The sequence below is a fragment of the Magallana gigas genome, chromosome 9 (assembly GCF_963853765.1).
Source record: "Magallana gigas chromosome 9, xbMagGiga1.1, whole genome shotgun sequence".
Classification (NCBI taxonomy): Eukaryota; Metazoa; Mollusca; class Bivalvia; order Ostreida; family Ostreidae; genus Magallana; species Magallana gigas.
The window spans coordinates 34,667,922-34,796,367 of NC_088861.1; the positions used below are offsets into that span (position 1 = coordinate 34,667,922).

The window sequence follows — 128,446 nt, forward strand, 5'->3', positions numbered from 1 at the left end:
AGTTGATCCCAAGGTAGAAATATGACCTCTGATCCATATCTCAATAGATCATTTGTCAATTATGCAAGGTGTAATGTATTTTTTTTTAAGACTAACATTTTTTGCCAGTTTATAAAAGTTATTAGACACCCAAATTATATTTTGATTTTAATAGATCATTCGACAATTAAGGGGGGGGGGGGGTTAGAACAGTTTATATTTGAGTTTGTTTGGGGGTGGGGGTTCCAAGTCATATATTTGACAATTGTTTAATGTAATTTAAAATAAGACTTAGCCATATACTACAGTCATGAACATGAATATATAGTATAGAACAAAACACAAACTTATAATACATGTATATATACATAGGTAGTATTACAAAACATAGATGATTGATCTATATCTGGGTTCATAAATTGAATCATATATCATGTACATATTATATTATTGTTTCTTTATTCAGGGCATTTCCGATGGTACATGTATGTAGGTCAAGATCCCAAGTGCTCTTCCTGAAATTATCAAATATCATAAAAACCAATGAGATCCCCACCTTAATCCAAAGATATTATTCCTCCTTAGGTCATGGCGCATCAGATCATTATGGCATATAAGTCATGACCCTAAGGTATGTCAAAAGGGTGTGGGGTCTAACATTGAACCTTGTAGGAAGAATCGTAGACTCTATTTTAAATGGTAACTTGAAAACGTACAAAGATAATAATATAGGGTTTTCATAATCATATATTGACTGTTACTGGCAATATATACGGTTTATTAGATTTTATCCCTTGGGTCATCCCCACCCCCCAGGAATTTGAAATTACCATATATCTCAGAAACTGTTATAATCATGACCCCTAAATCATATGTATTCATGTTTTTGATGTCAAGGGGCATCAAATGTTATGGAGGTCATGGGCCCTGTGGATGGTCCTGACCCCCTCAAACAGCAAGTCCCTTAATATCTTCAAAACAGTTGAGATCCCCACCCTTAAACCATATACCGGTATATTCTTGTTCCTTGTGTCAAGGGGCATCAAACGGTATGTAGGTCATGAGCCCCGGGGGTGGTCATGACCCACCTCGAACAGGAAGTACACGAATATCTCGAAAACGGTTGAGATCCCCACCCCTTAACCATATATATTCTTGATTCTTAAAGGGCATCAAAAGATATGTAGGTAATGGGCCTCAGGGTTAAATTTAATTTTTCAAAACCGTAATGCACATCTATGGAACAGTTCCTATCATATCCCAAGATATGATGTGTCTATCCATTAAATCATAAAAGGAGTTCTGGATCTCTGTTTTTTGAAGTGATAAACGTCAATTTTCTGCTACTTTTGGACTCCCTGGATGAAATTTAAATTTTTAAAATCTTACTGCACATCTATAGAACAGTCCCTATCATATCCCAAGATATGATGTGTCTATCCATTAAATCATAAGAGGAGCTCTTGGCCTTGGATCTATGTTTTTTTTGTGATAAACGTCAATTTTCTGCTACTATTTGACTCCCTGGATGAAATTTAAATTTTTAAAACCTTACTGCACATCTATAGGACAGCCCCAATTATATCCCAAGAGATGACATAACTACTCCAAAGTTGTTAGAGGAGTTCTGGGAACCATACTTCTTTTGCAAAAAACGTCATTTTTTTGTTGCCCACTGATCCCCTTAATAAAAAAAAATTCTGGAACCTGAACACACCTCAATATGACACCCCCAATCATATTCTAGAAGATCATTTGGCTACTGCCCAAAAAAATGACGTTTTTGAACCACCAGTTTTTTTGTAAAAGAAACATCATTTTTCAGCCGTTAAATGACCCCCAGGACAAAATTGAAAATTCCGAAACCTTATTACGCATCTATAGGATATCCTAATACATATTCCAAAAGATGATTTGTCTACTATTGAAAATGTAGGAGGAGTTCGAGGAAGAAGGGTTTTTGTGAAAAAAAAAAACCATCATTTTTTACCAATTTTTTTACCCCCAGGACTAACAGAATTTTTGAAACCTTTTTACAAAACAACATGATACCCCAAATCAAACTCCAAGAGTTCAGTTTGCTGGTTTATAAGATGTAAGAGCAGTTTGAGACAGTAAAACGTGACAGACGGACGGACGGAACAGGGTAACAACAATATAGAAAGTGCGGGTATAAATATATTCACGTTCTGATTTTCATTATTGATTTCAAATTTGTATCAATTTACATTGTATGATCTATGTGTTTAGTGAGTACTGCGGATAACGTCAAAACGTAAAAAAATGACATCATAATAATAACGTCACTACATCACACAGCGCCACTCCTTGTCTGCGTTTTACCTTGGCTGGCGTATGGTTTTTGTGAATAGATCCCTAGCCTGGTTCCCGAGGCCTTCCGAAGTGCAAGCACGAAGGTCGAATGGATTCTTCCAGTAGACAAAATCCAACATGGCAGACTCTATGGTAAGTAACGGGAATGTACGTAAATGAGCTTGTCATGTTTTATTTAGGTGTGTCACTTTTGATTTTCTTACATTATTTGACAGACATAGACCTAAAGAAATGTATGGTGCTTGGTTTTTCAAGTGACACGCTTGCTTAGTACCTTTATTTGGGGGCATGTTAGCAGTTCGTCAGCTCGATTATTTTCCACCAATGTTACATGAATTCTAACCGTGTCACTTCACTTTTTATAACAATAATGGATTGTATTGGGTTGGTGAAGAAGATTTATGCTAAGTTTTACAGATGACACGCACCGGTTTTTTCTATTCTGAACACACAATATTTCAGTTCGAATTTCCTCAAATAGGTTTATGACTCTCTTGTAAAGAGTTATATTTATGATCATTCCACCCATGTAAATAGTTGATATTTAACAAACCAGATTAAAAAGCTAGATTTATAAACATTGCTCAGTACTTATCAGATTTCCTCTGTGCGACTAACTATAGTCTGTCCCAAGTTATTGCTTCCATCGCTTTTTGGTGGTTTTTAATTAAATTACACATACTTGTGAAAGAAATACAGTTGAAATCGTTAAAAGGGAATATATCCAAGATATCTTCATTGAACAATTATTCCTTTCCACTCAGAAAAATTCACAGGAACGAAAACAGATTCCTTACGAAGATTTATAATTGGGAATGTTTACGTCTTCTCTCCATTCGGAATACACTCGGAATACATTTTTTAACGTTATCATCCTGGCTTATTAATGGCTGTTGCAATGCAAAATCTCCGTAGACTTTCAATTTCGGGATGTGTATTGAAACCTGAGGCGGTAGAGGGGGCGTTTCAAAACAGATAATCTGGACATTTTTTATATTAGTGGATGAACGTAGTTTGGGCACAAAGGTATTTACTATTATTGAAATATCAAGCAAAAAGTGGTAAAAGCAAAAACTCGGGACAGAGTATAGGAATATTATACTACAGCTAGCATGCATGTACATCCGACACACTATATAACTAGTATCTACCATACATTATATACTATTTAGACTACCCGTTCCTTGCATATGCCAACATGGTGTATTGGTGCACACTGTCGTATCTGTACGATAGAGGAACAGGTTCGATCCCTGTTGTTGGCTGTCATTTGAAGAAACGGATAGTAGACTAGTCTTTCAGTGTGCACAAACATTTCAATATAAATATAGTCATACATATTGAATAAATCATTTCAATTCAACGTATCATTTCATGTCAACCAAATCAAAATTGCTATAGTATATTCATCAAAATCGAGTGTGTTGTCATTCTATTCTTTATAACAATATTCTGAACTAATAATACATGTGTTGGAATATAGTGAATATTCTTCTAATTTACCTGAAAAATCTTCTTTCTTACCAAAATATCCTTACAAGAAAGGTATTTTCATTATATCTTAATGGTATGATTTTATGTATTAAAATGAAATATATACATTAGGTTGGCAGATTTATGTTGTTTATTTATTTCCAGGTTGATGAATCTCTCATGAAAAGTCAATTCTCAACACATGTAATAACTCTTTCAACTGCAATATTGAATGCCTTAAATCAAAACAGAAGGAAGCAATTAAACTCCTGGTTCAAGATCAGAGGGATGTTGTTTGTATGCTGCCAACTGGCTATGGAAAAAGTTTAATATATGAACTTTGCCAATAGCATACAGAAACCAAACTAAGCTTGATGCCTTTGTTTTAGTTATTGAGCCACTCAATATCATAATTGATCAGCAACTAACCAAACTAGGTAAAAACACCAGCATTTGTTTGAAAAACAAGATGAATGACAGTGATATTGACAAAATTGCATCAGGGAGTTTCTCGTACATAATCTCACACCCTGAAAAATATCATAGGCAACAAAGCTGTGTATCAAGATTCCTCCTTTAGCCGGGATAATTACGTTTGGAGATGTTCAAACAAGAAATGTCATAAAAAAGTTTCCGTTCGAAAAGGATCGTGGTTCGAGAATCACAATTTGACATTAGAACAAATTCTTCACATAACCTATTTTTGGGTTTATCGATGTAACCAGGAGTTTGTGTGCCATGAACTGGGAGTTTGTGAAAGGACTATATAGTGGACGGGTATAACTACGCCCGGAAAAATAGCTATATAGCAGTTCTTACCCCCGGAAAAATGGCTATATAGCAGTTTTTCTCCCACGGAAAGCTGACTATATAGTGGGCTTTCCCCCTTTTTATAGCCAGATTACCCCTACGGAAAACCTACTATATAGTGGATTTTCCCCCATTTTTACTTTCCAGCCATGTTTATCGCGGACCTTTCGTGACAATAATTTACAATAACTGATATGATATTAATTTCTCACAAAAAAAGGATAACCTTGGCATTTATTTTTTTCAACTCCAAATATGAACTAAGGGATGCGCCTTCATAACATGCATGTGTCATCATCGTTTATTTCACCTGTTCTCACCCCTTTTTGGAACAACTTTTACACGGATTTCGGAATACCTCGAATCTTTTTCATCTAATCGATGCTTATCTACAGTTTTGACTTCGACGTTATGAACACGTAAGAACACATTTGAGTGAACATACGCCGGTTTGGAAATTTGATTTTCCAATGTATTACCATCAATGTACAAGCTTCTCCCAGGGAACTAACTGACCAATCTTGACTTAATTTTGTAGAGGAAGGGAATAAAAAGTGGAAATGTATTACTCCCTTCGTCCAAAAGGCTATCAAATTTAAATTAATACCGTTAGAATTGACGATCTTAAAAACAATTATATATTTCTTCTTCTAAATATCAAACGGGAGACAGGGTGCAATGATATAATGAGAAACTGAAATGTTTTAGTTTTACTTTGATTGATGGGGTTCTAAATCATGGGTAAGGGGTATTTTAATTATGTATTAAAAGCATGTGTAAAGTTAGTGTTTACCATTTCGTTTTAAAGTTACGCATGTTAATATTTTTAAGCACATTTCTACGAAACGCGAGATATTACGATGTAAACATTTTATGAGTGATTGTGTATTTTTAAATGATGTTTTTACTTTTAAATGACCGTAAAAATATGTGCATGTGGTTATATAGAGTTTTTGAGATATGTGGCCCTAAAAAATACATATTCTTTATAACTGGATTTCAAACATCGGGCTCGAAAACAACAAAGGCTCCTACCCTGCATGGGGGCTCAAATTTTTGGTGTCATCTACTAGTGGTATACCACTACCACTGTGAAAATATGGTCAATTGATCATCTCTAGAAATTGAGATTCGGGTCCCCACTTATAGAACACTATTCAATCATAATAATGGGGTTTTAAACATAGGGCCCTGAAACATCAAGGGCCCCTACCCTGAGGGCTGAAATTTTCAGAGTCATCTTCAAGTGGTAAACCACTGCCACTATAAAAATATGGTGATATGGTCATCACTAGTTTATGAGACATTGGACCTTAAAGAATATGCACTATAATTATTATAATAGGATTTTAAAAATCGGGCTCTGAAACATCGGAAACAAAATTTCTCTAAAACATAGGTTTAGCCTGGATGAATTCTCACAAACAGACAAACAGTCTGATAGATTTATCAAGAAATTCTTAAAACATTCCCGTTTAATACAATTTCAGAACACAGAATTATGTATATAAGTCTATAACTTGTAAAACTTTTTTTCAATAAATTACCTAAATTAAGTTCTATGTGTAATTCCATTCAAACATGTTCAACTTTCAGCATTGTCTATAAAAATAATAAATCGGCAAAACGAAACTTAACCTGTACAGATGAATGCAGATATGTACATGTCTGCAACCTGGGAGTGTAGAAACATTGATTTTAATCCTTACTTGATTTCCATAAATATTTTTTATAAAATCTGAACCAAAAACGTGAGGGAGAAACCCTACTATGGGGGAAAGGTACTATATCGTAGCTTTTCCCCCCGGGGGGAAAGGCTATAATATAGTCGGTTTTCCGGGGGGGAAAGCTACTATGGGGGGAAAACTGCTATACAACACCGTTCGGTTCCGCTTTCCGTTCCGCGTTTTAGCCACACCATTTTTATAGAGCTTTGAATTAACTAGAAGTTCCCGTAAGAACTAGAGGGAATCAAACTCGGTAGATGTAAATATAAATCTTTATCATGTCGTGTTACTTCCAATAAGATATGTTCAAGTATATAATAAGGTAACTGCGAAGTTTAAAGTCAGTACAAAGTTATATTTTGAAAGAAATGGAGTGGGTAAAGGTTTTACCTTTTCTGTGTTCTATCCATAGAATTACTAGCAAAGAAAAAATATCATTTTCATAAAAACTAGTGATCAGTTTTCCGATACAACGTCTCTTCGAGTTTCTAGTGTTCTGAGGGACGTTCTAAATAAAGAGTGTCTTGTACGGCTCCCAATGGTCCAAAAATTCAAAATTTGGCAATGGACTCTATAGATCACAAAAGTAAGGTGGAATCGTTGATGAACGGTGTCAAAGGTTTGACATCGGATATGAAAAGTTTAAAGACGAAAATCGAAAAGCAGGAGGTAAGAATCGCTGCACTAGAAGATCGAAATGTGAAACTAAATGAACATGTTCATCAACTCTTGCAACATCAGGACGGGGAACGAAATAGAAGTTTTTTTTATTAAAACACGCTGCCATTGAAATGTTCATGGAGAATGAGGAATTTCAAGCATTATGGAACAATATTAACAAAACATCGACACGGATGAAAAAAGTGGAAGATAGTGTGCATAATGTATCGAATGCTTTCAGAAAACAGGTAAGTCTGTTATAGTACATCGATCAATGTCTTATAAACCCCCTTCAATATGTTGATGTAGTGTTAAAAAAGAAATCGATTTCGATGAAGATCTTTTTAACGGTAGTTTAATTATTTTTCTTTTGTTACTTTTCAATTGAATTTACAATTAGATTGTATTTTTGATATCTAAATAATTATTTTATATGATAGTTATCATTTCAAGATGTTTGTTTGTATACAAAAGTTTGCATTTAAAAAAGAATATTTAACTGTAGATAAAATATATCACACAAGTATAATTTTGAAATCAATTTCAATTTGCATAGATACACACACACACACACACAAACACACACACACACACACACACACACACACACACACACACACACACACACACACACACACACACACACACACACACATACATATATATATATATATATATATATATATATATATATATATATATATATATATATATATATATATATATATATATATATATATATAAACGAGTTATTTTATGCATATTTCTTGATTTAGTGATGCTCTGTTTGTGACTGTAGCATTCTCTGGCCCTGTGGCCATAAAAGTTAGACGTGCTTTTTTAAATACAAGTCTCACTTTTACAAAAGGAATATGTAGTGTACATACGTGAGACTGAGATCAAAGCGAGCTCGTCTTACTTTACCAGGCGTGGTTCAAAATAGATATTTACCAATTTTGAATAAATAAACGAGTACTCTACTTACTCGACTAAAGATTGTTCGGGTTTTTGTTTTTTTGGGGGAAGGGATTGTTGTTGGCTCTTGATAGGGGTCTTCTCAAACATCAGTTAGTTTAATTGACTAATTAAAAATGATTTATTTTGTATGTCAATCCTAATAACGTTGTACATGTACATTCCTGAAGAAAACTCCGTTTCATTATAAATCCACAATGGCAACGCGCACCTAGCTTCCGAACATGGGGAAAATCTTTTTTTTTTTAAATAGATTTTCTTTAAAAATTTGAATCTCAATATTTTATATAGCGTTTGTTCAAGCCTTGAATTCGCTAAGTGGGGAATTAGCGATTGATGTGCAAGGGACAGGATGTCTTTGTGCACTGAATAATAGAAGAACGCAAGTCGGAATTAGAGTTGTCGATACATATATTTAGGAAACCCGCAATAGAATGAAAGATGCGCGGTCCCAGGCGCTAATTCTAATTCCGACTGCTTGATTAAACGACCAATCAAATTCAGGGATTGTTAACATGTGACCTTATCTTAATTCGATGTCTTTGTCCGAAAGAGTAAGTAAAATTACATAATCAGGGGTCTCGAAAAGGAATACTAAATGGCTTTCGGCTAAAACGTCTAACAAGCTATCGCCTTGATAATCCCACAAATAAACAAATACAAGGCAAAATTTGGAGATCAAAGGTTATGAAATGGACATGTGGGATTACTCAATTAGTGTCATCTTTTGTAAGCGGGGGAAGTGAGAAACTCTATTACGATAAAAATAAAAAAACTAAATTTACACAGTATCGAAAAAGGGGACATGCCAAACAAGGTGTTTTTCTATTAGATTTACCTAGTTAATTTAACCACATTCATTATGCAAGAAATATCTTGCATGTAGGAATGTACTAAAGAAAAATAAACATCATTTTATAGCGAGCTCAAATTCTATAAAATATAAGGTATACTACTTGCTAAAAATGATTATGATATTGATATATAATACTTATACTAATAAAATGTTAAAAATACACGACTTAATATAAAAATGAACAGTGAAAATTGTATCCAAGTAGGTTTAAAAGTTTTGAATTTACTGGGTGGGTGTAAATACAAAATTTACAACATGACAAAAGGTATGAAGATATATTTTTTACTTAAAACGGTGTAAATATACGGCATTTTACAAAAGTGTGCAAAAACATGCGCAATTGAAACTAAGGTTTAGCTATCGGAGCTAGATTGAAATCCCAGATTTAAATTTAATTCTTTTAGAATCCATACTTGTCTACAAATATTAAGATGCTTTGCTTTTTATTATTTTCAGTCAGTAAGGGAGTAGTTCATTTTACTGCGAGAACTGTTGAAGTCATAAGCAAATCCCTTTCTAACGTTGGCGGAGGCTACAACGCTTCCAACGGAGTATTTACAGCGCCACACAGCAGCGTGTATGTTTTCACGTTCTTTTTAGCATCAACACATTAAAGTGAAATTATAGGAAACCTGGTTGTCAATGGATCTCCTAAAGTTGGAGCCCATTTAAGGCCAGGTGGTTCTAGCCAAGCTTCTGTGTGTAACTCGGCTGTTTTCCCGTTAGTTCAAGGTGACACAGTCTGGGTGGAGTATAAGTCCGGAACAATGCTTTCGACGCAGCCTAATGCTCCAATTTCTGCATTTTCCGGATTTTCTTTGCAATAAAACTGTTTACGCAAGTTGGACCATCGATCACCAACCGTAATGTTGCAAAAACAAAAGTGATTAATGTGCAGAAGATGCTAAATATCATTTTATAAGATTGATTCTGATTTATGCGATTTCAATTTTTCGTCGACTGATTTATTTAAGTTATAATGAAGCTTTGATTATTTTTTTCATAAGACTACTGTATATAAAACATGCATATAACGTATGATACTATTACAATGATAGTTCTATCATTTACTGTTTTATTTTACAGATAAATACATTTTATTCCAGCTTTACGCATTGCCTGACATTGGCTCAATTTCATTGCATTGACTTTTTCTCCTTTTTTTAATTTTAAATAGAAAAAGTTAGATCTAATTTGATAAAAATATTACTAAAGTATCAAATTTCTTCTCATTTTCTCATTACTCATATATTCACAAATTTGGTTGATTGCTTGTTAAATGTTTTTTGTCCTGTCCAGAACTCTTCATTCTGCTCACAAGAGGTTTCGAATTTTAGCATAACAAGCATAAGTTTCATATTAGCCAATAAATACATTTCTTATGTACATAGGTCTCAGTGAAAAAAGGTAATTAGGTCGACTGTGAAAAGCAAGATCATCGAAAAATATTAATTAGAAATGACACTGCAACATTTGACAAGTAACACTTGATGATACCTTGACACACGGCCCTCGGATGATGCACAGAACAGCAATGTACAATACATAGCGTCACATGATATCATGATTTGACATTGGCTTTAATAGGGTCAGGGTCTGACTTTGCATTCAAGTGGTATAGGACACCTCCATATTGGGACGTAATTCCTATCCAAATTAACAATGAAGTCAAGTATATTTTTTAATTTGGTTTTTTTTTTTTGACCCAAACTTGTTACCAAACAGCGTAGTGCAATGGGTTAGAACGTATATTACGAATCTGTATAATAAAGTCCTGCTGGAGATTTTATAGTTTTGACCATTCCAAAAATTTCTAAACATATTTTTTAGAAATATGTCATTAAAAACGACCTACAAATGTGACGATCGTATATATTAAAACGTGCATACAACTTTTGCCAATATACTATCATTATAACTCCTGTGACCCTTGTGTTACGACACATATGTCCATTTAGAATCACCGCGTGTCTATCACGTGGCATCGATATTTATAAAAAAAAAATTACTAAGTCATACATACATGTATTTTTCAATAGCGCAAGGGCATAACCCCTTTGCTCATCATTGATTTTACACGTTTAATTCAAATGTGATCTCCTCCACCCAAAAATCACTCCTGTTTTATTCGAATCGAATTAATTACAGCACAAAATCTAAAAATACATCTGATAATCCATCGTTTGCTGGGGTATCACGTCAATTTTCATCAATGAATAAAGTAAGTCCAGAGAAAAAACAAAGCAGCAGCATTTTTCAGTTACCTTGCAGGTTGCATTACAGTATTAAATTTTACTATATATTCTATACAGATTAAAAATTCAAAACGAACTTTTGGAAAAAATTTTAAACAACGCTTCATTTACAATTTTCTAGCAAAAGACACACGTGCATCCAGCAAGGCGTGAGACTTTGTTTACCTCGAAGTTACACATGTGCTTGAAAATCAAGCCCGGGCCTTTTCACCCCCCTCCGGAAACAACACGCATCAAAAATTCAAATGACCTCGCCTTATTACAAAACTGGGATAGTCAGCTCTCTTATACATTGTTTTTCATCTCATAAAAAAAAATCAGCTCCTGTCTCGAGCGGAAACGCCCCAAATTCAAAGGAAAATTCGGGAATTATTTTGCCTCAGCCATGTTTTGACGTGAACCTTCAGTGAAATACTGTAGTGACACCTGCAATAAAATTCATTTTTTGTTACAGTGTATCGCAAAATCAACATGAATAAATTGATTAATACTCATTGTGTTGTGTGACTAAAAAAATAATGAAAATATCTACTATTTTCAGAAAGTTATGGGCGATTTTTAACACCACGGTGTACACAGTGCATGGCCACCGATTTATGAAAATATGATCAAAGTTTTACTGTATGCATTAACACGGTGTTTTGATATTCAGTGATTTTTTTGGTTTTAAATTGACAAGTGATGTATGAAATTGTATAAAATGACGCAAATTAATTAATATCATGTGGACCCCAGAAATTATGTCAGCAAAAAATTCGATGACCCTGCCTCTGGGGTGGGGTAGAGAAAACGTCATGATTTTTTCATACAATTTATGAAACTAGTGAGAACTTTTGTCCAAAATAGCATGGTCTGCTTTAAATCTAACTAACATGAGTGATACACCTCAGCTGTTTTCCGCTTTCGTATCAATATTTCTCAATTTTGGACATAAATTGAGCATTTCTTACTGTAACACAAGGGCTTAAACAACCGATTTTATTTGAAATTCACACCCCGTAGAAGATTTTGTTGTTTACGACGATAAATGCTACATCGTATTTGGTCTGCTGAAAATTTTCTGGACAGTTTAGACGGTCCGATCTATTATAATTGGATCATTGTTTTTAGGCAGTAGAACATTTCAGAGGATATTTGGGCTAATTTTGTATGCATGATTAAAAACAAAATAAGCGTGCTGCTGGCTACAAGACCCCATTGTTTGTCATTTTTCGTCTAAACACACTGATTGAACACCTAAAACACAGGTAAAACAATTTTAACACAGCAAACCCGTTTTCCTGAAGGTTGCACTAAAGTATTAAATTTTACTATAATAAACAATGTAAATTTCTAAATTTTAAATGTTGATCACACAAACAAATATAGGTTTTCAATATTTATTATTTATTTTTCAGGGGAAATATTGAAGGATAACTCATAGCTGAAAAACTGAAATTAACAAATAAATCCTGGTTAAAATCAATAATATCTGCATATTTGAATTAATTGTGATTGTTTAAATTTTAAATATCATTGATAATAATTTAAAAAAAAGCAAGAATTGCAATAAAAATCTTAAGCTATGATTCAATGTAAAAATATTAGGATAAGCTTAAGGTTTGTACATTTATAATAAATACATATTTATAAATATGTTTATTTTTCTGTTTTGATGTTATAAATGCACATCATTGCTTTTCTCGTACATATACAAAATCATGCCGATGATCTCCACTTAGGAAAAGCTTGGTAACAGGCAGACGAGAGATAGAGGGAGGTTAAACAAGCTAATTCACTGATGCAGATGGTTCACTCATACATGTAAGCTAACAAAGCTTAACATAACTTCAAGCACACACATTATACATTTTAGCACTTGTCACATCTTTAATAACTGATCGACAGCCTAACAGACTCCATACTGATAAACTATTACTTGTGTTGCTGCATGACACTTGAGTTCAAGTTAAAATATCTACATTTGCAAATATGTATCCTGAATAGCGATAACCTTAAATTCTGTATGAACGTTTTCATGACGTCACAATGATCGTAGCACGCGCTTGTTGATTGGATTACTGTGAACATAAAATCCCGGTAATTTGAACAATTTGCCTTTTTCATATTTAAATATAAGTAACAAACCTCACAGCTATCACTCTCTTCTGTGGACTATGTATTCCAATTTAAACAAATAAAGTCAAATGTTACAGTGCACTAAATAGAAGCTTTGAATCGGTATAGCCACGTTAACTCCAGATATGTTTCAACGAAATGTTTTGTCTGAACATCGTCTTTGATAGCAAGGTGTACTGCGAGTTGAATAAGGGTGATGGCAATCTAGTTGTCACTAGTGCTATTAACTGTGTGATGCAACCTAACATGGATATTTGTATCATCAATATATTATTACCGGTATAAATAAAAGTATGGATCTAGAATAAAAAAGATGATGCAATATATATATATACGTATAGGTTGCTGTGAGAATTAAAATTTTCAATGTTGTAATGTTTCGCTGACCTGTGTTAACATGTTCATTTTTTTCAACATGTTTAAGAGTAAAAATCAACAAGCATTAAGCATTCCATGGAAAGTGGAAAAATTATTTTTTGAAAAGCTGCTAGCATATTATTGATTTTAATCTACTTCACACAAAATCCCTGATAAACAATGATTTTTGTCATACTAAGGGACTGGTATCCAAGGAAATTTATTTCCTTAGTTACGGGTGCACAAATCTTTGAAAATAAAACAATGATTTTAGCTAAACATCTACGTAAATTATTCCTTTACGTGATATTATATAGTATTTTGCTTTTTGTATTTATTATAAGATTGAGTTTTCCCACTTTTAGGAAAAAATAAAATTTTAAAATATTTCATTGTAATTGTTGCCATGACAACAGGAAGAGAACATGCATTTAGACGCTTATCAATTTTCAAAAATTGCACATCTTTATCGCTTTATATGCAAAATCTACAACCACTGCTGGAAAAATGAATTATGTATTTCTGTTAGTGATCATCTGTACTATATATATGCAAAATAAAATCCATAGGCAACTCTGAGGGGGAAAAGTTGTACAAGGTTTAAAAGTATATCAAATTTGCATTTTAAGCTTTTACAAAGGGGTAAAGGTAACATAAAAACCAAGTATTATTAAATTGAATAGATCATATTGTACCTTATTTTTAAAATATTCCCTGGTTAAAGATGTACAATAAGTCAAATTTTCTATTTTATAAAGTTTTTTTTTTAATGACATTTTAAAGATCAATCATTTTCATCTAAAATTAGAAAACATGGACACACGGACGTAAGGGCAAATATAAGGTAAAATACTTATTTCATTTATAAATGAGGTATTTTACTCCTCAATGTGATTGAATCAAAAATTTAGTGAAAATCTGCACACAAAACAATCATTTAAAATATTGTGTACCAAGAAAAACAAGGGAAAGAGGTCAGGTTTTAGCCTCTGAGTTCATTTGATTTGACCTTTTTGTACTTAAAGTGCTTTCTGAGTGTTTAGATTTCTTATGATTTCAATGCAGTTTTCTGGATATTTTTTTTTTCCAATTCATAAGTAAGATATCATATATCAATGTTTAGAAAGAGGGTTTTAAATGTAAAATTGTTACAAAAATGGCTTAAGGTAGTCCTATACTCGGCACTAAATGGGCTCAATCATTAAAAGCTTAGCTTTAAATGATAAGTTTACATTCTAGCAATACATATACAAAAGAAAATATGCATGTTTACATGCTTGTTTGTTTGTTATCACCTCTCAGACGGGTGTACCCCCTTGCGAAAATTATTGACAATTATGAAATTTGCCAGACGTCCGTTTTTCCTAAAAATAATTACCAATTTTGGGAAAATTAGAACTGAACATACAAAATAGAGTATAAATATTTATTTAAGCCATATCTCATCAATAATATTTTGCGCAAATTTTTGTAAGTAAGTACGCTTTATGGACCTGATGTATCAAAATAGAATACAAAAAATGCGTTTGGTAATTTTTTTACTATTTTATGGACTGAAACTTCGTGGTGTTAATTCTATAGATTGACATCTTAGAAAAAAGATTTGGTAAAATAAATTATATGTTGAAGGATTACTTTTCACGCTATAAGCTCTAAACCAAGTAGACCCTGACGAAAAAATCCGTAAAATAACATTTTGCTACAGCTACAGTTTTCTGCCGAGATCTGTCAACAATGTCAGATATCATTTAAACATTAATTAAACATTGATTAAATTCGAAATAGCTTCTGTCTCTAAATTCAAACCGGTTTTAGTAAAAGAAAAAGAAAATTTCGGGGGGGGGGGGGGGGGAAGGCATCAAAACAAAGAAGATATAAGCATACCTGAGATCCTGGTTAATCAGAAACTTCGTTGTTCATTTTACTTCAACAGTATCGAGTTTCTCAACATTAATCATTTCTATCTCTCATAAAATACATATATTACCGTTCTAATTGCTTATCATTGCCATTGTTTACAACAGCAATGTAGAGCAAAATCAATACCGGGTATCTAAAACGCTTTGTAAAAGTCGAACCAATATAGTAAAATCCGTATTATGACGTAGTGCGATACTCGGACTACTTTAAAATATTCCAGGTTTTTTCTTTGTATTTGAAGTAGTTTACACTAAAAGTCTATCACCTATAAAGCTCTCTGAAGGGCGCGTAATTTTTTAAAATGACCTCAGTTTAGAAGAAAGATATGCTCTTCATCTCTGTATGTAATGGCCTATTATAAATACATGACCGTCGTGCACATAACTAAGCAAAGTCTATTTACACGACCGTCGTGCAAATAGCTATAACTGAATACTGTGATATGCACACGACCGTCGTGTGAATAGTTTATCTATGTAGCCAAGCTATATACAGGATAATTTTTTTTTTAGTGTAGGACGATATTATAAAAGTCAAAGTTAATTATGAAATGGAATTTATGTGATCCTGAACCCGATCAATTTCTAATATCCTCGCAACATTTTTACGATTTTACATGTGTATAAACTGATAAAACTGGTAAGTTGATGTATCCACACATAAGAAATATATCACCTCCATATATCACCACGTATTATAAATTAATTTATTTATTATAATAAGATGATAATATAATAATATGATGAAGAAGGATATTTTCTGTTGTAGACTATAGTTGGAGCTGTATTCAAAAGATCGGGAATAACTGTTATTGTGTATAAAGGAATTACAGTCAACTCGTAATCAAACTAACACGTACCCAAACAGACTTGTAATCAAATTGTCAAGTGAAAAATGACTTCAATTATAATACTTTGCCTTCCTTCAAAGAGTGATAATAATTTATAAATTTGTTAAGCTAATTAATCAGTTTTTTTTAAAGAAAAGAATGTTTGTAAACAGAAATTTTCTATTAAATGTTAATATAGGGACATCTTTGGCAAACTTATATGAGATGACAATATATTATCAAGAATTCTACATTCTTTTATCTCATAGTTTCTTAATTATTGTAATTATATCAAAACCTATAACCTTAACAGATTATCTTTTACATTTACAATCCAAATATCATTGTCTACCACTGGACCAATGGATTATTAGTCTGTTTGGGTACGACTTCACTTGACTCTGTATAAAGAAAAGACTTCCTGGCAACACACAATTTAAAAAAGCACAGCCATATGTGCACGCCATTTTATAAAAGTTATGAACTGAACTATAAGAACTGTGTTTCGATCAATGGTTTACCCCTTATTTTGGCCGATGTGTGTTGAAAAGGTCATCTTGTCAAATACAAATATTTGTGGTGGTTTTTTCATTTAGTCTAGATCTTTTATCGATCATATTTTACAGAATGATTCAGTCATTACGACAACTGTAATAATTCAATGAATAGGGTTGATAAAATACCGCACATAATGTTTAACGGTATAATATATTGAGCGTAGAAGAAAGAACGGACATGACAACCTCATAATTTATGTCAGGAACTGATTAAGAAATTGAGAGAGATGAAATGAACATCAAAGACGTAGATATCTCTAATGATCATTAATCAGTTCGCTTTATCTTCGACTGTGTGTCATTTTTATGATAAAATGCATTGTGGTAGGTGTTGGGAGCAATTACAAACATTTTGACGGATCATGAAAAAGTATCAGTAGAGTATAGTACTGATTTTCATTTTTATTCTTCCAATATGTCGTATTGTTTTATCTTTAAAAAATCTTTTAAACACGTCTTTGGAAACTATGACTTAAAGACACATATAAATTATTAGATTGTATGGTACATGTAGTGTTGGCTAATGCTGTGTTGGCTATGATGACTGATAACATATAAAATTTCCCTTTAATCTTAAACAAAAGTGCATTAGCCAAAAATTTTATAGTTGAACACAGTCACCAATAGTTTCCTTCTTTCAGTGATATCAGCCCGAATCGTATTTGGATGTAACTATAACAAATAAATGACAATAATTATTTCAGTTAAATTGGTCATATCCGCCCCTAGCAACAGGACTGTAGCTCCCGGGCTGAAAAAATTCGGATGGACGACCTGGGAGCTACAGTGCCTCCCATAGTAAAAAACTGCAATTTACTGCGCACAAAAAAATGCGCTAGTTTTGGACCGATAAATCTCATTTACGATCATATTCTGTACAAATATTTGATCCCCAACAATTCCACGGACATTTTACTACAGATATCTGATATTTTCTTAAACACCATCAGCAGCCCTGTAAATTAAAGTGGTGCAAGTTTGTTTACATTTAAAAATGGTGACTCGAGATCTCGACGTAAATTAACATACTTCATTTTCTGAGGTCGGTTATCATTTTTAAGAGAAAGTCTGAGGCAAGAAAAGTGACGATATCAGTAGTAAATTGGCTGAAGAAATTAATGGTACTAATTATTTTTACAGAATTTGTGTGAAAATAAGGTTAATAAGTAAAAAACTAGCGCAATTTTTTGTGCCCCGTAAATTGCAGATTTTTTCTATGGTAGGCAGTGTAGCTCCCAGGTCGTCCATCCGAATTTTTTCTCACCGGGAGCTACAGTCCTGCAGCTAACCCGCCCCCTCCGAGCACCCATGCATGCAGGAATTTCACATAAGAAAAATTGTCTCAACAGAAAAATTCAATCAACAATATATGTATATGCTTACTTTGAGAATTGATCTATCTCCCTACTCGATCAGCAATTAAACTTTTTGTCATAAAGATGGGGAAATATTTTTTCTTCAAAATCTAATAATCAATTATTTTACATAAAATTGAATTGGTCAGCAAAAAATTTAAATGATTTAATTTGTAATTAAAATCAAAGTAATTCAGAGAAATATTTTGACAGTCAGCTGATATAGATAGTACAGTAGCCTTAATATCAATATGTGAATTGTTGGTTTATATTCATATGCATGAATTTATTTCCTATTTAGTCTTGGTTTTGTCAATGTGATCAGGGCAGTTCAAATAGCTTGAAATAAACCTGTATTACTGCTTTTACTGCAGAACTTGCTGAATGCTCTATCTAACATGGATTATATTCTTTATTTAACAATGTAAAATAAACACAAATAAAAAAATCTTATGAATATCAGCTTCAATTTTTACCATAATTAATTTTCTTGTACATGCATGTATTCAAGATGTAATAATTTTCACTTAAAATAATTCAACAACTCAAATGATCAAGTGGTAATAAATCATTATGCATCAGCATTGACATATGAACACATCTTATTTTCAAAAGTAGACAGAGTATAAGTCAGGCGCACATTTGCTTTGAAATAGTTCAGAAAATACTTGTTTGTACCATTGTATTTAACCCAAATATCCCTATAAGATTTTCAGTTTTAATTGAAAGCCAGCTCTTCTTTTCTGTGGAAAAAAGTGGCTAACATAGCTGTTTATCTTCAAGGATGAAAGAAATTCTGCTGAAGAAAATCATCCCTTGTCAACTTTAGTAGTAATTTGTTGCATTTGTTCGTCTGTTTTTTTCGCAATTGCACTTTCACCCTCTTCTTTTGCAAAATTTAAATATTTCAAGCATTGTCTCTTATCTGTCTGGTGTGAATATTTTAATTTTTGTGTAGACATGGTAGATTTTAGTGTCCATCCTCATTGGAGTTGATTCATTTGGCTTGCATGTGACACATTTTCAGTTTACAACCCACTAAGTTATCTGTAATAAAACAAAGAACCTGTTACAACTAATACACCTTTCCATCCCCTATTTAATTAAACTGTCTTGCAAACTCATACAGTAAAGTATTTTACTGTTATAATTCATTAAATATAGGTGAAAAAAGTTGACTTTTTCAAGCAATATGGTACAAATAGTTGATTTTATGTGAATACAACATTAATTATCAATATATAGAATAATAAGGAAGACTGATCAATTATTCACACAAGATACATTAAAACATGTACTTGTATACTACATGTACCAAAATACATGTAGCTACCATAGTCTATACATGTAACTATGTTAATACATTTTTCATTAAAAGTTTGTTATTGTCCTTGATGCACAAACACTATTTACACTAAGCAATCACGTATAAATTTTCTTTGTCATGTTTAAACTATTATTTAAAATGTTGTGTGCATTGACATGTTAATCCGAATTTTCACGAAGATCTACAGCATCCGCTATTTTTCCCGTTAAAGAAATGTTGCTAGTAGAAAATAAGAAACCAGTAAAAGTTGTCATTTACCATGATAATGAACTAAATTAACACTTCTATAATCGAGAAACTAAAATCCATAGTCGTCTCACCTCAGCTCCGTAGAAATATTGGATGTAAACAATGTAAACAAAATACCGTTTTTACCTCATTTCGTAAGAGAGTCATATCAAAGGGAGGTAATTAGAGTAAAACTTGCACGTTTCCAGGTGTATAAAATCGGTATTTATTTATAAACGGGTGACTTGCCTAAAGTTTTTTTAATTGATTCTTCTAGAACAAATGTCATTATATAAATATGTGGTGTTAGTTAACCTTGACATGGTTGTAGAATTTTATAAAAGTGCACTGAATTGACTGGTGTTTGCATGCAAAATTAACAAGATAAAACAGGTGTAAATATCAAAGGATGAAGTAAATGTAAATTCTAAATGATGTTTAAATTACAGCAAAGTGTTTTGTAGTATAAAAAAATATTGATAGAGTTTTAAGATGATTTAACATAATATTGTATTTGTATATACAAAAATTTTCATGTTAAAATGAAGTAAAAATCAGTCAGTCTAAAAGCACGTGGTTTCCATAGTAACAGCACAAATAAAAAAAATTACCCAAATATTTTTAATACAATCTTTATTCTGATTATCTTTATATGTGTTTTTATCATTATTGTTTTTATGTCACTTTCCATATTTTTCACAAAATGCTCGATGCTTGCTGATTTTGACTCTTAATCAAAACAATTTTGAAATGATTTTTTTTGTCAGGCACGTTGTCCTTGTAGATACATGTAATTAAAACATTATTTAATATGTCTTATTTTTCTCTCTTCTTTTAATCTCACACACATTCGTGTCTCGTTCCAGTTGTGCTCTTTGACGCATTGCGGCTTCTCTTTCATGTAGACGTTTTTCGGCATCTATGTACATCTCACTGTTGTAACATTCACCATTGTTATATTCTACATTGTTAATAATCATTGACAACAATTCTTTTACTTGTTCATCTCCCTTTTCGCCCTTTAGTTTATTATTGATTGCAATGACTCTTCCATCACATTTACCAATATCAGCTTGAAGATTCAAGGGAAGGCTTTTGATATGATCTTCTAAGCTCATTTCCTTGGAATCAAAATAATCTTCTCTTGTAAAAAGGATAATTAAAAACTTGTAGATATCATCTCCAAACAATTTTTCGAAATACGGAATGAAACTGGGCTCGTCGTCAGTGTAGTTTGTATTACTCAAGACCAAAACAATAGCATGGGGACCAGGCGACGTGATGCATATAGATTTTAGAATTTCTTTTTGAATCTTCGCATTAGTGTATGGTGTGTCAGATTTACATACACCAGGGGTGTCAACAATAAAAAAATTTTGGTCGAAACGGGCGGCACGTTTTTGCACACATTCACTTGTGACAAACCATCTCCTCGAGTGATTTTGTCCTCTTCCAATAATTGTATTTACAGTGGCACTTTTCCCGGATCTACTTTTACCAATTAGCACCATTCTAATTTCTTTGCCTTTCCAACGATGTATACCTAATTTTAAGAAAAAGTAGTAATAAGTAAATTTTTAAGCGTGATGATTTGGGTTAACACATTTAAAATACAACTATCAATGATTGGGCTGCTCAAAGTATTCTTTATTTTGTTCCTTAATAATATTTAAATGAATAGCAAATTATGCCTATGAATGCTCTAAATGTTTAGGGACGAATTACAACTTAATTCCAAATCTTAGTATAGTGACAAAGAATTTATCGAAAAAATTTATTTTGTTATGTATGTAGGTTTACATGTAAAAGCATATTTGGCACGCGCAAGTGTTCTTTTTTTATTCATATCATAGATATACATGTACATGCAAAAAAATAATAGTATTGTTTGTTCTTTATTTAGTATATAGTTTCTTTAACTGAGAATAGGGAAAGTCGACGGTGGAATTGAAATTGTATTAGTCTTTATTGCATTTTTGTGACGTTTAGATACAAATTGCAAACTTACCATGATATATAGCTATTATATATAAAATTGTGTGCGGTTTTTCTGTTTTACAATTATCTTAAAAGGAGTACAAAAAAAGACGATATTAAAATTAACATCAATTAAAATTAGTGCTCCACAAAGACTTTAAATCATTAGTTACCAACCGACATCACATTTAAGCAATAAATACTGTTGCTGAATTAAGATTGAATAGGTGGTTTTATTTTTACCGACGTATACATAAACATGTACATGTATGTATACTTTAGGGTGTTCCAAACTGTATTTTACCATTTGAAATTTGTGTTAATCAAATATTATTTTGCCAACACTTGTTAATTGTGACTAACAAGGAAAAATCGTTCAATGTTTTGAAAAAAAGTATAAAATTTCCGGAAAGAGTTGCGCGATCCCGAATAACAATTTTTAAAATAATTTTTAAATGAATCTGTCTTCTCAATTTGTAAAAATTCACCACATGAATACTGCACAATGTAACATAAATATTTTAAAGAAGAACACAATTAAAACCAGAAATCCTGTTAATGGTTAATCACACGTAATGCAAATGCACCGATCATTATATACTTTGAAATTAAAACGTTGTAAATGTTTGAATATGTTCGATCATATGCAACACCCACAGGATAAAGCTGTGCATTCTAGTCACTTGTGTGTTAACTAAGAGGGTTGGTATCACTAAATTACTTTTCCCTAGCACCTGATAATATACAGTGCTGCTATCGTGAAAGTTGACAAAACTATCCTATCCTATATCCTGTATCTTGCATCCTATCCTGCAAATAAGCTCTATCCTATCCTATCCTATCCTATCCTATCATATCCCATACCTTCAAAATATATGAATGCAAGTTAAATGAAACGAAATTTAAGAATTAAATGATTTTATCAATTAATGTAGTACTTAAAAAAATTAATAAAATCTTAAAACCGAATATTCTTCGAGCGGGATAACTTACTTACCTGTGCTACGGTAAAATTAAATCGTACGCGGGATGGACACAATAACGTATACAAACAGGTAAGCGATTCGATTTTTGATTTTATTTTATTTATTCATAAAAAAACCCAGATAAATAACTTCGATGCACTTATTGAGGAACTGTTTAGTCACATATTTTTATCAAGGTGTTTTCTTATCACATATAACTGAGCGTAATTATCATTCACTCAAACTCAATAAATGAGTGCAAATACAAGTGGGTATTGGAGGAAAAATGAAACAGTGTCCTCATTGGTGAAATATTGTTTTTTCAAAAGATTAATATATAACATTTATTTTTCTCAATTTTTTTTAACATCAGAGAAAGCATATTTTTGTGAGCTCAGTTCAAAGATTGACCATTTTTCTGTGACTAAAGTGCCAGGAAATATCCGTTACTAGTCCACTCGTGGCTTGTAGATTCTTCAAAGAAACATAAAAAGGAAAGGATCCTAATAAATTTTATTTTTAATATAAAGTACATAAAATAGCTGAAAACCAATATTAGGCTTTTACTGATAATTCCGATTAATTTCCATCTACTGTCAGCTAAAAGAAACGACCCGAATATGTTTTTTTACAAAATCAAATGGCATGTCATATAATCTTATCATACAAACTATTTCATATTTGATAGACAGAGACTAAAACTACAGGTTTGCTAAAATTATATTCATTTAACTAACACTAAAACATCTAACAGTTTAAGCAAAATAAAAAGCATTGATAAATTTTTCAAACAGAGATTAAAAAATAGTACCTCTATTGTAACGAACATTACAGAATTAAACAATTGTTATTTCAAAATTATAAACATATTTAAAATGTCATCTTGCATAGTATTTATGTTCATCCTAGAAATACAGTGACTGATACTAATCCTATTTTTAATTAATATTGATACTAATATTGATACTGGTGGATATATATCGATTTTATGTTCATTTGTGTATGAAGTATTGCACAGAAATAAGTTACGGTTCATAAATTTTAAAATAAGTTTAATTTCTCAAAGCACGTGTTTTGTTTTTGGAAAATATAGTACACTTTCGATTAATTCATTACAAAGATATCTATTAGAAAAACCCAAAATTGTTTGTTATATAACAGAGACCAGTGTTGTAATTTTCGTTACAATTAGCAAAATGTATCAATTTAATTAAATTCTTCATGAAACTTTTTGTTTCTTGTAAATGATGAAACATTTAAAATAGAAGTAGCAACTTAAACATCAACAAAACCATATTAGCTTAGATTAACAAATTTAAACTGTTTTTGAATCAACTTTAGGAAATGTCCGTTACCTAAAGATTATCGAGTTTTTTTCCCAAAGTTCGTTATCGATTAGAAATAATCTTTCAGACTTTCCCAAGGGTTTTGAATCTTGATTTGGCCATATTTTCTGTTAACAAATTAAAAATTTTCGCCGTTAATCATTTCCTTTAGTGTGAAAATGTCAATAAAATGTTCAATACTTTCGTATGAAATGTACGTTACTCTAGTTTACAAGGATATAATTTGAAGATACTGCAGTATGCTCACGTATTTCCTATTGATAAGCATAACATATAATTTCAAAAATATATAAATATGTGTTTATACAGGTTTTTTTACAGCCTTTATTTATACGTTTGGTATTTTGTGTTTTAAACGGTGAATTATATTTGTAATTATATATGTGCATTTCCTACGTTGATCTACGATGCTATTTATGAGATAAATCCCACTTAAGTAGCACGAAATTAATCAAATATGATACTAAAATAAGAATGTGTGTATGATTTCAATTTAAAGCTATTTATAATTTCAATATTTGTTAAAAATTACAATGCTTGTCTATTGAAATGTTCGTTACAATAGGTAACGGACATTTCATTCTTTTTTGAGATATACTACAACGATATCAATAAACATAAGGATTGTTTAAAATATTAGAACTGATCAACATGACTTTTATTTTATGTACCCATTTAAAATTGTTCGATACACATAATATAAACTAATAAATCCTTATCAAAGTGTATGCAACTCACGAGTATGACGTATAGATGGTTTTAGCCGGAATCATGCTGTCTAACTGCCATTGGCACTAATAGTGGATGTTGATGAACCAACAATTTGTCATGTGTTATATTAGCATCAAACAATTTGAGCTAAGATTGAAATTACAAAGGGAATCTTGAAATACCGTAACGAACATTTCGGTAACGAACATTTAGTAACCAACATTTACCTGCATAGGCGGCTTCAAATTAAAATTGTAGTGTTAATCAAAGACAGTTTTTTGATGGCAACAAATACTATCGTATGTTCAATATTCACTTTGAACAGTTGTTGCATTTACTTCCTCAGTTTCGGCAGTAACGAACATTACAGTCTTAAATCTACGCTCAGACTTTTTTTGTTTTTCGTACTGACATGATTAGACAAAAGGAATTACAATAAATGTTTTAACATTTATGTGGACAAAAAGACCTCGCAATGTTCTTAATACGATTTTTGTATTTTTTAATAGAATTTGCAACTCTTGCGATGGTTATATATCTAAAGTAACGGAGATTACACCGAAACTGGAGACAATGTTCAAATTAAAATAAGTAATTCTTGGACTAGTGAAATTAACTTATTGTCTTTTAAATTATTAAATTTTCTTACTGAAAAATAATATGCAGGAACTTATTCCGCACATTGTCCAGATAATATGGCAAAACAGTCTCTTCAAAATGAAATTCCAAAATGGCGACAGTAACGAACATGTCAGTTTGAGCACTTTATATAGATTTCTCGCTGGAAATAAACACATTCCACTGATCTTTTTATGTGTTTTGGAAACACTTATGGACTAACTTTGTATTACAAAATCAATTACAATTCTGCTGATTTTGATTTTTTTGTAATCTCATGGCGACATTAATTGCACCCATTTATTGAGTTTGAGTGATTATTCGAGCGATTCGTTCGGCGATAAATGTAAACACAATCTAGAAATAAATAATTCCTTTAGGAATTTTATATCGTTTATAGTTAAACCACTCAGAGTTATTTTTAAAGTATAAATTCTTAAGCATATATAGCTTGCTAACATCTATTAATTCGATATGTTCAAGTTAATATCGGAGAGAAAACCACACGCCTGCCGTTTACCTGATGGATTATTTTAATATTTTCTTTGATATTTTATTTAACTTAACTAAATTAAGTATCATAATAACAAAAAGTTGACTTTATCTTGATTATTTAGCACAAAATTAGCAAAAATGTTTAATGTTGTTAAAGATAGATAACTCTTACGTAGAATTCATACGCCTGCCGAGGAAATCTAGACGCCTGCCGTTTATTTGATGGATTATTTTACTTTTTTCTTTGATATTTTATTTCTTTTTACTAAATAGATGATAATAGATATCAAAAGTTGATTTTATATTAATTAATTAACACAAAATAAGTAAAAAAAAGGGGTAAGCTGGTAGCTCTTACGAAGAAATCATACGCCTGCTTAGAAAATGTATACGCCTGCCGTTTGTGTGATGGATTATTTTAATTATTTCTTTGATATTTTAGTTTACTTAGCTTAATAAACGATAATAGAAATAAAAACTTGACTTTAAATTCATCAATTAACACAAAATTAGTGAAAATCGGGAAAGTAGATAACTCTTACGCAGAATGCATACGCCCGCCGAGAAGAGAACACGCCTGCCGCTTACCCGGTGGATGATTTTAATTTTTTTATTTATATTTTATGTTTTCTAACTTGATAAATGATCAGATTAGTTAAAAATTTACCACATTTTTTAATTAAAACAACATGAGAAAAAACCATGGGTAAATATAGGCGGAATCCATACGCCTACCGTTTACCTGAAGATGATTTGATATTTTTCTTACGTTAGTATTTTATTTTACTGTACTAAATAGCAAGCATATATAAAAAGGAAAAAAAAAGTGCAAATGGCTTAAAAATAAAGGGAGAACTCTTATGTAGAAATCTTACGACTGTCGATTTAATATGCACGCTTGTCATTTTATTTATGTCATTTTTATTTGTATAAAATAATTTATGAATATAATTATATAGACTTAACATTTTGCCTTATAATTATGTTCATAACTTTACTTATTGCTGCTATTGATTCATCATATTATATGAAGTCGGGTGATACGAGTATGATATAATATGTATGTCATCCCTTTTAACTTTGACAAAGTTTTGTTTTCTATCAGAATTTAATATTTTGATTATTACGCCTGTCACTGAAGCGTTTTATGATAGAAATACAGGGTAAGATTTATCAACACGTCTATAGATACGAAACGCCCAAGGAATATACATGTGTACGCTTTTACGCTTGTCGAATACCTATATTATTGCCTGATATGATTTTTTCATTATTTTTTCTCTTCAGTCAACTGTGTACATGATCATAGAATAAGAATTAAATAAAACTGTCTGTGTTGTAAAGAGGGATACTATTAATCAATATCACAACTTTTCGCCTAACGCAAAAATTGATAATCTGGTATTTTCAAACAATATTTCATATTTCATTTAACTTTACCAAGTAAACGAATAAAGACACAACAATTAGATATCAATGATATTAAAACGTAACACGAAACGTGTGCATCAAGTATATTTTTTTCAGGGGGGGGGGTTAGTATTTAGGTTTGTCCCGAGGGGGGGGGGGGGTTGTCGAGGCAAATTTTTGGTGATTTTACTAGTATGTAAAAAAAAAATTATTTCCCAAGGGAGGTGGGGACTCCATCACCCCCACTTCCGTAGGAAATTTGAGTTTTACCGAGGGGGGGGGGGGGGTAACTCTACCCACCTCCCCCCGAGTAGATCAACTCATGAAAAGAATGAGTGAAAATCATTTACAAGGCCAAAGAAAAATTCTTAGATATTTTTCGTATGAAACGAAGTAAAACTTTTCTATTATAATTACTTCAGTTAATAAACTAAAAAATACATTTGAATGCAGCTTTTAAAAGTAAAACGAATGCATGTACTCGTACTTTAACGTCGTTTTACTTGATGGCTTGTCAGTTCAAAACTGTATGAACTATGATCGATTTTTTTTTTAAAGAAATAGAGCAGAAAATACATTGTAGATGTTATTTTAATCTGTGTTTTTAGCGATACTGCTTACGTTTATGTAATTTTTTTTTATTTTCCACATGTTTACTTATGGAAGTGAACACTGGATGATGAAGGGGAGTACTTTTTGTCGATAAAAAAAATCATTAGGGTTTTTTTTTCATATAAGAAATACATGTAAATTACAGTATGTTGTAAGACATTCTTTAAAGAAGCAATTTTAAAAGCATTTCTTTGAGATAATTACAGTAATTATATTATAGATGGGAAAAATTGCCTTTAAATAGGAATTACAAGTTTTAAAAAAAAAACATATGTCCAAGAGAAGGGGGAGGGGGGTTCGGACCCCCCCCCCCCCTGGATCCGCCAATGAGTTATACTAACATTGTTAGCAAGAACATTGATATTGAAATATCCCAATCTACAACAGCTAACTGATCACAAGGGTCGATCTATAATAGTGTTCCACGATCTTATGGTCTATAGACCAATCCTGTTTTAAAGTTTTTCTAAATACTGGATAAAAAATCATGTTATAAAATTGTAAACCAACAGAAATGGTGATACCAGTGGTTACATGGGCGTCGGAACCAGGGGGGGGGGGATGAGGCCCCCCCCCCCACTTTTTTTGCTAAGTTACCGTAGACCTAACCAATGGGCACATAGCCTCATAGAGGGTTCAGCCCCCCCCCCCCCCCCCACTTTTTCTCGCAAGAAAGATAATTTTTGCGAAATTTACAATGAAAAGATGGAAACTTTGAAATATTGAGATGTTGGAGTCACAGGTATAATAGCCCCCTCCCCCCCCCCCCCCCCCCCAGATTAGGAATTTCAAGATTTGTGGGGGGGGATTTTGGTAGGTAAGAATATTTTTTGTTTAACTATAGTCCCCCCCCCCCCCCCCTATGGATTAGGATTTTCATGATTCAGGGAATTGGGGATTAGGTTTTTGGGTTTTTTTCCTTGTCAAGATTTCAGAGGATTAGTTTAGCCCCCCCCCCCCCCCCCCCCCACTTTCAATTTGCTTCCGACGCCACTGCTATATACGGAAACCTTTATGAGAAAAGAGAGTGCTTTAGAAACGTGGCGTGTTCATACGTGTATATATAGTTGTTTGCGTGTTAAAGCAAGAAATTAAGCTGTTTTCTTGCATCTCTATCACTCTCCCTCTATCTTTATCTCCTCTTCTTCTTTCACTTCCTCTCTCTCTCCTCTCTCCGTCTTTTCCATCCACTGCCCTCTTTCTTTCTCTCTTCATAAACGGAAACAATTCAAATATCAAAGAGAAAAAATACTAATAAATGTAGTTGCACCTGCGTTCAACTGTTCTAGTACATGTATTTTTCAATAAAAAAAAAATTCAATGAAATATGGAGAAAACTGCAGCGAGTCGGTAAGCGTAAGACATTCACATTCCAAATGTTCGACATCTGAACGTGGTGGTTTTTTCGGTTTTAATTTATTTCATGAGTAAAAATTTCTGAGTCAAAAATGAACGCAATATTCTATGCAGATCGGTTGTCTTTGAACTTAATGAACGTAAACTATCTTCCCGACAATTTTTATATTAATCAACCATACTGACTATAATTAATCGTAGGTCGTGGAGGTTTTGATAAAAAAAAAAGAATAATGCATGCATTCGTTATTATTGATTCTTCAATGAATATAAACATACGATACGGCTTACAATATCATTCACTTCACTATCCCTCAAACAGTTTCACTCACAGTTTTGTTAATAAAAAACGGGACCACAATCTGAACATGCACATACAGATTAATGTATTTTTATCTCATTTTATTACAAATCATGTACTAATAACAAAATAATTTACTCATTATGTTCTTTGCTATAATATTTTGGGCGAATCGGGGTTGGGGCTACATGTCCAAAGATAACTAGTGATCGTTGCTCTACTGATACACGTGTATACATACACGTGTTAGTTTCTTGTGTATTCTGTGTGAATTGAACGGTTTTTTGTCTCTTAAGAAACAATAGACCTTACCTACCTGTATATTGGAAGACGACCGTGAAGCACACACCTTGTACACAAGCCACCCTTCTCTCTCTCTCTCTCTCTCTCTCTCTCTCTCTCTCTCTCTCTCTCTCTCTCTCTCGTGTGTTTTAGGTGACTGAGAAAAATAGTTATGAACGAGTCGATCTACCTAAGTATGTCTTAAGATACTATGTATAGCCTTTGAACTTGCACCTAGTTATCAACCCAAAAGTATTATTAAAACCTTGCAGTCCACTTTAATTATTCCAACTGATAGAGCAAGGTTGCCATGTCATGGTTTCTGACTCTTATATTTGTATTTTTTATGTATCTATATGAAATTGAAGAATACTACCATTTTATCCTTATATATGTATATATCATGTACAAGCACTTAATAAAAAAAACCTATTTCTGATTAATAAGCCATCAGTTTTTAATTGGTCAGACTTACGTCTCTTCATAAAACGTGTGTAGTCCATTCATAACCGTAAACATTGAAACATTTGTGTTACTATATATCTTCGAGAAGCTTATAAAATATTCAGAAAAACAAGACTTATTTTGTAGGGGAAAATATCATTCATTATTATTATTTACGAGACAGTCCAGGCTTATGACCAAGAATATTGACATAATTTGAATCACTTTACAACGTTAATCATTAAACCAGGGTTCTTTTTTTTTCTCCATTGAAAACTGAGACCATAAATCGTAAAGTTTTAACCCGGTCACATTTTCATCAGCTTGGAAAAATTAAACGAACTTAATATTGAATGATAACCTCAAAATAAAGCATATACTGAACATGTAGCTGTAATAATTATACCGGTATATTGATTGTGTTGAATATTGAATCAACCTAAAGAGTTCTACTTTGATTTGGTAATTGCATGCTCTATAAGTCTGCTTTTTTTCTTCTACGAACAGAATAAGTCATCACTGGAAGGTTAAGCGTGTATTGGGTTTCAAAAGTCTATAGTGGGGTATGATTGAGTCTATGTTAAATTTTCTTGATAGAAAAAGCCAGTTTTTTTTTAAATATTCAAACTGATACCCCCCTATCCCTTGAATGGAATAATTATCCGCTACACTGATATCATGCAAAGTAAAATGTTGCTACAGGCTTATGAATGTCCTGTGTAATACTTGATTCAGAATCTAGAGATTTAGATATAGTTTGGTGAACTAGGCAGTGAAAGTCTTGAGATGAAAAAGTTTTTCAAGATGTAAACAGTTACGAACATTGTACAGAACTAATTGTGTACGAAAATGTAAATGCACATTGCTTAAAAAGTCTAACATTTCCCCGTATACATTTACTAGAATTAATAATTTAGGAGCATAAATAATTATAAAATCTGGAAAGCTTACACAATTTAAGTACGCTAGCCTGTTTGTTTAAGAAATACATTATATAGCCTTCATACACGGATAAAGGTTATGCTAGTCCACTTCTCTAAAGAAATGAAATTGTCGAATTGCATCTTTTGAATTGATTGAGTTGGTGTAAATATTAATTTCCATTACATGTCTTGAATTTTGTATTTACATGTTCACCCAACACAGTATTTACAGTTTGACTCCATACGTATTTCTGAACTTAGTATAACAGTGCATTAATTATATATATTCACATCAGTATACTTTCCTTCTTATTTCAGACACCACTTTTAGATCGTATGGATATATAACATAAGATATTTTGATTATACGTAAAATACATGCATATTTTAAAGGTTCTTCGAAAAACTAGAGACCATGTTTTATCTTAAAATTCGAGCAGAGACATACAAAAGTCATGTACATATAACAGTACATATGTCCCTGATTCGAGTTTGTAATATATATCTTTAATTAATTGCAACAAAAGAATAAGGGTATGAAAACACTAATACAGTATAACGATAACTATGTAAAAAGCTGAAGTGTTTCAAGAAATAAAAATAAAAGACATGGATAAATGATTAAATCAGCAGGCTTACAACTCAGTGTCTCGGCAGGCGTAAGCAGGGTATGCTTACGCCTGCCGAGACACTGAGTTGTAAGCCTGCTGATTTAATCATTTATCCATGTCTTTTATTTTTATTTCTTGAAACACTTCAGCTTTTTACATAGTTATCGTCTTTGTCTTTGTCTTTGTCTTTGTCTTCTTTACAGACTTTGAACATTTTTAATACTATTTTTCATTAAACAGCGAATACTAAATAACCTTTTATTTCTTTTATCATGTATTTAGTTAGGAAACATAAAATATCCAAGAAAAAAAATTATCTATCAGATAACCGGCAGGCGTGTTCTCTTCTCGGCAGGCGTATGCATTCTGCGTAAGAGTTATCTATTTTACCGATTTTTACTAATTTTGTGTTAATGAACGAATTTAAAGTCAAGTTTTTATTTCTGTTATCAATTATTAAGCTAGGTAAACTAAAATATCAAAGAAATAATTAAAATAATCCATCAAATAAACGACAGGCGTATACATTTTCTTGGCAGGCGTATGATTTCTTCGCAAGAGCTACCAGCTTACCCGATTTTTACTTATTTTGTGTTAATTCATTATTATAAAATCAACTTTTGATATCTATTATCATCTATTTAGTAAAAAGAAATAAAATATCAAAGAAAAAAGTAAAATAATCCATCAAATAAACGGCAGGCGTCTAGATTTCCTCGGCAGGCGTATGAATTCTACGTAAGAGTTATCTATCTTTACCAACATTAAACATTTTTGCTAATTTTGTGCTAAATAATCAATATAAAGTCAACTTTTTGTTATTATGATACTTAATTTAGTTAAGTTAAATAAAATATCAAAGAAAATATTAAAATAATCCATCAGGTAAACGGCAGGCGTGTGGTTTTCTCTCGGCAGGCGTGTTTTCCCCGGCAGGCGTCGGCAGGCGTGTTTTAGTATGACCGCAGAAATATGCGTCCCTGTTATTGGGCATCGAAGAAATTATATGAAACGTGAAACAAAGTCTGTTTCTTGTATACATGTTTATCTTTTAAAATGCCGAATTTGTCGTTTATAAATTCAAGCTTTTATTACTTTGCAGACTTTAAATGAAGTTAATACATAAATCTATTTCTGACGTTGTCAAATGTTGCATCGAATTCTCGCAGTAACTCCGTACTTGCGCACAAATTGACAAAGATGTAGCGCCGACATTTTAGCGCGCATCAATGTTATCATGGTTATGCACCGCGTTCTTGATATAATAATTATTCTTAAATGGTTTAACTTGTAAAACGTATTAAATTGACATTAAAAATACATTGTTAAGCCAATTTTCGTTTTGCAAAATAACTCTGAAATTTAATTATACTCGAATCTGATTGGCTACAGGATGCAGGATAGGATAGGATAGGATAGGATAGGATAGGATAGAACTTAACTTTTATATTTCTATCATGTATCGTGCATCCTGCATCCTATTCTATCCTATCCTTGTCAACTTTCGGGATAGCAGCACTGTATAACAGACTCATTGGCAAAGTGCGTTCCTGTGATATTTTTTTTAAATATATACTTTTTTAACCAATTTCTACAAAAATTAATACATACGTGATTTCAAGTCGTTGATTTCTCGGTAAATTTTCATTTTTTTACCCTGCGTTAATTTAATTTTCTCAAGAGTATCATTCAAATCATCTTCGCTTAATTCAAGTAGCAATTTCAAATTCAGGTCTTGTTTTATAAATGTCTCTATGCATTCCCCAAATTCCAGTCGATGTAGCAATGATTCGATGGTTTCTTTTTCCATATAGAATGGTAGTTTGATTGGCTTGGAAACAGGTGCATCTGCAACTGTAAGATGATATTATTAGATAAGCACTATAAAACATGTTTTAGAAATTTATTGTCTCAAAAACTCTTCCTAAGAGGTACATGTTATATGCTACAATGTGTTGCATTTCTTTACATCGATTCGCATTTCTTTGCATCGATTCAAGTTAAGAAGTTAACATTATATAAATAGTGCATGTTTGGGAGGGTAACTGTTGAAATTGACACCCCGAGACAACCATTGTTAACCGACGCGAAGCGGAGGTTGACAATGGTATTCGAGGGGTGTCAATTTCAACAGTTACCCTCCTAAACAGGCACTATTTATTTTATTATACTGAATGTCTTAATTTTAAAGAAAATTGTACTGCTTTTACATAAAAATGAAGTGAATTCTACGGCGAACCGTACGCGCATAATATACGCGCAGGTGACAATTCGTTGTGTTACCCGTTGCCAAGTGCGTTGCTAACACTGAGGGTAATAGAACGGATTACCAACTGCGTCTAAACCAATCAGATTTCAGTATTTAATATGAAAGTATAATAATCTAAATTGTTTCACCTGTGACTCCCAGACCAATACTATGACGAGTTTTATATAAAAATTAAAACGAAGAATAGTTTGTCCTTTTCTCAGCAGCTACATTGCTTCAACTATATAAATTTGCAAGTATAGTCTTGCGGTAAAAGTTCTGAATTGCTGAATTTCTGCATCTCTTGATCTAAAATGGGGTCCAAAGATTTTGAAATTGTTTTTTTTTTATCACCTCCACATTTTACCCTTTTTGTGTTCAGAGTTCTAGATGAACAATTTTTAAAGAGAGACATGAACTTAGTTATTGTAATTTTGAAGAAAACGGGACCCACTCCTCTATTGTTTAAGTTACAATCTCATTTTAGTAAGCGCTTTGAAATCAGCACATCACCTACGCCCCGGCTGAGGTTTGACGTCAATACACGCAGAACCTTTTTTTCTAGCATTGAGATGCCAGCGCGCTAACCACATGGTCATATAAGCAAGCCAGAAGTATTGATTACGATGACGAAGGGATTGTATGTGCAACTTTTGCAATTGCAGTGAGCGTGGTAATTCTATAACAGTTGTAGTACTTCATGGTATAATTTATCTGCTTCTTGGAACACGCTTAAGGCTGGAGTTGCACTAGTTGCATTGTATAACGCTTTAATTTATTCAGATGGACGATTATATACGTGTGTTCATTCAAGTCTCCACATCATTTGTAAGAATTTGAATGTTAGTATTACCGTGACAGTGTATCCATGTATAGTTTAGTTTTTAGAACATTCGACCTCGTTGTACGTTGTAACTGTTGCTTCAAGCAGACAAAACGTCAAGCATCGCCTAGATTTTCATTTAGTCATGTAATTATTGTGTGCTATTTATCCTAAAAGTTATATTCTCAACTTTTTATACTAAGTCTTTTAAACATTAGGTTACATTAGGTTTGAGTAAAAAACAAGTCATATCATTACTTTTTGTTGATAGTGTTTGCTTTCAAAAATACCCGTTCCATATATAGCTAGTGCTTCAATCAGAGCAGAGGACACAGGTGTCCCATACAACCTTAATAAAGTGGGGACGATCGAACCCCTTATTTTTAATATTATCAAACCTGATATTTGAGAATGTAGCCCTTTCCTTGGAACACAGTGAGTTCAAAATTAAATCACTTGTTTTTTTTTTTTTATAAATTATACATGTACATCATAGCCACGGATATACATAATAAGAGTTTATGTTTTAATTTGATATTTTTTTTTTCAAATCATTTAGAGGAAAAACAAGCTGTTGTATTCTACAACACAGAAAAAATACCAACAGGACATTGATGAGTCGATGCCATCAAGCCATCAAAGTGTTCTATGATGTGAAATAAGGTCCCCAGAAAAGAAGTTATATCCTGTAAATTCCTAATTAAACGCGAGGGATTAATATCCACGTAAAATCACGAGAAGCCCGTCTCGCTAATTTTAAAATCTCGCTTTTAATTTTTCAAACATATGCAAAGTACATAAAACTATGGTAAAATGTTGGCAATCGATTTTTGTTCTCGCGATTTGATGGAAAACCGTTGAATCGAGAAATTAAGTACTCGCGTAAAATAAGGAATCAACAGTAATATATTTCGAAATTATTTTTTTTTTTCGTGTACTTAATCTTTGATTTATATGTTTTCTGAAAATCCCGTTCTTACTAAAGTTAAAATATTCACGTTAGAGATATATGGTTTAAAAAACTGTTTAGTACATAAAATTCCCCATATGCTTTTAGTTTCGACCCGCTTTTGAAAATATTTAAAAACATATACGCGTATAGGTACATTTTTCTCCCTAAGTCAACCAACTCAGAAAACACTGACAACAAATAAACTAGATGCTGTCATTAGACAGTAATACCCGCACCAAGTGTTTGCCCCTAAATAACACTGTTTTGTACCAAATAAATTAATTAAAAATGAAGGCCACATGCAAGCTCCAGTAATACATTTAAAAATTATAATTTTCATAACTGAAGGATATACATATGATAATACACATGAGCAGCACTTTATGTGCAATTTGGGGTTGAACTGTTTGCAGTGAATTTTCAGTTAATCAATAATCTTAATATTTCATGTCATAGAAAGTATAATGGTCTGTATAATTATTACAAACAAAATTAAAAATTAAATTATGCCCCCTCCCCGTGGCGGTTGTCGGTTTTTGTGTACCGACATGTACATCATCGTGTGCACAGATTTAAAGAAGGGGTTGGAGTGAGGGGTCCAGACCCCCCCCCCCCCCCCCCCCGCATGAAAATTCATTTATATCAATTGTAAAATTACCAAAAATACACTTTGGACCCCAATGCTCTTACAGTCATGTAAACGCTCTAAGCCATTGCGCTTCAATGTTAAGTAACATTATTTGGGGGGGTAAATATTTAATTAAAATTTAATATACTTTATTGTTTATCTCAATAGGAAGTATACATCACAATATGCAGGTGTCCTGCACCACCTTAAAGCTGTTATTTATTAATAAAATAGTGCAAGTGGATTTGAAGAATAGGTCATAAAAATACATGCATGTTACAAATAACTAATCTTGTCTGAAGTTACGTACACAACACAGGTCTTCAGGTCTCATTAGCGGGTACTAGTTTTACCCAGCTCTTCGATTGTATACATACATGTCATTACATACATGTCTGTGTTTTCCATATGCAGAAAAGGATTAGTTAAGATCCGCTAAAGGAATTCATTATTGTGTTTTAATTGGATTATCAATATGATGTTGAGAAATATAGGTAAGCATAATACATGAAGTAGCAGTAGCACAATATAATGAGATGCCAGCATACATAAGTTCTACTTTCACTTTCTAAATGTGATCTCCCTTTGACAGCATACTGTATCATCATCATTTAATATTTAAATAAGCTTATCATCGTTACCTATCCTATCGCATTTGTAAAGTTTCTGTCATTTTAGTTGCAAAAGTTATTTTTTTCATTTGTCAGACTTGCACTATTGAGTTGACCCCATATTGACCCTGTATAAACAACTTCTTATTAAATTTGTGTATTACATGTAAGTAAGTGTAAACACTTATCATTTTTATATGAGTTATAATAGGAAGGAAGGAGTATTTCTTTCTTAATGCATCAGTGAAATACAATGTAGGTCATGACCTTATGGGACTGTTCTGACCCCACGGAAAATTGAATTAAGCTATTTCTAAAATGTTAATGTGCATCAGGAGAGAAAAAGCAATCAACCAATGGTTTGAAATTTGCTACTGTACACATGTAAGAATGTATTAAGAAGAACCAGGTTAGATTGGGGGGGGGGGGTGAATGTGGAGTATAAACATTTATAATTTGAATCATTTATATATAACAGTTTATATTTGAGTTTGTTTGGGGGTGGGGGTTCCAAGTAATATATCTGACAATTTTTTAATGTAATTTAAAATAAGACTTAGCCATACTAAAGTCATGAACATGAATAGTATAGACCAAAACACAAACTAGTACATGTATATATTCATAGGAAGTATTACAAAACATAGATGATTGATCTATATCTTGGTTCTTAAATTGAATCATATATCATTTACATATTATATTATTGTTTCTTTGTTCAAGGCATTTCAGATTGTATGTAGGTAATGATCCCAAGTGCTCTTCCTGAAATTATCAAATATCATAAAAACCATTGAGATCCCCACCTTAATCCAAAGATATTATTCCTCCTTAGGTCATGGCGCATCAGATCATTATGGCATGTAAGTCATGACCCTAAGGGGTCATCCTTACCCCCTTAGAATCAGAAAGTGTCAATTATCTTTAGATTATTTATGTTTGATGATCCTATCTCTATTTAATCTTTATTATTAAGTCTCCCGAATGAAATTTGGAGACTTATTGTTTCTGTTCAGTTCTTAATACATGTATTTTGTATTCTTCTTTTTCTTCTTTTTCTTCTTTCCCGCTCTGAACTTGTTTTTCAGAGATGGCTGAACAGAATAGTACAAAACTCTAGGACAAGATAGGCCTGCATATCTGGTTTTGCACCCTGGTTTGATTTTTCTCATTTTGGGTTAGACAACCACTTTTCGGGGGGGGGGGGGTCTAACATTGAACCTTGTAGGAAGAATCATAGACTCTATTGTAAATGGTAACCCGAAAACGGACAAATTTAATAATATAGGGTTTTCATAATCATATATTGACTGCTACTGGCAATATATAGAGTGTATTAGATCTGACCCCTGGGGTCATCCCCCACCCCCCAGGAATTTGAAATTACCATGATATATCTCAGAAACAGTAATAATCATGACCCCTAAACCATATATCTTCATGTTTCTGATGTCAAGGAGGATCAAATGTTATGTAGGTCATGGGCCCTGTGGGTGGTCCTGACCCCCTCAAACTGGAAGTCCCTTAATATCTTCAAAACAGTTGAGATCCCCACCCTTAAACCATATATATTCTTGTTTCTTGTGTAAAGGGGCATCAAACGGTATGTAGGTCATGGGCCTCGGGGGTGGTCATGACCCCCCTCGAACAGGAAGTGCACGAATATCTCAAAAACGGTTGAGATCCCCACCCCTTAACCATATATATTATATTCTTGATCCTCAAAGGGCATCAAAAGGTATGTAGGTAATCGTCCTCAGGGTTGAATTTAATTTTTCAAAACCGTAATGCACATCTATGGAACAGTTTCTATCATATCCCAAGATATAATGTGTCTATCCATTTAATCATAAAAGGAGTTCTAGGATCTATGTTTTTTGGAAGTGATAAACGTCAATTTTCTGCTACTTTTTGACTCCCTGGATGAAATTTAAATTTTTAAAACCTTACTGCACATCTATAGAACAGTCCCTATCATATCCCAAGATATGATGTGTCTATCCATTAAATCATAAGAGGAGCTCTTGGATCTATGGTGTTTTTCTTAAGTAATAAACGTCAATTTTCTGCTACTATTTGACTCCCTGGATGAAATTTGAATTTTTAAAACCTTACTGCACATCTATAGAACAGTCCCTATCATATCCTAGGATATGACGTGTCTATCCATTAAATCATAAGAGGAGCTCTTGGATCTATGGGTTTTTTTTAAGTGATAAACGTCAATTTTCTGCTACTATTTGACTCCCTGGATGAAATTTAAATTTTTAAAACCTTATTGCACATCTATAGGGCAGCCCCAATTATATCCCAAGAGATGACGTAGCTACTCCAATAGTTGTAAGAGGAGTTCTGGGAACCATACTTTTTTTGCAAAAAAACGTCTTTTTTTGATCCCCACTGATCCCTTAATAAAAACAAATTCTGGAACCTGATCACACCTCATAATGACACCCCCAATCATATTCTAGAAGATCATTTGGCTACTGACGTTTATCACTAAAAAAACCCAACATAGATCCAAGAGCTCCTCTTATGATTTAACGGATAGACACATCATATCTTGGGATATGATAGGGACTGTTCTATAGATGTGCAGTAAGGTTTTAAAAATTTAAATCACATTGTTCTGACTCATGAGTCTCATCCGATTCTGAATCTACGGTCTGATCATTCTCGTGTTTATACTGCTGATCATCAATGGTCTTAGCTCTTATACGTCTTTGAAGTTTTGCTAGGGGAATATCCTCTTCGTATGAAGATCCTTGTCTTTCCCATTGTTTGGACTGTATAGCTCTTTCTAATGGCTCTGGTTGCGTGTCTTTGTTTTTCGACGATGATTCATCTTCTGGTGGCAACACATACTTAGTCTTCCTTATAGTTCTTCCACCATCTTCGGTAGTTTGTGAAAGGGGCCAGTGCTAAATGTCTGCCAGTCTTAATTGTCGTGCATGGCATTTGGTGGTTAATACAGTCAATTGATCCCTCACCACGAAACTAACTGGTCCTTTCTGCTCTATGATTCGATAATATGGTAGCCACTTTTTATCTAACTTATTTTGTCTTCTGTTGTTCTTAAGGTAGACAGGGTCACCTACCTGAAAATTTTCGTCTTTGCTTTTCTTATCGGCCTGAGCTTTCTGTTTCTTCTTGGCTTCCTTCATATTACGATGTACTAGCAGGAAAGATTTATGTTGTTCTTGAAAGGCGATTTTGTGTTGATCTTCTCCCGCATATCTCCTTCGAGGTTTCATTAACGTATCAAGAGGTAATACGACATCTCTGTTGTTCATAAGGTAATATGGGAAAACTTCGACGAATCGTTAGGATGGAAACGAATGGCTGCCAACGTCTAATTAAGATGAATATCCCATGTTTGAGCGTTGTCTGTTATTTTCTTTGCCATCACTTCATGAAGAGTTCTATGAAATCTCTCTACTTTACCATTACCTTGAGGACTGTAATAAGATGTTTTGATATGGTTGATGTTCAATTCTTTTAAGGTTTCTTCCACTTTCTTGTTTACATTTTCTATTCCGTTGTCTGTGAGGATTTGAAGAGGACAGCCATATCTTGGATATATTTCTTCTAAGATAAGATGTACTGAAGCGGGCAGCTTACTACTGTATTTTTGGTTAGAGTTATTCCCCTTTGATTTATTGATTTTTGATAATTTAATTAATGTTTCCAATAAATACCAATTAGTGTGATGATTATTTGTTGTACAATAATAAATATTCAACATAAGTAAGTTGTTATGTATAAGTAGTTTTAGATTAGGTTGGATTAGTTTGTTTATTTTTAATTTCTAATTTTTAGATACTATGAATTATTTTTAGGCCGGCACATATATAGGGACAGTGTCAAATGCGTTACGAACAACGACTGTTTGGGGTTAAACTTGAACAGGTACGGCTAGATTGAGTGTGCGGACATCCCTGCTCTTTCTAATCTTCGTGTGATTTAACCTACGATACAGAGTGTGCGGTCATCCCTGCTTTGTATCGCATTAATACAAGTGTGCGGTCATCCCTGCTTGTATTGGTGGTGGTTGCGGCGGAGCACTAGTGTGTGGTCATCCCTGCTGGTGTTCTGGCCTTTCTAGCGCAAGTGTGCGGCACTCCCTGCTTGCGTTAGGTTGCGTTGTTGGCGCAAGTGTGCGGTCATCCCTGCTTGCGTTAACGTTGGTACCTGTTCAGTTGCGTAGGTGTGTGGTCATCCCTGCCTGCGTAACGTTGAGTCCCTATATATGTGCAGGAGCGGTGATTAAAGCCTGCACTTGTAAATATTGGCAGCAATCAGGGCTATCCGATTCTATCTCGGGTACGGGCCCGCGGGGGATCACAGGCAGTGACCCCCTTGCACGTTACATAAAATTTGGTGGCAGCGGTGGGATACCCTGCAATTGCTGCGGAAAGAATGGAAGACGTCGACAAAGAAATATCGTTCTTGGAGGAGAAGATCGCAGAGATGCGTGAGCGCAGCGACATCCTGAAGACCTCAACGCCAAGACCCGCTGCAAGCAGACATTCTGGGGTAGACACCTTGCGCAGAGCTTCGGATACTTCTCAGAAGAAAGCAGAGCTGTCTTTGCGCACTGGTCACACGACAGCTTTACATCTTGAAGATGCTGCTGCTGCGTATGAAACGGGGGCTTATTCCGGACTTCGCTCTAACAAGAGAACAGAAGCGCACCCGCGCAGCAACGACCAGTTCTCTGATTCCTATGAGCTCTACGAAGAGTCAGAGAGGAAAGTAGAAAGCAGCATCAGGCATAGGCCATTTGCTAGCGGCTCTGGTGCCGCGCACAAGCCAGATCTGAATTGGCAGGCCGACTCGCTCTTACCCGGCGTGACGCGCAGACGATCTCGGGTGAGATTTGAAAGCCCTGCAAGAGGAAATGAGACAGACAATGCCATTGCCAAGCAATCTATCAAGCCAGCTACATATGATGGAAGCGGCCCTTGGCTTGATTACCATGCGCATTTTGAAGCATGCGCCGACATCAACGGCTGGAGTTATGCCACTAAAGGTTTATACCTGGCAGTTTCCTTGCGTGGCAATGCACAGGGAGTCTTGGGAAATATGCCAAGAGGTACAAAACCTGATTTTGATTCCCTCGTTCAAGCTTTGGAGGATCGGTTTGCGCCGCCTAGCCAAACGGAGCTCTATAGAGTCCAGATGAGAGAAAGACGTCAAAGAGCCAGTGAGACTCTTCCCGAGCTAGGCCAAGCCATTCAGCGGCTCGCCTATTTGGCATACCCTACTGCCTCTGCGGAGATTAGGGAAACGTTGGCCAAAGACCAATTCGTAGACGCACTGGTAGACTCGGAGATGCGCATTCGCATAAAACAGTCCCGCCCCAGACATCTGAATGATGCAATTCAACTGGCCGTGGAGCTAGAGGCATACAATAAAGCTGAGAGAAAAGGCTATGCTCGTCCCACTGCCCCAGATCCAGAAAATGATACATTGGCCAAGACGATAGATGCTCTCAACGCAAAGATAGACTCGCTACAGTTAGAGGTGAAGTCTTTAAAGAGACAAGGTGGGGGCGATGCGCAGTTAAGGCCCAGAGCGCAGGAGCAACAGCAATTGTGCTATTATTGCAGAAAGCCAGGTCATATTCGGAAAGACTGTAAGGGCTACAGAGATAACAGACTGAGAGAGAATTCTACCATTAGTAGTGAAAGCGGGAATCGAAGATATGGAAGGAGAGCTGAGGCAAATTCTAATCAGATGCAGAACAAGACTAATGGGACAGCCTCCATTGGCGCAAACACCGTGGGTTCAGACGCTGGCTTGTTTTTAAAGATGGAGATATGCGGTGTAGTGGCCAAACTTTTGGTAGATACTGGAGCTACCCTGACCCTTATATCTACGGACTTGCTGTCCAGGGTTTCAGATAATGACAAACCAGTGTTAAAGGACATGAAGCGACAGATTCTCGATGCAGGTGGTAACTGCCTTCGCATTCGTGGTAGAGGCAACTTCCCAGCCAAATGCAGTACACTCAACACAAGAATTGAACCTGTCGTAGCTGATCTAGGTCTAGATGGGATCTTAGGCCTCGACTTCTTTGAGCGACACAGCTGTTGCATAGATATACAGCGAAGCATCTTGACCATTGATGGTTTTCCCCACACTCTCTTGAAGGAGGGAATATTTGGATGTTATCACGTTGTTGCAGTGAACACAGTAACCATTCCGGCAAACCAAGAGGTGCTCATTGGTGGAAAGGTATGCATTGAGGAAGGCCAAAACATTGGGAGTCAAGACTACTTGGTTGAGCCTAACGAGAAATTTGTTGCCTCAGGTACCCTAGTTGGAAGAACCTTAGTGAAAGGAAACAGCATTGTGCCAATCCGCGTATTAAACATAGGACCAGAGCAGCGCACCATATACAGTGGAACGCATGTGGCTGAATTGTCCTTCTGTCGTCCTGTGCAGAGTGTAAGGGAACAGGCGCATAATACCAAACTCGACGAAAAATTGGAGGAACTCCTGAGAAGGTGTAGTGCTGATCTGACGGATGACCAGCGGTTACTAGTGCGTAAATTTCTCTGTCAATACACGCACGCATTTGCTTTAACAGACTCGGATCTTGGGACAACCAGCATTGTTGAGCATGAAATTGATGTTGGCGGCGCTCACCCTATCAAAGAACCATTACGACGGGTTCCCTTCCATGCGGCTGAAGAAATGAACAAACATGTAGAGGGAATGCTTCAAGACGGAGTGATAGAACCCTCTTCTAGTCCATGGGCAGCGGGAGTAGTGCTCGTGAAGAAAAAGGACGGGAGCACTCGCTTTTGTGTGGACTACAGGAAACTAAACAGCGTGACAATCAAAGATGCATACCCTCTGCCACGCATCGACGAGTCCCTCGACAATCTCTCTGGGAATGCTTGGTTTTCAACTTTAGACCTGTGCTCCGGGTACTGGCAAGTATCCGTTAAAGAAGAGGACCGTCCAAAGACTGCCTTCGTTACCCTCAAAGGTCTTTTTCAATTCCGGAAGATGCCATTTGGGCTCAGCTGCGCGCCAGCAACTTTCCAACGATTAATGGAGACCGTTATGGCAGGACTACAATGGGAGATATGTTTGATATACTTGGACGATGTCATAGTAGTTGGGAAAACGTTTGAACACATGATAGAAAACCTTACAAGGGTATTCGACCGCATCGTAGCTGCAGGCCTGAAGCTCAAGCCGAAAAAATGTGTTCTGTTTTCGTGCAGGGTCCTATACCTTGGGCATGTTATAACGGAGCATGGCATCTCCACTGATCCAGAGAAGGTGCAAGCAGTCAAAGACTGGCCAGAACCCTGTAACGTGACGGAGGTCCGTTCGTTTCTCGGCATCTGCGGATATTATCGGAGATCTATAGACAAGTTCGCAGAAAAGGCAAAGCCATTGACGAAATTAACGGAAAAGGGCAACGCGTTCGTGTGGACTAAAGAATGCCAGGAAGCCTTCGCCGAGCTGAAGGGTCGATTATGCAACGCACCAATTCTAGCAATGCCAGACTTTACCAAACCATTTAGCCTGGATACAGATGCCAGCAACTTTGCCATTGGTGCCGTGCTTTCACAGGTTATTGATGGCAAAGAACGTCCAATTGCCTATGCCAGCCGGACTCTTTCGAAGGCTGAAAAACAATATTGTGTAACAAGGAAGGAACTTCTGGCAGTGGTGCATTTTTGTAAATACTTTAAGCACTATCTGTATGGCAAGAGATTTACAGTGCGCACAGACCATGGATCCCTACGCTGGCTGATGCGATTCAAAAATCCGGAGGGGCAACTCGCACGCTGGCTTGAAGTGTTGAGTGTGTTTGACATGAAGATTGAGCATCGACCTGGAAGCCAGCATCGAAACGCGGATGCGCTCAGCCGTATTCCGTGCAAGCAGTGTGGTTTTACCAGCGATTGGGAGCGCTCCACTGACATCGCCCATGTAAAGGCCGAATCGGGAGGTGACACTCTGCGTAGCTTACAAGACCAAGACCCGCAAATCAAACAAGTCAAAGACTGGGTGACCAATCTCGCCAAGCCTGACTTTGACGTAGTCAGCGGAGAGGGCAGAGATTTTTTGTTTTAAATCCAATTTTGGGGGGTATTTTTTTTTTTCTTGGATACCACTTCACCTTTTTGTGAAGTTGGGGGTTGAAGTTTTGCGAGGACGCAAAATTCTGTGGTGGGGGTAGTGAAGCGGGCAGCTTACTACTGTATTTTTGGTTAGAGTTATTCCCCTTTGATTTATTGATTTTTGATAATTTAATTAATGTTTCCAATAAATACCAATTAGTGTGATGATTATTTGTTGTACAATAATAAATATTCAACATAAGTAAGTTGTTATGTATAAGTAGTTTTAGATTAGGTTGGATTAGTTTGTTTATTTTTAATTTCTAATTTTTAGATACTATGAATTATTTTTAGGCCGGCACATATATAGGGACAGTGTCAAATGCGTTACGAACAACGATTGTTTGGGGTTAAACTTGAACAGGTACGGCTAGATTGAGTGTGCGGACATCCCTGCTCTTTCTAATCTTCGTGTGATTTAACCTACGATACAGAGTGTGCGGTCATCCCTGCTTTGTATCGCATTAATACAAGTGTGCGGTCATCCCTGCTTGTATTGGTGGTGGTTGCGGCGGAGCACTAGTGTGTGGTCATCCCTGCTGGTGTTCTGGCCTTTCTAGCGCAAGTGTGCGGCACTCCCTGCTTGCGTTAGGTTGCGTTGTTGGCGCAAGTGTGCGGTCATCCCTGCTTGCGTTAACGTTGGTACCTGTTCAGTTGCGTAGGTGTGTGGTCATCCCTGCCTGCGTAACGTTGAGTCCCTATATATGTGCAGGAGCGGTGATTAAAGCCTGCACTTGTAAATATTGGCAGCAATCAGGGCTATCCGATTCTATCTCGGGTACGGGCCCGCGGGGGATCACAGGCAGTGACCCCCTTGCACGTTACAGTACTATGTTGTCAGCTGACTTATCAGGAACGGGAAAAGCTTCTGGCCAACCAGAGTAAATGTCAATAAAAGATACTATGTACTTGTTTCCCGACAAGGATGTTGGATATGGTCCTGATAAATCAAGTCCTACTTTGGCCATTGGAAAAGGTGGTATGTCTGTCTCTTGAAGTGGAGGTTGATTTTTCTTATTGCTCCTTGTTTGGCATACTAAACATCCTTCTATATAAGAATACCAGCATTTTACAACATCAGAGGAATAGGTTTTTTTTTAAACTTTAGGGGATATAAAGGGGTTTGTTACCTGATGGGTATAACCTTTTGCATAAATTTGGTATGTAGTACTTTTGTCTGATTACGTCATATGTTTTGTCTACTCCCATATGTCCAAGTCCGTCATGATACTGCTGCACTACTAAAAGTTCTAACTCACTTGGTACATACAGGCGAAGTCTTAAGCCTTCTGAGTCTCCATCTGAAAGATAGTACATTAAACTATCAATTTCCAGAAACTTCTTTTCTTCGGTTTCTTCTGGTAGATCAATAAAGGGTTTGACCAGTTCGTCGTGTTGCTTAACTTCACATCTGGTCGATCTCTTAGGTGAAAAAGGTATTTGAGTTAAGTACGTTCACTTCAAGAAATTGTCCTTAACATCTGGTTCATCATGTTCAGACTGCTCTTCCTCCTCAAACTCCAGGCTGACTGTCGGTAATCTGGATAAGAGATCTGCACAGCAGTTAAATCTTCCTTCTATGTACTATACCTTACAGTTATATCCTGCAATACTTAACGCCCATAGTTGAATTTTCTTATTTTGCATTGGAGATTCTAAGATATACTTGAGCGGCTTATGATCTGTTCTGATAGTAAACTGAGCACCGTGTAAATAATGGTCTAACTTCTAAAGGGCGTAATGGATTGCAAATGCCTCCTTTTCTATTGTGGACCACTTTCTTGAGTTTTACTCAGCTTGTGGGATAAGTAATATATTGGCTTATCTTCTTCCTCATCTGTCTTTTGGGTGAGGCAAGCTCCAATACAATTGTCGCTTGCATCGGTGTACAGGATGTACGGCTTATAAGTATCTGGATATGCTAGCAAAGGCACTACAGTTAAACTTTCCTTAATAAAGTCAAACGCTTTTTGGCAACAGGGTGTCCTTTTAAACCTTGCATACTTTCGAGTTAAGTCAATCAATGGTTCTGCAATCTTAGAGAAGTTCGGTATGAATCGCCTTTATTAACTACATATACCTATAAAGCCACGAACATCTCGGACTGTAGTGGGCGCTGGTAACTTTCTTATAGCTTCGACTTTCTTTGGGTCAGGTGTAACGCCATGTTCATTAATGATGAAACCAAGATATTCAGTCTGTTCCTTGCAAAACTACATTTCTTAAGCTTCATTTTAGTCTATGCTTTCTTAGGCGATTGAAAACGTCTTGAATATTACGAAGATGATCTTCCGGTGTCTCTTAGAATATAAAAATGTCATCAAGGTATTCGATGACAAACTCTTCTTGTCCTTGAAAATCTATGTTCATCAGCTCTTGAAAGACTTCCGGTGCATTACTCAACCCAAACGGCATCCGGTTGAATTGGAATAGTCCTTTGTGACATGCAAAGGCCGTTTTTTCTCTGCTTGAATCTTCCAATTTTACTTGCCAATATCCACTCTTTAAGTCTAGTGCAGTGAAATATTTTGCCTTACCTAGTAAACATAGGATGTCATCAATCAACGGTAGCGGGAATGATACTGGTTTCACTATTTTATTCAAGCTTAAAAGTCGACGCACATACGGTCTGATCCGTCTTTTTTCTTCCCCACTACTAAGGGAAATGACCAAGGCGATTGTGATCTCTCAATAATCTTTGCGTCTATCATTTCCAGTATGGCCTTGTCAATTATCTGTCTTTTATTTAGGGGTACATGGTAGGGTCTGTTCTTTATTGGGTGGTGATCTCCAGCTTCTATACTCATTTTAACAGTATCAGTCACTCCAAGATCACTGTCTTTCTTTGCAAATAAATCATTGTTTTTGCTCACAAACCTTTTCATTGAGTGTTCAAATCTTTTAGGTACATCAATTTCTTCTTTTGTTTCTTGAGTAGTCTGTATTTCTAAGATTTCTTTCTGTTTTAATGCGGTAATACGTCCTACTATGTATCCTCTTGGAATTTTATAAATTTTGTTAGTTTGTTTAACGAAATTCATTGGAACTTTCATATCTTTTCGAACTATACAAACGGCGTCTTTTAAATATAGTCCTGGGTCTTCCATAATGCAGTTATTGTCTATCCTGTTCACTTCAACCAAGTCACTTTTTTCCAGAGGAAAATTGTTATTTATTTTTCTATAGAATACAGTCACCGTGTTTGGTCTCATAATAAGTTTCTTAGGTGTTCTTACAATAGTTGAGATGAGTAAATCTTCTTTGTTCCGCGTATACTTTGCCATCAATACGCATGAGTCCAAGATCAAAGTATAAACGAACATTGTTTTTCTTGAGCCAATCACGACCGAGAATCATGTTTCGGTTGAGTCCCTTTATCACATAAAGTTTGTGGTCTAAACTTAATCCTGAAATCTTAAAGGAAATATTTACATACCCTATTGCAATTAAAGAATTGCCATTTGCTGCTTGTAAAGAGGGGATGTCATTATTAAACAACTTGGGGCGGGGAAATAGATTATCATACATTTTCTTACTAATTAGAGATATGGCCGCACCTGTATCTACCAAAGCCCTAAATTCATTTTTACCTACTTTTAATAAACAGCTTATGGGGTTGTTAGTAAAATTAATTTCATATGTAGGTCTTTCTTTAAAGTTCTTTCTTCGGGCCTCAACGCCCTATTTTGTTGCGCTCTTTGATACATATTCGAGCTCCAACAATCTGCACGCATATGACCTACTTTACCACATTTCCAACATTCCACAGGTGAACGGGGTTTCTGCTCTATATTATGGACGGGTTTGTTTTGACTGAGTCGTTTATTCATTTGAGGCTGAGACCTGACTTGGGAGCCCTATGACCCGTCTGTTTGCATTTAAAACACCTTCTATTTCGCGCATGGTCAATTTCCATTGGTTCTACATGCCTTGTTTCTATTGGGGTAAGATTATCTGCTCAATCTTTTAATAAGGGAAGAGTAGTATCAAAATTTGAAAGAGTTCGTCTGTTGTCATTACTTTGTACAATAGCTCTCATATTGGACCCTCTTGTCGCTAGCCTCTGTCTCGGACTTTGTTCTGGCATTGCTATTTGAATTACAGATTCTAAATCTTCGGGTTTTTCTCGCAAAATTTTCATCCTTAGGTAGTCAACCCGTCACAAAAGATATCTACTAACTGTTGTTGTACCAAAGGATCTTTTAGTCTGTCATTACTATAGGCGTCTTCTGCGATTTGCAATAGTCTTTCAGCGAACAACTGAACATTTTCATTTGAATTTTGTCGAGTCCTACGCATTACTGTTAACGCGTGTTGAGGATCTGTTATTTCTGCAAATCTATTTTTAAGAGATCCTTAAAATCGTTCCAAGATGGGATTTCTTCAGATGCATCTGTTTCTTCTAAATACCTTTTAATATAATCCCCAAATGAACCCTTACTCGTTATGTATGTAAGCATGGGGATCTCATGACCCTGTTTCCCAGACATAACATTGTACTTTTCAACTTCTTTTATCCATTGTTTAAATTTGTGAGCTTCTCCCTTAAAAGGAGTTATCACAGAAAATATGGGCACTGAGAGTGCTGTTGTTATAGCTTTAACTTGACCAATGAAAAAATCTTTATCATCATCCTGATTTGGGACTCAGTGTCGAGGTTCACGAGTTTCATACGACCTAGCATCATGATATGTTTCAAAAGTATATATTTTGTTTAATCTGTTCTTTTTCTGAAGATTTTGACCTGTTTCTTGCCCTTTGTTTTCTTTGCTCTGACCCAACCCCGCGAATTGTTTTTCAAATTGCTCCATTTGATTTTTAAATTCTTTTTTATCAAACCCATCACCTGTTGCCATATTGGTTGCTTAGACAAAGTTGTGTACTTCGAGATAGCTATAAGAGACATATATAAATGGTTCTTATCTTATTCTGTTTTGAACTTTGCTTAGTCCTGGTCACGGGCACCAAGAAAGTTCATGTAAGCCTTCAAACTTTGTTATCTCTTGGAGATGCTTTTCAAACTACGAAGTCCAGTACTTCTTTCACCAATATTTTATTAACAGTCGTGATCGTGCAGTTAAAATTACATCAACTAAAAACAGCCCAAATCAAAGAATCTGCTCCACATCATGATACATGGGTATATATAACATTTTACTTATGATGGACAGTTCTGACTAGTTCGGCCCATCTACGACGATCATGAGTGAACATTTAGTGTTCAAATTTCAGATTAATATTTTATTTCTAAATAAAGTAACAAAACTGTCAAAACTGCCAATCAAATAGTATGGATGCAGGATTTGAGTCTCCGAGTCCTGAGTCTCGGAGTCCCCACCCAGGTATGAGGCATCACTTACTCATAATACATTCATTCATACATGGCATAAAGGTTACAAATGTTAAATAGCATGACAGGACTAACATACAATATCAGGGCCTTTATTAAGGACACAGGATGCCAAATATGACAATTTGTTGATAACTTGTTTATACATTTTCAGTGTGGATTTTACTGTGCAGAATCAATCAACCCCATTAAAGACTTAGAGTATCTGGATGCAGGCTTTGAGTGTTCCGCCTTATTATGACGCATCGCTTGCGTGCAATATTGAAATATGATGTATAAAAATATACATGAATTAATAGTTTAAAAGGTTAACAAGAGGCCCAGGGGCCACATCGCTCACCTGAGCAACTTGCTAGGTAGAAGCCGAAATGAGTTCAGTATTGAAGTGAGTGCAGGGGAGGTCCAGGTTTTGTACAAACTGAAATCTATACTTCCTACCGATGCTTTTAATTGACAATTTGTAAGTATTTCTATGTACTGTAAAAGGTTGATCTTTCGACAAGCCTCGGCTTATTTCGTTACCTTTTTCTTACAGCATTTCAACCAATGAAATAATTCTAAAAAAAATTTTCATCATGCAATTTCTACCAATCTCAAAAGAGAGAAAATGCATAGGCCGAAGATTGTAATCGGGAAATGGCAAATAGAAATTATAGAATACAGCAGGATTTACATTAAAAATTAGCTTTTAAATACAAGTACAATTAATATTTTTCTCATGAACAATATATTTAACTTTATATCAAAATACTTATATAAAAGAATACAGCATGGAAATACACTATTATTTAACCACAGTCAGGCAGCTGACATTACTTATTTTTCTTTTAATAATAAAATATACCCATACCTAGTATATATTTTTTATTAAAAGAAAAATAGGTAACGTCAGGTACTTGTGGATTTAAGTTATCGTTGGTACATGTACCTATTTAGTACTGAATTTATTATGATAATAGATAGAGTTATTTCCCGTTGGCCGCCACATATTAGAGGTCGACTCGGTGAGTTTTCGTCTTTGTCTTACCAAGTTTAAGAAAATATAGCAGAAATATTTGCTTGAAAATCTTTAATATGTTGACAGTGCGACCGTTATGGCGAGCGCAGATATTTATTTTGTTTTTTAAAATTAAGATCAGGCTTGTCAAACTGCACGTGACATTCGTCTAGACTCTGGCGTCACATGACGTCGTAAGTTACATTTTTTTAAAAAAAGGCCCAGGGGCCATATTGGTCACCTGAGTGGAAGACATTGACTTGCTAGAATTATGCATGTAGATGTTAGAGTATGGACTTCCCCTTTTTATTCATTTTCTTTAATTGGGCTTGATCTAAGCACAATGGCTTTCTTTCCAACCAGTGCTTTTAAAATGCCTACCTCATTATCAATTTAGTCATAAAGAGGTCAATCTCAGTATTTCTGCAGAATATAGCACTTGTACTGTCAACTCTCAAGTGTAATATTATGCTTTAACATTTCTCTCCTTTTTTGGGGGGGGGGGTGTAACATTAGCTAAGATAGTTATAATAAAAACAGAAAATGTGAATAAGATTTTACTTTTATTTATTTACAAAATTCAAGAGATTTGGTGAAAATTTATCAGACAATAAGTACATGTAGATAATATAATAAAAAGTAAGAAGCATTATTTACTAACAATGAACTATCTAAATTTTATATGACTTAAAGACATTTTTATGTACACAGTATCAAATAATGCAATATTGCAACAATTTTGTGACAGAAATGCAAAAGTTCTTGACAATAACATTACATGTAAACATAGATGCTTTTTAAACAGTTAAGGTATTAAAAATTGAAATTAACCAAATTCACAAGACTCATAAGATGAAAGGAGATGCATGGTCATTTTGCACATTAAAAGTTTTTGAAGACGTTTTGCCCTTGATGAAAAGTAGAAAAATGTTCATTTCTCAAAATTTCTGCGGTAAAAAATTCATTTATTTCATATTTTAATGAGGAGGGTGTTTATGCATATTTCCAACCAAGAGATTTGTTTGATATTCAAATCATATTTTACAATATCATATAATTCATGCACTGCCCATAGACTTCAATGCAAAATTCAATGTGAAATTATTTGGCCAATAATCAAAATTTTGTAAAGTCCTTTGGTGGAGCATTTTTATTTGATAACATCTTCAAAATGCTACCATGATTAAAAATATTGGACCATTCATTTATTAGGTACGAAATATGGTGGTTATATATTGAATACCTTAATTCAAACATTTGTTTAGAGAGAAGTTTAATACATCAAAGTAATGATTTGAAAGATATGAAATATACACTTTTTTTAAAGTTCTCTCGGTAGTAAATCTTTCCTATACATAACGAAAGCGAAAACCGGAAAGATTGCAACTGAAAGTAATTAATTATATGATGGTCAACAGACTTTGACTTTGAATATCAAATATTATTTTTAAAGAATTTTTAATAGGTAACATTTAATTGGAGTACCTGCAGGAATCAGATCACCTAAACTTGATGGTAATATTCCAAGATGGAATGATTAAGATCTTTCTGCAATCAATAATTTTGATTTTAAAGACCAGTCATGAGAAATTATAGTGATCCACCTTTTTTCCTCTCTTTTATAGGAAAAATTGTAATGTTAAAAAGAGGTAGGTTTACCTCCCTTTACGGGCTGTCCATTGACCCCCTCTTTTGATACTTACCTGCCTATACGTGTTTAATATATAGTCGATTCTCATTAGAGAATAATATAATGGTGGTCACATATTAAATATCTCAATGCTGGAGAAAATTAAATATCAATTAATATGGAGTTAACTGAAATCAGCAATATACTAGTAACTTAGAATGAGATGTAGGTATCTCTCTGATTAAGCAGGTTGCATTCCTATTCTACACAGGTAACGAGAGCTAGTAAAGGTAAATGTTTAAAGGAATTTCTGACTGTTTTGAAATACAAAAATACAATAAACTTAAACATATAAGTTCATATATACAATGAACATTATTTCAAAATAAAATGATGTAAATGATATATATGAGAAAAAAAAATCTCTAACTGAGCTGCACGTGCTTTCAAAATTCATGTATCAAATTCTAATTTAGCTTCAAGAATAAACAAGTGACTTAAACAAAAATCAATAAGTATGCTGGATGGTCATGATAAGTAATCTAATTTCTGGGAGCTCTGAATAAAATCAAAGATAATGGTTTTTAATATAGTGTATGAACTTTTGCAAGTACATGTATTTCATTTTCAGGTGCATCTATTGAATTTGGTTAATTTGTAGACCACACAGCCTGTTTAAAGCCTCAGCAATTGGGATTTGTACAATACTGCATTAGGTTGATTACAAAGTAATTACATAAAGACTTGAATTTCATGTATGATAAGAATATTGACACTGAAATTGTTATTATATTTGCTCTGGAAGAAATATGAATTCACATACACTGTAAAAGTTTATATTCTCATGTTCTCTAGTATTGTTCTGCAGGGACTAAATGACACATGACACAGTAACATTAATAAATTTACAATTTTTCTATACAGCAATTATTTCATGAAGAGGTAATAGTCGGTGAATTTACTTCATAAAACTATAGAATACAGTGTTAAACATATATCAAAGATACCAATTACTTGATGCAAGTGTATATTTCTAGTACAACTCTAATCATTATTTACCAGAAGTCATTAATTTCTTGAAATTAAACTTTGTAAACAATTCATGTAATCTCAAAAAATTTCATGTATATTCAAAGTACCAAGTTCATGATATTCATGTATCATTAAAGAAAAGAATATAAATAGCAAGGGTAAAACTAAGTCACAAACATCAATACAGTATATTCATAATTTATAAATATTAATTAACATATAATACAATGATCATCATTTTTTTTACATGAATGATTGTCATTAATGGCACATGAATTTTCAGTAACATACAATATTCAATTATTTTGTACATTTATTAATTGTCTGTTGAAAATTAATAAAAAGTCATATTGAAGAATTCCTGTTTAGTACAACTGTTTTGTGATTATTAATGAGTTGTTTGCAATTTTTTAAGCTATTCCATGCATGCATATAAAATTAGTTTAAGGTCAGATGACACGTTCCTCAAGAATCTTTTTTCTATCTCCTCGTAATAAAGAGTTCCAATAAAAAATATTAATTTTATAATTACTTTAAGAATGTTCAAAATTTACTTGGATTTGGTTATGTGTCTAGATGGTCGAGTGGTTAGAACCGTGGCCGCACACAACCAGAAGTGTATAGGTTCTAGAGGTCGTGAGTTCAAAGCCTAGCCCCGGTGGAGATATAATTCTTATATAGTGAAATTCGCTGTGCTGTACATGTATTTATTTTTATATTAGCAATTCAAGTGTATTTTCAAGAAGATTATACAGGAAATTGCATACTCAAGTATTTTGCAGAAATGCGTGGTAAGGTACCCTAATTTTTTGCAAGAAAGCTTGTCAAAGTAGTAGTAAACCATTAACATATTCCTGGAAAAAGTTATCTGAAATTGAGGAACGTGTCGTCTGACCTTAAAGTATACATATGTTTAATAAGAAACAAGATTTTACATCAAGTAATTGGTGCCTATCAGATACTGTATACAGGGAAATATTCGCCCCATTTTATTTTCCCCCGTCATCCATCTTAGAGGTAGACAAATTTAAAACGGGGTAAATTAAAAGAACATGGTATGATTTCTTCAATAAAACTGCGACTGGGGAGAATTTTAAATGTTGCAAAATTACGTGAAAGGGTGAAAATAATTAACACAGCTAGGGCGAATATAACCCTGTATACAGTAATCAATGTACCAAATGTCACTAAGTGACACTGGCACATTGGTAGGTGGGAGAGGGGACAAGATGACTTATCTCTCCCAAATAAATACTTGTGCGTCCCTTATATCGGATTTAAAAAAGTAAATGTACAGTAAATCATTTTATGGTCTGACCAATATGCCTCAATCACATCAGTTTCACAATGAGGAAAGTTTGTGAAAATCAAATCAAGTTGTGAACCCGACTCATGAGTTACCTTTTTTCCCAATTGTGTGCATTTTAAATTCAAGTTCATAAAGTTCAGAAATTCTTTGTGACCTGTAAACAAATCAAAATTGAAATCTCCAAGAATTATCAATTTCTTCTCTGTGTCTACAAAAGGTTTTAAATGCAACATAACTTCACGTTCAAATTCTTTAAAAGAACATGCAGGGAACTTGTATAAAACAATTATCTGCACTTCTCCAAGGTCTCTGAAATGTATTAAAGCTATGATGAATTCAAGCAAAGTGTTGCTGAATTTTGAAATACATTTCATCAAATGGTCTTCTTTAACGTTTAATGCTGTTCCATGATGAGGACGATAGCTGTGACTTCTCTTTTCATGATTAAACAAAGTCAAGTAACCTTCCATCATAAAATTCTGTTCATCATTGATGGTTAATCTTGTTTCTGAAAAACCAATAACATCTGATGCTAAAACATTGGGTTCATTTTTAATTTCATTGAAATGTTTATGAAGAGATCTTGCATTATTAAACATAATTTTGAGTTTGTTCTGCTCTGTTTTGTACAATGGAAGATAACACAGTTTTAGAGGTGCTTCCTTCCTCATTCTTTCCATTTCTTCTACAACTTTTTTATCAACAGTTAATGCTTGTTCATTGAAATTCAGAATATGCAGTTTGTCAACAGATCTAACTCTACTAAGAGCTACATAATGAATGTGGGGTGTTTTCCTTACCCTTGATTGAGACAAATCTACTACAATTTCATCAACAGTGCAGCCCTGAGCCTTATGAATTGTCTTACCAGCAGCTGGTCTTAAAAGGAAACTGTATTCTTTGATATGTAGTTGAATTGAAAACAAAAGATCGCTGACAGTCAAATATTGGTGTCCAATCATCCATAACATCATCATGGAAAAGATGTCTGTATTTCTGTCGAGCTATTCTTCCTACTGCAGAATCTAAAAACTTCACCCACACAATACTTGGCCTTGATACACCAGGTAATCTGTTTTCAACAAGAAATACAGTACATGATGAACCATTTGTCAAGCCATCAGTAACATCAATATTAACCGTAATGTCATATATCATTCCAATGGCTAGAGTTAGTCTTGTCATGAGATTTGCAGTTTTGCTTACATCATCTTGATATTGCAATGATCTGAGTAGTCGGTCTTTCACAGTTTTACTGTGGTCTTGAAGGACACTGTCAACAGCTTTAACATTGACTTTTTCACCAGGAAGTTGCTCTATAAGTTTATTGTTATATTCATCTACTTTTGCATTCATTGTGAAAAGATGGGGAGCATTGTGTGGATAATTTGGACTATTTTCAGCAATGATGCGCCTGTGAATTATATCCAAGTCCTCAGAAGTCATCTCATTGTGACGAAGACGGTTCAAAAGCTGTGCAAATTCTAAATCATCCTTTTGTCGCATTACTTCATCTAACTCAAATAAGGTGAAGTTTTCTTTCCAAAGATTACATGCAAGTGCTTGGGCATTTTGTTTTAAATCTTGAAAAATCCAGCCATCCATGATTGGTTTAAGTTGAAAGAAATCTCCAACAGCAATAATACTAATGTCTCCAAACGGCCTCTTCAAACCAGTAAGAAGCTGAAGTCTGTCATTTATAAATTCCAACTTTGCGTTGCCAACCATTGAAATTTCATCGATGATGACTACTGACAAATTTCTATACTTAGTTCTAAATGTGTTGAGTTCATCACAATGCATGTTTTGCTGCCTTTGGTTAATTTTCTGGTGAAATGCAGAAGCAATTGTTTGACCACCAATGTTAAATGCAGCTTTTCCAGTGTATGCACAAAGAAGAATTCGTATATCATCTGGATTCTCACCCTCCTTAGCAGCTAAATACCGATGTAAAGCTTGATAAAGCGCTCTGATTAACACCGACTTTCCAACTCCTGCACCTCCTGACAGATATGCATGAATAGGTTCCTGTTTAGACTTGATCCATTGCATAACATGATTGAAGAATTCTCGTTGCTTCAAATTTAAACTGGCTACAAGCTTTAAATACTCATCATCAGGTAATCTAACAGAACTCTGCTCATTCAGTTGTCTTGTTGATGGAATTCCAACATCACTTCCTATATCATACTCTCTCTGTTCAATTGGCCTTTCTGGATTAAAGTGAACAAATGTTTCAGAGTCAACAGTTCCTTCATATTCATCATCTGCATCAGTTTGTTGAGCACCGGGAGCTAATTCATCATATGCTTCTGTCAAATCATCCTGCGCCATCTGTTCTGCCTGCTCAAGCATATCAGCATTATGTTCATACTGTTTGATTTTCTTAGCTAAGAAAAAATTTTTCTGGTTAAATGATTGCTCAAAGCTCTGATGTCCACACAGAAGATCAGAAGTTTCATTTCGCCATGGAGTGAACAGCATTAGTTTTTCTCTATAGTAATTTTCTGGGTTTGTCTTTAAGCTATAGCGCACATATCGTATAACTCTTGGTGTTTTTCTGCGCTTAATTTTAATTCCATTTCTCAACACAACTAATGTGCTGTCGTCTTTAAATTCACCCTCAGTATCAGATCCACTATCTTCATTTTCTGACTGGTGTCTCTCATCATCATTTGTTTCCATTTCAGATAGGTCAGTTATACTTTCCTTTGGGAAAACTACATTTAACTGTGACACATAGTCAGCTAAACACCAGTTTTCAAGTTGTTTTGGACGTTTTGCATATCTTTTGACTATGTTACTGCATTCTATGTCTGTGGAATTAGCATTCAACTTTTGAAGTTCTGAATCAGGTTTGACAAGTATTACACGGTCATCAACTGGAGATGTGTTTATAAACATTACATCTCTTGATGCTTTTGTAAGGGGCATTTGCAAAACTAGATATGCTGCTTCTTGTGCTCCAATTTCAACACTGTTAAGAAATTGATTTCCAATATGTCTAACTTGTCTCTTAATGTCAAGATTGCCATCTCTTGCTTCTTTTGCAGCTCTACTCAGCAGATCACTCATGCCCCTTTGGGATTTACTTATGTATGAGACAATGTACATTGCACAAGCATATGGATCCAAAACATACTGAATATCGATGTTTGCTGCCCATCCATGAAGAAGAGTACTGTTGTAAGCATTCACTCTCAAGTCACAGGGTTTACGTTTTAAAAATACCTTGGGTGTTCTTAAAGAACTTCTGATGCATTTTATATAATCATCTTCAGATAGTTGTAGTACATTCTGCAAAAAGTCTTGGAAAGTGCAGCTGATGTCACATCCATTTTTAAAGGCATTCACTTTGTCTTGCTTAGTCTTATACAATTTTTTGTATTTCTCAATGTCACTGTCCAAAGGTTCCAATATCATAGTAGCTTTGAGTGGGGGAAGTGGAAATCCAAATCTGCAAACAGCCTTTCCTTTTTTTTTGCATGTTTGTGAGTGTTTATGAACTTGCAATTCTATCAAATTGTCTTCTGTATTCCTTTCACACTTCAAGTAGCTGTCAACAAATGCAACAATTTCCTTGTTATCATTTTCTAAGTATTTTGGAGCATTTTCAATCCAAACAATCATGTGAACATGTGGTGATCCCCTTTGTTGAAATTCAACTCTATAGAAAAAGTCCTGTATCTTGCCAATAGGATGATGATCACTCTTAAGCACAGTATTTAAAAAAGTTCGAAAACGATGATCAAAATATCTTGTACATGTAATTGGGTCTTTCTGAACTAACTTTGACTTTTCAGTCCATGTCATGCTCTGAATTTCAGAATCTGTGTACTCTTTGCCATTGTTTAAAACTCCTACTGCTCTGATCAGATCATTCCAACGTGTATCTGCAGCAGAAAAGGACATAAACCAAGTTGGTAGACCAAGTTGTCGTATCATTGCAAAAACATCTTTCTTTCTTGTTTCAAGATAAGGAGGAGAATTTCTCAATTGTTTGAAAACATAAAATCCCTCATTGTGTCTAACAATGTCACTGATTTGATCAGGATTTCTTATTTCATTTGCAGTAAAGGTTTTCCCCTTTGTTTTGCACTTCCTAAGGGCTAAATTGCATTTGTCTGTTACCTGTTTTAGTTGAATCTTTTTCAATTTGAAAAACAAATTTGGTACCGACTGTGCAGCACGTCTATCAGCACTTCGTAATTCCCACTTGGCAATATCAGCATATGAAACAGGTACTTGACGCTGATCGTTTTCTACTCTTCCTTCACCACAAAATATTGTTGGAAATGACAAATACTCAGCCATTTGATCTTGATACAAACTAATTGGACGCTGTCCCTCTCCTGGAGCAAACGTGAAGATCTGATTCATGTCATATGAGTCACTGTCTAATAGAGTATCACGATTTCCATCCTTACCACTATCAACTTCACAGAATTCATCAGAGTCTGATCCATCTGATTGGTCATGCATTGCTGAATCTTCATTGGTGTGACCCTCTATAAACTCTCTCATTAATTCGCTTGCAGATTTGGTGACCTCATGGAACCAGTTGTCATCTATGTTTATGTTTGAATTCTTATAATATTCACTGTTTTTCATTAACCAATGTAAAGCAATCAGAACCTTTGTAGGTCGGATATTTTCATGACAATAAGAGTGCTGAAATGATAGTTTTCTTTTTAACTTCACAGGTATTGTAATATTTTCATCAAGTCTCCTTGGAAGACTATTGATTGTTGGTTGAATGTCAACTGGCACATTTACAACATTTCCTTTTACAGAATACTGTCCTCCTCTTGGTAATTCTCTAATCTGCATGAAGGGAATTCTTAAGGATACGAGTCTTTCTTCCAATGGTAACAGATTCAATTCACTTGGTTTTTGAATCCATATCATTCCATTTGCAATAGAGAGTTTTGGAGTTCGACTTTCTTTTAAACTTGAATTGCATGTGTTGCATATCCATTCCTGCTCGTTTACAGACTTTGTATTAGTAAAATACTTACTTTTGATTTCAGCATCCAACAAAATATTATCTACATTTGAAACACTTTCCTGAAACCATGTCTGTTGGCAACATGTGCATACAAACACCGGACCCAATCTTACATTGTTGTGAAAATTGTCAACACACTCAATTGCATCAACTCCAAATTTACTTTTTCTGTATCTTTGTTTTTCAGTTTCAATATAGTCCAAATTCCCCCGTGAGTGTGCTTTTGATTGTTTTGCAGCAATATTTTCTGATGTTCTATAGTGTTCATTTTTTCTCTTTTCTTTCATCTTCAATCTCTCTTTTTCTAACTGGTTAGAATTTTGTCTCATTTCTTTTTTCTTCTTTAAATCTCTTATATGCTCATCATGCCTATATTCTTCTTCTTGCCTTTTAATTCTCTTACTGTCCCTTTCCTTGCTTTTAAACTCTGGATCTTGTCTCTTGTTTCTCTTTCTGTCCCTCTCTTTTCCTTTAAACTCTGCATTTTGTCGTTTGTTTCTCATACGGTCTCTTTCATTGTCTTTAATCTCTGGATCCTGTCTCTTTTTTCTTTTACTGTCCCTTTCCTTGCTTTTAAACTCTGGATCTTGTCTCTTGTTTCTCATACTGTCTCTTTCCTTGCTTTTAATCTCTGGATCTTGTCGTTTGTTTCTCATACGGTCTCTTTCATTGTCTTTAAACTCTGGATCCTGTCTCTTGCTTCTTTTACTGTCCCTTTCCTTGCTTTTAAACTCTGGATCTTGTCTCTTGTTTCTCATACTGTCTCTTTCCTTGCTTTTAATCTCTGGATCTTGAGAGACAGGCATCACTTCAAATTCAGTTGCAAATTCAATGTGCATACTTTCATACATTGCATACAGAAATCCTAATAAATCATTTAAGCAGCAACTGTGTCTCATCAGAGACTTTCCATCACATTCAGACAAACCATTTTCCCCATGAGAATGCGAGTCAAAAAAATAAAAATCATTGTCTGAATCTTTGTACAGTGCTGAACATATTGAGCCAATCATTATTAAAACGTACCTAGATAATCCCAATGCTTGTTGCAGACATTCATGTAGAGTTTGAATTTGATTTCTCTTATCATCTGTAACTAATAAGCCAAACAATGTATCAAACTTATCAACCATATGGTGATTTTCACCAGAATCAATATGAATTGGTAATTCATCAAACATCAGTAATCTACTTTTAAGTTTTCCAACACTCTGAAGATTCCCAACAACCGTGTTGTACAAATTATCTCCCTTGAGCAGAGTCTGATCTAAAAAGGAACTAGTAAATGAAAAATTTTCATATGAATTTGACAACATCATAAGTGAATTGCATGTACACTGATTACCTCTTGAAAATGATGAAAACCTCATGCTTCCCTGATGGAAAGATCCAAACACCACATTATCTGAATTCTGATGCATACAATTACCTTGCAGTGCATGTGTTGTTTCATTTGGTATATTGTTCATTACAAACGGAGTAATATTCTTAGTTGTAATCTGAGAGATATTCTGAGTAAGCAACTGAGAGGAATTCTGAGTAATCATTTGAGGCAACTTTTGAGGCAACATTTGAGGCATAGTTTGAGTCAAAGTGGTCTCAGGGAGAGCCGCAGAGACCACTGTCACAGGGGTGGTAGAGATCACCCCTGCCGGTACAAATGTCATAGGTGATAGGACGTGGCCTACACCCAGAGGCACAGACAGTTGGACGTGGCCAACATCTGTGGGGTACTTGTCACCCACATCTGCCTTACATGTATTCTTTTTTACAGCAGCTTTCTTCCAGCTCTTCTTCCTAGGCATTCTGTGATCTACAAAAAATATAACAATGTTATAATTTATACTAAATAATAAGGATCAGCATAGCCTTTACTTGATTCTAACACACTTTCTAAAAATAATAATGCTGTCATCAGACACCTTCAGATTAGAGAGCAGTTGTTGGAAACTACAATGCAGATACTTTTAAAAATATATACTTATTTTAAGTTTGTAGCACAAATCAAATTTAGGAAAGCAGAAAGTTGAAAAAAATTAAACCCTGAAAGTAAATTCAAAATTACAGGCAACACATATGACAACATTGATTTAAAGAGGTCACTTGTGTGGCACAGAGCGTCTGCTCTAGAGACACAAACTAAGGAGTTTATCCTTAGTTCGTTGATTCGAACCCCACTGTGGGATGTGGAGACTGGTCCTTTGGACAAGACCGTAACAACAGAGGTCCTGTGTCTCTGAAAGTGATGGCATGAAAAAGATCCCTCACTGCTCAATAGCCCCGAGTGCCAAGTATAGGACAAAATTTGTAGATCTCCACCTGCAAGTACTGGCGTCTTATATGAGTGAGAAATTCAGAGGGTTTTTAAATAACATACAATCAATCATTTTAAGAGAGACGCAAGTTACATGCAATTTGTATACCATTTTCACACAAGACTTACCTTGAACATGTGTCACACATTTCAAGAAATTATATGTACTGTATAAATGTATACAACATTTACTGGCATAGCTTTTGTGCAATAATCCAAATTACATATCTAACCATTATGGTATTTCATAAAATTTTATAGAATTTTTTTTGTTTATTGAGGACTGTGTGTACATTGGTATTGTGGTTAACCTGCAGTCAAAATTATAAAAGCAACCGTTTAAGCCATTTCAAGTTTTTCTATGTTATGCCACCACATGCATCTTTATTTTTTCATAACTCATATGAGAAATTACAAAGTCAGTATTGTTAAAATTTGGCTATTTTGGTCAAAACCTTTTAATTCTGCCATTTCCTCTAAATATTCCTCTAACATGTGTTATAATTTGGTAGCATTTAATACTTTGAAATTTCTTTAAAATGAAAGATTAAGAACGCTCTCTACACTGCACACTAAAGAGTTCTGATTCTAAGCTATTTTCCTGCAGTTAGAGTGATCTGCCCTTAGATCTAAATTATAAAAAATAGAAATTTGCAATATATTACTCAAATTGTAACTAATTCAAGTATTCTTAACATTTTAAAAGGCCATGATAAATTGACTGAACCTGTTATTCACATGTATTCTCTCTATTGAAGTAATTAACAGTGATTTCTTTTCACTGATACTGTGTTGTCTTTGAACATTTTTCCTGGGGGTAAATGCCACACACCATACAGTTAAAATTAGATAACTAAGCTCAATATTAACTCCTTTATACAATATATTTTTCTCGATGTCCAAAAAAATTGTGTGAGAGGGTCTTTAAATCAATTCCTTTGAATTACATTATTTTTATCAGCATCTAAGATGAATTGTAACTCATAAATCTGCAAGGAAAAAGTTTGTAAATTAAAGTTTGAAAAATTTTGCGACAGACACACACACTTGTGTAAAACAGTACACCCTCTTCATCACAACTATTTGCAAATGTGTGTAATCCATAGTAACTACATTTGTCTTTGTAACCTTAGACTATCAGAATGATTTTATATTTGTTTTTATTTAAACGGCTCAGGAATTTCCGAATTTATGTATCTTAATTCTGATGCAAGGGATGTCTACAAAGGAAGAAAATATTTCTATTTTGTCATAAATATGGTTTTTCAGAAAGTTGAATTTATTAGATGTAGTAAACAAAGGCTTAATAGTGTAACACCATATAAAGAATGCAAAATAACATTTTCGAGAAGTAATCAGGTATAAAGTTCTGAAATAATTATAACAATAAAACAAATTGTGATCGCCACAAGGGTTTCACTGTCATAAATATTAACAAGTTTATCTTTTAAAATGATAGGTGAGCTAGCGCTGTGGCCATTATAAAATACAGAAGCAGATTTCTAAAACATTGGTTTAAATGAATCGATTAATAAACAATAGGAAAACACAGTGGTGGAGTGGGGTCTCTATTTAGAATTGTAAATCTAGAGTGGGCTTCACATTGGCAATGACATAGCTCATTGACTGTGCCTTAATCATTATGCATCTACTGTTATTTTAATTTCGAGGTGAAAATTTTCCATAACCATTTGTACTGTTTTGTAGCAATCGTATCTTCTCGGGCCTCTGGCAAGCTCGGAAAACATATTCGAGATTGTTAAAGTTAGCTATTTATTATTATAATATTTATAAATACTTGGCATTATAAGACCTAAGCTAGAGTAAATGTTAATCTTGCCATTTATAATAAAACACAAAACTTCATGTGAAGATGAGAAAACGAAATTCAACTGGTACAGTGTATCTAACCTACACAGTACAGTTTTCCCAGAATCCCCTACTATGGAGTCGAGCATTGGTATTTCAGTGAAACAGACTAACTGTTGCCAGCGCTCGAGAGTGCTAGTAATTAGACAAAGTTCAACAAAGAAACTAAGTCCCATATGGGTCACAATTAAAGCTAAGAAACATATTAGGAACTTGTTAAATGCTAAAAAAACCATTTTATGAATACTTTAACTCCGTCAAAAATGATCACCTCTTCTAGGTTAAGAATGGTTGAAACATATCAAGGCCCTGAATGAACACTAAATTTTTTATTAAATTTTATATCGCCAGAATTGAATATAGGGTCAGACTAATAACAGGAAATGGGACTATACTGCAAGCCAGTGCAAGGTTTTACTATACAAAAGAAAACATTTTTAGTCTAGACAACCCTTAAATGTAATTATAGCAAGCGCAGCAAAGGTCACAAAGCAAGCTAAATAGACTAACGTGTAAGAACAGAGGAAATTTGGAATGAAATCTGTACATATGTCAAGCAAATTTTGTTGTGACAGCTTCCCAGAATTCCTTTGCTACCCAATACCCTTTGCGCCAATAAATAATAACATAAGGCATAAAAGACTTTCACTGTCTTTCAGTATGTAGAAATCTTAAAAAGAAACAAAAAATAACTCTGAAATTTCTTTCAACAAAAATTGCACTAGGTCTATTAGTTTCAACTAGACGCTCGGCTGTTTCCGTTAACCCTGACGATCTCTCATGTGACATAATGATCTAGATGTCTCATGCGACTTGCGTTTGAAGTGGCAGATCAACATTTCAGGTGTATTTTTTAAGGTACAACTGCGCTCGCCCAAACGGTCACACCGTAAAACATATTAATGAAAAATACAAGTCTTATTTCTGGATAACTACTTTTAAACCTTGTAATCCTAAGAAATAAATACATGTAGTTATTCTAATGAAAGATGGGACTAATATCAGTACTTTACCCATTGAATGCAATTTTTAAAAAATATTAATTCCCATTCTGTTTCAATATATCATGATATATTGTTTAAAGTTAACTAAATATTATTTCCAACTTTCAATTACGAAAAGAAAAAATAATAAACATTTATGAATAAGTTTAACTTTTCTGTGTTTATTTTATTTGAATTAAAAATTTCGATTATAATTCATTACTAATCAATTATGCCCAGCCGAATATTACTGATATAATTGATTCTAATTTCTTTTCGATTTCCCATCACTAGAACTTAAATCAGACTGCTAATTATATAAACCACATAGTCATTATTACTATTCTAGTATCATATAGCACCTTATCTAATTATCTAATTACCCTAAAGTACTTTACATGTAAAAAAAAATAAGTACAATATAAAACAAAGAACAAGTGCAATATAAAATGCAGAATGGTAAAATCATATGGCATGAAAATAACACCTTCCTATTAATTTATTTTTAAATAAAAAATGCCCATAACACAATTTTTTATAATAAACTGCATGTAAATCTATAGTCTTTTTATTCTACTGTTGTCTTTTTTTTTTATCATTTTACACACACTACTAAGCTTTATTTTAGCCAATTGTCAGGAACCTGTGTAGGTGATATTTCTCATCTCCGCGATTGACACAAAATCACAATTTATATAGTTTCCTTTCTGCAAACTTCGATAAACACTTTGTACTGCTACTTTTACTAACAATAAGTTATGCTTTATAAACATGTTCTGATGACAGGTCTGCCTATATGCAAGAGTTGTCCCTGTAGACGACTTTCATATTTACAAAAGTTATTTCCCTTTGTGGGGACTATCCAGGGTCAACCGGCGTAAGGCACTGTTTTCCCTCTATAACCTTACCAACTTTATAGGTCAGTATCTTAGTAATTAAATCTGTATGAATATGTTCATAATTTACATGTTACCCTATACCCTGGCAATACAGGTACAGATTGAAATTGTCCGATAACGTTTGAAGATCAAAAATATTAACACGTAACTTACAAAGGACAGAGACAGTGGGAAAAGGAGCGAAACGCTGACAACGGGAGATAACTCTTAGGCATGTAAAATTCGTCTATTTTTGTATTGTACAATGACAAAATATTACTCTTCCTTCTACTAAGTAAATTTAAAAATAGATCATCTTCTCAATCTTCTTCAACACTAGAAAAATAATACCGAGCGCAGCGAGAGGCGGGCGAAGCCCGCCTCGCGAAGCGAGGATTAATGGTAACACGTATATATAAGAAAATCAGTGAAAAATGAAAGTTGAATCAGGGGTACTAAGGCCAAAAAAAGTTTCTTCCAGCCCTGGGCGCCGCCATCTTGGCAGCCATTTTGTTTTTAAAAAGTTAGTTCGATCATTGATTGATCAGTACTTATCGATGTTTGTTGCCCCTAAACTCGATTAAATAAGTTACAGTGTTTCAATAGAAGGTAATTCGAATTAAAAGAAATTAAAAAGGAAACCAGATAATTTTCAATAGTGCTTCAATCAAAAAACACGACATGTTCTATGTTTGTCTTATCAAATTATCAGATGGAAAATCAAAACATTAAGGTCAAGGAACTGATCTTTTAGATACCGAATAAAGTATTTAATTTTATTACAGCGGCATTCATATGAATTAAATTGATAAACAATGAAAGAAGAAATAAAAAATAGTTCGGAATAACGTTACTCTCTTCGGCTATTTCCGAAGACAAAACTTGAACGTTTTACGTCTGAAATATGACGTCACAATGTAGACTGAGCACATGACGTTTAGTAAAACTTTGGCTAATGATTTGAGTAGGCAACCAGGCGGATCCTACTGTGTGCGTTTCAAATAAATTTTATTCTACAAAAATCAAACTGCACTGTGGTAAATCTGCGCTCGGTCCAACGGTCACACCGTTTACATATTAACAGTATCTAAATGGAGTTGTTTTTCTCCGTGTGACTTTATTCCGAGAGACTTCAACTGCGCAGCATGATCGCATGATCGAGCTTAAACACTGCATAATAACAAATTACTGCTGCATGAGGAAATATACGCAAGGTTGTAATTATTCAGCTAAATCCTTAACTATTCAAACCTTACAGAATGAAAACAACAATCAGCAATGAATACTTTTGTTTCAGATCCGTGTAAACACTAAACTTCAGTTACTTCTTCACCGTCCACATCAAAAATGACTGAAGGAAGCGAGCCTCGTTTTCATTTATTTGGTATACCGCGCCCGATCGAAAAAAAAATAAACGAAGGTAAACCTAATCTGTTGATATCATTTCGTACGGCCATAAACTAGACAAAATTGAATAAGCACTACATAAAGTTCCTTGCATATAGATGTAACTAATCACAGCTCTGTTGCTTATGGGAACTGGAGAAGATTTTTAAAGTTTAAAGGTTTTCTGATGTATTCGTATGTAAAATTTACTCATCCATTACAGCCCCGCCCTTGCCCCAGGGGTCATGATTTGAACAAACTTGAATCTACACCACCTGAGAATACTTCACTATGAGTTTCATCTTTCCTGGCCAAGTGGTTCTTGAGAAGAAGATTTAAAATATTGTTTTTATTAGTATTTCCATATGGTCTGTGTGTATTCATTCGGGTTGGGTGCATTTACATGGTTTTACAATTCGTCTCATTACTAGCAAAAACACACCACAAACGTGTAAAACTTTAGTCATATAGTTTAATAAATTCTCCTTATCCAGTGACATATATTACGCATTGTAGACAAAAGTTTCATATTGAAAATGAAACGTAGCCAAGATGTGGCGATTTTTAGTCTGCTCTATGAGAAAATTCGAGTTAACATGTGGAAATTTTAACCCCAATTCATAGCCTGAAATTTGGCTCAGACGGCTGTTTGTTTCAATTAAATTAGGTGAACTTAATCTTTTCTTGATTCAGGTTTTCACTTTGGTAACCTTTCAACTCCTCATTTGTCAATTTTTTTCTATTTTTACAGGGCTTACATCCAACAGAATATCAAGTTGATGATTTAAATTGTTGACTTTCACGAACTGGAAGTCGTACATAAAATTTCTTCTTAAGTGTTACAATTTAAATGAAAAAAAGGATATAATATTCCTTGAAAATAAATAGGGTTTGTCCTTTAAACATGCTTATGAAGCGTACAAAGTTTGATACACATTTATGGGAGGGTTTTCTTTGAAGTTTGCTAAAAAGGCTGAAATGGACACATATACATACACATACATATGCACAACGGTGATGCTATAACCCCTTTACAACAAGTTGTGCGAGGGGCTAATAACCTTGTGGAATGTATCACAAATAAATTACGACGCAATAGTTTAAATTTTCAACTTTATTTTCAATTAAACACCCTTACAAAAAAATTAAATTGTTTGAACAACAATTTTTTACAGAACTTGCTTTTCTGTAAACTAGTATTTGATACTTAAACAAAAGATTACCTTTATGGAAAATATGTTAGGAGAAAGACATCTTGTACATTGTAAAACTACTGCTGTTGAAGAAAAAGATGTTTTTGAAGGGTGAAATAGAAACACACACACAAAAAAAAAAGTAAACTACGTCAAAAAATAACTACAGTTGTGAAATACAAACAAATTTGCTCTAAACTACTTTCAACCAGACATTTTTAAATTTTCATTAAAAAACTATAAATAAAACAAATATGCCATAAGGCATTTTTTTCAAAACTAGTAGTCTTCCTTTTGTAGCCTTTAAATTATAACCATATCTTGGTGAACATAAGAAGAAAAAACTAAAACCTACTTGTCTAAAATAGTAATACAGATAAAATAACAGTCTTAGTTTTAAGCACTGCTAGGAAAAAAACGTGTATTCACAAGTTTTAAAAATATCTGTAATTAACAAACATTCAAAGTAACTTGTAAATTAAGGCAAGGAAAAAGCTTCTAAAAATGTGTTGCACTCAAAAATATATCATCCACAAGTCTTGGGCAGATGCAAGTGGATGATGTACATGAAGACAAATATTGTTTTGTATTTAATTTTTTTTTGCTCCAAAATTAACATACATTGATATTGCTTTTCCACATTTAGAACGAATTACTTGCGAGAACAAAGTACGAGAGTAAAAAACATACATTTAATTTTGAATGGAGCTTTTGCACACCTGAATAAGAGCAAAGTTTTAAGCATTGACATTAAGAAGTATTATCATAATCGTTACAAGAGGTTGACATATTTTTTCAATAACACAAGTTCAAAACATATTATTCATAGAAATAAAGGCAACACAAATAATATTAACAATGGCAAAATTCTATAATACACTAATTCTAATGACTCTAAATGTCAATAAAGAATTTTTTTCATCTGAAGTTGAACTTTTACTTAATAATAAGATTTAAAAAAAATCACTGGTACACACAGTTTTTTTTATGAAGAAGTATATGAATATTAATAATAGACCAATTCAAATTTGGAATAATACTCACATGATTTGTACCTTAACAAAATTAGCTTGAATGAAAAACGAAAGATGAACATTTTTGGCTGAAGGGGAGAAAAACAAAATGTACTTTAACAAGTAGTTAAGAAGTAAACAAATAGTTTACAGAACTACTTAAACAATACAATATTATAATCCTGATGATCGTTTACATTGTCATACTGGGTTTTAATCAGTAGAAAATCCTAAAAAGACTGTCTGGGGTGACATAAATTTACACCGCCTGAATAATTCTCAAAATTTGACTCTTAGAAGGAGTCATCTCGACCTTCAATTTTTTTGACAACAAATAGTCCTCAATGTCATCAGGTGATTGCATCTTGTTTGTGTCGGTGAAATTTTTTAGCACTGCGTTTGAAATTGACAACTTGTGCAATGTTGGCTCATCTGATAATTTACAATTTATTTGTGCTTTCAGTGAGCTCTGCAATTTTGAAGTGTTTTGCTTCATATTGCAGAATTTGCATTTCAGTGTGGGAACATTAGAGTTATATGTTCCCACATCTTTGTTGCACACGCCACAAAGAGTCATTGACACACATGAAACACTATCAACTGTTATTGTTTCAATAAGACTAACGGACTCAACTTCAACATTCTTGACTGGCCCAATATCATCAACTAAATCAATTCTAGTATCAGGGCAGGTAGTCAGGGATTTGACGTTGTCAAAATTTCTTAAAGACACATTACAGAAGGTGTAACATTTTGCTAACTGAATTTGTTCAATATGTTTATCCCAGGCACACAGCTGAATGGAGTTTGTTGCATCTGCTATTGTTAAATATTGCTTTTGGATAACTTCTCCAGATTTAATTGTTTGGAGTGTCGGGTCATTTTGACTCATGATCTTGGCTTTCACAGATACCTGTTTGAAAATCAAGAGGTAAACAGTTGAACATGTTGAATATTAATTATTAAGATCTTTAAATTATATATAACTAGACTTTGACCCCTGCGTGCACAGGTTGACATTGCATATCGGATATTTACAAAAAAGATACATTGACACAATGTATTGTTGACATTTAGATAACAAAGCTATAAGCCTGCAATAATTGTATTAATTTTACCACACTTTCCTTAGTAAGAATAATCTGTGTCTTGGGATGCCCTTACCACAGTTAGAATGCCTCTCATATACCCGTAACATAACAGAAAATTGAAGTTGCATTGAAAGCAAGAGACGTTTGTGAAACGCTTATCCCCCCCCCCCCCCCCCCCTTCTTGGAAACAATCACACAAAAAATGAACTAGAACTGCAAATAACTGGAATTTTTCTAAGTTCAAGGATTATAACTCTGTCAAAAATTGCTCCATCATACCCAAAATAATCAAGATTTTTAACATACTGTCTTAGCCCTACAATAACTTTTAAATTTCCAATTTGAATAAAAATAAATCACATTATCAGAGCTCTTTATGAAGACAAAAACTGTAGTACCATGTTGCACAATACACAATGCAAGTGTACCTGTACCTGATTTCAAGATAAATTTTTATTTAAAAATTTAATTTGTGAAATTTACCTTCTGAAAAGCTTGCAGGGCCTTTACTTCTGTAATGGTTAGAACTTTGTCCTCTGGTTGCTCGTATCGGAAATCAAGTTGACGAGAAGCAACAGATATTCTAGTGGCTGATGTAACTTTGAGGTCATATAAACCTGGCTTTCTTGTACTAATTGATTTGTCAACTTTTGCAAGACAAACTGGACTCCTAAAAAAAATGTTTGCACTTTAAATATTCTTTCTTTGTGGTAAAAATAAAACAATTTTATTTAATGAAGAAAACAAATTGGTTTGAAGTAGTTTAAAGTATATATTGAACATATTAATTAATCTAAATTCAGTTTAAGTGATAATCTAGAAAAGCAATTGAACTTGACAACATTTGTAACCTGTTAAAATTATATGAAGATTGATCCATCATTTAAAAAATACAAAAATTGAAGAAATTTCAAAATTCAGAAAAAAATTTCTTTCTGCTTTAAACAGTCTTTGAACATATTTGACAGGTTAATAATTTGAAAACAGTAACAGTGTGTCCCTAATTATAATAATAAAACATTGTTTTATTTATTTCAATTTGCATTTGAAACAAGATTACCAATAGTATGGTTGTTTACAAACAAATCCACAACACGTGCTATCTAAAATGCTTGACCAAATGATTATCGTGTTTATTTATAGCTTTCATTTAATTTGGAGACAGTGCTTGATAACAAATGAATTTACATATCTAACTTTATTTCTATCAGGCACGGTCTGCAATTAAAATGTAAACGATAAAGTAAAATAATATTTAGTTAATGTTTATTATATTCATTTGTCATTTCTTCATAAGCAAATATATACTTATGCAATGAGTTGTCATAAACCAGAGAGGCAAAGTTGGGTTGTTTTTTTTTACACAATTTAGTTGAATAAATGGAATAAAAATCTTGTAATAGGTTTCATTCTTTAAGGAACTTATTTCTTATGCGCATTTAAAAGGCAGTTTCAGAGCATGAATCTTTGGACAATTGCCAGAAACATGCTGAACAAAAACAAAAACTGTTGTCATTAGTTAGTTTCTCAGTATTCTAATTTACTATAAATATTTTTTTCCCCAAATTTTATGTTGCTATTTTTATGCAATTCAAAAGGAAGGGTGCTAGTTTTGCAGAAAAAAAATCAGTGCACTGTAGGGCGTATTTATTTTGGCAGAGAAAAGGACATGACACTGGAATGAATTACGTGGCGGCGTCAAAAATGGCATGGGTCCGCGATATGCCAGTTTGCTTAGATTGAACATACGAACAACCAACATTACCGGAGTACTGTATGGTAAAACGCAAAATTTGTTAAAGTAATATATTTAAAAAAATCTTTTGTAAACACATATTGGTAATAAAATATGTAATGTTTACCTCACTGTCAAGTAAGACGAATTCATCAAATTGGTTGAATAATGATTGATGAAATATGGGGAAGGGGGTTTGTTTACTTTTACAAATTTGGCAATCAACGGGAAATAACTCTTGCTAGAATCATGATTATGTATACTACGTCCATTATCCTCTCTTAACTACTGATTTTCGTTGATAACGAAATCACCAAGTGATAGATGCACATCGTTAAGTAAGTTTTGTAACAAATTATGTCATCGGAGCAATTACTGACAATAAAAAAGTGCTTACTTTGCCTTCTGCATTTCCGTCAAGATTTGGTTGTATTCTGGGACAAAGCAAACTAGATCGCTGTACTTCTCGTGGTCCTGAAACACTGCGTTGAAGTACTTGTTGTTGTTTCTTGACAACTTGATGGGGGACACATTGTGAATGTATCCCATAATTTCCGATGGTTCTTCCTCAACTCTTGCTTTCTTCGCGGCAGACAATTTAGCGGGAATAATAGCGTCTACAGGAAGTCCACAAACATGGGTTAACGCATGCGTAATGATTTAACGAGTTATCGTTCTTCGTTCTGTGCATCAGCTTGTCCTTACCCCCACCCCCCCCCCCCGGCCCTGTTCCTGTTCCTAATGGTATATTGAAACTTTTTTTTTTTTTTTTTTTTACTAAAGGACGGTTTAATATTTGCACAACTTTTGTTAGGAGGTTTTGTGATCTTGTTAAAATTGATGTTGAGATTTTCATATTGTAAACAATATTTAAAATGGAAATTATATAATTAGATATAATGCAAAATATTACAAATTAGAGCAGTATTGTATACTTTGAAAGACCTATGACTTTATCTTTTCAATATTTCAAGTTTTTGAGAAGAAGATTTTTAAAGATTTTCTCTATATATTCCTATGTAAAACTTGATCCCCCTCTTGTGGCCCCTCCCTACCCCCGGGGACCATGATTTGAACAAACTTGAATCTACACTACCTGAGGATGCTTCCATTTTAATTTGAGCTTTCCTGGCCTAATAGTTTTTGAGGAGAAGATTTCTAAAGATTTTCTCTATATATTCCTGTGTAAAACTTGACCCCCCTCTTGTGGCCCCACCCTACCCCCAGGGACTATGATTTGAACAAACTTGAATCTACACTACCTGAGGATGCTTCCATTTTAATTTGAGCTTTTCTGGCCTAATAGTTTTTGAGAAAAAGATTTTTAAAAATTTTCATTATATATTCCTATGTAAAACTTGATCCCCCTCTTGTGGCCCCTCCCTACCCCCGTGGACCATGATTTGAACAAACTTGAATCTACACTACCTGAGGATGCTTCCATTTTAATTTGAGCTTTTCAGGCCTAATAGTTTTTGAGAAGAAGATTTTTAAAGATTTTCTCTATATATTCCTATGTAAAACTTGATCCCCCTCTTGTGGCCCCTCCCTACCCCCGGGGACCATGATTTGAACAAACTTGAATCTACACTACCTAAGGATGCCTCCACAAAAGTTTAAGCTTTACAGGCCAAATAGTTTTTGAGAAGAAGATTTTTGAAAAATACCAACAAATTTTCAATAATTCTCAATTATCTCCCCTTTAAAGAGAGCGTGGCCCTTCATTTGAACAAACTTGAATCCCCTTCGCCTAGTGGTGCTTTGTGCCAAATTTGGTTGAAATCTGCCCAGTGGTTCTTGAGAAGAAGATGAAAATGTGAAAAGTTTACAACGACAACGACGACAACAACGACAACGACGACAGACAACGGACAAATTGTGATCAGAAAAGCTCACTTGAGCCTTTGGCTCAGGTGAGCTAAAAAGGTTATACAGAATATGCAATACATGACTCAATATAGATTACCAGAGCTATCGATGCAGACACAGAAAAGCCAAATATGACACTTATTTATAAACCCTCAATTTGTATATTATTATGCCCGTATTATTCACCTGGTTTCATAACATCATTTAGTAATACTATGCAGTGCAACAAGAGTTACAGAGTTCATTCTGTTAGTTATCATTACCACCGTTCAGTGCGCAGTACCTAGGTATACAAAGTATCATAGTGACCAATACGTAATACTAGCAATTCAAGGTCATATCATGGCTATCTGTTTACAAAGTTTGCCTAGGAAATTATTTTAGTAAGTTTGTTTAATATGTTTCTGACCGGCTTATTTGACTCTTGAATTGAATTTAAACTGATGATTTATTCTCATAATCAATTTCATAAATTTCTAAAATCTAATTTTCATATATCTTTTTATTGCAAAGTGGAAGATATCAAAGATTATTTAATTAATTGCCAGTGAACAGAAATCAGCCACCAAAGTTAGAACATGTAAATGTGATATCTATACATGTAGGAGATTATATAGATATTGAGAAATTAAAAATAAAAGATTAATCATGAGAGAGAGAGAGAGAGAGAGAGAGAGTTTGCATTGATCTTGAATTAAATTTATTTATTATATAGTTTACTTGGGAATTATTTTCCTTATAAGTAAACATGCAATTCTAATTTAATTACCTATTCTTTATAATTCCGCAGCCCTGGTCAGACCCTACACAACATACATGTAAATGTAGAACTACAGTAGTGTTTTCTATACATGTAGCCTAAGGAGTTTACATAGATACTGAGAGAGAGAGTTTGCATTAATTCTTAATTACAAGTTACTTCTAGTTTAACCGGGAATTAATTTCCTAATAAGAAAACATGCAGTCCTAATTACTTTTCATAACGAATTCTCTATAATTCTTTGCTGTCAAATTGATTTTAATTCATCAATATTTTATTCTACACCAGGTCAATTGATCTTGAAGACACGTGATTAACAACTAGCCGATCGAAGCTACAGTTTTTAAAGGAGAGGGTGTTGACATTTTTTTCACTCGGTCAGAGATTTTAAAATAGCTACTGTACACAATCCTTCTTGACAACTTTCAGTGCACGGTAGGATCATGCATGTGTTTACTATATATGTTAACCCGTACCGGCATTTGCATACGGTCCTGCATTAAATCATTTGTTAACCGTATCATTGCTCTATATGCATGAGGACAATTCTATACAATTATACATATAAATAAATAAACAGGAAAATGCACACTGATAGAAGATTAAAGTGTCAATGGACCGGTCTTATCCCCCTTCCGAAAAATCTCTCTCTCTCTCTCTCTCTCTCTCTCTCTCTCTCTCTCTCTCTCTCTCTCTCTCTCTCCTGGTTTATCAATAGAAAAAATATGTTGACAGCAAAATCAGCGATTCACATGAACTTCATTTGACTATTTAATTCTATGCATCATTACACTGGGCAAAACAGTCAAAATATAGGTGATCATTTCGATCGGTTATCTGCACGTGCGGATCATGTTGTGTTATTATTTGCTTTAGCTCAGGCAGTTTACATGGTCCAGAACATTGCAGATTTCACGCACTCCCTCACTTATTTTTCTTTTCTTTTTTTTTTTACAAATTACAGAACATGGTCTTTTGTTTAAATGCATGTAATAAAATAAGCGGTTTGTCGGTATACGTCAAGTATATTTTGATTTGTGTTAATGTTGAGTCAAAATTATTCACGATTGTAATAATATTGCCCTCTATAAAATGCAAAGAAAAACAAGCACCGTCTAAAACATGAATGCTAAATATAAGTTTGAAAAAATCCGAATTAATTAAACGCTATTTATTTACTTAACGAGCAGTTAAAGACCGTACATGGATGTCAGGGGCATGCACAGGGGTATACAGTGGCTTATAGAGGATGACAGGGGCGTACAGGGGGTGACAGGGGCTTATAGTGGCAAACAGGGGATGTGTACAGGGGCGCACATGGGTTGACGGGGTATACAGGGGTTCTGTATAGTGGCACACAGGGGATAACAGGGAATGACAGTGTGAACACAGGGGGTGATAGGGGAAGACAGTGGATTTTCAAAAAATAAAATTATCAAAAAGTAAAATGTTACAATTTCTTCACCTAATTGATATTTTGACCTTTTTGCACTGATAAAACGCTATTTTTATCCATTACCAATCCACATGTAATGAAATTTTTTGACAGTCTCAAACTTTTTCTCAAATTATGATAAACTTGTCAGAAAAATCTTAAATTTGCAGAAAATAAAACAAAAAGTGTGGGTCTATTATGTAAAATTTGAGATATGGCATGAAATAAGCTAATTTTTGGCAAAAAATGGGATTCATTTTTCCTTGACTTTTATGAAATACAAGTTAAATTTGCCAATATGTGTCAATAGAAATATTGAAAAATGATAAAATTATGTTTTTCGTAACAAAATGAAGATATCCTAATGCACAAACTATCTGGAAATTTTGTTTGAATTGAAACTAAGGAAGCTAAATTGACGGTACTCTAAAACAGCCGAGTAATGAAAAATGTTCATTTTCTTCTTAAAAACCTTCCGCAACAAAATATAGTCCCATACTAAACGCTGTAAATATGTACACCATTACTATTATATTTAAGATAGTTTATTTGGCATTATAAAATTTACGGGTACAATCAATATATGATGCATAATTTCTAGAATAGAGGTGACCCAAAATAGCTACCCCAAAACAGAGGAACGAACCTCTTTAAGTTATACATATTTAACCGTTTGACAATGCAACAGCAACAACTATTCAATGACATTTTATTTAATTACACCTTACCTAATACATGAATTACTCTTTAATCAGTAACCTTTTCCTGATCTCTTTTTCCGAAGAGTAGAATGCTTTCTACTTGAAAGATGCTTTATCACATTGATACTGTACTTCTTTTTTTCCACAGATATTTTTTTTATCAAATGCGTCGTTCGTGAATATCATATGTGCAGTATTTAAAGCACGTATCACCTACCGAACTGTTTGTATCATTTAACATTATATTCTATGGCAAAATTAATCGTCATTGTCATTTCTTACCTGATAAGGGTGTCCTTTCTAACTCAGTACTGGTATCTTCTTGTTTCTCTAAAAATATCCAACACGTATTATATCAAAAGCTCCTTTCACAAAGATTCTGTTAATAATAGCCCAGTAAGAAGGTTTGACTAAGGTTGAACTGGTTTCATTAGAAATATAACATGTATATGTTTTAATCAGACAACAATATTTATTTTTTTCATAGCTCTGTTATTCAAGAAACGACAGGTATTTTATCAAAAGCTCATTTAGCACAGTAAGACGGTCTGACTAAGGTATGATATTCTGGAGGATGTCTTAAAAGCTTACACTTTTTACAAAGGGACCTAAAGAAGATTTGTTGAAAAAACGCAAAATATTTCACGTTTTCCCCATATGTGTTTGTATTTATGTTCTAGTGATGGATTTCTTTTTCTTATAGAATTTATGAAAATTATTGTAAAAAGTACAACATGGTATAATTTTTTTTTTAAAGTTTACCTCGTGATTTCATCCAGGGATAATATCAAAGTTGATTTGCTCATTTATTCGGGGCGGCGATGGATTTTAAACATAAACAAATTTTGACAAACCATTTCACCATTTTAGAAGCTTTATTTCGTGAAACGTTTGCTTTTATAAGCCGATATATGCCACATTATGCCATATAACTAATAAATAGAATAAATTTGTTCATAATGTTAAACTAACCTTTATTCCTGCAGGCCCTTCGACGTTTGTAACAACATATTATAAAAATGATAGATACAATTAAACCTCCCAAGATGCTAACGATATAAATGACGTAGTTTTGACTGGGTGATGCTTCAGTGTTTGACTGAGCTGTACAATTCAGATCCAAAACATAGCATTGCAACTCTGTGTTGATATTTTGGCATGCAGGATCTATAAAGCAGTTAAACATATTTCAGTTATTTGCATTTTCACTGTTTGTTATTCAAAAAAAAGGTCACTGTGTGTTTAAAAAGTAACATTACTTACGTTTATATATTTCATAATCATAAAAATGTGCCTCTGGGCATCCAAATGAAAAATGATTGCAGCTATGGCGTGTCACATTCCCTTCAGAGAATTCTAAACAATTACCTACAAATCAATCAATGAATATAATAATTCTATAATGAACTACTGTACCATGCAGTCCATTTATTTAAAATAAACTTAATTTGCAAAAAAGACTCGGACCGATGTAAACCATCTGGAACATTTTATACATTTCCCAGTGTGATTAAGTATAACACTAAACCAATGAAATCCTTTGTAACAGATTTGACAACATCTAGGATACATTAGATATAAAGATATACAAATGAAATAATTTACAATACAGTTGAAATATTCTTAAATAGAAATACAACACATTAAAAAAATATACGATACAAATATAATTTGAACATTGAAATATACACAATACACATAAAACCTAAAATAGAAAATTTACAAAATAAACTAGATATAACTTCGTTACGAGTATGTCTTCCGACCGATTTTTTTTATATTTTAAATGATACCACGAAATATCGATACGAATTTCAAAATTAACCCCCCCCCCCCCCAAAAAAAAAAATTAAGATGATGAATAAAAATCCCTAATTACGTCATACATGGGCCTGACGATGACTTTTTCACAACGATAATGTAGTGATCATCAACTTTGATTCTATAATGCATAACAAAATATTTATCGTTTTAAAGTTATTCGTAATAGACTTTACGAGTCTCTTGGTCCCTATTTAAAGGAGCCAGCCCCTTTTTCCATATTTTATTGGATAGAATTTTTGATTCTCTACTACTTTTTTTCTATATGTCTTAACAAAATATCAACTGATAAAAAGACACTGATCAAAACATATGAAAATTTTGATTCGAAATCTGTACCCCATTTTCGTGCCTAAGCGAGCTTTAAAGAATAGCGCCACTGGTGCAAAACAACTACATAGCGCACAACTTCAAACCATGCTCTACCTATCCTGAAAATTTCAAAGTCATATCTCTAATAGGTTCTGAGATCAGCTCTGCACAAAATTCGTCGTAAAAAATTACAAAATCGACTGTAAATCCGGACCGGACGTGACGACGACATAAAGTTCAAAAATATATAAAATTCAGATAATGTCCCATCATCTGTGAAAAACTTGTCGAGATCAGTGGAGTAGTTTTTTGAGAAATCGAGTGCACAAATTTTGGAGGAAAATTGGGGACCTTAATAAATTTAACATTATCCAATACAATTTCAATTTATGGAATACATAAATATGAATAAAATTTCTATCGTTTGCCATAAGTATCGAATACAAATGATTGAATTTGGTTCGTGATTTAGACTTTTTTTAAAATAAAACAGTGTCCCATTATGTTAATGCCTGTAGGATACATTAAAACAGTGTAAAAAGAATTGTATGTGTTAAAGTTATTCAAAGAATTTACACTTAGGAAATTTCGATTTACTCTAGGAATTTAAAATCGAAGTCTCGTTTTGTTAAAATCATTTCTGAATTTAAATTCATCTTTTAAGTATTATATTCCGGTAGAAATTTCCACTGCATTCTCTTCGGAACTTGACGTGATATTGTCTCTTATTCGGCAAGAGAAAACCATTGTCGCAATCGCTAGTCGGTGATGTGCGTTCCAGCAATTGGCGACGAAAGCAGCGCTGGCAAACCTGCAGGAGCTCCATCGTTGTGAATTTTTATTTTTGCTATGCATATCTTTTTTATATTTTAACATATACATGCGATATTGGAAATAAGATTTAAATTAAAGCATTCTAAGTTATAAATATATTGACGATAATTTTTAAAACTACTTTCTTCTTCCTAATATTTAACGTACCTTTCGACACGATTCCCATTAATCCTTGAAAACAAAACTCTACTAATGAGGTCTTGCTTTTATTAGGAAGACACAGATATTGGTTGTTTCCTTGTGTGTCATTACCACACCCGAGTCTTTTTGATGCCTGAATAACGCCCTGCTCATTTATGGGGCACCTATCGACTAAAGAAGAAAAGAAAAACAAATGTATCTTTATCTGAAATGGTATTTGGTTAGTGCATTTAACTCGTTTATATGTTATCATGTTTTTATAGCTGCTCTTTCATGTAGCCATACAAATGGTTGGACTCACAGACTGTGCGCAAAGGCAATGTCATAGGGAATTTAAATGCAGATGCAAAACCTGATTACTAACACACACAAAATCCAACTCCACATATCCTTCTTTATTAAAAACATGTTTAAAGATTACACACGAATGTAACTTACATTTTATATTTTCATTTTTAGAAGGGGTCACGTGTCCCCGTCTATCAGTTTGCTGTCAGCTGAAGTCTCAAACCGAAAGGCACGCGTAGAACACATGATTTGAGTCTACGCGTAAGAAAATAGTGCAGAAAGTTTTCATGCATTTCAGTAAATATGTATTATAAAAACACGCATTAAATCTTTTAAGTCCTCTGTGTATAAACAAAATTCTATTTAGAAAATAAACAAATAGTTTTATTGATCAAAATATTCTTGCTAGGGTTCAAATGTGGAATGAGTTACGTAACTGAATGCACACCGCCGTTGACGGTTCAGTTGTGTACGAGCTCATTAATCAATAGAAGAGGTTGATGGTGGAATCGAAATTAAAGTTCCCAAACACAATGTGCCATTTTTGAAAAGTTGTGAATTTTATTTTGACAACCTTTCACCTTAATACTACCAAACTTTATTGCGCAAGCTGAAGTTAAAATCGGGACGGGTTATACACAGATGTTTTACAAATTAAATAGGTGTTTCATTGGCTTCCAGTCTACTTGCGGTATGACTGCTCTTCGTCTCTAAAGGAATTTTGTACAAAAAAAATAAAAACAAGTCTGAATTTGCCTTCTCGTTCGTTGGCTCTTTAGTTGATTAAACTGAATTTAAATTTTAAACAATACATTGTAAGCAAAATCTATAATAGATTATACATTTTGGAAGACTTATACATCTTATAATATATACAATCTTTTCGATTGAAGAACCTAGTTAAATGTTAATGTTCATGTTTTCCGGCTTAGTTGGAATCAGGCTTCGGCTGAATTACATTGTAAAATAAGGCATTACATTACCATTACTTCATGAATTAGGGCATTAAATTACCATTACCATTACTTAATTTTCTTGAAGTAATGCATTACTTTACCATTACATGAGTAAAGTAATGCATTACCATTACTTTGTGAAAAGTCAATAAGTTTTTAAAAAGTAATTAAAAACTAAAAAAGAGTTTTTGTAAATATATCATAAATAAAACATGCTTAAAATATTTACATGTTCATGTTCACTATCAGCTTCAAATTTAATGACTTCTACAAGATTGCTGTTGCACTTGTAGTTCTCAGAGTAAGGTTGGTCCCTTAACAGTTACACGCTAATGGCGGAGTTGACAATCTCTGTTATTTATGTCTCTTGTTTTCGGAGTATGATTTTTAATGAAAGGAACGGTTGTATCGTAATTCGTGTAGGTGATACACGAGTTTAAACAAAAAAGTAGTAAGTGGCGAACGGATTTATTTTTACCTATTAATTTTGCATGAATTGCAAATGAAAAAAATTGTGTCAGATAAGTCTGTGTTGAAAATCAAAATGGCAACCGTGACAAATCTTTTTATTGTCAAAGTTCTTGGAATCTTATTGTAATAAAAATATTTCTAACGTCAGGTGCCTGTGTTTGTTATCGGTATACAAATGTTCACTTTGTTTGTTAATTAATCAGTTTGAGAGTTTTATCGGCGTTTTCATAAACCTTGAATAACGGATACCGTCCGACTTGTCGGTTTTCTCTTGGATCACAAAATTGAATAAATCTTATGATTAAAATTATCTACTTTGATATAGTTGTTTGATTTTCCCGGTTAGTAGTAATTTTTTTTAATTTGCTTTGGGGTCTTATTTTACATAATATTCCGTTGTGTCAATTTTCTACAATTATGAAGGCCGGGATTGAGTAAAATTTAGACAAAGTATCAGACAATTGCAAAAAAGCCGAATTAACATAGATTGTAACAACTAATTCAAACTCATAAATTTTGGAAGCATTTCCGAGGAAATCCAGGACAATAACAAAATCAAACTTTCAAGACCCCGTCTTTCAATACTCTCAGTACTTTGATTAAATAGATTGTAGTCACTGGTCGATTTGGCACAAAATATGAACTAAACATGTAATCGTTTACAAATAAATGTATATATGTACGTTACTTATAAAAGGAAACAAAAGATACTGAGAAAGAATTGAAAGAGAGAGGTACCTAGAGCAACTAGATTTATAAATGCGGTGGGATAGTTATTTATTATATTACCTGCTAAGTATCATATTTGTGTTGTTTGAATATTCGGTATGTCGAAATATAACTCGTAAGTCAAATATTTTCTGTCAATGTTTGTTACGTTCTTTGAATCTCAAGTTTTTTAACAAAATATGTCTCGTGCGTTGAAACTTCGGTTTTTGAGCATCTTTTATTATCATGTCAACAAGAAATATATTGCATAAGTATTATCAAAAGATTAAAAAGTTCTCAATTTATTTTTCAAATAGAATATACCGTTTGGGTAATGTCACTTTCATTTAAGTTACCTTAGCTTTCACTCCTCACATACTTTCAAAAGTTCTTTAACATTCAAAACATTCCAGAGCAATTATCTCATAAGCATTTTTTTTCAAAAGAAGCAGATTGAGGATTTTTTTTTTTATTTTAATCTTGTGGAGATCATTTATATTTGTAGATTTGAATCTTTAGTTGCTCAATAAGAAAGTTCTTTTGTTTCAATATCTGTTATAAAAAATAAAGATCCTTTCTACCTTTTATATAAAATGTATTTTTCTTTTCTTTTTTCTTTTATTACATCATTATTCACGTTTTTGCAACCTTTTGTTATTAGTAAAGAAAGATAACTTATGTAAATGACTAGTTATACCTGGTCCAGACTTTTTTCATTAGATTGTCTTTATAAAAGGGGGGGGGGGGGGGTCAAGCCATACTGTAAATATGTGGACAAAAATTGTACACATTTCTTGAATTGATTTGTTTATGCAAAAAAAGAACAGAAACTGTTTCTAAAAGATAAAATAAACCACGAGATAAGCGGTTTAACAAGTTATTTTGTATGTAAATTGGGCCTAAGATTACACAGTAGTCCTATTTTACTCACTTATAACTGTTCAACTGCGAATTTAAACTAAAGATTTCAGGATCTAAAAAAAAAAAGAGGCCATTTACGTTTGTCATGTGGTTTCTTCGTTCATAAAAGGGACAAAAACTAGAACATATAGTGAAGTTCTGTATTACATATCAGTTTAATTAAAAAGATTTAATATTGCACATTACCTGTAAGTTGTAGCTTTGGCTCAACATAAGATACCCTATTCTAAAACTAGGTGTCAGAAACTATAAGTCATTTAAAAAAACATTGAAAATTCAAATTGTTTTTTAATTATGTTAAACAGTGAAATAAACGTAATTTAGACAGAAATGTTATAGTTGCTGTAAATAGTTTGAATATATCGATAAAAACGCAATAACACAATACTAATTGTATATATTAACTGATACCATTTACTCTAAATAATGCATTAGACATTTGCAAAGATTGATAATTAGGTCGCCTGAATCAAATATAAATATTTAAAAAATTATTCTGTACTCCCAGTGATATTTCAGAAAATACTAAATGCATGGTTATATATGATGTTCATGAAGTCTTCTACTAAAATTTTCAGATTCAAGGTCCTTGGATCAGGGATGTAGGTTCTAGGGTAAGGGCCAATATGAACACATAGTAAAAAAAAAAGGTTAAAATGATTTTTGATATTTTTTCTGTAAAATCAGTCGATAAAAATACACTCAGTTTGTTATTATTTTCATAATGTCCTGATGTTAAATTGTGAAATTCACTGCCAAGGCGATAGGGTTGAAGTTGAAGCTTTTTTTGGAGGGGGGGGGGGGGTAAATATGGCCGTATATTGGACATGTATTTTTACTTCGGGTAATCAATGTCATCCATTAACAATTGTAACTTCATTTTGCAAACTAATAGGTAAATTGTTCTTTGGCAATATTGAATTAAATATGTGTTTTAATTTAGGAAATTTACTTTAATACCTGTGCATTGCTGGGTAACAGTCAGGGAAGTCTCAAATTGGAATAAGACTTTAAATAAGCTAACATTGTATATGCAAACATGAGACTCTCTGCGATAGGATAATACATGGAGACATTACCACGGATATCATAAACAGGTTTATCTTACTACAAAATTTATTAATTTATGTAATCTTTATTCATTGGTTTCTTTGAATAATGACACTGAATTACATATATATACCAAATAACACAAAATAGGACAAATAACATGTATTAAACAAATGCAATACATTTTAGTCTTAAAAGTTATATTTTTCTAAGTTAAAAAGAAGTATTTTATAACAGGATGTTGACGTCCGATTAATATAAAACTATATCTTACGATATGGCATACCTAATCAAATAGTGTGTTAAAATTTCAAGCATATGCAATAAATAGTAACTGAGAAATCTTTGACGAAAATGTGTTTGAAAATTTAGGTTAAGAATAAACAAAGTCGTCATTTAACAGAAAGCTGTTGTCCGATTGAAACAAAAATATATCCCACAATATGGCATGTCTTAACAAACAATGTTAAAATTTCAAGGATCTGCAATGATTAGTTGCTGAGAAAAATGCGACAGAAATTTTTGTTACGGACAGTCGGACAGACGGAAGGACAGACGGACAGACAGACAAACAAGGGTAAAAGAGTATACCCCCTTATCCTTCGGAGCGGCGGTATAATAATTCCTTACCAGTATTAACCAGTTCAACAGGTAAAAAAAATGTATACAGAAGAAACAGGATGATTCGTAAATGTGCAACCATCTGAAAAGAAAAAGAAATATGTAATACAAACTTGTGAACCATATTTCTAAAATTACTGTTAGAATACAACATATAATAAAAATCAACATCGTATGGATATGCAGTTTGGTATTGTTCAGTGAAATATACATGTACATCGTTATACGCGTTTAGATACCGGGTGTTCTAAAATAACTAATACCATTTGAAATTTGTATAAATAAAATAATATTTTGACAAAGCTTGTAAATTGTGCCTCAAATATAAAAAGGTAACATCTTTTAACTTTCTACCAAGTTAAAGAAAAATGTGTTTTTACTGAATTTATGATGTCTCAAAGTTTCATCCTATTTCTTTTGTTGAAATCAATTTTAAACAGAGACATCGGACAAGAGAGCAGGTATCTCCTTTTTTGAACTGTATCATCAAACACAGATTCCAGATATGGTTGTAAAAATCATGACTAAGATTAACCTGGGACAAAACAACCCAACCAGCAACAGGTCCTTTAAAATGTAATAAGATCCGTACATTGCAATTAGCTGTTAGGAATAATTTTACTTATCGACTTTCCGTGGTCATTGATAAAAAAGGACGTTGTTTGGAGCACTCTCTTTATATTTGTTGTGTTTTATAAACAAATTTGTCTAAAAGTTTATATGTTTATGAAAATTGGTTATGAACATTTTCATACTTTTATTAAAATGCATTTGATTTTACGTTAAATAAATGTCATTTTAAGTTATTAAAATAGTAAACGGTATCGGATATTCTGGGACACCCTGTATATATTAAATATACGATTAAGGGCATTCGCGGGAATAGAATTTTGCACCTTCTGTGTAGTGTATTATGCGTTTCAATGCTGAAAAGCACCTTTATATCTTGTATATAGTGAATATCATTTCAATTTAGCGGTTGAAACGACAAATTCTGATTTGTTCTGATTTTGCACGTCAAATATGAAACCGTATGTCAACGTGATATAAATAATTGGTTCTTGAATTTGTGATTTTGCTTGTCATGTGTCAATTCTCCTCTGATGTTTATAACCCGGAGAGAATTCGCCCTAATTGTGTAATTAATAGTGTAGTTACAAAATTGGGCTAATACTTTCCTAGTTTTAATATCTTCATGATAACCTAATAACAATTATCATTACAATGAATTAATGATAAACATCAGTCAGTAGATAGTTACTTTATGATGTTTAGACACCTTGTTTTGACGCACATCTCTTTGTTATGTAGACAAGTCACGTGCCTTAATTGTTTTGATTTACTTTAGTTCAATAAACTGGTTATAGGTGAAATGATTGACTCGCAAATGTTTAGATATTAGAAATTTATTACTAAAGCATCGTTAACATAAAAAATTCACACAAAAATAGATAAAACTCGTGACCATGTCCCTTTAATTAAGCTTTATTGGGGGGTCAGATAAAATCTAAAATATCGTAATGACCACCATTTTCCTACCTGAAATATTACAACAAGAACATCTGTACTTCTATATTAAAAAAGCAGACTCGAATTTTTAAGCTTTAATACCGAGAAATCGGAAAAGTCCTGTCTTTTGTTTTATATATTTTCTAAACATCATTGGTGCTTGAAGATTACCAATTTATTTTTTCTCAATTAAGCTTCGCTAATTAATAATCAACGAAAATTTCTTTTAAATTAACATCTCGATATTTTGGATATAACAATCTTGCGCATGCGCATTTAATTCACGCTAAATCACATAAGGCTCTTTAGTTTATGTTTCTACAATATCACATTTGCATGGATAAACTCAGAAACAAATGACGTTTTACAAATACGTTTAAATTTTCATTGTCATATATTCTGGAAATACGGGAGATAACTCTAACTCAGTGCATTCAATAAAAAAAATACCGAGAGTTCCGAATGTCAACATAGTGTGTTTACATTTTCTAGGCGAATAAAAGACGTTGGTGAAAAAGTGCTGAATTCTTCATTAATATGAATTAATTTTTTAGATGTAAGGTATCTACAGCCTCAAAATGGTTTGTTATGAATAATTTGACTGTTATTTTCAATGCAGCTTCATTAGTTTTCTAAAAATTCTGCAATTTACTTTTTTGCTATAATACAGGTATATGGGAGGCATTTTAACTGTGGTGAAGTCCTGTCCCGAGACACAGTTAGATTACTCTAACTAAGCAGAGTGTAGTGATATAAATAGCATTATTGTAGGCTTGAAGTTTGGTTATGTAAATGTCAACAATAAGATGTGTCGATGTATCTATTTTGTAATTGTCCGATATCATAAGCAATATCAACCCGTGCACGCACGGGTCAAAGTCTAGTTGTTAGAAAATAAGTAGTCCATATTTGTTAACTCTCAAGATTCCAGATTTATAACTATATGTTTTTATAGATGTATCTACTTAGTATTTCGTATTTGTCCGATATCATATGCAATGTCAACCAGTGCACGCACGAGTCAAACCCTCAAGATTCCAGATTTATAACTATATGATCAAAAACAAATTCCCCCTTTCCAATCCCCAGGGGCCAGACAGACAGTCTCCCTATTGGGACATTAATATAAAAACCGCTGATAAGTTATTTTGTTTTATCAGTTCTCTTGTTTTACCTTTTAAATTATCAAGCATTCATTCAATGACACAATCTGCCATTTATTTAACAAGAGGCCCATACGCCACATCAATCACCTGAGGAACAATAGGTATGATCAAATTAGCTTTATGTGGTCAAAATACAAACTATCTGGACATTGTAGTATAATACATGTGGATCCTGTGTAAATAAAATCCATTTTTCCCCTGGATATTCTTATATTTATCATCATTAGTCTTTTATCTAACAGAATGATTTTATAGTCATATCACATTTTGAGCACTGCAGTTCTCATAAAGATCCAAAACAATTGTTCACTAACGGGATATAAAACCTTCATTAAACTCTGAACCACTTGTGACGTCCATAAACCAAAGGCTACACAATTTGAAGGAATTAGTTTTTATTTACATTAATTTTTTTTCCTTTGAAAAATTGGATCCCCAATGTGGCCCCATCCTACTCTTCAAGATTTTGATTTGAACACATTTAAATATACATTTTCTAAGGTTGCTTTCACTTAAGTTACAGCTTGTCTCTGCAAATGGTTTTCAGAGAAAGATTTTTAAAGATTTTCCCCTATATATTCCTATATAAAGTTCTGCCCCCCACTCCATGTTGTGATCCCATCTTATCCCCAGGGGTCATGATTTGAATTAAATTGAATCTACCCTACCTTGGATACTAAGATACAAGTTTCAGCTCTTATAGCCAACCGGTTTCTGAGAAGAAATTTCTAAAGATTTACTCTATATTTTCCTATAAATTCGCCCCCCCCCCCCCATTGTGGCTCGACCCTACTCCGGGGTCTGATTTATCACAACTTTGAATCTTTACTACCTGAGAATGCTTCCAACAAGTTTCAGCTTTCTGAGAAGATTTTTCAGATTTGTTCTATAAAAAATATCTTATGTAAAAATTCGACCCACATTGTTGCACCTCTCTACCCTCGGGGATCATGCTTTTCACAAATTTGAATCTACACTATCTGAAAATCCTTCCACAAAAGTTTCAGCTTTTATGCCACAAAAGTTTCAGATTTTATGGTCTATTTGTTTTTGAGGAGAAGATTTTAAATGATTTATTCTATATATTTCTATGTATAGAAGTTCGACCCCCCCCCCCCCCATTGTGGCTTAACCATACCTCAGGGTATCATGATATTCACAATTTTGAATTTAAACTGCCTAAGGATGCTAGTGTCACCGTGTGAGAAACACTTATTTAGAGTGACATACTGTTTTTTTAATTGATAATAATTAGTTCTTATTAGACCTTCACCGCCGGACATTAAGATGTCACCTGTTATTGAACTTATTATATTGTCACCGTATGAGAAACACTTATTTAGAGTGACATACTGTTTCTTTAATTGAGTGCTAATTAGTTATTATTAGACCTTCACCGCCGGACATTAAGATGTCACCTGTTATTGAACTAATCATATATCTTGAGTAATCCACTGTATGTGTCAAGAGTAACTCTATTTATTTACACCTGTATGTATGTTTTACCTATAAATTAGTCGTTATCCACAACGATCGTCAGTTGGAGACTGGACCTTGTATTGTCCATGCCAACTGCATAGATCGTGTAGAAACGACAAGTTTGGATCGTTGATAAATTGTTATTCGACATACCGACTTGTGAATTTCTACCGGTCATACTAGCACACAAGTTTCAGTTTTTCTGGTTGATTAGTTTCTGAGAAGAAGATTTTTAAAGATTTACTCTAAATATTTCCATGTAAAAAATCCTCTCATTGTTGCCCCCACCCTTCCCTCCGGAAATCACGATTATCACAACTACATCAGGATGCTTCCACACAAGTTTCAGCTTTTCTGGCCAATTGGTTTTTGTGAAGAAGATTTTGAAAGATTTCTATTTATTTTTTTTTAATTCAATAATTCCTAATTATCTCCCCTTGAAAATGGGCGTGGTCCTTTTATTTTCACAACTTTAAATCCCCTTTACCTAAGGATGTTTTGTACTAAGTATGGTTGAACGTGGCCCAGTGGTTGTGGAGAAGATTTCAAAAATGTGAAAAGATTACAGACAGACGGAGGACAGACAAAAATGATCAGAATAGCTCACTTGAGCTTTCAGCTCAGGTAAGCTGAAAATTATTATGCACATACCACACTTCAGTATTTTGGCAAGTCAAGTTTTAATTTTAATTATTATTAACTGCCTACAGTTATGATTGTTTTGTTTTAATTACACGAAAATAAAAAAAAAATGGTTAACTCTTTTAATTTTTGAAATTCTTGATTACATTATTAAACAAAGATTAAGTATTAAATAATAAAAAATCAAAGGAAGATAACCGCATAAACTGTTACACCCTATCCACCCACCCACTACCCAAATTTTTGCCAAAGGCTTTCATGATATCTATAATTTTGATAGACAGCTTCATTCATTCTCTTATCTAAATATGTACTCATTTCGTTCATTAACATTTAAGAGCTGAATAAAGTAACTATTTTTTTAACATAATATACAGCCCACCTACAACCATTATTTGGATTAATTTAACACTATATGACTATTTTCACCCTGCCCTTGAGAATAAACCACTCCCAAGGGAGCATGAAAATTACAAAAATTGGCTTCTTTTTTTGTATATTTGGCCCAGTCTATGACACCCCATTGTTAAACATGAAGAACCATAAATTTCATGATCTCGATTCCTTTACCATAGAGATGCTTCAAACTATCAATTGCTCTTGTAGTTTTTATAAAGAAGATAAAATGTAAAATTGTTAACGCAGAACGTACGACGGACGACGCACACCGCAGGTCGACGGACGAAGACCAATTGCAATAAAGGTGACATAAAAATATTACAATAATATACACAGGTATATATGTTAACTATTTATAAGAATCTTTTAATGAATACCACTTTAAACTAGTTTTTAGGCAATTACTCATTCTTGGCTTGAAGCACCAGACAACATTTTCATGTATATATGAAAAACAATAAAAAAAAATGATAATTTGTTTCCTTTTTTTAAAACATCACTGTAAAAGTATAAGCAATCTATACTTTATGTATTATTCTTCCTTTTTACAATGACAACTTTCAGATATATTTAGAATGTTATGTGTTGAAACCTTACGAAAAAGGTTTGGTTGAACATGATAATGCTGAATTATAGAATTATATCACCTTTTTAATAATTTATTGACAATGTTTGTCATACACCATATTCAGGGCTATTTAGTGCATATTTTTTCAGGCACGTAGCACCAGAAGGGGGGCAAGAAAGCCACTAAGATTTGACCCCCCTCCCCTTGTTTGGGAGGATGCAGTGAAGTGAAGAGAAAGGATCCTAGTCTATCCCCCTCCCCGGATTATGATATTAATGTCATGATAATAATTTGCTTGTCAAAGTTTCTACCTTTATCAATACCAATTTGGTCCAAATTTTATGGCAATTAGATTATCTCAATACTGGTATAGAATATAATAACATATTTGGACTAAAAATATCGTGTTTCGATAATTAAGGATAACGTACCTTAGCTGGTATAAAGTAAATTTCGGAGGCCGTATAAACGTAAGATGCACAGCTCAAACTAAAATGTCCCATTGATTTACAAAACGAAAGTTCACAATTTGGGAATTTCCAAAAGCGTGTTTATGTGAAACGAAACTACAATCAATAATGGGCGCGCTCTAGGTATACAACAGTGTACACCGGTGTAACATTTTGTATTTTTTTTTATTAAATACACTTAAATAATATAGTACTATGTATAGGGAAGCTGAGAATAATTTCGAGTATATTGTAATAAAAAATTATATCATCAAGTATTCTTCACTGCATAATATTTCAAACATAATTATCAGCGATTGCGCGATCAATTATTTAAATATTCATTGTTGAACAGTATTAAACTGTACATTATAAAATCAATTACTAGTTTTTTTCAACGATAAAGGCAAAGGAAAGTGTATATACATGTATATGTTGCATTAAATCACATTTGAAATGTTTTGGCTTTCATGCAAAAGGCAGCTACTATGTGATTTCTAATCCGTTAAATAACACGCTTCTCCACTGCACTTGATTTACAAAATATGTTTACGTTGTACACCTTTTTGGAAAATCAAGCGCGCCCAAACATTGACCTAAAGGTAAAAAAAAACGTTAATTGTCAAAAAGCTGAAATGGTGTGATTTATTTTTATAATTATCATCTTATTCATGAACAAGAAGCATGCTCAATTCAATATGGTTGATGAACGATTTTAAATAAACCTGATAATGATTTTAGCCCTAGATTTTCATTGTGTCGATAATGCAACCCCACTACGACGCAATTGGTTAAGAATTGATATATTCCAAATGATATATCATTGCAAAGAGAGAATGTACAAAGAAACTACAACTGTTTTAAGTGAGATATTAATATTCCATTGAAATATTAATGTAATAAATACCATAGACGAAAAAAAACTACAAAAAATATTGAAAATTTAGTGGGTTTTTCTAAACATTCTACAGGTATTTTCCTTCCTATACGAAAAGGTATTTCTTACAGGTATTTCATTCAGATCGGTAATTTTCCTACAAAAACTAACATTTCCAATCTGATTTTTAAATTCTAAGGGAGATAGTTTAAATCCTAAAATCCTACAGGATTTTAAATTCTTACAGAATGTTCTTTTGGTAAACGATCTATATGACTTATATGAGTACTGGAAATTTGCTTGGGGAAAACTATTTTCTTGCAGAAATGAATTATTTTGAAAAAGATCGCAGGACAAAAGAGAAGCATAAAAAGTAATAAAATATCAGGTGGCTGTACTCTCCATCTGAATTGTTGTGGCAAAATAACTGGAATTCTGGACATTGAAGCTGAGTAAATGCTATTAAAGAAAATTGAAATTATCCTTTCTTTATTGTCTTTTTTTTTTTGCAATAATATATAAGTATTTGGCAGCTGTTCAGTTACATGACCTATTAGTATTCCAAATAACAAGAGAATCGCTTTTAAAAATAAAGGGTTTCTTGCTATTTTCTATCGTCCATATACTGTATCTAATTTTTTCGAATTTACATTTTGAAGTTTATCATATTGCTCTTGCAGTTTTATTGATAATATTAAAAGTTGACTAAAACAACATTTTCTCAGTAAAATGGTATACTTCTGCATGGTCTGTGGCCTAGATTTCCTTCAGGACCGGTCTGCCACTAAAAATCTTAGATATTTTGATAGGTATGTTTAAAGAAACAAATTATGATAGAATTTATTTAGGGTCATCCCGGCCCTGGGGTCGAATTTTGCAATATCAAAATACAAAAATTTCGGAAACTGATTTCTATCAAAGTGGTCTATATTTATATCATGAAGTTCAAGTTCTGGATAGCTCATTAGGTTAAACCTCTATGTCACACACGGCGGTTTGTGTGTCCTGGTTCGATTCCATCATTTATAAACAACGTTGTATTATTTTTTATGCAGAGTGGTGATTTTTGTATATTCAACTTCGATCCTCTTCCTTAAATTCACATTTTTTCTTGGAATGAAAGATGGAAAAACTACATGTAAAAGCAATCAACAGGAACTACACTTTAGTGAGGGCACGCTTTGTTTGAGGACGAGTCAGAATCATTCTCTCTGTATAACTCGAGACAGGTGCCACGTTAAAAAAAATCATGCCGAACAAAAACTGTTGTGTTTGCCTTTCTGAAACAGCAAAAGGAAATTGTACAATTGTGAAAGAAGTAGTGCAAAGTAGATGCAGTTCGTTCTTTGCAAAGAATGTGTGCATTGATGACATTTTATGCAAAAAGTAAGGCAGGACGGTTTATAGATTACACGAAAATTGGGATGGGTCAGTTAGAGTGTTCCGTCACCTTGTCAACCTGGTATCAAGTACGCCTCCTTATACAAAGGATGCAGCTGGTAATACGGAAAAGAGTTCAGTTGAATGTACAGTGAATGTTGATAGTGTTCAATTGCTTTCTACATCTACAAACATCATTCTTCCTGTTGGAAAAACTAAGAGGCGACGTGCATTATTTGTCGCAAAGAGTCAAAGTCAAAGGGTTTGCGACCTTTGAAATCGCGTCACGCAAGAATTTCAATAGTTGCAAATACATATATGTTCTTGTTTATAAATAAATACATATTAAGAGCATGTATCGTGTTTTAGAAAGTAAACTGAAAATAACATTTAAAGATATTTTCATTTAAAGATAATAAAGTGAAAAAAGCGTCCATAACTCATACACGTGTTCCTTTATCCGCATTTTAATAGTTCTCCTAAATTACAAAAACCTGGTATTTAATTATTTCAAAGAATACCATGTGACATACGTGGATATATTTGACGACAATATTTGAAATTTCATTAATGACTTCTCATTTTCGACACAAGCCAGTAGAAAAATAAAGTAGTTTCTATATATCTTCGGTACTGGTCATAAGTACAAATAAATTATATTCTTTGTAACTGTTTTTATTGAAATGAATATAATCACAAATATATAATACAAAATCTGTGGTTCGAAATTGTTAAACGTATAATAGTCTTTTACATGTTGGAAAGTTAAAGGTAATGCATCCTTGGGTTTTACAATATCGATTCGTTAAAATGGTTCTTTCACTTCAGTGAACAAAGAGCATTTTCATAATTAGCATAAAACTGCTTTTAAAATATGTCACTGATAAAAACATACAAACTTAAAGCAATATTGACAGTGAACAAATCATAAGAAAAATGTTACCAACTAATATACCTTTTTCCATATTCGTTCATATATTCCTGTTATCTTATCTGTTTTAATAATTAATTATAATTTCCTTGTTCCTTGATGCAAGATTTCATGTAGGAAAGGGATCATTACCATATGTTGTATTTATTTAATGCATATATTGGATTTCCAGACAAATCTGTAGACTTTTGAACTCTGGGTAACCGACATTGCATGTGATCCTTTTTTTTCTCTACCACGATATTTCCTTTTCAATAAACAATAATAAACCAAACTTCAGCTGTTCTTAGAGTCATATCGTGTATTTTAAAGAAACGTATCTGAACTCAGAACGATATTTTCTTAACATAGTTTTTTTTTCTTAAAGAAACAATTCACTTAAAAGCTTGTGTTCTTGTCTTGATGTTTGTGTCTTTTTATTGTACTCCCTAAATCATAACTGAATATCATCCTGTCACATCAATATACGAATGAGTCTCCTGCTTGCTCTCTATTTCTATATTTGCTTGAACGAAAACAGGCTGAAGATAGTCTGCTTTGTGTGTGTCTAGACATGTACTCGGTGATACATACGATCTGCTTGTTTCAGCATTTAAATCATCGTTTTCCGTAACATTGATTGGGTTCTTTTTACATTTCGGAAGGTTGTGATCTCCGAACTCCATTGCTGTTTCTGTAGAAGCTGGAATTGGCATCAACTCCACAGACTCATCGATCTCATGATACACAGGGTCCATTGGTTGATATACGTGCTTTGATTGTTTAGAGGAGGTTATATTCAAATATTTCTTACTGTGGTCATTTGGGGATCGTTTGAAGGTTTCATCACATGTTTGATTTTCAATACTTTTATGTTGATGTAAAATATTCCTTTTTGATGATTTTGACTTTCTACTTGTCTGTATCACTATAATAATGAGAAGCATAAAAATAACAGCCCCTGCTCCGGCTAGTATATAATTCGTATTTATTTCATTTTTCTGGAAAGGCGTTTCTTTACTGAAAAATTGTTTTTTTGTATTGGTTTCTGAAAGTAGAGAGGTTATGGTTGTTGGAGCCAGACCTTGGGGGTTTTCTTCCGCAATCCGGCTTATTATTTCAGGTGTACGTGGACTATTAACACGCTCTGCAAGAAGAGATTAAAAAAAAACATCGATGATTATGATATCATTATTTATTGTTGTTATAGTATTTGTTTTGTTTTTTTACTATATCTTATTTTTAAAAATTGGGTTGATATTGTTTTAGGAGGATTAGATTTTTTTTTGGGGGGGGGGGGGGGGGGGGTTTCATAGAATTAATTTTTTTTATCAAAATAAGTTATTAATAAACTTTTAAACTTCAATAGAGATGCGCAATATTGGCAAACTATTTTTATATATATCACATATTTTTCTGTAGTTTCCATAATATTCGTGGGTATCAGTTTTGGTTGATTTAGTGACAATTATATTTTCAATTCGTGACCAATAATATTATTAATAGAAAACGTTTGTAGAAATTATTATAATTATTGCACTTCATTGAATATATATTTTGGTGGATCAAGTCTGCGACGAAATCTACACAAAATTGTATTTAAAAAAATTTATAATAAATAAAGTAATTGTTACATAACTGTACGTGTAACTATTTGGCAATATTTCACAAGTTTTAACTTTCAAAATATTATTTTCTAAACTATTTTTATTAATCATATCATGCAAAGTACAAAAAAGAGTGTTTATTACATGATTTTGATTGAATAACACATGTACCTTGTATTCTAGTCACTGTTTCAAATTTCAGTTTTGGGTCGAAATTGCAACAAACAAGGTAAAGTGTACAATACACATATAAGTATATATAATGATGTATATCAAAAAGGTGAATAACAGTAAAGATGAAGAACGTTGTTTACTCAAGATCTGAGTTCTCGGATTGTTTTAATTGTCAATGGTAAAATTTGTTCTTAACACAAAAAGTATTATTGAATTGAATTAAAATTGACATAACATTCGATATATTTACTATATTATGGAAATAGGTTTTATTAAGATTTTATTTGTTAGTAAAAATAATTTTGCATATTTTTTTTCGATTTTATCTCACTTTTTCATTGAGAAAAACGTATGGCACACACATAAAATATTGAAAAATACTTAAAAACGATAAAAGACACCTTTTTCTCAAAACTTTTATCATTGACCTCATATAGATTTTATGCCAGCAGAATAAACTCACTTAACTAGTTTACTACGATAAATGTTATAGTAGTATCATCATTCAACCTTTGGTCAAATTGAATCAATAGGGGTTTAATCAAAGTACTGAAGCACTGAAAGCCTGCAGGTTCTTTTGGTGTGTCTTTATGCATATTGTGTAGTAAAGACTGAATATTCTCATTCTCTCTCTCTCTCTCTCTCTCTCTCTCTCTCTCTCTCTCTCTCATGCGTTTAATGTCAGCAAAGCGTCAGAGAGCGACCAAATTTTGTAAGCGGCTATAAACAAAAAATATGTCTTTTTAGTAGAAGTTAAAAAGTTCAACAGTTGCTGCCTTGAATTTTGCAACAAGCATTATATATTCAATCCTCATTTCTTCATCGCGCTGCAAAGTAGTTCATGGAAATTCATGCGCATTGTATGTGTCCAAAATGCATAGTAATGTTTTAAAAACACGTTATTAATAAGAAAACTAAAAAAGATAGACAATTCATTCGAAATTTAAAAAAAAGATACAAAATGCCAACACTTTTGACAAAACATCGCTCTTTGTGTAACTATTTGGTATAGCGGAAGCTTTACCTTGACGCTGTTTGGTTTTTTGTTTACTTTTGAAGTTGTGCAATTTATAGTAACATTGGCGATTTGCCTGCCTATAGCCAGGACTCTGCTTTCAGCAGAGCCCGGCTAAAAACTGATAAAAGAAATTCAGACTGAAATATTTATAAATATTGCCAATGAAATTTTAATGCTTTGTATATATTTAGTGCCACTGCCACTTATTTTATGTATCTCATTTTTATTACAGTAAAGCAATTTGTATTATATTTACAATCAAGAAAATCTCAACACATGTAACATTTTAGAGACTTTTCTTGAATTTACAAATATATGTTTTAGCCATTAACTTATTTCACGAGAAATTTGTAATTTTCTGAAAGTTTTGCATATATGAGTAGTACAAAAAAAACCGAAACCCATCACAAATGTTTTCAAATTGGTTTTAATAAGATGCGCCGTACTGTCTCTTTCAGCACATTATTTGGACGACTCTAGTCATGATTGATTTCATTTTCACATTATATTATAATGACTTACATATAAAACGACCAAAATTGGTAAACAGTGCAGCGGCCTTCAACTTGATAGATAACAAATATTCATGTTAATTTATTGTTAACGTTATTATCAATGCACGTTTGTAGACATTGCAAACAATGTCAGCAATGTAGCCTATCATATTAGGAAAATGACAAGTTTTTTCAGCTTCTATGTAAAGCAGACTATTCATTTGCACTTCTAAGCGTTTTCTTATTTTTGATGATTTCCTTTGATGTATGCTTACCGTCATTTTCTCATGCATTGCTTATATACACGTTACCTGGGTTATTACATTTTCTTTGCGGGGGTAATCATTTGTGAGCTTGTTCATAGTAACTCTAGTTTACTTTGTATCTATCACAATTATCATAGTTTTGATTACTCGTGATATTTTTATCAACTTGAAGTTAATAGGTGGCGTGTATCTCTAGAAAAGTTTGGCTTATTTTTCTACATCTATCTTTTTTTCAATATAAATTGGTCCCTCATACTTTTAGTTTTCTTTACTTTACCTGACACCGTCAGCTGAACAGTGTTTTTGATTATAAGATGACATCCACTGATATGATTGCAGTATTCGGCCGTGCACTTTGGAGAACACCAGCCGCCACATCTGGGACCAAACCTTCCTGGAGGGCAGGATTCATTGCAGAATGGGCCAAAATATCCCGCTGTACATTCTGCATAAATCAAAAATTAAGTTTTGTCCATGAATTGCGATATTAATAAGTATATCTTACATTCCCTTGCGCTGTTTGTCGCATATATGTGGTGTATACTAAATCTTGTTAAGTTTATAAAATCAAATGCTTCCAGCCAAAGCTTTTTTTAATACAAACCCTTGCTTAAGTTTTGATTGATATCTAAACAAGAAAATTATGAAAACTTTATTATGTTAAATTTTACATTTTACATCACGTTTACTTGCAATCGAGAATCCTGAATACCGTATTCATAAAGCCTATTGAGATTGTGTTTCTACAAATAAACTTACAGATCATATGCCTCCAAAGAATTTATTATTTTTAAACTAGTTAACATCCCTATTCAATATTTCTAACTTCCGATCCTAATGTGTGTTAAGTAAAAAGTATTTATAAAATATCAACAGCCATTTATCTGTCGAGTCAAATCAAACAAACGAGCATTTGTTCATTTGTTACCTTGTGCAACAATTTTTTGTGAACAAACTTGTCTAATCAACTTAAATCTTGAATGTTTCTTGTCATAAATATGTATAACAGTTAGGTGTTAATGTCTTTTAAATACTGTAGTGTTTGTAATTTACATTACGTATTCTAAGAGAGATAACTCTATGCTATCCCCTACTGTGTTATGTTGGGTTATTGCCCCTGCATTATGTGTGACGTGGTTTCCGGTTTTAATAAAGGTCTTCAATGACGAACCTGTTTTATTCATGGCCTAAATCTGGTTAAGTCCGTGTGTGTAGCATATAAGGACGCTACAAATACTGCATTCTAACCATCTTCCCTAGTCAAGGATGACGATCCAGGGTGTTTCTCTATTCACTCTTGGCAGATTTAGTAGCTTAAACCAATGACCGATAAGTCGATAAAAAGGGTTATTCCTTACAGCCAATGTAGGGATTGTGAATGAAGAAACGCCGTGGATCGTCACTCTTGGCTAGCGAAGGTGTATTCTAACAAGTTTATAATTTTCTATACTCTGTCCCAAGCTTTTTTTGCTTCCACCACTTTTTGCTTGACATTTTGATAATCATTAATACCTTTGTGCTCAAACTACGTTCATCCACTAATTTAAAACATGTTTTGAAACGCCCCCTCTACCGCTTAAGGTTTCAATACACATCTAAAAATAGAAAGTTTACGGGGATTTTGCATTGCATTAGCCATTAATAAACCCGTATGATAACGTTGAAAAATTGCGCGAGGTATCCCGAGTACTTCCGAATGGAGAAAATATGTAAACATTTCCTATTATAAATCTCCGTGCGAAATTTGTTTTCGTTCCCGTGAACTTTTATGAGTGAAAAATGATAATTGTTCAATGAAGATATCTTGGATATATTCCCTTTTATCGATTTCAACTGTATTTCTTTCTCAGGTATGTGTATTCTTATTAAAAATCATCATAAAGTGATGGAAGCAATAACTTGGGACAGACTATAACAAGATGCACATAGTACAATATATTCTATTGCCAAATGTGAGAATGAGTGCATATCACAGCGTTGCGACATTAATTAGGGGAAAATTCAGTTCCTGTTTTTCAAGGACTCTCAAAATCAAATTCCAAAAAATACTTATGATATACTTAAAACATCTATATTTATAATGGTGTGAATTGTTCTTTGCTTCATTAAACTCGTTGAAATTGTATTTATATGTATATTTGATCGGCAAGTCTTGTGATTTTATACATTTTGTTGAATTGCGCGAATTTGATTTATAGATATGTTATTCCCATGTATATCAAAATACCAAGAATGTACAAGAACATTTAAACGTACTACTTTTATATGGTGTACTTTACACGATAAAATCGTTTTTTATCATACATGAGCAAAGAAAATCGAGAGCGCCGAACTCTGTAATAATTCCTGATACTATACAACTTGTTAATAAAACTTTGTATTAGAATCAGCGAATGAAGATTCTCTCGATTTAACGCATTTTATGTGTATACCTCGCTTTAGACATGTATGGTGAATCTACAGCTTAATAAGGACACCCTAAATAAAGGTTTTTTTCAATACAAAGTGCATTAAATAACATACCCATTGGACTTGTTTTTTCCCTCAGATGATTTGCATCCCCGACGTTTGATCCAAAATATAAACCAATAATTTTATAACCGGACATACATACGGGATTCAGTTAAATGATTTTGCATTGCATCACGATTTCAAAACATGCATCCGCCTCCAGTATATCACATGGTTCGAGTAACTGTAAGCTTTTCCGGGTTTCTAAACTAAATTTTTATCATATAATTATGATTCTATTATTATTTTAAAATAAAAATAAATTGTTAAAGAAAGATCAAATGGTGAATTTTAAAAAGTACATGTAGATCATTTTTTATAATATATGGTTATATTTGGCGATTTTTACCTGTTGAACAATCGTAGTTTTGCCATTTACATTCCTCTTACCAAAATCTACATACCTCAGTTGAAAAGAACATGTAGTTTTTAAGAAAAAGTTAAAATTTTTATTGTTATTGAACGGCAACGGACGACTACGGACTGATACCAAATGCAACAGGTTACCAGAGTGCCCTAGGTAACATACAAAGTAACACAGTCAGAAAAGAGATACATTTAAAATCAAATCAAACTGTACAGAATATCAAAAACAAGAATCTGACGCTGCAAATTGCCTCAAGTGGACATGAAATTACTGCACAAAATTACAAGTCTTTCTGGTATATACACTTGGTACTTTTTAAAGAAAATACAATGTGCTTATTGTGGTGTATATATATGTTTTATTTAAAGACCAAATGCAGCTCAGTGATCGGACCACAGAGTACTTATCAACAAGTGGATCGCATGCTTGATATCCAAAGGATAGAACAGTCGTTGGTGGAAGCAATACACACTATAGTGCAAAGAAGATATTTTTATGGTATTGAAAAAGGGCTGGATAATTCAGCATATTCAAATGTAAAAGGAATCATGAATGTTTAAAAGACCATGAGAAGCAATTAAGTGGATCAGAGCATATGCTTCACCACGTAATAGCAATGATCAAAGCCAAGTCACAAAAAAGACAGATGAATCGTGAGTCACCCGTGAAACATTCTTCTTTTCTTCGTAAGGATGTAGCGCAGAAGTACATGTACGATATGATGCACATCTCATCTGTTCTCATTTATGGAACTTCTAATTTCAAGAAAACCAAAGAACAGAATTTTATTTCTTTTGCTCACTTTTCTAAAGTCCTTGCTAATACGCCATACATGTACGAAATTTCTCTGTATGTGTACATTTTGGTCAGTGACATTAAAATATGGAGCTACAACAATCTCTTAAAAATTATTAAAAACCATGGGCGTCATGAAAGAAACACTGCACAGGTAGCAAGTACCGAAAGGGTGTCAAAGAAGCTCAATGGACAATACACTCGCTTCTCACCGCTGCGAGTTTGAACCACGCGATAGATATTAGTTGTATGTAAAAGGGTATGTTTGTCGCCCACTTACATGTAGCTACATGTAGATACGTGGGTTTTGATTAGGTACTACAGCTTTCTTCAAAATCTATGATCTCTTCGCGCTAACATTCTTGCCAACAATATTATAGAGAATAATGACAACATGTATTTACCAATGTTTGTCAAAACTAGTTATATTGATAAACACATTGGGATCATCGAAAGTTGGCACAGTAAAATACACAGTGGATATAAACACAGGGACCAAGCCCGTTTTAACATTAATTTCAATGTAACTATAAATAAAGAAAGGGGTCGAACTCTGACTTAGATAAAAAAAAAAACCACCAACTCGCTTCAACGGCCTAATAAATCAATAATTCAACAATCGTTTTCAAGGTAGCCTATTTAATACTTACTCAATCTATTAATCTATATAAAGCTAAAAATTTGCACTACTAACTCTGCATGACTATGTGAGTAGATCATGAATTCTTTTATTTAAGTAATAAAAATTGAAATCATATAAAATGTACCTATACACTATGTTATGATAATTTCTTAAACTTGACGTTGTTAAGATAAATTTTGAATTTATATAATTATTTGTTTTTGCATCACAACGATGTCAATAACAAGCGTTTTGCTTGATTTGACATCCGACATTGCCAACGGGACGGCCTTAAACTGTTAAATTCATTATCAAAGATCACAGTCTTTAGTTTTATACTCCAATAACTGTTTAAACAGCCATTCAACGAATATATTTTTAATACTTCACTTACATTTTTCAAAACGTGCTCATGTTCATGCAGATGGTGCAGTACGTGGCCTTGGGTGTTTAGACTCCACTTTCACTTATATTTTTCCTCTGTTTAGCCGTGGATTTTCTAAAAGTAAACACACCATTGACAATTTTTTTTTACCTTGTGCAAAGCCTTATTCTCTTATTTTCATTCATTTTACCATTTCGGTGATGGCAGACAACATGGCAGCATCGAATGTGAAAATTGGCGGCTAGCTATTGATCGACCTTAACACTGAAACAAAAGTAAAAACAAACACTGAACAGCATACGAAAAATTCTTAATCTTCATGATTCAACATCAAGCAGTTTAGATACTCAAATCTAAGTTGACTGATATTTGAACGTAGGAAAAAAGAATATAGCATAACAAAAGAACAGACAGGTTGGTGTTCACGTAATTAATACGTGGGGTCTGGAGGGGGGGGGGGTCATTTTGCCTTTTAGGAAATGAAACATCATGCGATTATAGTTGATCTTATATTCGTATAATAATAGAAATTTTAATTGAGACTATCTTCGAATAAAACTTAAATCTGAAAATATTAATTAGATTTATTTTTTATCTTTACAAAATTATAAAAGCAATCCTCTATAATTGACAGTCTTAAAGTTGTGCTGAATGTGTAAAACTGTATAAGTCTTGTTTCTGGTAAAGCTTTGGCAAGCTCAGGAAGTAAACAAAACAGAGAAAAATGAAGAAAAGTCTGTGGTAAACTTCTGGCAAATTTTTCAGAGCTTGCCACTTCTGGCGATGAAGCTTCAAACATAATTGGGTGTTTGGTAAACTTCTGGCATAATAAAAGAGGTTTACCAAAAGTTTGCTACTACTGGCAAAGATCGGCAAACAAGTTCTAAAGTTTTCTGGTAAACTAATCAGTTTCAGTTGGCCGAAAATTTGCGGCAAATTGCTGCAGATTTGCCGCAAACAATTCATTTTGGTAAGGGGTGTAAACAACCAAACAGTAAAAAAGGGGTTTTGTTTAGTATTAAATTTAGGAATTAAAAGGAATAATTACGCTTTTTAAATTACAAAAAAGAAATGCACTCAATGTGTTCTTTAACTCAAAGTCACTTTTGTAAGCTAAGAAAGAAATGTGCTAAATTGTGAAAAATTAAGTTAATTGAAAAATAGTGTTTTATGCATGACGAAAGTCCTAACTTGACTGAAATCTGATTACATTGGTTATTATATTGAATGTATATCAAAATGACATCTAAAAGATTTTAGTTTTTATATATGATATTGTGCATGTCCTTTAGCACCACATGATCTTTGCTGTAAATCCATGCACTTGTATCCTGTATATCACTCGAGACTTGAAATTAATTGATTTTTAGTATTTCTTAATATATTAGAAAAATATTATTTTCGTTCTTATGTATCTGAACTACAACATTTACACATAACATTTGAACATTGCTCCAGGTGAAAGGGTATAAATTAATGTCCTTCTGCTCTGCCTATTGTTACTTCTTGCTTTAATACTTTTAAATTAAAGTAGATTTGAATATCTCTGTAGACTTTTCTTTCAGCAAAATTGTCTCTAACCATTCTCTATCCATTCTGCTATCTTTTAGTGACAATAGATCTAGGTACTTAACATCAATGATGAAACTTTTTTTCTACTTACAATGTTACATTTACCATGTTTTTTAAATGTTAATTGAGTGTAAAATAAAAAAGATAACTAACCATTCACACATAATTATTGCTAATTGTCCAATTTGTTTAAGAAATGTATCTGGTCATCATAAAACATTATACATTCTGAACAATACATTGATTCCATAACCGACCTTACAGTCCTTTAGTTATCATTTTATAATCTTGCAATACCAACTTAACGAATTTAAAGGATCAAACTTATTGAAATACAACAAAATATACAAAAATAGGCTCGCTCTACTGAGAACTCGTTTATTAAAAAAAAAATTAAAACAAAACTGTATTTGTAAATTAAGATATTTAAAATACCCTTGAAGTAGGGGTCAGATCGTAATTCGCAATGGTTACGTGCTCCACTGCAAATGATTCGGTCATGGAACTGGATAATAAATCTTTCTAGCAAAGATTTTATCTTTTATTTATCAAGTCTGGCGTGAAACACATATATGTTGGTATTTGATTATATGTTATCTCTTTACAGAATATCAAGAATACATGAATTTACCAAGAAAAAAATCGAAAATCTAAACTTTGAAACCAAAAATATCAATTTCAAAATACAGATTGGCATTTATCGAATCTTCTAAGTTTCATCTGAGAAAATATATCATTTTTTTCTAAAGCTTTGCCAAATGGCTACGTTCTACATTAGCTCACCTGGGATTTTGATGTTCTATGTATGTAAATGTATTTCTGTTAAATTATAATTATATCATCATACTAGAAATAGAATTAGATACTAGTACATGTATGTTCCTCAATCAACCAAGTTACTAGTCTTTTGAATAATTTTTCATCAAAATTGAATATAACAAGAATAATAATTGTCCGAATCGTCAGATTATCAATAGCAGTCGGTAAAACGCCAAAAGAGAAAGTGTAAATTTGAATTATTATTTTTTATAACTATAAATATTATGGCAAATTTATAAACTTAATTATAAAATCTATTCTGTATGCAGGACCTTTTTAAAAGAATTGTTACATTTAATAACATTATTGTTTTGTTGTGTAAATTTCACAAATGCAAAACACGCTGGATATGTTTCTTCCCATTCTTCCCATACTATATGTGATATTATTAGCTTGTTACAACAAAAGACTTTCATAACATTAATTATACTAAATTAAAAAAAACTCTGCAAAATCTATATTGTTTAATGTTCTAGCAAAGGACATATTGAATAGGTTTTCTTATGTGGCGAAGATAAGCTAAATATCTTAATGCTTTTCAACGGTATCTTTCCCATGTCATGTTATATCATTGAAAATATTTTCAAGTATATAATGAGCTTTCAGAGAAGTTCAAAGTTATTTCAAAGTGGAATTTTGAAAGAAATGGAGTGGGTAAAGGTTTTATTATTTCTGTGTTCTATCGATAGAATTTACGGCAAAGAAAATATGTCATTTTCAACATCGAAAAAAAGTGATCAATTTTCTGGAACAACGTCTCTTCGAGTCTCGACTGTTCTGAGGGACGTTCTAAATCAAGAAAGTCTTGTGCGGCTCTCAATGGTGCAAAAAATTCAAAAATTGGTGATGGACTCCATAGATCACAAAAGTAAGGTCGAATCGTTGATGAACAGTCTCAAAGTTATAACATCAGAAATGAAAACTTTAAAGACGAAAAACGAACAGCAAGAAGAAAGAATCGCTGCTCTAGAAGACAGAAATGTGAATCTGAATGAACATGTTCATCAACTCCTGCAACATCAGGACGTAGAACGAAATAGGAGCCTTTTATTGAAACAGGATGCCATTGAACTATTTGAGGAAAATGAGGCATTTCAAGCATTATGGAACAATATTAACGAAACATCCAAACGGTTGAAAAAAGTGGAAGATAGTGTGCATAATGTATCGTATGCTTTCAATGAAACAGGTAAGTTTGTGTTACATTCATGTCATAAGCTCCCTTCAATACAAGATACCCGTATGCATGTTTAAAAAGAAATCGATTCCGAAGATTTTTTAAATTTATTTGTTTTTCATATTACATTTTAATTCAGTTTTGATTAGAATTACAATTAGATTGTAATTTTGATATCATTTTTAATTGACTAATTATCTGTAGATATTTTTATAAGACAGTTTGTTTATAAAAAAGCAGTGCATTTGGTAAAGGATATAAAGAGAAAATATTCACACAAAATGATTTTGAAATCAAATACATTCTGATCAGATAATAATTATATGAATGAGTTATTCAATACTTATTTCTTAATTTAAGGATTCTCTGCCTGTGACTGTAGTATCATTTTTTTCAAAATGGATTTTATTCAATTTTTTTCATAAATCTACGAGTACTCAACATATTACGCTCGACTAAAGCCCTCAATTATTCATTAAAAGGTTAATAGTTAAGGTTAACATCGTGATCATATGGTTCTTTTGACATTAAGGCCATTTCAAACCATAAGTGAATTTATGTTTAAAAATCTGTATGTTTTGTCTGTATTCTGTTTATAGTCAATTTCATCAATGGATTTCTTTTTTAATTAAAGAACTTAAATATACGGTATTTTTTGCAAGAGTAGCCAAAGGCATCCACAACTTCAGCTGAAGTTTATCTCTCAGAGTTAAATTAAAATCTCTGCTTAAAATGTAATTGTTTTAAAAAGCTGTACCCGTGTACGAATATACATGTTGTACTATCTTTTTTCAGGCAATAAAAGAGTGGTATACTTTACTGCCGGCACTATCAAAGTAATAAAACTGTTCACAGATTGGATGAAAGGGGGGATCATCATTTTTCCACATGTCATTTCAAACGTTGGCGGAGGCTACAATGCTTCCAACGGAATATTTACAGCTCCACGTAGCGGCGTGTATGTTTTCACGTTTTTTTTAGCGATTTCATCTGGACAAGAAATTAGAGGAAACCTGGTTGTAAATGGATCACCTAAAGTTGGAACAAATCTTAGACGAAGGACTGGTATAACTGCTTCTGTTGGTAACTCCGCTGTTATCCCGTTAGTTCAAGATGACACAGTCTGGGTGGAGCATACATCCAGCAGAAGCCTTTGGACGCATCCTGATGCTCCAGTTACTACATTTTCCGGATTTTCTTTGCAATGAAACTTTTAACGCGAGTTGGATTGTGTGGGACTATTTATCTTCAATTTTAATGTTGCAATAACAAAATAATTTTGGTATATACAATTTCAATTTTTTATCAACTCATTTATTCAAGTTATTATTAATGATTCCAGGCTTATTTTCAAAAGATTATTGTATATATGTAAAACATGCATTTGACTCTATGATTCAATTAATAATATTATAATACGGTAATCCGTGCCATGAAGGCGAATAGCCTGAGCGTAGGGTCGGTGCTTATCCCCGGTTTTCCGTGGTGCTAAGCGGATGGGAGTCTTTAAGTCCCCCTGGATGGGACACCAGACCTTCACAGGTTAACCCTCAGCGTAAGCCGGTACCCAGTTTCAGCTGGGTGGACTAAGACAATGTAGATACAGTGCCTTGTCTAAGTGCACAGCCACAACATCAAGTGACCAATAATACTGTAATAATCGTACCATATTCAATTTTACAGATAAATATATTCGATTCCTTCTTTACTCATTGCCTGAAATTTGCTCAATTTAAATTGCCTTGTTTTTATTATCATTTTAATTTTATACATAAAAAGTTGTATCTAAATTGATAAAATATATTACTGAATTAAATCCAATCCGAATATTCATGTATTTACAAAATAATGTTGATTACTGTATACCACGGTTTGATTGATTGTTGTTGAATGTTGTTTTGTGTCCTGTCCTGAATCTTCATTCTGCTCAAAAGGGGTTTTAAATTTGAACTTCAAAAGCATGAGTTTTATATTAGCTAGTAAATACATTTCTTATGCAAATCGGTCTCAGTTATAAAGGTAATTATAATAGGTCAACTGTGAAAAGAAAGATCATCGAAAAATATTAATTAGATATGACACTGCAACATGTGACAAGCTTGATGATACTTTGACACACAACCCTCGGATGATGCACAAAACAGCAATATGTATGCATCATAATGTTTCAATATGATAATAATTGTAGATAGTATCACGTGATATCGAGCTTTATACATGCACATTACGGTGTGACATTGGCATTTTTATAGTCAGGTCTGACTTTAAAGTGATATGGGACATCTCCATATTGGAACGTAATTCCTAGCAAAAGTAGCAAAAAAAATCTTTCTTGTTTAACTTGTTTCCGAACAGCGTAGCGCATTGGGTTAGAGCGTCAACTACAAATCTGAATACGTCATGAGTTTAAATCCTGCTGGGGATTCAATAATTTTGACCTTTCCAAAAAAAATTTTGTTAAACGTATTTTTTTTTAATACAATGTATTGTCAAATTATAAAATTCTAAAACGGTGAAGGTATTTTCTTTTATTATCATAAATGTCGTCACATATTACCTTAATACTGTCTGTTTTCGCAAGTGCATGACATTTATAGCATGAGTCTACTTTATTTTACATGTTTTTCATTAAAGTTTTTTTCTTCAAAGAATTAAAAACTTTTTATAACAATTTTGTCATAGATGGTTTTAAGTTCTCTGAATTTAAAAACGTTAATGTAACATACCGGTATGTAAGAATGTTAGTGATGTATTTTAGTAATTTGGATATTATTCGTCAATCTGAACGTGCATCATCGATAGACTTACAGTTCCTCATTTACCTGGGCAACTGTCATCACCACGAGAGTTCATAAGTAATAAAACTCAATGATGTCATAAATACATGTAGGTGTGCAAAATATTTAATTACTTTTTATATAAACGATATGATCGATACCTTCACAACCCGCATGAATCATCAACGATGCATTTTTATGATCGTAAAGAGTAAGTAAAATTAACTAAATTATTGTTAGTGTACATCAGTACGTTAGATAAAAGATATACCCAAGTCGTTTGAAATGGTCATTTTTAGTCTTACATCATCGTGATTATTTTCTGCAGTCTGTAATTTTTCATAGGATGATGAAGGTTTCGACCAATTGATAAACGGGTCGTGTAGATTGCAGTATACATTAATGCTCAGAGTTCACTTATCAAACTATTGTAAAGAAGGATAACTCTGATTAAAATGCATCATAATTTCAGTGTCAAGAAGAGTTACTGCCCTTGAACACAATTTACAAAAATATAGAAATATGCTCTACATCTTTATCAATATCAATATTTATATACTTTCAATGTAGCTCCTTTGTAGATTACATTATTTCAAGATAATTAAAATAAATATAAAAATATAACTTTGCAACGATCACCTGTTTATGGAACAAAGTTTCATGCACAATCCTGATTACTAGCTCTGATAACGGTAGTCTCTAACTACAAGTATTAAATATGGTAACAATAACTAACCTTTCACATATATTAGAAATGAGATACTATAGCTTAGATATCAAAACTATGAATTACTGGGATAATTTATAAATTACATTCTTTCATAAATAAGGTATTATAACCTCAAAAAGTAGAATTAGCCAAATGTACCAATTAACAGAAAAGATCATTATTATCTTTATATATTAAAGTTCAAGCATACCAAAATAGAACACTTACTATAACTGACTGCTTCAAATATGTTGATGAAATAAATAATTAAGTTAAATCGTCTCTTGAAGAAATCAGGTCTTACTCCTAAGAATACTAGCCTTGGTCTGTCACAAAGGCTACTCAGTTAGAGCGGGAAAAATTATAAAAACATACTATTGGCTAAGTAAACCGCCTGATCCTGTCCACATGTATGTAAGTGACCATACAGGTGAAATGACTTAAGGCTATAAAATATTAGAAGCCACTAGAATAGGTAATTAAGTAATGATTACTTGATAGGCGCATAAAAGACAGGGAGTTATAGGGATAGTAGTCTGTTTCTAAATATGTACATGTAAAATATGGAATGTAGGATGATGATGTTGATGATGAAATATGAATAATATGCATGAATATGATTATCATAAAATGCACCCTATTACAATTAGTTTGTATTTTTGATATCAAATTATTTTATATGACAGTAATCAGCTCAAAATGTTTGTTTTTATATAATAAATGTAGTTTGCTTTTAAAGCAGTGCATTTGGTTAAGAATATCGAAATGTAGATAAAATATTTCACTCCAAATTATTTTGCGTAAAATTTCGTAATTTTAATTCCAATCTGTACAGATATGTATGAATTAGTTATTTTATGCACTGTTTATGACTGTAGCATTCTCTGGTCCTGGAGCCATAAAAGTTAAACCATCTCACTTTTGATCTCAGTCTCACTTTTACAAAAGGAAATTTTGTGGGGGAGGGGGGAGGGTCTTTTCTTCTTCTTTTTTTTGGAGGGGGGGGGTGGTTGGTTCTTTAAAGGGATCATCTAAAAAAAACTCCACAATGGCAAAGTGCACCTTCCGAACAAGGGGAAAATCTTTTTAAAAATAAGATTTTCTTTAAAAATCTAAATCTGAAAATTTTATATGTATTTTGCTCATCGTCAATTTCATAAACGGTTTTGAAATATATTTTTTAATTAAAACAGTGTAAATATACGGCATTTTTACAAGAGTTTGCTAAAGCATGCGCAATTAATACTAAAGTTTAGCCATCGGAGTTAAATTGAGATCCCAGTTTAAATTTTATTTTTTTAAAGTATGTTCTTGTCTACAAATATTTAAATTTATGCTTTGCCTTCTATTGTTTTCAGTCAATAAGAGAGTAGTGTACTTTACTGCTGGCACTGTTGAAGTCATAGACAAAAATTGGAAGGAAGGGGAGATTATCATTTTTCTACACGTCATTTCTAACGTTGGCGAAGCATTCAACGCTTCCAACGGAGTATTTACAGCGCCACACAGTGTCGTGTATGTTTTCACGTTCTTTTTAGCAGATCCATTTGCTGGGGGATTCAGGGAAACCTGGTTGTCAATGGATCTCCTAAAGTTGAAACCATTTTTTTGCAAGGTTCAAGTTGTATTCGCGCCTCTGTGGGTAACTCCGCTGTTTTCCCGTTAGTTCAAGGTGACACAGTCTGGGTGGAGCATGAGTCCGGTGGACGCCTTTGGACGAAGCCTGATGCTCCAGTTACTACATTTTCCTTTTTTTTGCAATGAAACTGTTTACGCAACGCAGCACAGTTAAGGCTGTCAATAAACTCCGTTCAGACAAAAAGTACGGGAAATGTGCATTATGACATCACAGTATATGACATGACGTATATTACAAACCTCGAAAGTACTTATTAATCTATTTATTAGTAAAATTAACTTATACTAATCTTTTAATTAAAAACAACAAATGCTATTACTTACAATTTTGATGTCCGTTATATCGTACACACTGAAAAATAAGCGAGATGTCGTTCTCGCTGTACTACAAAATATGACGTCATATGCTTCAAAATGACGCATTAAGTTAAATCATTGAGGGCTATCGTGCAGTTTTATAGCGAAGAAAAATAAATGTCATACATTAACGGAAAAGTATAAATGAATATTTTGTTTAAAATTATTATTAGTAGAATGCTACCTATATAGTCTTATTTTCATTTTGTTAAAAGTATGCATCGTATAAAGAAGCCACCTCGGTTTTGTATAAAATATCGTATATCTAAAATCTGAGTACCTAAATAAATCACTTAATTGCAAGGGCATACACTTACCTGATCCCGACAAACTTTTACATGTGAATTTGAAATATGCTATGTAACTTAAAAACTTCTACGATCCTTGTAAAATCTTACAAATTAATTATTTTTTAATGAAATTAACCCTGTGACCTTCAAAATTATTCAACATATGCATTATAAATTACGGTTTCTACTAACAAATATTCTTATCTTAAAAAGTTCGCACCGTTTTTCAAAATCTACGATATAACATCAAGTTATTTCATAATTCAGTTGTGAATTTTGACATGATTATGCCCTTGCAATATTGAATTTTTTAAATGACCTCAAAACCACAAATACATCTGCTTGTACCATGCGACTGCCATATCACGTGACCACTATGAACATAAAATATTGTACTGTTATATATATATTTTAGAAATATATTGCATTTGAGTGTCTGTTATTGATTTTAAAAAGGACATGCCAGTTTAACTAAAGTATACGTGTTTTCATCACAAAAATTTGCCCATATTTTTATTGACCGCCTTAACTGTACTGCGAAGTTGGACTGTGTGTGACCATTGATTTCCAAGCTGTATGTTGCAAAAACGTAGAAAGTGGTTATGCAAAAAATGTTACATGTCATTTGGTAAAGTTAATTCTTATACACGCAATGCCAGCTTTTGGTCAACTCATTTATCTATGCATGTAACGCTATGCTATTATGATTACAATTATAGTTCTATCATGGAGTGGAGTTTGAGTTACTGTTATCTATTCATAAATGTACCTTTACCTTTGTACAAGACAATAATTCACTCCAGTTATGATTGCTTAATTATATTTTTATTAACTCTTACACCTCACCTTTGATTTAATTGACTCACTCATATTGAAGTTTTACTCTATGACATATGTCGCTCGTGCTAATGTGCTTATTTCTATTGTTTTCAATTCTTATTTATATTGTGTTATAAACCATTGTCGGGAGAGAGGAATTAGGTTTCGGATTGTTCGGGTGTAGTTTTTGGATTCCCAGAAATCACCCATACCGACCTAAAGTTCAAATAAAGTGCTTTTTACCATCCAAAGCATTTTAGTTTTATTGTCGCCGGATATATAGAAACCACCTTATTTTCCCCGGTGATAGTTCTATCACTTATTGTTTTATTTTACAGATAGATATATTCTATATCAGCTTACTTATTGCCTGAATTCTGCTCAATTTCTTTGCAATGATTTTTCTCTCTTTTTAATCTTAAATCGAAAAAGGTATATCAAGTTTGATAAAAGAAATTACTAAATCAAATTCCTTCCGAATATTCATATATTCACAGAATAATGTTAACTACATATACTATAAACCAATGTTTGGTGATTGATTGCTGTTGAATGTTGTTTTGTGTCCAGTCCAGAATCATTCATTCTGCCCACAAAGGGCTTCAAATTTGAACATAAAAAGCATGAGTTTTATTAGTCAATAAATGCATTTCTTAATTATATGCAAATTTGTCTCAGTTGAAAAAGTAATTAGGTCAGCCGTGAAAAGCAAGATGACCGAACAATATATATTAGAAATTGCACTGCAGCACTTTCAAGAAACTTTGACACACGGCTCTTGGGTGATGCACAAAACAGCACTGTGTGTTCGTTATATCTGTACAAACAACCTACATATGTACATGCATGCACTTGTCGTACTAGGATTTTGCTTAATACGATATTTCCGTTAATTTGATCCTCGGGATCTTATTCGTCTTTGACCAGACACCTGGCGTTGTCTGTGCCACGTTATATAACCCAGAATTCTATCCTCCTCAACCTGGGGAGTAGCCCTTTCCTGTATAAAAAGAGGAGGCAAAAGACAGCTTCCAGTTGACTACTTCTTTTATTCAAGTTTACTAATAAAACATTCCAATCAAATTCCACAATATAATATAATGTATAATTAATAACAATAAACATTGATTACAAAAACTCTGAAAATAAGATATTATATTTACTTGAACCTTCTGAATCATTTTTGTTAACTTTTATTAAAACCGCGCAAGTATCTTACTATGATCTTACCTGTATAAAAAGAGGAGGCAAAAGACAGCTTCCAGTTGACTACTGGAGAGCCGCTTTCCCCGCACCTCCTTTTTATACGCACGGACACTACCTCCGATCTCCGGACCTTATAAGTAAATGCGATTAAGTGCATACTAATGATCTGACGCACCGTGGTCAGTAGAAGCGTTTTATTTAGATTTCTGACCCGGCATCGACAGGCTCATCACTGGACTTAATAACACATTTCTCCATGAACCTAAATAAACATACGTTATCTATTTACCGCATGTCCTTTAACCAATTTCTGTATAATTTCCGTTATGATAAATTCCCCCTACTAACAAAAAAATCTTGTCCTCAAGATTCCGTGAATAGATTTTCCAAATAAAAATGATCAAGGTCAGGAAATTGAACAGTGTCCGGATGATATTTTAAAAACTCTGATTTGTGTAAAACAATCGTTGTCCTGAGCATTGGCCTTGGCACATGATAAATAAGGTGCCAGAAGGGTACCGTCCCACAGAATGCACACGGCGTGTCTGCGTTAATTTTGTCTAGACACTGCCTGTGCACCCGTGCAAAACAGCATTCGGTTGTTGCACACAGCTGTGTTGCTGGACAACCAAACATACACACAGCACTCTTGTTCTCTCACCGATTTTTTTAAATTTATTTTTTCTAAATCGCAGAGGTATATATCCATCCTCCAAAATTAAGTCGAATACGAATTGCTTAGGTAATCGATATAAATGAGAAACCTTTACCAAATAATTATTTGCAATCGGTGAAAGGCCAAAACATTCAAAATATAAAACGAGTAAGTCAAAGGTTGTTCCTTTACTGAGTGTTAACGTATATTCCTCTAATAGGTAAAAAGTAAATCAAAACAAAAAAATCAGCGAATGTAATCAACTGTTGATAGATATTAATTATACATTATACTATATTGTGGAATTTGATTGGAATGTTTTATTAGTAAACTTGAATAAAAGAAGTAGTCAACTGGAAGCTGTCTTTTGCCTCCTCTTTTTATACAGGAAAGGGCTACTCCCCAGGTTGAGGAGGAGAGAATTCTGGGTTATATAACGTGGCACAGACAACGCCAGGTGTCTGGTCAAGGACGAATAAGATCCCTAGGATCAAATTAACGGAAATATCGTATTAAGCAAAATCCTAGTACGATATAGTGGTGGAGAATCCGGGTTTCTGTATAATTTCCGTTATGATACACTCAACAATATGACATTGGCTTTTATATATAGCCAGGGTCTGACTGTTCTATTGCTTTAAAGTGGTATGGGACACCTACAGATGGGAGGTAATTCCTATCGATATAAACAATAAAATCAAGTAAAATTTTTATTTTTTTTCTTTCCCAGACCTCTTACCAAACAAGCGTAGCACAATGGGTTAGACGTATGTAAGTCGTGAGTTCAAATTCTGCTGGGGATTTCATAATGTTTACCTTTCCAATTTTTTTTTGGAATATATTTGCTTTTTGTAAAATATTGTAACATTTCAAAATTCTAGAAAGGTGAAAGTATTTTGTTTTATCACCATAAATGTCGACAGGTGTCCCATACCATCTTAATATAGTCTTTTTTTGCACGCGCATGACCTTCATACCGTGTATCTACTGTATTCAACATATGTAACAATTTAAGATTAGAATTTTAGTTATTTGGATATTATTGGTCAACTTCAATGTGCATTATCAATAGAGTTATAAAAGTCCTTCATTTACCTGATGGGCATCTGTCATTATTACAAGAGTAATAAAAGTATAACAAAAATTCAATGATGTCACAAATACATCAAATAATTTATCAAACACACTTATTTTAAAAAAATGGAACTCTTTGATGAAGTAATTAAACGCGCTCATGCAGTCCATTATATGAATGCACTTAGATATTTATAGAGAAAATTGAACGTTCAACGAACCCCCTCCTCATTCCCCTCTTTCCACTTTTTTCAGACACCTGAAAATTCGTATTGAAAGTATAGAAATATAATTTTATTTTTATGCTATACATTGCTACTGCCCCCCCCCCCCCCCCCTCTTTCCCCTTCTACCACCCTTGATTATGATTTGGAAATTTTTAGGATGTGTTTTCTTTTTTCCTTTTTTTAATTTAAAGAACGAATAAAGAAAAAAATAAACATTGAGAATAAATTAAATGGTGATAAATATAGTATGAAAGACAAGGAAGATAGGACAGAAACGAAACAAAAAAGATTTAAAAAGGAAGGAAGAAAAAACGGCCAAAAAGGAAGAAATAACACAATGAATAAAAAAGATATTTGAAAGATAACGCTGAGACTTTTGTTTGAATTAATGATTTTTTATATCGAAATATGGGCATACGTGTCTCGCCTTTACTAATTAATTCAAACATAAGCATGATCGTATTTTTTTTTTAAAACTGCTCATCATTATTATGCACCAAAAGAATTCTCTCTCTCTCTCTCTCTCTCTCTCTCTCACTCTCTCTCTCTCTCTCTCTCTCTCTCTCTCTCTCTCTCTCTCTCTCTCTCTCTCTCTCTCTCTCTCTCTCTGACTTCCATGTTGGAAAGGCCCTAATTTACCATCACTAGATCAGATCTGCCCGAATGAAAAATAGGATCTTTTAATTTAGGAGTAGGATTTGATATTATATATGACTCAAGAAAAGATCCGCTTGTTGAAATACTGGATGCAGATAATCAATATTCATATTGACTCTTGCTTTGCAGGCACGTAGCGCCCCCCCCCCCAATTTTCTCGCAGCAACTAATTTTCTTAAATTTACATATAAAAAATTGAATTACCATGGAGCCCCCCCCCCCCATGGTCAAGAGGTCAAGAAAAAACTGGGTCGTTATAGGATTTGATCACTTGACTAAAAGTATGTATATCCCCATATATACATAGAAACAATACATTGTTTAATTTTACAGTACGTCTAAAGTTTTGAGTCGAGAGAAGAAGGAGAAGTGTCATAAAATACATACAATAACTTTTAAAAATGCATAAAATGGTAGAAATCTACCTTAACATATATGTAGCAAATTATGCGATGTGCACAGTATGTACATGTAATGACGTCTGAAGCTGGAAAAGGGGGAGGGGAGGGGGGTCTTTGAGCCATTTTAAAAAAGCCTTGGACTTTCAGTAGGACAAAACTATTTCTTGCGTCAAATCAAGTTAAAAATGAGCTACTGCACAGATTGTGTTGATTTCAAAGAGCCATGGCTGTTTGGCTAACATTGAAATAGACAGGCCTACGTCACACTATGTACAGGACATAGAATTTCAGCAAATTTAGAACAATTTTAACAAGGCCTTGGACTTTCAGAAGGACGTAACTATCTATTTGTTGCTCAAAACAAGTTAAGAATAACGCTGTTCTCAAGTTAAATATACACAGATTGCGTAGTCTTAGCTCAAAAACCAGACAAATCTTGTTGATTTCAAAGAGCAATGACTGAGTGGCCTTCGATGAAATAGACAGGCCTTCGTCACATTGCTGTTTGACACAAACTACCCAAAGTCCAAGCTCTTGTTAAAATGGTTCTATAATGAATACAATGGTAAACATAAAACATGGATTCCTTATCATAAATCTCCTAGCAGGAACAATTGATATGAACATGTGCACAGATTTTGAATAACTTATAAACCATTAGGCGTACAAATAGATGCATGCATATAGCATAAATCAGAAATGATTTATAAAAATAACTGTTTACAATATTTTCGTTGCAAAAGAACAGCATTTGAACTGCTGAATTTTAATTCAAGAAAAATAAACGCCAAGTCGAAATTAAGTTGGAATACATTGACTTTTTGACCACATGAGAACTTACAACAGGTGTGTTTCACAACTGGGTGAACAGGTAAAAGAGCTGCACCCATATACACAACAGAAAAACAAGAAAATAAAACGCAAAATCTTGACAAGTTTTGTATGAATAAAAAACAAGAAACCTAATTACCTATTCATCGTTTAAATAACAAGGTGTAAAATTCAAAACTATCTCCTCAATCTACAATGGAATAAATATATATTATCCTATTTTTCTAAACATAAAAAAATGCATAAACTGAATTGCTCTAAAACTTAATACCGGTACTCATAAAAACATTCCTGTCTACTTAGTCAAGTAGAATTTTTCGCATAAAATCTATATAAATAAAAAAAATACATGTACATTATCTATTTAAAAAATCAATGAATTACTAATATAATTTCAAAGTGTTGGACTCTAATAAATAGAAAAAAAACTTTAAAGAATTTCATTTTACTTTAGTTGGAGTTTGGAAATGTTCCTCCTCGACCTTTATTTCTTCCACACAGAAGAATTTTTCTTCTTCAAAAAATCAATACATGCAATGAAGTTCAGGTAAAATAAAAATGTCAATCTCTTAAAATTACCTTAACTGAATCTTCATCAAATTGGGTGTCTGGGGTTCATTTATAACAATGTTTGATTTGATTTGGCACGACTAGGATTACCTTTAGTTACTCTACCACGAGTTATCTCTCTCTCTCTCTCTATCTCTCTCTCTCTCTCTCTCTCTCTCATTGTGCCGGTCCCGGTGTGGTTAAAAAAACGTGATTAATTACATCCTAAGTATATGCATGGATATTATTTGACGATTACACTGAAGTCAACTTACTTCATTATTTTAATTCTTTATTAAGTAGCAGGCTATAATAATAATTATAAGCAAAGTCTTCATTATGTTAATAATTAACTCGATTAAAGAAGTTACGTTAAAATTACGAGTAGCGTTCATTCTGTGTACAGTTTATAGCTTTACCCATGTCATGCAATCCATTTAATCCCATAAAACGATAATATTTAAAGTATTAAATGTCCTTCCTCAAAGAATTTTTAAATATTTGAATAACAATTTATATAATGTTTTTATAATTACATGTACATCGTCAAAATTATTCTTTCCCACGTGGCCGCATAATTTTCCCGTGAGCTGTAAAAAAGTCATTTATATTCGTATTTAAAAAGTTATCAAAAGATATGGGTGGCTTAGTCCGAAGTACTTAAAAGATCTATGCACCCACGAGCCAAACGTGTTAATTGTAATATGTATGTCGTGTGTTTACTATATCAATGCATACTGAATTGCATACCGTACCAAAGAATTAAACCGCGCGTCACTGGTCTTTAAACAATGAAGTCTTGTGGGCTGTATAATGCAGATATTTTTTTACCTGTAGACAATAACTGTTTACTTAAATACTGTTAAAGTCGCATAATTCATCAATGAGTCTATGGGGCGGTATTTTTCCCCATTATGAATGCACACCTTTAAAATGTAACTCCTACGAATTAACACTACCATATAAGGATATGTGCACTTTAAAATATTCACTTTCCATCAAAGGGTTTTTGTGTTTGACGCATGTTTTAAAAAAATAGTCCCATTATATGTTACATTATGGGAGTTAATGAATTCAATAGAACACGCCCCGCCTACTAATTAAAAACCAGCCAATCCTCGATCAGATTTAGCTGTCACCTGATGATGTGAATCATTCCTAGCTGGCCTCGACAAATTGTTTACTTTCTACACTTTAGAGCACCGGACGACTGTTATCCGCAGTCTGATATTTAACCAGCGTCGGTCCTGAAAAAAAATCATCTCACACACCATGGCATACAGAGCAACGAAATCTGGTCTAGCGGCCGAGGCCCAAGGAAAGGTAAGGCAGACCTATATTGACCGGTGGGGGTCAGGGGACCTGATGATGTATCGATGTGTAATTAGTGCGAGATACACGTGGATGATGTGTTATGTCATCAATTGATGGAGGCGCGGATCTAAGATTCTGTTGATAGTTCTTTCATCTGCTGGGATTTACTGATATGTACCAGTGAATGTTGATAAGGATATACGCAATATCTTTCTGATATGTTGGGTCTTTTTTTAATCTTACCGAGAGATTTTATTTTTTTGCAAACCTGAATTTTTTTTTTTTGTGAATCGTGTGAGTGATCTGCGACGGGAAATAAATCAACTTAATTTTACGTAAACTCCATTTGCAACGTGCAGCTGATGCATGTGACATTTTATCTTCCTTATGCACACACTCGTTTAAATTAGATTTCTCGACAAAGCTATCTATGAAAAAGAGACCCGTTATATGCACTTTAAACTATAATTTCCAATTAACCAAAGCACCCTGTTTCTCTATATCGACCGTTCATTGTGTGTTCACTATGCGCTACCTTGCCTCAACATGGGCATCTATTCACCAACGAGACATTTGATTAAAATTCCTCGCAGATTGAAATTCCCAGCATTTCTCTGTATAGAGCTCGGTTGACAAGTACTTTTTCATCGTCTTTTGGGGCAACGCCGGAAAATGACTTGGGTTTAAGATAAGTGCTTAGTCTTCCTGTCAAGGGGTCACCGTGGGGTAAAACTGAGAGACAGGAAGGGTACACAGGGGGACCAATTATATGATAACATTGTGACTGCTGAGATAACGTTAAGTGATGGATAGTGATTAGCTCCAGAACTTGCATAAAAAGAGTGGATTATTGACCACACGATTTTATGCCAAGTATTCAAAGATAAGGGGTAGCGGGAAGGGGGGGGGGTGTACCCCATACCTTACTTGCGCACAGAAATAAGCTGTATCATACCATGTTATGCGTCAAACAACTAACTCTTTGGAGAAAGCTCTCGTAAATGCGATTAAATTAACCAGGGAAAAAAATAAAAGTTGTAATGTGTTGTATTTCCTTATTGATTATTCAACACACCCATTCTAAACTGGTCGACGTATATATCAAAGTAAGCTATGTGAATCATGTATTCAGTATTCAACAGGAAATAATTTCATAAAGAGGTGAATGTTAATTATACACTACCATGTGACAAGCTAGCTATATAAGATCCCGCGTGGAAAATTGCCTCATTTGGGGACAATAAGAAATGTTAATTTACGGTTTCGAACTAGAATTCGTAATACATCATGATTTTATTGAGTCGAGTGTAGTCGATGTTGCGCGGGAAAAGTGAACTGAGACAGCAAAATGGGAGGGGGGGGGGGGCAGGATGTGGAAAGGAAATGAAATAAACAATTTATCAAAGAAAACTACATTTAAAATCCACAAGTATGAAATATATCCGATAGAATTTACAACGATGTTGTTTATTTGACACGGAAATTAATTGCGTGCATGTTTCTTACAAGTGTGCGGAATTGCAGGCACTTGTTGCCCCTCCCTAAATCAATTTCCTCCACTTTCATGCGACCGTAAAAACAGGTTTCGGCGCTGGGATGGAAGGCGCAATATTTTATCGAGTCTGCTAAATTTAACAGGTCTTTACCCGAGCCGCCGAGACAAGAAGCTATTTGTTTAATGAGGTCGGATAAAATATCTCAAGAATGTTTACATTAAGAGCGACAGGCCAGCGCTACGAAATGCTGCTGTGTCTAAGCACGCAGGCGCGTTTATAACAATATAAACGGGCGTGGATTAATGTGGGTGTGTACTGATAAGAGAGGGTGCGGACCTCATTTCGAATTGTATTACATTAAATTATTTAAAGAACTCCTATTTAAAAACAATCTTGCCTAAATATTGTCATCACTCATCATGTTGTTAAACGCCTATATTGAAATACAAATAAGGAAGGGGTGTGTGAGTGGGGGGGGGGGGGGGGGGAGGGGGGGGTTAAGATCGCTGAACAATTCTTTCACTATATATTGGATAATGGTTTTAGGTCAATCAAATTAAAAGAAAGGCTCAATATTAAAGACACCACGCTAACTGGTTAAATGTGATCTTTATCCACCCCCCCCCCCCCAAAAAAAAAACCAAACCCCCCCCCCCCCCCAAAAAAAAACCCCGCTAATTGTCACACGTACACGTAAGTACACGTAGCCCCGGCTACTACATACGCTACAACTAAATAGTCCTGGACTAATACCGGTATGGACACCAGGAAATGGCAGAAACTGTCATAACATGCACTGCACTTTTAACCTTTCAAACATACGATAGACTTGACGTTCAGGACATGGCTGATCTAGAACTAGACTAAGTATTGTAACGAGGGGATGAAGGAAGGAAACCTCTCCCTATATGTCCGCATTGAAGAATGCTTCAATTGTTTCTCTTATCTTCACTCAGCCACATCAAGTGTTGCATTTCTTAGCATATAAACACATAAAATTTTGGGTGTAATCTCCACTCAATGCACGTGTTAATGATGTCCTTGTGACATTTTTTATGACAAATGCAGCGCAATGAAACCTGCATAAATAACACCCATGTGTACAGTAAAACGCAGCAATCTAATAGAATATGTCAGAAAAAAGCCCCTACGTTGCGAGATTTGCCTAGTTGCACAAACTGTAGACAATCAATAAATGATGTTTGCTGGGTATAAAACTTGCATATTGCACGAATTATATTAATAAAATTCATTTTTTTTATGTACGACATTTAGATGTGTTGTAACAGAAGTTAGATGTGTCATAGACAGTTGAATTGATCATCCAATATAGAAGTGTGTGTTTGTCCCGGCACACATGCCTGGGGGCAACGAACGAATACATTATGCTAGACTTAACGAAAATCGAAATAAACAAGAGGTGTTACCTTGATAATGTGAGAGATATGCGAGGACAGGCGCGGATCTCAGAGAGAGAGAGAGAGAGAGAGAGAGAGGGGGGGGGGATGTGCAATCAACGTATTTTCACTTATTACGTTTAAATGGATAATTTCACAAGGAATGGAAGTTGCAGTGAACGAATTCTATCAGAACCGACGTTCTTTTCAGAAGTCGATTAAATTTTCGAAATGTTGAATATTGATGCGTTCCGCATATCATTAAGGCCATAAAGTATACCGACTTTTGATAATAGCAAACCGTTATATGGGACATTACTAGATATTTTTCTATACAGCAAAATGCAATTTAAAAAATTATATACTATTCATTCGAAAGAAATTGCGTCTACCAGTTATGCAGAAGAAGTAAAAGGGTTTTATTTAATTGAAAGGTAGAAATCCTTATTGCAAACCTATCAGAGATGCTTTTCTTTTACGTCAAAGGAAAGCAATTCATGTCATATCGAGTGGAATAACTGGATTTAGCCAATGGACAATGGTGGAAAGTCGTCCCATAGTGAGGAGGATTTCGTAGCGATCTATTTCCCTCTCACACGTCCATTGATCTGCACACACGAGGCTGTAATACCATTGACTTTTAAAGTACGTTCTCAAAACACAGGAAGGATTCCGCCAGATTTTCCGCGTCAATATGTCTCGTTTCAGTTTGGGAATGAAATGGTGGTTTTTTTTATAATTTGATTTCAATGTGAAGGAGGCCATTTTATTCAGGGGGTTACCTGTTTTTAACGTGAGAGAGACATGAGTCACGCATCATTGCGAATAAATCACACCAAATGTCAAGATTCAGATAAAATACCAGATTCTCCAGTCTGATGCGTATTGTCTCATGACAGACACGGTTATCGTTCTTGAACCATTTTCAAAGCACGTCAGATCTATAGTTCTTTGCAAATATATTTTTCACATATCTATTGAATATGCTACCCTCTCCTGGTATCAAATATTTAAAACAGATTCAGATCTTGACTTGACGGCTATCGAAGGGGAAATTGTTAACAAGAGAAACAAGAAATAACCATTTTATTTTTCCACCACAAATTATTGTCTTTTGTGACTGTCGGTCAAAATATCGGGTCTCAGTGGTCGAGCCCCTTTTTATATGTGTTATGTTGATTTATTTTTAGATCCGTGGTAAATATGACCAGGGCGAGGCACAGAAAGCTCTGACCTTCATCAGTCAGAAGATCGGGGAGGGCTTCAGTACATCCGGGGACATGGACAACTTCCAGAACCAACTCAAAGACGGTGTCAAGCTCTGCAAGTACGTATATAGTACATGTACCTAAAGACGTATCTAAAGGTCGAAAGATAAAAACAGTTTTACTGCTTGATTTGATCTTTGAATTGTCAATATTCGCGGTGACTATTTTTTTTATGGATCTCCTTGGTACTCCTGAACCACCAATGAACATCACCGATAAAATGTGGAACATGGTCTTTACTATTAATTCAATGTTTACAGATATTTTATTTACTATTTTACTTTACTTTACTACATTACGTTACTTGACTTTACGTTACTTTACTTTAGAAGATTCTCAAAATTACATCATAAACCGTAAAACTACATCTTAGATTGTAAAATACTATTCTTGAAAATTGGCACTTGCAAATTTAAATGATTAACCAGTAATCTTATTTATGTTGTAATCTTTACATAAAATGTGTTTACAGATTGGTAAACGCCTTGAAACCAGGTTCCATCCCAGAAAAGAAATACGCCACACCCCCCACGATGTCATTCAAACAGATGGAGCTGATCGGATTGGCTATTGACAAGATGAAGCAGCTAGGAGTCCCCGATCACGAGATGTTCCAGACAGTAGACTTGTACGAGGGTCAGAATCTCCACCAGTGTGTTATCGGAATCGGTGCCCTGGCCAGAAAGGTAAAGGTCAAATGTGAATGTCAAGGTCATGTCTATGTAGTTAATGCGAGTCATGGTAGATTTACCATCAACATGACAAATGCTGAAAAGTTAAGGAGGAATGTAACATTAAATTTATATTTAATCATTCAATTTTGTGAAAAGTATATCATTATGTTTGAAACGGATTTGAACCTTGACCTTGTTATAAAAGTAGCAAAAATATATTCGACCTTGACTAATATGTTTTGATTTACTTTATTCATTATTCAGTTTAAGTAACTAAAGATGATTATGTAAGACTAATTGACTGGTTTGTTTTATATAGATGGGCGCATATGGACCCAAAGAAGCAGATGCTAACAAGCGAGACTTCACAGAAGAACAACTCAAAGCGGGACAGAATATTATCGGTCTTCAAATGGGAACAAACAAAGGTGCTAACCAATCCGGAATGAACATAGGAAACACCCGACACATAGTCGACTAATTGACTTCTTAACTTCCTGTGCACGATACGTAATTTGCAACTCAGCAATTTTTTAACCTCAGCAGATCCGCTGAATATATTAGACTTTTTTCGAGTATGGTGACAGCAAAACATGGATAAAGGTGATTTTATTGCTCACGCAAGCGCAAAAAGTATAAGTTTAACCAAATAATGCGTTTAAATACCATTTGTTTATCGTGCTACATGTATTTATTTTTTACATGCAATAAGAAGGGCAATGACAGGGACCAATTGATGACGTCAGTCATTTACGTCATTTACCATTTTGTTATTTAGTAATTTACATTATTGTTTACATGGTTTATATAATAAACTTTTTTATACATCAGCGATTTGAACGATTTTTTATTGTAATTATAAGCTTTTAATATTAAAATAGCACCCCTCGCCTTTGATCACGCTTTCGAGCCAATTTGGACTAGATAATCTGCTCCAGAGAAGAAGTGATTATCCTCATTATACCAATGCCTGTATAGATTTTTCTCTAAAACCCACCCTTAACCCTCGATATTTATCAGTAGGTAATAAGCAGCGCAATAAAGAAAGCATTTGTCCGTTTACCCAAAAGTACTGCCCAAAGACTTCTTACGTTTTTTGGAGAAGCTGGTCGAAAAGGAAAATCTGAAATCTGTATTATCGTACGTGTAGCGTATAGATTAGACGGGGAAATGATTATATTGTCAAAAGTATACCGTCAAGACCCAGAAACAATCACTTCCGTAATGGGCAAGGTTAACGTATGAGACAAATCAGATTATATTCATGTGCGTCTAGTCACTAGTACATATACATGTAGTATATCTCTGAAAGGTTTCTATTGATTGAATTGTGTCCTTTACTTAATATGGCCAGTCAGTATGAATAAGTTGACAGTTGATAAACGTGTATACTAGTACAGCACTATATGCATTTTATTGATGAACTATTATTAATTGATTAAATGACGTCTGTCATCCGGGACTTCAGGAAGACTTCTTTTCCGCTCATGGACATAAACTGAATGGTGTTTTTTATATATTCTATATACTACATTGGATTGGATTCCTCGTCGTTTTCTTCTTTTATATTCCATCAAACGTGGACCGTGCACAATCTTTATTTTCACTATGAAGTATGATCTTTACTTTTGTACTATAAAAATAGTAGAATTCGTACCATTGAACTGGCCTATACGTGAACATGCCTCAAGGCATCATGATTAGACACCCGAGATTATTACTATGAATGCATGCATATTGGTCTTTTAAAGTTTGAAAAGATCGTAGTCCCAAATCTTTTTTAATGAGATAGTTATTTATCAGAACTAGAACATGTACCCATTGCATGGGTGTTTACAATGCCTTTCATATGTACCTCACAATTGGTTGTTTTTCTGATGAAGCGCTAGTATTTCATTCACGACGCAATAAGTTAGCGATCAGCTAACACGAGTGACGTATTGTTTGTGTTGTTCGCTTTGTAGTTTTTTTACACTATTAAAAGAAGGACTAAATATATACAAGATATTGGGGATCTACCAAAAAGGATGTCATTTAAACTTCCAGTCAATCCGTTTGATCAGCTGTTGGACACTCGCCAGCTGAGTGTTGATTGATGGGTGTTGATTTCTTGTTGTTATCCAATTGGAAACTAAAAAGTTAAAAAACATAAAGGATATTTGAAAAAATTGACCTCTTAATCCCGTTTTCAAGTTACACCCTTTGCTTCAATGACTATATATAGAGCTACGGATTATATATATGACATATGTCGTCGTTTAAAGATTTCGATTTGATCTGACTGCCCTGTTGATGGTTTGTTTTGCTTCTGTGCCATCCATTTAAACATGGTGGATTTTGTGCATTGCAACGACTTCCTTTTGCTGTTTACAGTATCGATAAATTATAGTTCACGACCACTTATCCCGCAACATGTAATTATTTCAAAGATATCAATCTGATTATCGGTAAACAATGTTGCACATAACGTTGCTCTCGCGAATCTCTCTGATATTTTCTCGCACGCGAATAAAGGTTGGTTTACAGTAAATCTGTCATGTTTTAAAGTAAAAGAAAAAGGTAATGTCCTCGACAGTTTTGACATCATTCAACTTTCTAAGTTCACTTAATAGACCGAAGATTCAAGTATGTAACCTGTCGTTCGTCCTACGTCTTTCCGTCTGTTTGCTGGAACTCTTCCTCTCAAGAACCACTGAGCCAAACTTGGCACATTTTGCCCTTGTTTTAACACACAAGACTTAAATTATCATGTTTATATAGAAATAATGTAATCACAGTGTACATTTTTCCAGTTAAGAGGAATGTGTATTTAACAAATATCCATCGGATCTACATTAATTTATAAAAATAATCTGTTTAACTATAAGCTATTACTGTTAACCAAATTTTATTCGCGTGCAAGAAATTTTCGCGTCGTTTGCGCGAACCAGTCCTTGTCTATATTTGTTATAACTACATGGGCTTAGGTAAGGCTTATTCGCGAAAATTAATTGTCGCAAACCAGTTTATCAAAAGATAATCG

At 33.5% G+C, this 128,446-nt stretch overlaps 2 protein-coding genes and 1 long non-coding RNA gene across 6 annotated transcripts; 1 reads left to right on the forward strand and 2 right to left on the reverse strand.

Moving 5' to 3' along the window:
- Positions 1-20,383: 20,383 nt before the first annotated feature.
- On the reverse strand, positions 20,384-92,205 carry LOC117685774 (uncharacterized). Of its 4 annotated transcripts, XM_066071711.1 has the most exons (9): positions 92,094-92,205; positions 85,909-85,981; positions 80,891-81,055; positions 79,040-79,144; positions 78,749-78,943; positions 78,059-78,106; positions 73,409-73,628; positions 71,760-71,946; positions 69,076-71,098 (listed from the first exon to the last, which is right to left on the reverse strand). In XM_066071711.1, the coding sequence occupies exons 1-9, from the start codon at positions 92,163-92,165 to the stop codon at positions 70,445-70,447; spliced, it is 1,719 nt and encodes a 572-aa protein (XP_065927783.1). In that variant the 5' UTR covers positions 92,166-92,205; the 3' UTR covers positions 69,076-70,444. The 4 variants fall into 4 exon arrangements, with proteins under 4 accessions (XP_065927784.1, XP_065927786.1, XP_065927783.1 ...); XM_066071712.1 differs by lacking the exons at positions 69,076-71,098; positions 71,760-71,946; positions 73,409-73,628 and adding exons at positions 20,384-21,303; positions 33,423-33,665; XM_066071713.1 differs by lacking the exon at positions 78,749-78,943 and having other exon boundaries at positions 92,094-92,203.
- Positions 92,206-95,586: 3,381 nt separating this feature from the next.
- On the reverse strand, positions 95,587-101,481 carry LOC136271708 (uncharacterized). The gene is made up of 3 exons (XR_010709654.1): positions 101,361-101,481; positions 99,115-99,282; positions 95,587-96,425 (listed from the first exon to the last, which is right to left on the reverse strand). It is a non-coding gene; the product is annotated as an uncharacterized lncRNA (long non-coding RNA).
- Positions 101,482-120,436: 18,955 nt separating this feature from the next.
- On the forward strand, positions 120,437-126,256 carry LOC105334847 (myophilin). The gene is made up of 4 exons (XM_011438447.4): positions 120,437-120,598; positions 124,673-124,809; positions 125,223-125,436; positions 125,744-126,256. Exons 1-4 carry the CDS (start codon positions 120,548-120,550, stop codon positions 125,903-125,905), a joined length of 564 nt encoding a protein of 187 aa, XP_011436749.2. The 5' UTR covers positions 120,437-120,547; the 3' UTR covers positions 125,906-126,256.
- The last annotated feature ends 2,190 nt before the right edge of the window (positions 126,257-128,446 follow it).

What these genes read in the sequence shown, in the direction of transcription:
- LOC105334847 (XM_011438447.4), top strand. Translation starts at nt 120,548, where the DNA reads ATGGCATACAGAGCAACGAAATCTGGTCTAGCGGCCGAGGCCCAAGGA. An exon ending in CGGCCGAGGCCCAAGGAAAG is followed by an intron (nt 120,599 to 124,672) that starts GTAAGGCAGACC and finishes ATTTATTTTTAG; the next exon opens with ATCCGTGGTAAATATGACCA. An exon ending in TCGGTGCCCTGGCCAGAAAG is followed by an intron (nt 125,437 to 125,743) that starts GTAAAGGTCAAA and finishes TGTTTTATATAG; the next exon opens with ATGGGCGCATATGGACCCAA.
- LOC117685774 (XM_066071711.1), bottom strand. Translation starts at nt 92,165, where the DNA reads ATGGGACATTTTAGTTTGAGCTGTGCATCTTACGTTTATACGGCCTCC. An exon ending in TGTTGAACTGGTTAATACTG is followed by an intron (nt 81,056 to 85,908) that starts GTAAGGAATTAT and finishes TTTCTTCTTTAG; the next exon opens with TCGATAGGTGCCCCATAAAT. An exon ending in AGAAAGGACACCCTTATCAG is followed by an intron (nt 73,629 to 78,058) that starts GTAAGAAATGAC and finishes GACTTCCTGTAG; the next exon opens with ACGCTATTATTCCCGCTAAA.